Source organism: Thunnus maccoyii, chromosome 6, assembly GCF_910596095.1.
Source record: "Thunnus maccoyii chromosome 6, fThuMac1.1, whole genome shotgun sequence".
Lineage (NCBI taxonomy): Eukaryota > Metazoa > Chordata > Actinopteri > Scombriformes > Scombridae > Thunnus > Thunnus maccoyii.
In genome coordinates, this window is record NC_056538.1 from 24,040,287 (window position 1) to 24,154,294 (window position 114,008).

Sequence of the window (114,008 nt, forward strand, 5' to 3'; positions counted from 1 at the left end):
TACATACTTTACATTTTTGTCAACCATTTTTAACTGCAGGTGAGTATTATTTCTAGTGTTCCAGGCAACCATTGCTTTCCATTTACTTCAGCATGAAAATCAACTACATGCCACTATCAAAAGTTACTTCTGTTGTGTAATCCATCACAGTAAACATCAAGTTTGCATTAATTTCTGTCACACATTATAGGCGTGTGACACTGCAGTTTAAGCACAGATTTCACAACCATGATGTAACTTTGACAAAAATAACAAAAGGGATACAAAGTAGATAAAAAATAAAGCATACTTGATGTCCACAGTTTAAACAAGTTTCAGATGTCCGTTAAATGATTTTCATCCCATTAAAGTAAACCAATCAAATACCATGAAAAGAAAACAAAGTACATCAAAATTTCAAAGACAGCATGGTTTGAAAAATTGTTATTTGCAAAGTATGATTTGTTTAAATGTGCTAAATGATAAAAAAAAAACAAAAAAAAAACATTGGTATGGTCCTTTACATGTCTAGTTTGGGGTTTTTTTTAAAAAATAATAATCAAACCAAAATAATATTCACTTGCTGCTTTGTTGTGATGCAGCCTTACATAAAGATAACTGTGGTTTTCATAGCAGAGGTATACCAAGCCAAATTTGATTAAACATGTTGTATGACATGTCTGGCCTTCCCAACAAACAACACTGTTTACTGTACATTGAATATCAGTGTGTACATCTTAACACGTACTGAAAATCAACAGACTACTCTTAGTTATTGGCATTACTGTAAGTTTAATTGCCTAATCAGACTAATGCCTCATGTGTGGAGGGTAAGAGGTTTAGGATGAATGGACGTGTAAGAAAACAGTGTCATCACGTTCAAAAATAACTCAGTATGTCACATGTGGCCAGCCTGTACCTGCTAGTAAAATGTTAAACTTCAGAATCTGGGAGATAAAAATAGGTCAAAACCCATAAAACTTCTATTTTAGATTGGACTCTTTTTTCCTCTGCTCATGTATCTGCCATGTGGCCTTTTACCATACGGCCAGATTATGGGTTGCATGGTTGGAGCCACAGAAAGCCATTACTTAGGGGCTAAAGGCTGGAGTTAAGATTATCTGCAGGACCTCAGGCCAAAGAGATTTGTATCCACAAGCACAACACAACACTGTGCTTAGCAGTGAGAGGATTCTGGGGTGGCAATGGTTAAATCCAAGATTGAGCTAATTCTGGTTGATGAGTATTTTAGTTGAATTTCTGAGGAAATCTATCTTTCAGCATGCAGAGTATCAGACAGTTGGCTAACAAGATGGGACAAAAAGCAGTAGATACAGATGTCACGCAGAGTGAAAACAGACATTGTTTCAGTCAGTAGTTGAAAGAAAAAGAAGAGATTATGTGACAGAGCGTGAAAAGAAAGACGTTGACACAAACATCACTAATATAGCAGCTCCTCCCAAAAATACTGAAATAGAGACACACCCCTCTTTTGGGTGAGCTCAATGGCTCATGACCCATAGGCTTGCTATTTAAGCCACATTGGAGCTGCATAAAGTTTTTTCCAAATGTGTTGTTTGTTTCATCAAAAAAGATATCCCTCTAAGGCTACTGGAAGAGAGGCTACAGGGTGTGGACTGGATGCTTAAGCCAAAGTTCTGATGTGTAATGTAATGGTCTAATGCTACTTTTACTATTAAAAAAGCAATTGAATTATATTAAACTTCATTTATATGTTCTGTTTACATGTATATTCGCTACAAGGTATTGGCAGTCTATTTTTGGGGAAAATGTACCTCCAAACAAAACATTAACTATATGCTTTTACTTGGAAATATTTGTGAAGAAAATCTGCACCAAATCTTCCGTGCTATATCTTTTTTCAGGATTGGCTATTTAATCCTATGGACTCCTGGTATCTAAGTTAATCAAGGTCAAACTCAATGACAAATACATTACAGGAAACACAAGTTTGTTTGACTATGGATGAGTGGGAAAATAGCCACATGTAGCCTGAAAACCTACATGAAGACTTTCGACAGACACAACACAAAAAAAAGATAAATTTGACCAGTAATCCATTAATAGTGGGGAAACGTACTATAACAATAGTTTAGCTACAATGCTACCTTATTTAGTGTCTGGTAGCCATGTAGCATTCAGCAAAATAACTTGAAGATTTATGTCCTGAACTGAAAAGAAAAGCATTTTCAGTACAAAGCCTGTTAAGACAACAAACACATTTTGATTTAATTTACTCTTTCCCAATCCAAATAAGATTACTGTCACTGTGAGAATGATTACTGGAGGTTTTGGCTGGCGATTTTCTATATTTTCCTTTATTGTCAACAAATCTCATGTGCAGAGCCAAACCGACGTTGAATTGATCTAATAACAAGTATTGTGTGTGTATCCAAAGCCTGATATATCATATTTCTCTGTGCAGTAGACCTCATTTGTTGTCCAAAAACTACTATGCGCAGTGGCGTCTGCCATACACTGAACTACTTTCCAGAGGGTGAAAACGTGATCGCTGTTATTACTCTTTGGAGTGATTTCTAAACAAACTAATGTGATGAAACTCTTCATAATGATGGAACATGTCACTCAGTGCAGCAGTGTGGCTAGCTTACGTGTTTTTAATAGTTTTTTGGACAACATCAGAGGTCTACAGCACAGAGGAATACTATATTTCAGGTTTTGGATACACACGCAATACTTGTAAGTAGATCAAATCATAGTTGACTTGGCTTTGCACATGAGATTTGTTAACAATAAGAAAAACATCCACAGTCATGTCTTTTAAAAGAATGTTATTAATAATATTGGACTGATTTAGATTTAGTTATAAATAGAAAGCTCTTCTTTTTCATTTCGGATACAACTGAAATCAAATATCAGCCTCGGTTGCAGGGGAATTTGAAAAACAAGAGGGACACAAAGCCATGAGGGACACACAGTACAGTCATTGTGACATTCTTCAACTGTGGTTTTGATGGGCATGACCAGGAAGCCTCCAGTGGTTCACACGCTGCTGGGATGATTTGTCATCATGAATGTTGACTCATGTAAGCAACGGTCAGCGGTGGGTCCTTTCAGGTTCACCGACTGAAACCGCATACACACTGTAGGCATGGCCATGAAAGTTAAACATGCACAGTTTTATCTGAAAAGGTGCTTATTAAAATGCCAGTCCATGGGAGTTTGTTGATGTTCACAGAGAACATGGCTCAAAAAGAAATTCACAGACTGCATCAAGATAATTTTAAGCAATGGGCGACTGAGCTTTCGCCAATGCAATGTTCAACCTCTGTGCTGCATTTTACTCACAAACAACAGTTTGCGTGCCATGCATGATTGTGCAATACTTGGAAATGTTTTTGATTTGCTTGCAGTAATAGTTTGTTTAATTACACAATTCAGTCAGGAGAAAACATTACAGCTGGAGATCAAGGATGGAATATCAGGCTCATTAAAAGATGCAGAAACTATAAATTTGATAGTGATTTTTTTTTTTGTTATAGCAGCAGAGAACCAACTCTGCTTACATTTTTGCTATTTTAGCCTTAAGGCTACATTAGGTTGCAAACTTTTATAATTTATTCTCCTGTTAACTTCTTCATTACACCTAATTGTGTGTCTGTCCATACAACCAACAAGGACCATAATATTAATTTGAATGCTCATATCACAGTTTTTCTATTAAGCTGTGTACTGACATCAGGAGACCACATGCCAAAAACACACTCTTCTCTCTCACAGTATATAAACAGCAGTTGACAGACTCTCACACCTCTCTGCTTGTTTGCATCAGAGCCGTCAGAGAGTCATCACACATATATCACATACTGGTTTATCTGTATGCTTTAAAGAATATTCAAACTACCAATGACTTATTGAACAAGAGATAGGAGAAAAATCTTGCCTGGATTAGATTAGTGTTTCCAAGTGAAGAGACAACAGCGATACGCTCAAACTTAACAGTAAAGGGAAATCAGCAGATAAATAGAAATATAGAAAGGCATGTTTAATTAGTTACCACCTCTTTGGTATTTTCCACATCTTTTCAAACACACAGCAGATTTGCACACGCTTAAATCCTTTACATTTCGCAAAACACAAATCAAATCAAATATCAGTAATTGATGATTACCACAGCAGATGTCATTTCTCTGCAGTGTGTAATCTCGATGTTGCTGAAACCAATTGAAATGTTGGACAACTGCAACGTGTTGAAGCCCTGGGAAAAATAATAAAACATTCTCAGACTCCATGTGGTGTAATCTGCAGCTGGATCCTTACAGTATGTTTGCAACAAGAGGTTTCAGCAAGTGCATCTCTTTAACAGAAGAAACATTTTAGCTTTTTTTTAATGTGTTGTGATGACTTTCTGATGCTGTATGTACTGTGTGTCTATAAACCAGAATCAAACATAAAGTATTTATAGCATATTTATGTTTTATGATTTATGATCAATCAGAGATTTTATTGACTTGTGTGGGTGAGCGAATTGTCTGTGAACGCCTCCAGTCCCTTCCCCCAAGGTTAGAGTATTATTCCAGTAATCCAGACCAGAAATTGATCCAGGCCCGGCAGCATCGTCCTGGCTGGTGGCCACGGAGTGTCTGACTGACCTTTGACCCCCAGGTCACTGCTTCTGGTCTTACTCGACTGGCTTTAAAAAGAGATGAAAACTATCAATCACTCACTGGATGGATGGACGTACATCAGAGGGAATGCATAAATCAATACACAGGAGAGGCTGTCTTTTTCTTTTTTTTTTCTCTAAATGATAAATCATCCAGGCGTATTTTGGTCGTTCTTTGGACTCTGTGCGTTCCAGCTGTTGCACCAGAGACGTCAGCACAAACCTGGTTGTCATCAGTGAGGGCAGCATGGTCAGATAACCTCATCATAGCATTTGTGGTCCATAACTCTGCGTCATCTAGTGTGTGATCAAAGAGCAAGGTGCTTGGGAACACTTTGATGGGAGTTTATTGAGAAATAAGATAAATCATGCCTTCAGTATCTTAATGTCTGTTGCCTTTTAAGCTGTTAAATCAATCTGAAAATGAGGCCTCACACACACACTACAGTGAGAGTATCAAGCCGGGCTCTCATTGAATTAGATGACTCGTATGTGGTCAGGGTCTCAACTGAGTGTTTCAGACATTTTTTAAATTATTCATGTATGAGATATCTGTTAGTGTACACACTCAATATTCACAAATAATGTACAAAAATGTACACTTTGGCAGCTGCTTCAGTTTCGTTGCAGATAAGTGGAATGACTCACATCTTATGTCTTTTAGTTAGGGAGGAGTGAGTGTGGTGGATGAGTAATCAAAGATTAGATTTTGGATAAACCAAGACTGACTGTGCAAGAAAGTCAAATAACTTGATATGGTGATTTGATTCTCAACACTTTTCAGGTAAGCACACAATCATTGTTGAGAATTTGTTAACATTTCAGTACATAGTGAGGCATCATACTTACTGGGTACATACAGGACTGTAAGTCCAAGGGAAGTTGGAGAATAAGAGGAAAACAAATCTGTTTGTAACTGTTTCTAATTACTACTATATAATAATTAAGGGATACTTGAATATTGTACTGGATACAAAGTAAGACAAGAAAAATGTTTAAAATGTGGTAACAGTGCTGATATTACAATGAAAGTACTTATCATCTATTTAAGTTCTGCAAAAAGTTTTTAAATACATTTAAATTTTTATTTACATTTTGTCATTTGGCAGATACTTTTTTCTAAAGTGAAGTTAGACAAGACAATCAAGCATTAGAGGACAGTGACTCAAAAGTGCCGTGGTACATATCTCAACTTATCAAGTGTAATGAGAAAGAGTACTAGACAGAAGTTTTTTTTTATTATTAAGTAAGAAACAACTGAAACTAGACAAGTGCATAAGAAATACCATAAACAAGAAGAAAGAAGTGAAATAATAATAAAAAACTAAAAGGTTAAAGAGGCTCAAGTGTTGAGGTGTTTATGGAAGAGCTGAGTTTTCAGGCGTTTCTTGAATGCACTAAGTGAGTCAGCAGACTGTACAGAGCTGGGTAACTCATCGCAGAACCACAAATGAGATGAGTCTAGACAGTGATTTTGTACCAGGGAGTGATGATATTACATATTATATACCATATGTTGTTCATTTGCTGACCAGAACAAATGGCCTGATGACCAATTCCATTGGTCGCCTTGAAGGCAAGCATCAAAGCTTTAACTTGATGTGAGCCGCCAAATGGAGCTGGTGGAGGAAGACAAACAGAGGTGTGATAAATACAAAGTACTTATTACTATTAAAATGGTGTACATTATTGTTTCTCAGGGAACAAAACATTAGCTTTAAAATATGTATATATTTTTATGTACCATGCTAGCTGTTATTAGCCATCAGGGTGACCATGTTGGTTTGTCAGTCAGTTACTTGTTATCTGAAATAACAACTACTGGATGAATTGCCATGAAATTTGGTACCTTTATGTCTTCAGGATGAATTAGCATAACTTTTACCTATAGGTAGTTAACCAGAAAGTACTTCACTGGTACCATGTATGTACAAAATAATTACACACACTTTAATTTGCAGGCAGGCTGTTATCTAAAACCTTATCACAATGTCACACTGTGTTACAGCATTTATTAAAACATGTGTATGTCATATTGCATCAACATGGGCTGATCTTTACAGGTCTGAAAAAGAAATCCAAATGCGCATCACTGATTGTTAGGCCCTATTCTAAAAATTAAATGTAATAATTTTTTATTAAGATAAAAGACATCATATTTGTGCAATTACATATTAACAAGGACATTGCCAGACATTTTTAATAGAAACAAGAATAATATAAACAATTCATACTATTGCGTTACTTTTAGCCCACCCATGTGTTATTTTCGTCACAACTGATGGCGTCGAAAACAACGGTTCCAGATGTACAATAATTATTGTATTTGTATGATAATTTTGCCCACTGTGCGATGTATGATCAATAATGCCCATAATGTACAATAATTTGATCATTTTGTGATACTTAGTGTTAGTAGTTGTAATCAGTCTAGGCTATCTCATCTTAATTAATTTCCTGACACAATCAGGATAGTTAAATATGGATGCTACATCTATGTTTACACATCTCTTCTTCTCTTCTCATGTGATATCCTTCCAGGCAATCATGCTTGCTGTGATGATGAATGTGACTCACGAGCACGGCTGTCGCTCTCCTGCGAGAGTTTGCGTGAGAGATAGCTTACTGCTACCCATGTGAAAAAGAGCAAAGAAAATGAGTGCTGAACAGGAAGGTGAGGACAGTGCGGAGAGAGTGAGGGGAGAGTAAGTAATCATCGCCAACAAACATGCAGGAATGTTTTTGTTCCTTAGTTTAATGAACATCTATGCTTTTCTTTTCAATGATGGGACATTTTTATTTGAGTGAGTCCTAAAAGAGTACCCCCTTCTATGCTACGTCAGCATTTTTTTTTTCTTTTAACAGATTTGTAGGAAGTGTCAAAAAGTCACTCCTCTCAATAAATATGTGTTTTCTGAAATTAGACATTTACACCTATTTGTTCTCTTGGTTATGACTCATGTATGATAATTTTCCTCAAAATACGATCATTTTAAGCTTCTGGTACGATACTTTAACATCTCTACTGGCCAAAAGTAACAATGCGCAACTTCCATTCAAAGTCAAATTAAGTCATTACACTTTTGTACAAAATAACACCTGGTATTGATAGAACACACCTGAGTTGTTGATCACAATGGAAATTAGTTTCTGTCTTTAACGTCAGCTTTTAAAATGACATTTATCTGAAAAGCTACTTTCGTCCCAGTTCTCCCTAAATTCCACCAGTGAGCTTCTTGTCAGATGATGTGTCCATGAGGAAACTCCTGCTGTGTGGCTCAGATGTTTACTGTGCTCTTTCACTGCTGTAGGACACCGATTCACCAGCTCACACACATACCACCCCGGTTCAGTTCCTGCACTGAGGCAGAATTGTTTAACTTCCGCATGAGGGATGACAGCATGGCACCGCTTCATAAACCACAGCTCCTCTTTGATGTGCTGTTTTTTTATTGCCGAGGAAAGCCGCATGGGTTAGGCCCTTCTCCGCCTTTACCTCCTTCTCCTCCTTTAACCCAGCTGGCATCTGACTTTCAGCATACGTTGACCAAAGGCCGGGTGAGCTGACTGAGATGGAACGACAATGATGTGTGCACAGTGTGTATGAGAACGTGACTGTACCTGCTAATCATTTACCAAACGAGCAGAGGGTCATTTGAAGTAGAGCAAAGCCAAAGGGCAGTGCTGTACACCGAACCACACGTGACTCTGCTCTGCTCTGCATGGGAAACATAGAGCTAGCGAACATGTAATTAACTGTTACTATTTTCATTCTGCATTGCCCTGAAGCGGCAAAGGGTTGTGTGTTGTACACCCTGTGCCAGGAAAGTTTGAGGCTGTCAGTATGGCTTTTGAGTATGACTTTTCAACTTCAGCTATTAACTTTCTGTATTCGCTTGAGGAGAGACAAAGGGGACTGTCCTGACCAGAGGACCCCTCCCTGAAATGAATGATCCTTCTCACAGTGGGGAAACTTACATTTAACAGAGTAAACAGCTATCCTGAATGAAAAATAAGTTTCACCCAAGATCCATTTTTCTCAATTTTGAAGGAAGATGTTGAACAGAAATGGAGAAATGTCATGCTGTGTTCCTAAAACAGATGTTGTTTTCATTTTTAGAGAGAAAAAAGCAGGCCGAGAGAGTTGAGATTATAAGTTTTAGGAAGACTTTGGCCAGCTATTGTACAGTAAGTGGAAAACAGGACTGTCTTCCTGCGGGACCTCTCAGTGACTTTGACGTTAAAAGCTCATTTTCCTCTCCCCTAAATCCTGCTGCACTGAACATCATCCAAACTGCAAGCTAATGCAAACTCCTGGCATCGCTTCAAAGCAGGGCTAGTGTCTGCCTCACTTCCTCTGCCCCCTTTCCTCTGCTGCTTCACTTCTCTCCATCTCGAGTAGAGAAGAAGTGGGGACGACAAAAGGCAGGACAGAAACTACACTCACATCTAACCTCGATCGTTTAGTAGGTGATGACGTGGGAATAAAACAAATGAGCCACTGTGAATTCATCAGATATACTGTATGTCTGGAACTTTTTTTTTGAGCCGAACTGCCTCTGCTGCTGCTTTTGCAACTTTTTGCCGCCTCCTCCTGATAAGTCGAAATCACCTTATAAAAGAAAAGAAAGTCACATTATATTGACGTCATCTGAAATGCGTCACTTCCCCTGTCACTCAAATGTCACTACAGGTCGTTTTTGTTGACTGAATTTACAACCTAAATGGCGTGAAATGATATGTGAAAAGCAACAAATGCATAGTCATAACACGCGATGACTTAAGAACTTGGCATATTATTCCTACACCATTTGGTGATACTAGGCTGATCTTATCGCTGTTATTTTGGAGCCGTTTTTAGCTACAAGCTACATTAACTGCTCTCTTCAGAGGCCCAGTGGAACAGTGTGACTCACTGACGTGTTTTTAATAGTTTTTGGACAACAACAGAGCTCTACAGCACAGAGGAATAAGATATATCAGACTTTGAATGAACGTACGATACTTGTAAGTAGGATGAGTTCATTGTTGGTTTGGCTCTGCACATGAGATTTGTTGACAATAGGAAAAATATAGGAAATCGCCAGCCAAATCCTTTAACAAAACCATTTATGTCTGGTTGGTTGATATGATCGGCAAATATTTCTGTAACAGTAAATGTTTCCTTTTTAAAAATTGTCCTCACTAAAGGGAAACTTTGCGGAGTCTACGTAGATCTTAGTAACTGAGATCTGAACTGGTCTGGTTCAGTATGCAACTTGTACAAGTGTGATGTAGAAACTTGAAACCTTCAGTGCACAAACACTACAAACTGACTTCAAACTGATGTAGGAGACATCTTGTGTCCGGTAGTTAAACTTTTGAAATGAAAAATATTTGCATATTCCTAGATTCTGGATATTTAATGAGGTAGAAAGAGTAGATGTCATTTGAATTTGAACTTCTAACAAGGTACACCAGGAAAATCCAACAAGGAAAATCCATATCAGACAAATTATTATTCGAAGCAGAGTAAATGTATATGTTTTCAAATGTGTCTGGAGAGGATCTTTAAAGACTGTTTCAAGTTGGATTATGGAGTTTTTGGAACTTCACCTATAATGTACACAGCCTGACTAAAAGACGTCGTGCTGCAGCATAAGATGTCTGACAAATTAAGAAAAAGCTGCTATAAAGTGATTTTTTTAATAAAATGCAAACGAGAAACACTTATAATATATGGTATTTTATTTTCAATTAAGAAATTGACAAGCACTCATCAATCAACATATTAAAACATTTGTGCCATCTGTACAAACTCACATGACGGCTCCTTAAAATAAATACTTTTAAGAGGAGATAACACAGACAGAATATGTGAGGCTCAAACCACACGGACAAACAAATTATCCAAATGTCCAAGAGACGAAAGGGTCTGAAAATTCCCAAAGTCAACCCCGACTCTCCAACGAAAAGTGTTTGTATAAAACAGCTAAGCATTTTTAAAAATACAGAATCTTACAAAAAATCTTCTCACTTCTTTAAATCACTGTAAAATATCAGCTGGTATTATGACAAGAAATCAGGATTTTTTTTCCATGTATAATAATAAAAAGACAGAATGTGCTTCTGCATTTTTACATTAGTATTCACATACATCATGAGTGTACTGTAGAATCAAAGTCCTCCACCTCTCGGATGGTGCTGTGATGGAGACAGGTGTGTTGCACTGGGCTGATTTCCTTCACCCGCTCCTCGTCATCACATTGTGTGCCAAGCTGAAGATAGACACCGGTGACCATGGTAACAACAAAGGTGCAGTCAGTCCCGAGACACCCACATATTTGCAGAGACCATTTCATTAACCATCTTTTTCAAACAGCCTCCGTGCACCATCCATGCCCAGGCTAAGTAAAACAATACACTTCACAGCCAAGTGTTCTGATGATTCAAAACATTGTCTTTATAGGTTAGATTACCAACGGCGTTCACATTTTCTGTATATAAAACAAAACAAAACAAAACAAAAAAAAAATTCTTTTTGACAGTTTGCCAACTCTCAAACTGTCCAAAGAAAGAGACAAAATAGCCATCAATGGGAGAGGATTTCAAGAAAACAGGTTACAGTACAAAAATGTGGTCCAGGTGGTAGCACATGAAGCATGCATGTGTTTATGTTTACCTGCCCGCCCCCCACACACCCCCCCACAAAACCCTCATGCGAAGACATACTGTATAAAAAGGCCACATGGCTTTTCCTTCACTATTAAATGCACATGTTCTCCGACAAGTCTGACTGGCCTCTTTGTCTGCTCTGCTCATCTGAAGACCGACGAAAGGTGCTTTTTTCTTTTCCTCCTATTGATGGACTCCACAATAGACACGAAGCCTCATAGGGTCACTATGAAGTGTGTGTTTGGTACAACGGCGCTCTCCTGAAGCTATTCACGACCGGGTTGAACTACCTACAAACACAAATCACAGACAGTTCCTGTGATGGGCGCAGTTAACTAGAAGAGATGGATCTGCAACTTCGCCGTTGTCGGGTGAAAATCTTGTCAACTTAAAAAAAAATAAATAAAAAAAAATACAGCTTGACAGTTGCATTTCATTTTTTTCTTTAAGTTGTATATGCCAAAGTCCAAAAGTTTCATTTTTTTTTAATGTAAAACACGAAAATCACCAAGGTTGATGCTGCAAGTTTCTCACCTGAAAACACTGATGTGATTGTTCGTGTGTACACAAACCTCACAAGTAGTCTCTTACCAAGGGCTCTGTGTTTGTTAAGGGATCAGTGGGAGTATACTGTACGAGCATGTAAACAAAAGGCAGTTGGGCTTGAGCTTGAGTCTGCTGAGCTCCCTCTTCTTTAGATCACCCCAGATAAAACGGGACGTCTCTAACCAGCTTCTAACTTTCGTTCTACTCTAAGTGCAGAGGCTTAGTGAAGCCCTTCACCCCTATTTTATATCATTTTCATAATCTTTTACATCTGTACTGCGGAAATAACAACAAAAATATAACTTAAGATAAACTCTCTAGGCACTGTTTGATTTCCAAGGCTTTTTGTTGTAGACTGTGATAAAGGTCAGCAAACAGATAAAAAAAATTAAAAAAAGAAACACCAGAGAGAGATGGTTCTGCAGACCAAACGCTTTCTCCTCTGTGATATATCAAGGTCCTCCGAGTCAGCTCACACAGCCAAACAGACTCGCTTCAAGCTCTGTGGTGGAGAGGCTGTAAGGGCAGAAAGTATCTAAAGGGTAAGTGTGTAGAAGTTTTCAAGGTTAAGTGTCAGTTCCAGTTCATAACCCATCTTTCTCCTTCATAAAAAGACAAAGATCGGATCTTAAGCCATTATCTTCTGGGGAATCTCTATAGAAGCTTTGACGAAGATGCAGTTGTCTCGGATGTAGTTTCTCTTCTTGATCTCTTCGTGCGAGATGAACTTGGGGTAGCCGAATCCCAGGGTGCTCTCGTCCAGCGAGTTGCGGCTGCTGCAGGGCTTCTGGAAGTTCTTCCAGTTGGGGTCGGGGTTGAACGTCTCGGTGATGTGCTGGGGTTTGGAAAGCGACGGGTCGCTCTGGTCAAGGATGGAGAAAGTCACCTTGTAGGAGAAGGGCCACTCCAGCAGGTTGTCGTATTCACCGGGCAGCACGCGAATGTAGACAGAGAGGTGGGAGCCCTCGCCGCTGCCGTTCCCGTTCAGGAAGGCCGAGACCTGCAGCTTGTAGCCGTAGCGGTGAGTGTAGAAGGGCGGGCTGAAGAACTCGTGGTTGCTTCGGAGTTTGGCCTCCTGGAGTTTGCGGGAGTAGTCGTTGAGTTTCCAGATGAGAACGCCGTCGTGGCTGACGGACAGCTCCTCCATCTCCCTCCGCAGCTCCAGGATCTCCTGCCGCTGGCGGCCCACCAGGTTACACATCATAGTCAGGTGAGACTTAGTGGTGTCTTCCAGATGACGACCGATAGCCAGTTTGGGGCACTGCCAGAGAGACAACAAAGAGATCAATTATGCAGAAGCTGCTGCACAGTGAGAATATTTGTACTACATACAGATTTAACACATACACAGCTGAATATTGCATCTGTAGATCATCTTCTATTTATAATTCTGCCGTACACTGAAGAGGATGAAGATGGACATTTGGATTATTTTATTTAATGGTCATCCCACTTTTCCTTTCTGTCAGGCCATCTAAATACTCCACATCAAGCTTTCCAGATGTCTTGTCATTTCTAACAAAGCGCAGAGCGAGTATGATGCTCATCTGCCGCTCTTCCCCAAGCGTGTCCATATTTTCTCAAATTGACGTCAGTTTCAAAAATAGACAGAAACGTGCTGTCAGAATATAGAAGTGTTGCTCTCATTAAAATAGAGCCTACAGGCACAGCGCTGTATGTTTGAAAATGGAAAAAAATCATTGCTTTGGACCGGGTGAGCATGGATATTAAGGAAATATAAGGAAAGAATTGCATGTTAACAACACAGACAAACAAGCCTGGAGCTTTATTAGTATATCAACACTGGAACTAACAAGAAAAATCCTCCAAAGGCAGAAATAATCTTTTCAGGTTAAGTGATGTGGGTCCGTCTTACCCTGTGCTTGCAGCCGGCGTCTTTGAAAGGGCAGAGAACGAGAGCGCTGCCGCAGTTGTCCTTCACATGGTTAGCCAGGTCTTCTCGGGCGATGTTGGGTGTGCCACACTGGTTTGGGCACTGGACAGGAAAGCGAGGGCAGTGGTACTGGTGGTTCTGTTGAGGAGTCAAGGACAATGTTAATATATACAGTGCTGTCCGACACCATGAGTGATAATAACACACACATGGTCACAACTTAATGGTTGCCCAGGGGGAAAAAAAGTCCTTGAGAGTTTAAAAAAATGCATTAAAAATGAGGGGGCAAAAATAGACTAGAATACACAGAAAACAATTGATCATGCAGCCTGAGGCTACAGAGCAAAATCATACCATGCTGCCAGCAAGATATGCAAAGCCCTGCTAATCAATGCATCAACGAAAATCCAGAAATCAATGTCATGAAACACTCAACAGCTAATGGGTAAACAATGGACTGAATGGTAGCAAAAGGCGATACATGTTTAGTGTTAAATTGCCAATATAAAATGGTAATTTATTATCCGATACCACTAGAAAGTCACAAAAAAACCCCATAAACATCATATTAGGAGGCAAAATGTATAAAAATAAAATTGTTGGCGCAATTTAACACAAACACAAGTTGATCAATGTATCATAAAAAACTGTGTCTAGGACTGATATATTACATCTTGGGGGAGGGGAGAATGACTGCTCAGCCTCGGGCCAGATGTGCGTAGAGGCAGGTGCTTCTAGATAAAAATCCAGACAGCAAAACAGCAGCTCACACTAACAAGCAGCTGCCACAGGACAGTGACACCATGAAAGGCAGCATCCTACAGCTACAGTGGGCTCTGTGCCATCCTGTTCTACTGAGCCTGGAAAACTCTCTATGAGTCACATAAAAGATGGATGACAGGTACAATGACACCGGCTTTTGAGAGAGAATATACCTTGGCACTAAACTGGCTCAATCATGCCAAATGTGATGAAGTTATTTCACTACTAACAGAGAATCTGCACAGTCATTTTGGTGGGAAAAAAAATAGAGATTCAGATTGTAAACGCTGTGTTAAACTGACCTGGATTGTGTCAAAGACAAACTCTTTCCCGCAGTACTTGCAGGGCTGTGTGCGTTTGGGACACTCCGCCATGCTGTGTTGGGACAGCAGACGACGCATCATCCTCGCCCCGCACTTGTTCTCACAGTAAACACTCTCCTGGGGACACACACCCTGGTGGTTCTGCGATAGAAACGAAACACATGATCACAATTTAGAACCCGGTCACACAGTCAACCCATACTAGAAATACTGTAGGTGTTACATTTTACCAAAATGCAGTATATATGCTTCAGTTTTCTTAGCTCGAAAACAGCATTTTAATTAACAAATATATATTTTTCTGAAAGCAATGAGGCTGTAGGTTTAGTTTTGATGAAATATGATTACATGTAGTAAAAAAGAGGATTTTCACAAATACTATATAAAGTAATGGCTTAATAAATAAGTAACCCGTAAAATAATCGTTTCTCACGATGAGATGTTTACTGTTGATATGTAAAGGTGAAACATCACATGCACTGGATACTTTTTGAGTAACAATCAAAAAGTGCACATAAGCTCAAGTGTTGAGAGTATCAAAAGCTAACAATTTGCCACTTAGAGGGTTAATGTAGGAGGTCTGTTCGATACCGTGTTCTGGTTCCTAAACTGGGTATTGACAATTATCACCTACCCAACTTTGTCACTGAATCCTCAGACAGATTCGTAGTATTGTTTACTTTAATCAGTTATTACCAGATTTAAATTATTTATTTTATGTTGTCTGGTCCAACTACGAAAAATGCTAGAATCTTACTGACCTAAATTTACTAAAATTAATGAATTTATTTATTTATTCTAACAAGTAAATTGACTGAAATCCTTATATTTAAAGTGAGAACGTGTACAACACTTAATGACATTTAACTAGGTGTTCAACAAACCAGTCCTGTGCCTTTATTAGATGGGAAATGACAGGAAATGTTTCATGGTTGGTGTCTTAACCCCTAAGCCATGAGGACAACCCTCAGAATCAATCAGAATTAAGTGGTCGATCCAGACAACATAAAAAGAGCAGGCCAGCACAACAAATCATCAGTGTGACAATTTATTATGTTATAGCCTGTCGTCTAGTCATGTCTAGTCATCTAGTCATTCAGCCCGACTATGCTGTACCGTATGTTCTGTAGGAATGACACCTTGAAAAGTTTGTCTTACTTTGCTCAAAGGAAAAAAGATTTTGTAGAAAATGTGTTTACTATGGACAAAAGTTATGCAGTGGTATAGGTACTGAAACTTTAGTATTAGACTGGGGACTGCTATTAAAACATTTTGAAATATACACCGTCCTAAACACGAGTAATTCCAATGTGGAAGCCAAAAGGTGGATTAATGCCCCTGTCGGTGTGTGCACAGGGGAGACCATGTGGGCCAGAGTAAACAGAGGAGGGGCAGCCTGGTAGAAATGACAGAGGTGTTCGTGAGGAGACTCTGTGGTACTTCAGCCTCCTCATGGAGGAAAACACATCCAGTATGAAAGACCCAGTCAAAACTTCTTTCCTTTGGCCAACACACATGTTATTTCAAAACAGACCAACACTCTCTGGAGGCAGTGAGACTCGTGCATTAGTCTTTCCTGCTGCTTTTCACAAAGACGTCTTTCATACAGGCATGGAAATGATGAGGCGTCACTCAGGTTATTTACGTCAAGTTCTTGCTGAGTTGTACCTAAATAAAAACAGGTTTGGTCTTGTTGTTTACCTCGTAGGCTTCGCCGGTGAACTCGCTGCCACAAAACTCGCACTTGACCTTGCGCTTGGGGCAGTCATGCTGCAGGTGGTCGGGCAGGTCGCGGCGCGTCAGCTTGACGGAGCAGCGATTGGGGCAGGGTATAACATTGAAGGCGCAGGTGGAGAAGTGGCCCTGAGGGAGGCACAAGGACAGAGAGGGAATTTATAATCAGAATCAATCACACCCACGGTTGGGCATTCAGCCAGGCTAGAAAACAACAAGAGGTGAGGAAGGGAGGCATCAAGTATAGGGGAGAGACACACAAGCCAAAGTGTTTGATAAGGCAACAGGGATAAAAGAAAGGGAATGGCAGGAGGGGAAGCAGATGATGGGAAAGTCAAAGAGGATATAAAGATGCTCACCTGCAGCTGCTTCATCTGGCCGGTCCAGCGGCAGCCCTCCTCACTGTGGATGCAACGGATGGGCAGCGCCAAGATCTGCTGCTCCAGCTCTGGGTCCGGGTAGATCTGAAGAAAAAAAGCAGGGTGAGGTCAGTATTGCAGATGATCCAGGTACATTTACATTTCATATAGCTGTGTGTCAAGAGTCTACTGAATATGCATGTAACAGTATTTGACCCCTGTGTCACAGTTTTATCTCTGGTTGTCACGTAAACTTCACTGTTGACCCATAAAACTAGCTATACAAGTAGCTTTTTCAATACATTAACACTGAATAAAGTGAAGTTTAAAGGATAAATTTAATTGTTGTCAAAAAACTATTAAAAACACATCAATGAGCAACACTTTTACACTGGGTGACATGTTCCTTCATTAATCCCACATACACCATCCTGCTGCATTAAATACTCACCAGAGAACCAAATGTGTATCAATCCACTGCTGAAAATAGTTCCCAAGAAAATTCAGTGTTTACTAATGTTTGGGTGACATTTGGTAAAAACTACAGTGCCAAGCTTTTTTTTAGGAAATTAGTAAGCCTCACACATTTCTAAATATTTAGTAGTAGATTCAGTAGGAACTAATGGGCTTGGAGCTGAGAGTTACAGACAATAAGGAAGGAAGTAAATAGTTGGTTTTGGTCTTTTTCTGGGATTTGTTCACAATAACAAAAATATAGAATAACACCAGCCTCATGTTTTAAGTTTTCTCTGCATGCTTTCTTTCTCAAGCTTGCCCACTAACCCACATTGTCACTGTTTCTCTCTGTCAGTCATGTTTTTAGAAATGTTTAAATAGTTTTGCTTAAGTGGAGAAAATGAGATAAAAATACATCCTTTCATCCACACACTGGAAACTGTTGAGATTGTGTCAGCAAACTCGCAGAACAGAGAGTGGAGCCAGCCACTTCAGTGATAATGAGTTAGTTTGTGGGTTCATGGGACCTTTGAAAGAGAGACAGACGGACAGAGACAGCAGAGGAAAAGATTTATTTTTCCCCAGTCATTGAGCAATGGGGATGAGTCAGTTTTCTGCCCAAACACCCCAAATCCTCCCCTACAGTTTGCTGTCCTGAGGATTTACAGCTCTGCTTGCGTCTCCATCCCCCCATGCTGTCACAAGAGCAGAGCACTGGTCAAACAAGAAAAGCCACTTCCTCAAAATGTCACAACAGCCCTCTAAACAAATAACAGCTCAGTAACAGCCCGACTGCACACACGTGCCTCTGCACCGAAACATGGGAGCCATCACTGTCAAATTAAAAGTTAATTTGGAAAATCATCCACGATAAAACACTTCCACTTATCTCAGTGTTTACAGCTGCTGCGTTATGATTAACAGATGCCTTTGCTCTGCCAGAACTAATAAGTGTATTAAAATGTAATCTTAACCTGTTTAGATGAATATTTCAAACATGTTTTAATACTTTTCAAGCACAGATATATCTAACATTAAAACAGAAGCTTGCCTTACTGTACTATTTTGCTGCCATAATCACATTCTTTGAGGAGAGGCAAAGAGGGGAAAAATCCTCTAAATCAAACTGAAACACTCTCTTATTGTTCCAGTCTTGGAATCTGCAGGGGGACGGAAATAATGACCTTTTAATAACTTAGTCCCAGGCAGATCAGGCGGGTTAAGCTCTTTGGAGCTCTAACTTGGGGGTTTATTCTGTCTGCTTTAGCCATTGTTGGTCACAATCCCACACTACTACTACTACTACTACTACTACTACTACAGCAGCAGCAGCAGCAGGAGTACAATCCTTTAATGACTGTAACACTCTGGTTGTTCTGTCAGAGTGAGCTTGTTTTTGTGCACATTTTTCCAAGGACAGTGTGCAGCGAGCATTACAATAACCTGACAGTAGACCACCAGCATGGGGTAATTTGCAGGCGACTGGGAGCCTGCGAGGGCCTTGCTAAATAACAATGTCTGGCAGGTGTGCTATAAGCACATCCTTCCCGTGGGGACTCCCTGCCATTACAGGCGCCTTCATCGCTCTCAGCACAGCATACAGACCGGCACTGCTGCCCCGCTGATCCTGCTGCAGCACTGGGTTAATGGCTCTATGGCTAATTCGGGCTAAAACGAACTGAATGGGAGAATTACACAGTGGTCTTCCCTCCAATAGCTCTAATCAGTCGATGCCAAAAGCTCCTCAGACACAGGATGATAGTTTGTCCATTGGTTCTCTTAAAGTCTCTCATGCATAGTTCAGAATTAAGCCCTTATCCTTGTGTTGCACTCTTTCACTTAACAATGGAGATATCATGTGTGAGAGACATCCTCTGAATCTGAATACAGTTAGCCACTATCTTTTTTGACCTCATGCACAATCTGGCTGTAAAACGGTGGATTAATTGTTTCGAGCGTCACACAAAGCCTTCAAAATGACTCGTTCCACCATCAGAATTTGATCCATTCAGTCCGATAACATTCAGAAAGTCTAGAAGAGCCGAATGATTAAATTATTTTATCTACATTCAAGTTAGCAGAGTGCTAACCGGAAGTTAGCCGGCTAAGCATGCATACTGCGCATGCTCTGCCCATAGAGCATGCGCAGTATACATTCATCCAGCCAGCAAGAATGAATGTCAAACCCGAAACTCTGGTATACTGTAAAATAGAGAGAGATTTATCTGGCAGTAATAGGCTTAATCAGCATTGTGTGAACTCGTTTGGCAAGGCTTTGAAGGTAACGGACGATCATTTATATGTAAAGGTTCTGTACTGGAGCTTTAACCACCTCTAAAAGAAAACAAAGAGAAAAAAACTGTTCAACTGACATTTGGATACAGTTTTCTTTCTGTGGACTGAGAGAGATTTAGGGGGAAAAACTCTGCGGTAATAATAAATTATCCCCTGCATATCTGATACACTGAACCGTCTGCTTTCCCTCAACGCAACCTCTGACTTTTGGTTAAGACGAGGATTATTGCTGCCATGTTTCCCAGAGATTTAAATGTTCAGTTTTTGTTTTTTTTTGTTTGTTTTTTAAATTGTAAAAGTCACCATCCTGAAGTTGTTTTTCTCTTAAAGTCTGGCAATTTGCATCTCATATCTCACCTATATTTAGATCTAATGTCATTATCTGAGCTGCCCGTCTCGTCTCTGATTTGCATTTTTTCCTGGTTGGACCGGTGCACACAAGTTTTACATTTTTACAGCACCTGTATGTTAACTATGTTTCTGTCATTTCTGCCAAATCTGTAACATATTTTAAAATCCCCTCTCCATACCCACTTTTATAGAAACCTTTACTTGAATTTCAACCATGTTTTTAACCCGTTTTGGCTTCATTTTTTGTGTTCTCCTCAATTTTTTGTTGTTTTATTCTGTGTCTACTTTTACATTCATCATATATAATCATATATAACAAAGAAAACCATCAAATCTTCATATTTGGGAAGCTGGAAGCAGGAAATATTTGACATAGTTGCTTGTAAAATAACAAACGATTAGTCAAATATCAAAATAATTGCCTTCATTTCATTTGTGTCTGTGAATGACGGCGTGAGACTGTCAGTCCTACCTTGGCATAGTCCAATGGCAGCTGATCCTCTGGACACTTGAAGACACCCTCACTGCAACAAAACAGCAGAAAAGTTTTGTTATTAATATAAATTGCTCAGGATACAAGGAGACCGCAGACAAAAAGTGTTTACAAGCATCTCGACAAGGACAATCAGCCATTTTTAAATCACATTCAGCTGTGTTACTAACACTGACCCTGACTGAGAACGACTTGAGCTAAAAGGCACTTCATTGACAGTCTGCGAGAGCAGTGCGGCATTGCCCTCAGTTTTATTCTGTCTCTTCAAATGCATTCTTAATCTTAAAAGTCCTCTGATTCATCACACTTTACAAATGTTCAAACACACACTCCCATATACACACATTGCACAATAAAGTCAGATCTTTGAGCCACTGGCTTTAATGACATTGGCTCTTTCATCTTCTCCCCCCTTAGAGGATACGTCTGCACAGATTTTTATTACTACAGAGGACAAAACTACAAATTGGAGCCTGATCTGTTTATCTATAGCACATAAAGGCATGACTGAGGATTTCTTTTACTTCTTCTCTCACAGTTTAGAGCGAGTGTTTAATTTTCTCGATAACAATGTGCAAATTTTTAACAGGGTTCTGCTGGAGAGTAAAGAAGCATAAACCTCGCCTTCATGCTGGAGGCTTTTCCTCAGGAAAGAAACGACAATTTTGCTGATTTGCTAGTGTGAGACAAGTTTTTGTTCTTTCCTCACTTTTCTCCTGCAGCACTTAAACCCCCCAAAAATAAGATCTCGCTGGCCTGTTTTAGGGCGAGATGAGTCGGTTGCCACGGCTCATTAGGGCAGCCCTCTCCCAACATCCCCACCCTGATGTCATCATGAAATATTCACTCTTGTAAATAATGGAGGCAGCAGCCACTAGGGGTGAGCTGCTACACAGAATTTAGGCTCACAGCTGCACAGAAAACCAATCCAGACTCACAGAGGCTACAGAAAAGGCAATCGGTGGCTGATCTCTTGAAATGTCAGCGGTGTCGCGATTGTCTGGAGCCCCCCTGCTGTTCTGGATCAGAGACTGTCTTCATTTTCAGGTATAACACACTGACAGAGTTTAACTGCATTTTTTTTTGTAAAGATTTGTTTTTCACATGAAATCTACAGAAGCTACAGAAACATGTTTTGTTCATAAGGCACAAGCCCTAAAGCTTGATCTGACCTCCTGTGAAAGAAACCTCTCATGACCTCCACCATGCCTAAATTATGTTTAAACTAATTAAGGGACAACAGTGTGCAAACAGTAACTGTTTGCCTCTTGGTGCTTTAATTTGGTTGGCTGCAGTGTCACCTGACCGTGGCTCCCAGAGGCAAAGGGACATGTGACAGGATGGGAGTGCATGTGCGCTTCACCCCGTCTACCCAGCTGCTATGAAGCCAGGGAGTGTGCTGAAGGGAGGGGGGATGGGAGCAGAGGTTAGGATGGAGAGGGCGGGAGATGAAGGGGGGTGGAGGAGGGAGGTTAATGCATGACGAGACAGCAGTAATTCTCCTCCATTAGGGTCACTGTGTCAGCAGGGAGCTGGAGACCAATTAACAAGCCACAACGGGCTCTAAAATAGGGTCAATCGATTAGAGGCTAGGAGAGCCCAGTCAGCATCTCGTGTGTAGTGTGAAATCATTTACAGAACTCATCGCCATCACCAAGGAATCATCTCACGCTTTGGAGGGAGAAGTCAAGAGTATAAGGAGCGCTGACTGTCCCACAACCACGCAGTGAGAAGAAATGGGAAGCGACAGGCTCTCAGCTCTGGACATGGGTGATGTAGGTGCAGGCAGGGTACAGCCAGAGGCCCCGTCCAGCTCGGGCCCTGTATCTGACGCACAGAGAGGCAGACAGGCGAAAAGAGCCTAGTCACGGACTGTCAGGATAATTCCTCCCCTGGTCGCAGAGAAGGACCCGCAGCCACACATTCATGTGTTTGGGCCCACTGCTGATAATACCGCTCGACTCACTCGCCCGCTTGTGAATCGAACTCACTGCCGCTTTGTGACAGCACATTAGCAGTGAAAGGTAGGACCGATGTGTAACACAGCCCCAGTTCAACTCCATCCATCCTCTCTGACTTGCAATTTCTCTGACTAGTTGAGGGCAGCATGACAAAAAATCTCAATATCACAAAACAAGCAATTTGAAGACATCACCTCGGGCTCTGACGGGCATTTTTCACTATTTCATTGACATTTCATGGACTAAACAATTAATCGACAACTCGTAAAAATTATAGAAAGATTCATCAATAATGCCGTTAGTTGTTAGTGGAAGCTGTGTTGCAGTTATTGAAGAATAAATATAACTGTCACACAAATCCCACAAGGAAAACTCCTTTGTGTACATCCTTGCAAGTGGGAACTTGCACCTGACAAACACCTGGCCTGTTTAAAAACAAGTTTCACACAAATGTTTTCCTGCCACAGCTCTCTGACCGCAGTTCATGCCCTAGTCAATGAACATCCAGGGTGAGAGACTGATAAACAAGTGTTCCAGAGTCGTGTCGGGATGCCACAGGGGAGTAGCTTAAGACCGAACAGCATGCAGTATAATACAATCACCTCATTAAAATTTCATTGCCTACTTCTGTCCACTCATACCGTGAGAGCAGGCGAGGCTCTGCAGCTGCTCTGTTGCACAGATGAACATGTTTAAATCACCTTAAAATTCACTGAAAAAAAACTCCACTCTGCAGGTGAAATGCACCCACAAGTCCACCCATCATTGCCTTGAACCCTAAATCCCCCTCTCCACTAATTGCCCCCCTCTACCCCCTGGCCTCAAATCTTCTTTTCAGGTGCAGATTAAACAGCCATCCATTCATCCAGCTGATACCACAAGGACAGCCGTCACAACATGCTTCGTCACTCTGCGCGCAGCCCCTGACAGGCAGACGGTGAGAGGTACAAATCCCTCAGGTTTAATCTCACCGGCGCAGAAGAGGGGGAGCGTTTTTCAAGCGACAGCGACCAGCCTGCAGGCCACACAGAGAGGACATGTTGCTGACAGCCCGCCTCCTCACAAACCAGGTCTTCTGACCACAGAGTAACCTTGAAACCTGCTCAATATTGACTAACAGAGAGACTCCTAAACAAACCTCCTTGTGTTTGCCAGTGTAGCGGGCAGGGCTGTTGGGACACACTAAACAAACTAAATCAAAAGCATGAGGGCTTTGGAGAGCGCACGTCTGTGGCACATTAACACTCTAAACAGACCTCTGTCACACAAGGTATTTTCTCATGTACTCAGATAGCATCGGGAACCTTGATTTATCTCCGGCCGGACCTCACTACAAGCTTTTATGTTCATCCTTGCGCTAAACCCTTTTTATCTTTTCAAGTTATAACTAGGCTTAACTTTTATATATACAAACAAAACCTTAAATTCCTCTAGTGCCCTCTGAACAGCCTTTCGCTCTCACAGCTGAAACTAGATTCCCTGCTTCTCCTCGCAGGAAGTTGGGAGAAAACAGGAATTTTGTTTTATCTCAGATAGAGTTCCTATAATCCCCCAAATCCATCTGGTTTTGAGTTTGTGTGTATAGGACTGTGTGTAGTCATGACTTCCTCCTTCCAAGCCAACTTTTTTCAGCTATAATAAAAAGACATTGTACAGTTTAGTTTATGTTATAGAGAGCTGTTTTTTTTTTCTACTGTCACACTGAACTGTAGCTTTTCTGGGAGCATCTCATGTGATCATTTGCCTTCATGAATATGAAAAAGACACCACAAGACAAAAAAAAGAGGCAGATCTTTTTCCCACCATATTGTATAAACTCCTAATATGCATAGTATACTAAATGTAGAAGCCTACGAAGTGCAAACTGGCACTTAGTATGGAAGACATTCATGGACTTTGCTGTTTTGTGTTGATGTCAAAATGATACATGACATGTGCAGACGGACATCAATCAAACTGTGACTTTGAACGGCTACTGCCACTTTCATTTTGGAAACTGCACAAAGAGAAAGCTAAATGTTTTCCCAAGGATTTAATGGTTTATTTTTTATGTTTTCCAAGATGTCTCTTGGGCTGTCTCACCACAATCCACAAATTGCTTTAATTTGTTCCAAATGAAAATAGAGGAGTCGCCTGTGAGTGGCTCCTCTATTTCTTTTGTGTCTTGCATTGCGGTACAATAGTATATTTCCACAGATCCACAGTATGAATGAAGTTATAAGTTATTTAGTTGGACTATAGAAGCTGCAGAAGGTGTTTGGCCTGCAGATGCTCTACCTCTCATCCTCATGACTAGCTGGATTAACGCCCTCATGTGAGCAGTCAGCGCTGACTAAAGAGGCCCATAAATGAGGTCGAGTGACGGGGCTGGAGCCGGGTGCTGTTTCCACCTGCGGAACCTGATACACCGTGAGGACAGAGCTCCCTTCGCCCACGGCTGATTTGGCTTTCAGCCGAGCTCTCTGCAGCCCTTTCATTTGTCTGAAAAGGGAGGAGTAGCTCCTACTTTCACAGTGTGATGACACGCCGGCCCACAGGTGGATCGACTGCTCCTTCACAGGGAAATCCACACAGAATGACGCCGTGACAGCTCCTTGTGTGGGATTTTAATACCTGCAGGATAAGCTGTCCAAACCTGTAGTTTGCTAGAGATTATATTGTGCTTAGGCCATCTGACGTTTGTGTTGACATTCTCGTCTGCCATTTCTAATAAGAAGGTAATGCTAATATCAACAAACAAGCCGAGACATCTTATTACACAATGATTCGACTAGAAGATTTTGGCAAATATCATTATCCAAAGTGTGAGGACTTATAAATATCTTCAGTAATCCACACTTGAAATTGGTTGTTTTCGGTAACATCTATTGATTAAAAAAATCTAAATATAAAATCTCAGTCTTCATCCACCTAATTTGGCTAACTTTAGCAACATACCCTTTAAAAATAAATAAATTACATACCAAATCCTGCTGGAAGAAAGACTAAAAAGGCGTTTTTTTTCCTATTTTATAGGACCAGTATTACGTACCATCCTTCTGTAATTTCATTGAATTTATAGAGGTCGTCCTTGTGCTTAATCGTGTTCCAATCTGCTCTGTCCTTAATTCGTAAAGCACAAATTCTGCCATTAATTACTAACCATATTTCACCAATATTGAATATTAGTCCAGAGTGATTTAGCGTTTCAGTAATTTGCAGCTAGCCATTTTTGGCCAAGGAGCCATTAGAAAGTCTATAAATTTGGCTGTAATACTTCATATGAATGCTCTAAAAAGCACAAAAGACAGGGATAAATCCTTAAATGACATGTTAACTCTAGTCCGGTGTGAATAGGACATTTTCCCCTTAAATCTATTTTTGCAGTCATGTTTTTGATTGATTTCAGGAACCTGTTTCTTGAGTTTAGTAGTAACACGTTGTTCGAGAATATGACACCTGTACTGTAAAATCCAATCTGACTTCCTCTGCTGGTCACTAACAGCCACTGGCAGCTGTTTCATATGAAGTAACAATGGCTGACAGTCTGCAGGTCATGGTCATCAACAAGACAGAAATAAATTACTTCTGACTCAGTGTCAGACAACCCTAAAAAGACAGGCGGAAAATTAAACTGCTTCAAATGGTGATTACACACATTCAAATAAATCAAGCACAGCTAAACTTTTAAGTATAGTTTAAAATCTATATTTTATGCTTTCTTATCCAGAAAAATACTATTTTTGTTGTGTTGCTTTGCCAAAGCAGGAAAAAAATGATGCAAGTGGAGGAAAGGCACTACTACGAGAGAGAGCGTGTATGTGTGTGTGTGGGTGGATGTCTGGCCTGTTTCCCTGGCTTCATCTCCAGCACCCCATGTAACACACTCACTGGGACCAAATGTGGACCAAGATAGAAAAACCATTAAAAGGATGGTTTTACTATGTGCTAGACTGAACTATCTACAAAACGAGAACAAAAGAAAGTAGATCTTTATGCTAGCGGGATTCTATTTCCACTCTTTTGAAACATTCCTACGCAGAGATGATTTCAGGACCACACAAACACTGTAGATCCTGACTGTGAGGACACCTGAGGCCATCCTTTCCTCATGCCGTCATCACTTATGTAATGATATTCATTTCTCCTTGCAGTTCACCTCACTGTGCTGGCATTTGTGAGGACAAGCCATCTGTGAGTGAGTTCACACGGCTATAAAAGTGTTCAAAGGTTAGCAAAATCTCAATTTGCTTTTCTTAAATGTCAGCTTTGCAGTCACACTGGCTGCAGATAAAGAAAAATATTATCGAGCACTGCATGTTGTTCAAGGGCTCTGATTGAGTTTATTTATATTTTAACACAATAAATTGTATTCAGAGCAGCACTTTTCTATTTTCCGCAATAATAAGGCAAATTAAAAACCTAAGAAAACTGTTAATAGAGTTAATAGAGGACCTTGCATCAACATAATTTGTGCAATAATCCTTGAATTTCCCATTATTGATGAGGTCACCAAAACAGACCAAGGATATAGGCTAGGTAGCTTTTCTTACATGAACGGGAACAGAATTATTGCACTTTTATGTTTTTATTTCCTGAAAGCAGATCTTCGTGTCCTGGGTGGAAATATTTGCTGCGTGATTATAAAAGTGTCTCTGAGACGCTTGAGAGGCGAAATCAGACAGTCACTTTGAATTTGTGAGCAATTAGGCGATGACTCATCGAATTGCCAGAGGTGCAGCTTAGACACACTATGATAGCTAAAGACAAGCTGGCTACAAAAACAGAGCGGGAGGAAGAGGAAGGAAGGAAGGATGGATGAATAGATGGAGGGAGGGTCAGAGGGAGGAGGAGCAGCCATCTGCAGGCTGAGCGCAAGCTTGCAAGATGCCATAATCCATCCTTAAGTGTGTGAGGAGGGGAGACAGCGCTTACAAGTATTTATAATCCCTCGCACTGTCTCTTTCCATCAGAGTGATCGGGCTTTGACATGGAGTCTTTATCGGAGAGGGGGGGGTTATAACAAATGAAATGCTAATCCTGCTCTTTTACTGACAGTTTGTTTCTGTTAACTTCAAGAATTTACAGCCGTCAAGTTTTGACTTCCTCCAAACTTGCACCTATGATATTATGAGTTCAGAGGAATAGTTCGAAATGTTGGGACATACAGTTACTTGTTTTCTTACCGCGAGTTAAATGAGAGAAGACTGTGAAGCAAATATGAAGCTACCGCCGGAAGCTGGTTAGCTTAGCTTAGCATAAAGACTGAAAATGGGGGGAAACAGCTAGCCCGGCTCATTGCAAGGGTATCAAAATCAGCCAACCAAAACCTCTAAAGCTCACTAATCAACATGTCATATCTCATTTGTTTAATCTGTACAAAAAACAAGGTGTAAACAAACATGTTAATTAGCCAACTTTTTTCCAGTCTTTGTGCTAAGCTAAGCTAACCAGCTGCTGGCTGTATCTTCAAATTTACAGTACAAACGTGAGAGTGGTCTGAATCTTCTCATCTAACTCTCCGTAAGAGAGAAAATAAGTGTACTTCCCAAAATGTTAAACTAGTCCTTTAACATCCTGTTGCAAGAGCTGGTTAAAATTATATGAATTTCATTCTCAGTTATGCATATCCATACCTACACAGATTGTTTTCTACTGTGCTTGGCAGGCAATCAAATAAATAAAACAGCAAATGTAATAGAATGCTGTAGGATCTTTTGTTTTCCTGGTCGATTTCATCCGCCAGATTATACGCTGTATGCAGGAGGTAAAGGAAAATCAATCCACTTTCATTAACTGCTGCTGATCTGGGCGCAGGTTGGGGGGGGGGTTGAGAAGAGAAATCTGTCCCATCAATTGTACCGGGAGCTGAGCTCATGCATGCATGAGTGCAGTCACCCTCACCCACGCAGCCGAGGCAGAGTACGCATAGTGAAAAAATCGAGACCACCATAACGGAGGCGTACCCGCATGCACGAGGGCCTGCACTGCGTACATGAAAGGAAAGGAAGGCTTGAAAGGAGATGCTTTGCTTTTGATCTGGTTGAAGGGCGGTTTGTGGAGGGGCAGGGTGGGTGGAGGACTGCGCCCGGAGATCAATGAAAGTCCTGAGCTTTAACATGTCGCACATGTGAGAAGGACCTACTGGTCTGTGAAAAAGTGCTAAAAGCTGCTGTCAAGGTTGCTGTAGGTGTGAAACGCCCCACTTTCCATTTTACTACCCACTGTCACTCATTTGCAAAGACTCACGAGCTGCTAAAGAACAAGAGAGTGATCAACTGTTATCTAGCAACTTAGCCCAAATGGAGGCAGTTACATGCTATTTTTCCCTCCAGGCACGTGTGAATTTTAGCTGTTTTAATCACAAATGGCTGATCTAATTTTAGCTCGGCTTCATAGGGCAGATTTCTGCTCAAAAGGGCGCTTTGCAGCGACGGCGGCTGGCTTCGAGGAGCTGCGGCGCTGCCACACTAATCCTGTGGAATTTCTACACTGGACGGAGGGGTTCTGAGATTGCCAAGGCATTGCCTGGCCTATTAAAAGGAGAGCTTCCTGCCAACTGTATGCATATGGCCTTGGAAAAACAGTAGTAGACACAGTCGCCTCATCTTTCCTTCAAACGGCATTAATGAATCAGCAATTGGAGTCACCATCATCAAGAAGCACAGCATGAAATTGCAGCACTAATACAGATTAAGTGTGGAAGCAGCAGCGCGCTTCAGGCTATTGTATGAGCCGTCTATCAAAATAAGAGAAAACTGATGTTATGCATTTTCAATCAGTGTGTGAATTCTTCAATAATAATGTGTGTAGGAAAATAGTAAGTTGTGCAGGTGTTTAGTTTGAGGTAATTTTCACTATCTTCAGCTCTGAATTTACACAAATTCCTTGTCACTGATTTTTCATAACCATATATTTTATCTGAACATGCTGTTTAAAACTTAAAGCAGGCCCCCGTTTCCAGTCTTTGTGCTAAGCTAAGCTAGCCGGCTGCAGACTGTAGCTTCACACTTACATATAAAAGTGGCATCGATCTTCTCACCTAACTCTCTGCAAGAAAGCAAATAAGCTTATATTCCTTTAGGTACCTAATTATAAACTTGTGACTGAACTAATGATTGTTCAGAATATCTAACATGGTTAGTTGATAAGGAGGTTAGGAGGTTCATGTCCTGTAAATCCAGAGATAAGTATTGATTATATCATCATATAGCATCCATAAAGCATTTCACTTTTAACAGACTTTCTCTGATTAGTTAGGATACATAACAGATGGCTCAGTCTTTTACATAAATTCACTTAACATTCGAATGGCAGAAGAGTTTCTGCTCAGAGGTGCTATCTTGAAATATGAAACCTCCATCAGTCAAGACTAGACTGGAGTTTTTAGTGAAGTGTTTCTACTCTCCTCCCTCACAGTAATAATGAAAAAAATCAATCCTGACACAAAATCCCACAAGGCGCTTGTGTTAAAAAGCCATTAAAATTAAAAAAAGGATTTTCCATCCAGAGGTTTCATGCTCCTTTAACCAATTAAAACGCCATGTATGAGGTCATCACATAGTAGGATAATTCACTATCCATCGCCTGAATTGAGCGCTGTGGATTTCAGCGTGAACTGAGTGTCGACTTCAACAGACGGTCTCAGGTCCTGTGGAAGAATGAAGAGGAATATGCCAATATGGCTTGTTAGCTGGCTTTAACAGCACATTATTCCTGCATAATGACCTTTTGCTCTCCATGGGGTTTGTTTTACGAGTTCCAAAACAGCCAAGATCTGTTTCACCCAGAAGCCAAGAGGGACAGTTTCTCTTTCAAGTGAATTTACTCCATGCTTGGCCACCAGAGGCAAGACATCAATCAGAGGCCACTTAGAGGTAAAGTTTCATGATGTCGCTCACTAGGAGGGCGTGCAGCACCTATAGACACATGAGCACCAGAAGCGGGAAGGACGCGCCACTGCTTTGGATGCTGGTATTATAAATCACATTTTATAGCAATTCAGAGGCAGAGTACTCCAATTCCAAGGAGACAAAGAAGACTGTTGTTTTTAATGCACGCAAATCCAAGCTCCCTGGGGACAGAGTCTCAGAGAAACACAGCTCTCATCACCCTTCAATTAAAACTATTCTTTTATTGCAGTGTGACTGTCACTCCTTTGAAAATATATAGAGCAAAAGTGAGCTGTAAACAAGCTGGGGGGGGGGAAACAACAAAGGATCTGCAGCATCTTGCGGCCACACTGAAACTTAGCAATAACATCTGATGTCAGGTCTTGGAAGCAACTAACTGAGCAGATTATTTCACCATTTCTACATCTCTCTCCTTCTTCTCTGACCAGCAGCAGCAGCAGGTGGGCAGTGCAGATAATCCCTCCGACCAGTAACATCTTATTGGCAAAAGATCATTTAATTAACGTGCACCTGTTCGCTCTGAACACCGGAAAAGGAAATGAAACACCAAAATCTGCAAACATACCATGCAGTGCAATCATGCCTACATTTTACATGTAAGAAAAAAACATTTTATATATGCATTCTTGCTTGTTAGATGCTGAAGGCTTAGACTAAATAATCCAGTTTCTAAAGTAGGCTAACTGTTACACTCTTTCATTCCCATATATAGGCTGTGTTTGTGTCAGCTCTGTATGTAACTCTGGAGAAAAGGATCATCCGCCATTGTTCCTTTTTAGCAGGTCGCTGCTGTTGTGATGCCGACGCTTTGAACGGGCGCTTTATCAAAGTGCTGGAAACACCATAAAAAATAACTCTGCTCTCATTAACCAGCTGTCTTTTCTTTCCTGTCCTTCATAGATAAGTATTCCACTCCAAACACACACCTCTCCAGCTGACCCACTATGTGTGCGTGAGATAGCAGGTGTGGGTAAACCATTATCAGCTTTGCTGTGTGAGGAAGTTATTTTAGTCCGATCCCACAAGAACACCTTTGGAAATATGTGCAATGCCCTCAGTGACACATCCATTAATTAGCAAGTGTTGGAGGAGAGCAGATCCAAACCTAAACGACCATTAAGAGTAAAAGTGGAAAATAGTTTCATGTGTCAACACAATGACTCAGCCTCGCTGATTGTTATAAACGCTGTGAAACCGATAAGCACAATAGGTCCTCACTTGAACTTTGCCAAAGTGTCTGAGGTCGCTGAAGATGGAGCTGAATGGAGATAGGATAATGATTTGGATTTTCCCATGTCAAAGTCCGTGACCTGCCTCACCATGATTCACTGTTATCACAGCCTGGAGCAGGGAGGCGCAGCCACGAGTCTGATGTGTCATGAGTCGCTTGTGTTCCTCTCAGGCAGAAAAACTGCTAAACTTTGCTCTCATCCTTGTTTTAACTTTACTTCCTATCTGCTGCTTACCTTCAAAAAGTATTCAAATTGACGCCTCACTTTGCTCTAAGATATCCAAAACGAAAGCAGCGTTATATAACATGAATCTGCTTCCGGCTCATTTGCATTTCCATTGAACTGCGAGCGGAAAAGCTCCTTTTCCTGATTTGTCTGTAAGCTGATTCAGGTCTGTGAGGTGTGCACATCACTGGCGGTGACAATTTTAGGTCCTGTGCTTTTGTGTCCATGGTAACTGGGAGGGAAGGTGAGGGCTTTTTAGGTGTGTGTGTGTGTGTGTGTGTCTGTGTGTGTGAGGGAGACAGAGGGAGCAGTTGGCAGACAGAGAGCAAACACACAGACATGCGCTAATTCAAAAGAAAAATAAACAATCAATGCTCTCTGCATCAATTATCAGCAGCTATAATCAGATCTCAGATATGCTGTGGCTCCTGTTTCTCTTATAGTCTGAATCTGTGAACAATACATGTAGATAAAGTCAAAAACAATAAAGAAAACCACCCCCGGACCCCTACATGCCATCTTATGACTGATTCTGAGCCAGCTCTGAGCTGCGCCTCCTGCAGTTGTCCACTTCTCTGCTTTGTGGATGCAATTTCTTTGTTCAGCGAGGCGAGATGCTGACGTCAAATTGCCTCCTTTGTTTCAAAACGCCTCAGCTGCATTGTTCGTCTAGCATGAATTCTTCAACCTGCCCCTGTTGCTGGGAGCAACAATGAGATAAATGACAAGATTTTTCAATCAGCGCATAAAAGAGCAGAGGCGGCAGCAAAAAAGAGAGAAAGAAAGGATATAGCAATAAACAGAGATGTCACCCATCTGCATTGCTGTTGCTGCAGTGTGAGTGAGTTGTTTATTTCTTTATAATTATGTTCTGCAACAAGTCAGCTAAATAAACAGAAGAGTTCCTGAGGGGCCGTGATTGGCCTGGTGTTTATGTCCTTAGTTGTTTGTTCAATAATCTGCAACAATTTTGATATTTGATTAACTGTTTTTGAATAAAATGCATAAATTTACTGGTTCCAGCTTTTCAATAGGGATATATTTGTTGGTTTCCTTTTTTTGTTGTTATCTGACATTTTAACCAAATGATTTATCAACATATCAACAAAGTAATCTAAAAATTTAATCGATATGAAAATAATCTGTGGTTGCAGTCATAGTTACATGACATTTAAATGAGTTGTCCTACTTGTTAATCTACCACCACAATCACCCAATCACTCTTCCATGGAGCTGAGAGAGTCTAGAAAACAAGCGCCCCTTCATCCTCAATGAGTCGACTGAATGATGCATCTGGACATGCACCTGACAGAGCGACTTCCTTTCATGGGATCAATAGTTTGCCTGTTCAGACGGAGGAAGAAGGGGGTTCAGAGCATTACACTGTGTTGACATATCTGAAAATGAGCTGCGAGCGAGATCCTGAAACACAACACAAGGGAGTCAGTGTAGTTGACAGAGTCATTGAGCTGTTTGGTTAAAGGACCACCACAGTAAACAGACCAGCTGATGAGAGGAAGATGGAAGAGTCTTGGCAGGAAGGAAGCCCTCATCGCTGAAAAAAAGGGCGGAAAGGCCGAGGGCAACCGGGCAATGACCTTAACATTGATGGGGCCCCTGTGGATAAATGACTATAATTCAGAGTGTGTACGCTGGAACTGAAGGGCTTAACTGCTCTACCGACACCTGTTCTGCTCTACAGAGGAGCCTTTCACTGAAGACAGGTGCCTCGGCAGCGAGCCGCCCACTTCCCCACGCTCTCTGCCGCGCTCCCAGCTGCTCTCCTTTCAGACCTCAGACACAGAAGCCCTGTTCACACCTGGCATTAACATGCATCTTGGGTGATCTGATCACAAGCGGACAGCTCCAAGTACGTCAGTTCAGACCTGGCATCAGAACGCATCTCCACATTCGTCTCGGGTGACGACTTGTGATCGGATCTCACTTCCCCGCTCTATGTGCAAATAAACACATGCATCATTTCCGTTTGCAAAGACAAAATGCGTTGTTGTTTTTTAACCGGCGGGAGGCAGCAATGCACTTCCCGTGCCTAGCCTGCCAGAAATTAAAGGACCAGTGTGTAGGATTTAGTGGCATCTAGTGGAGCAGACTTGTCAGAAACGGAATTCATGAGTATGTTTTAATTAGCATATAATCACCTGAAAATAAGAATCGTTGTGTTACCTTAGAATGAGCCCTTTATATCTACATAGGGAGCGGGTTCCCTTCTACAGAGCCCACCATGTTGCACTGCCATGTTTCTACAGTAGCCCAGAACGGACAAATCAAACACTGGTTCTACAGATTCAGTTCAGTTGGTTGCAATCTGCAACTTCAATGCTAGATGCCACAAAATCCTGTTGTTATTTTGCACTTTAATATGATGCCATTGGTGCATGAATGAGTATGTACTTCCGCTTATGCAGATAACATCAGTTGAGTAGGCGGTGTTTCAGTGTGGCCCAAGACACATTCGCGTACACATTACTAAAAGAATGTGACCATATGCAGCCCAGACAATCTCCAAATGTGGTCTGAGCGATTGGATCTCGATGTGTCCTCAATGAGTCTTGAGTGTATTCACACCTGTACTTAGAGTGTTCACTTGAGATCAGATCACCCAAGATGCATTTTAATGACAGGTGTGAACAGGGCCAGATTCCTCACATGCTTGCCTGTCAGCTCAGCAGCCACTGCAGCAGTCACTAAGGACAATAATACAAACAGCGTATCACAGGAGCCTCACACATTAAGGTGACATGGGCGATAAGGTGGAAATGCTAAAGGATCAGAGTGTTTATTGATAAATTGGTATATGCTGCATATTTGTGCCCTTAGATGAAGTTCCCCAGTGGAAACATTATGTGTAAAGTTCACTTTCTATATGAATAATAACATGACATTACTGTCAGTGGACTCAAATTCCAGTGAAATGACCTAAAGAACTTGCTGCATCATCATTTCACAACATTTTCTATTTTCATTTACTAGTTTGGAAATTGCAAGTGGATGTCATAATTGTGGGAAGTCAAACTAATAATTATTTTTCTTATTTTTTAAAATTTCATTAATCTGCCGATTATGTTCTTGATTAACCAGTTTATCATTTGATCTATATAATGTCAGAAAATTGCAAAAAATGCCTTTACAATTTTATGAAGCCCAATGTGACATCTTCAAACGTCTCGTTTTGTCTGACCAACAGTCCAAAACCCCAAAATACTCAAATTTACTCACCTAAGACAAAGAAAAGCTGTAAATCCTCATAAATGAGAAGCTGAAACTAGTAAATATTTAGTATTTTTACTTGAAAAAACAGCTTAGACGTTTAATAAATTATCAAAATACAGTAGTTTCCAATTGATTTTCTGTTGATCAAGTATTTTATTCAGCTCGTATTGTGAGGCTTGACTCTGTTTTCTTCTAGCATGATTTTATTTAAACACCCTGTTTTGGAGATTCAGTTAGGTACAAAAGTTTGACACCGAGCAGAAAAATAAATACATCCGGCTGGAATAATGTCTGTGGGAGTTTGAGCATGTGTGTGTTGCTGTATGCATATGCACAGTAGGTCTGCCGGCTTTCTAGCCGGTTCAGTGACCTGTGCACAAGACAAACAGATTGGAGAGGGAGGGGTGAAGGGGGAGTCAATTAATACAATAGGAAGTAGAGCAAAGACGCAGCCAGACGGAGTGTGGAAACGCACAAACTGCTTCAAATATCTGCCGTTTAACCCTAAAAAGGTCATTAGCAAACTATAAGCGTTCATTACAAACTTCTGGAGGGGCTCACGAGCTTTATGGTGCAACAGGCAACAGGCAGAGAGCATGTACGTTATGATAAACACACCCTTATCTTTCACATAGCATGCATACCCAGGCACGTGTAAGCACTAGCCATGCTTTTCCAATCTGGGCCAACTGGCTGTGATCCAGCAGCAGGGCTGGGTCTGGCGGCTTGGTCCCAGCATGCTCAGTGTGTGAGGGGCAAGGTGCTCCGCTGCATAGCTGGAATGTTTTCCAACTTTGTTTGGCCCAAAAGGCAGGGAGATTCATTTTAGAGAACCTCTTATAGGGGAGGGCAAGTTGAGGCATGTCTATAACTGGCTCTTATAGGTGCTGCTACACACTGCTGCTGCTCAACTCTAATCATATAAGCTTTCATTTAGTGGTCATTTGATTTAAAAGACATAACCAGCAGAAGCAGTTTACCCCACAACCCATGCAAAACATAAACTTGACGGAGAAGAACCTCACAAGATTATAAACAGTCAAAATCACAATCACCTGCACATAAACTGTACATACTCTGAAGAAAACTTTCTGGTTTATTACAACTTGGATCTTGTTTCCACAAGTCTTGCCATCACGTCTTTGGCTTTTGATAACATTGTGCTCTCCAAGATTTCACAGAGCTGAGATCTGGGAATGCTGTGAAATCACTAAAAAGACGTTTGATGGGCCAAGAAACACAAATGGTCCAATGATCGCACACGTGTTAAATAAATCTTCCGCATAACTTGTTTTGAAGAGAAAAAGAAGGCAAATTGTTAAATTATTACCCAAACCGTCCGTTGTAAACACATAGAATTCCCTTTTCAGCCCTGACATACCTTACTGTACTTGATGTAGCATTATTATGAAGATGTGTGCTTACTTTAGGGCTGCAACTAATGATCATTTTTATTATAAATTAATATGCAGATCACTTTTATGATTAATTGATTAATCATTTGGTCATAAAACATTAGAAAATGGTGAAAAACACCCATCCTGGATCCAAACATCCTGGAGTTAAAGGTGACATCCTCAACAGTCCAAAACCAAAACATTAAATTGACGGTGATGTAAGTAAAGTAAAGTGACAAATTCTCACATTTGAGAGCAAATGTTTGGCATTTTGCTTGAAAAAAGACTTTAACTGTTATTCTATTATCGACTAAACAACTAATCGTTGCAGCTCTAGCTTACTTTGGTTTTACCTCCAAACAAAGTGGTTTAGATAATCTGGTTAATCTGCTTGTTTACAAACTGCCTGATCAACTGACCACTTTTGTTTCTTGCTCTCTTACACTTTTTTTTTTAATGATGTGGATGGAAAAAAAATGGAACAATGGTCTCAACTGTTAATGTACAATGGTATCATAACTGACAGAAATAATGGCAAAAGCTATCAAAACAAGAACCAGGTTGTAATAAACTGCTAAATTTCATTTAAATCCAGGGTAGACTGAACTTTACTGACATAAGTTCGAAGATAAAATCAAGTCTGAAGACTCAAAGCTTAATCTAGTAAGCAAATACAGATATACTTATCTCAATTCCACAATTAGTGTCCTAATTTTGACAGAACAAAAACAACAAAAAAACAAAGATACAATATGTTATTCACAAACTAATCTTCTCGACAGCAGCCAAACCACCTGCGATGATGACTCTTCGTGTAACTTGTCTAACTGCAAGTAATTTGACATTGTTCACTGCAAATGATTCAGGTGTATGGAATTTGAGTCACAGCTTAAAGACTTTCTCTAAACCACAAATTACCCGAACCATCTAAACTTTCACGTCGTTCTGAACCACATAATTAGGGTCAGGAGTGAAAAGACAATATATGTGGTCACTGACTGATTTGGACCAGAAGTCATGGTACATGTGGAAGTCAACGAGAGGCTTAGGAGTTCTTTGTATGCACTTAGAAATGAACAAGTCGGATCATTTAGGATGTATTGTTGTCTAAAGCTGTAGCTGTCTCAACTCTCAAGGCTGTTGAGCTTGTGAATCAAATAAAACCCGTAACGTTCAGGAGTCTTTCAAAAGGCAATGAATTATGCCTGAACTGAATGTCACTAATGAGATCCCTCACAGCAGACAGATGATGTGACTGAAAAGTGAGGTATTGGGAGCTGCCCCGTCACAACGAGAGGCTAAACATTTCAACGAGAAACTCCACCTAAGAATTTTAAGGGCCCTCCATCCTCTGGGAAGAAGTGCGAGTTTCATCCCAGACACAAATGCCCGCTCTCGATTCTTTACATACACGCAAACAGCTGTCACAATACAAGTCTCGTAGTAATAATATCTTCACATGTCTGTGTGTTGGGGGACCTCTGCAGCTGTGTGAAATGGTCAGGGCACTTTCTCTCAGCGATGTCATCATCACAGCTGCATCATTAAAGCCTCTCAGCTTCCTCCCAAGAGACTCGCCACAATTACCTTATCCTGAAACAGGCCGGGTAACATCTATCTCTCAGTCTCAGGGGTGGATGGAGCTCTGTGGAAACGCTTAGAGGACGAACGTTTCAGAGCAAATTCACAAATGGCAAGAAAAGGAGTTTAAGTTAAGCAAGTTTCCGCTACAAATTTCTTTATGTCCGTCACAGCCACAACCAGTTCTTTGATTGAAAAAAGAAAAAGCATTACTTTTTTTCCTTCATTTACAGTTTGTTTTCTTTAATGCAAACCATAGTGGGAAAGTGGACTTTTTGTTTATAGGAGAACCAGGGCTTGTAAACAAAAGTCACATGGCCTCACATGTAATTTGTCACGGCGTCGGTCAGAGAAACATTTGATTCCAGTCCCAGTGGCTTTAATCGACTTGACTCTGTAATAGTTTGGCTTCTATGGTGGTCATGCCAAGTGAGAATATACACATTTTGGACACAGGTTGTGGGTCGAAACTGCATTTTGAGTTCATTTATTCACGCTAGCATTTCTAAACATGGGTAATTACTGGCTATCAGATGTCAACATCCATTTCCTTATACCCCTAAATCACTGTGATTTGGGGTAGTTTCCTGTTGTTGGTTTAGATTACATTCTCAGACTTTGCATTTTCAGCTTGTTCCACTTACTTTCATTTCAAGTTCGAATGTCATTGTTCATAATAGACATGAAATTCTCAGTTTACAGAAAATTTAGCATCTTTTTAGATAATCCATTAATCATTTCAGTACTTTTTTTAAGCAAAAATGTCAAACATTCACTGGTTCTAGCTTTTCAAATGTGAAGATTGCTGCTTTCCTTTATTTTATGTCTTTGCTAACTGAATATCTTTGGATCTTAGACAGCTGTCAGTGAATCCTCTGTGAAATGACTATAATAAGTATTATTCACCATTTTCTTATCTTATGGACAAAAACACAAACCGAGGGAATGATCAGCAGATAAATCAATAATGAAAATGAGGTGCAGTTAGTTGTTAATGCCTGGGCTGAACCAAACTAAATTAGTCAAAGTCCATATTTTGAATAAAGCACTCCAGAGAGGCTTGGTGTGAAAATGACATGCAGGAATTCTATTTCTACCTCAGTGTTTGAAGCAGCTGGAAGTAAACATTAATGTTAAACTTTAAAGATCAGTGACTTCTTATATAATCATTAGTTTCAAAGTCCATGAGTGTGATGATGTGTAAAGTTCGGGAACATTCAGTAACCAACTGTAGTCACTGCAGCTGAAATAAGAGAAAGGAGTGGGCGGCACAACTTGACTTTACAGGTACGGCACATCATGGAAATTTACATTTAGACAAACTAAGAATAAACAGAGTTTATAGTACTCACTGTTCTCTTCCCAGACAAATGCTGCTGTATCTTGCAGCATTTTGTTTTCTTTGCATGTGTCGCTCTTCTTTGTGTGAGAGGCTCTTTCTATGCATTGATGTGTTAAAATTTACTGGGCTGTTTCCAGTTCTGTCACCCCAAGTCAGCTGACAGCAGCCTCAGTGCACAGCTCTAAGAGGCCTTCACAGACCCCAAAGTGCAGAGCGGAGGCCTGAGGGCTTTCACTCAGCTGAACAGAACATCTCTGTGTGCAGCTCACTGACCACCGTTGTCGTAAGAGAAGGATGGGACAGCAGAGTCGCCCCCAAACTCTCCGGATCTGCACCCCGGATGCCTGCGCAGCCTCGGGACACCTGCGGGGGACTGTGAATGTCTCTGTGATGGGACTGAGGGATGAGGATGGTAATGAACACACAGTCATTCATCAGCCATCCATGGCATTGGTCCCATTCAGATACAGATACCCACTGAGACACAAAGCCCCAGCTGCCTCAAGTGCCAGACTTACACACAACAGTGGGCACCAATGCAGCACAGCTCCATTTAGCTCTTTAAGAAACGCCCTCTCACGTCAGTCAAAGTGCCTCTCTATACAACCTAACACACCGTTGCATGCACAACAGACAAAAGTGAATTCATGATGTGCCGAAAAGCGAGAAATCTTGCTAACTTAGATCACCACAGAGCTGAACAGATTGAAGATCACATCTGTCATTAAAATGCTCTATCCAACTCAAGTCATTATAAAGTTCAAATTTAAAAACACTTTAGAGGTCAGTTATAAACCATTAGTAAGATCAACTTTTTAGAAAAATTCCTCTGGCTGGTGTTAATCCTCCAGGAGTTCACGTGTTCTTTCAGTTCTTTAAAGTGATATTTTGATATTTTTGGGAAATATGATTATTCTCTTTTTTGCTGAGATGAGAAGATTGATACCAAAAATCACTCTTCAGTTTTTGTAAACAAATGAGATGTTAATTAGTGAGTTTTAGAGGAGCCGGTGTGAGGATTTTGTTCCCTTTAGAAAGAGCCAGGCTAGCTGTTTCCCCCTGTTTCCAGTCTTTATGCTAAGCTAGGCTAACCAGCTGTTGGTGGTGGCTCCCTATATAACTGCAGACTTGATGGCTTGTTAGAAAGAGACAAACACAAGTGTTCATTGACGGATTATTGACATTTATAGAAATAATTTCCAACTAGACAAGATATACACTAGTCAGAGGGATTTGTTTTCACAACCTGGCAACCAAAAAGTTTCTTTTATCAATGGTTTATAAGTGATTTGTAGAGCCAACTGATGAACTTATGAAAAGGTGACTTATCCGGAAGTGGTACCAGTTTCTCCAACACTAAACTCTGCCCACGTACTCAATAAGACAGGCAGATGCTTGTGGAAGAAGAGTAAAAGAGGTAAGAGGTGGGATGCTGTAATACTGATTATGCGGGTGATTGTGCATCAGGGCATTAAGACTATAAATGCGTGGGAGAGCACAGCAGAAAAAGTGAGTATCACCTACATCAATGAGAGAAAAAAAACAAACTGCACTACACACAGACAATGTGTCAAAGATAAAATGAATCATGGCCAATTCGGAAAAAACCCTCCCCTTGCTTTTGGACAGTGAATAATTGAGCCATGAAAAATTCTCATATTAGCCCACTCTAGAGTTCCTCGTGACTCTGGGCAAGTCAGCAGTTGCACTATGATGACGTGGGGGCCTGTAGGAAGAAGCTCCAGAGCCGAACAAACCAATTACACCCCTGTCAAGGCTGTGGCACAGCGCTGCATCATCCCCAAAGAGACACCACCACTGTCACATTGCATGGCATTACTCTGGCTCAGTAGACCCACGACTGATGAGCCATGAGACCTGGCATGTGTGGCACGGCCATAAACCCTACTTAGCCCTCACGCAGTGAGGTAAATTGTGTTACATACCATTAAGTGTTTATTCTCTTCTATTAAAGACGCAGTGTTCTTATTGTTGCTAAAACAAAGGCCTGCCCTAATCAGCATGCACTGAATTGTTGAAGCATGTGACTCATATTTGATTGCAGTGAGTGTTAAAGCTTCAGGGCTGGGCTGCTTTTACCCCATGACTCTCCCTCGGAGCCGGGGGGGGGGGCGGGGAGCCTCCAGGACTGCTGTTGTGTTGTATTTACTCACTCCTCCCAGGGCGGAAACACAGCCCATTAGCATCACATGCTAACATGCCCGTGGACACAGAGGCACACACACCAGCTCTTTTCAGCGCCAAGACATGGTAATGCAAGAACAATTCATGCGCTTCCTCGAGCGCCTCTCAGGGAAGTTCCACTTTATTTTGATATCCTTTGAAGTGAAAATACAGGATTAACCTTTTTAAAAATAACTCAGTGTGACTGAAAAATGAATATTTTAATTCAGTGACAACTATTTCTTGAGAATGGATGATTAGCATTGAAGCAATGTCATGCAGGAGCATTCTTGGGTGGCTTGTTGCAACAGAGCAGTGGGCTGTGGAGACCGTGACAGAGCTGTCAGTGTGAAAGTTGGCAGACTCAGCTGGCAAGCCTGGACTGGATGTCACACTGCCTTCAATAATTACAGCAAAGGATCAACCTAGTTGCACAATGGGCCAAGCATTAGCTAACTACTGTCTGTCAGCCCCAATAAACTTGAACTCTCCTCACAAAAAGATCTATACGCTATCCGAGAGAGCCGGACTGACCTCAACTGGCACACAATGTTAATTAAAGAGGTGACAATGCACCGAGTCACCTCGGCTCGGTCTTTGTTTCTGTGTACAGAGTGACTGAGGGCTGCTGAAACATCATCTGCTGCTGATATAAACATTCACTTAAGCTTTCTCCTACCTGGGAAGTTGACCAGAATGAGTACTCACTGGGAGACCATGTGATCTTTTAAACTGAGATTAGAGCTGCAACCGACGATAATTTTCATTACTCATTAATCTGCAAGTCGACGTATTCAAATATCTTGTTTTGCCTGACCAACAGTCCAAACCCCCCGAATATTCAGTTTACTATCACACAAGACAAAGAAAGGCAGCAAATGCTCACATTGGAGAGGCTGAAACAATTGAATGTTTGGCACTTCCGCCCTTGCAGGTTCATTTCTTTGATAGACTTATCGATTAACTGTTCCAGCTCTAATTGGGAAGCAACAATATTCTGATTATTTGAACAATTTGTACGATCGAAAGTAAAATTGGTAAAAATATGCTATATATCTGATTTAGGATCAAGTGAGGTACTACTTTTTAATAGGCACCCTTATAAATGGTTAATAAATCATTTCCTAATGCTTCATAGATCAGTTAAAAGTTGTTAATAAGAACAAATATTGGGTTGCCAGGTTGTGAAAAGTCCAATTGGCTGGTGTTAATCCCTTCTGTTTGGTAATAATACATGTTGATTGCTTGCAGGTTTCTCACCTTTTAATAAGCCATCAAATCTGCAGTTATAAATGTTAATAAGTCATTGTTATACGGTTTTAATCAAGTATGCAGTTGTAAGTGTTAATAAATCCGATTATTTGCAGAAACACGCAGTCAAAGGGAGTTTTCACAACCCCAAAGTTGGTCTTATTAATGGATCCATAAAGCATTAATACATGTTTATTTAGCCATTAATAAAGTTATTAGTCACAACTTATAATTTCTCTGTGAAGGATCATTATTAGAAAATGGTACTAATAGGAGGAATGAACTTGATGATTAATCTCACAGATATCCATCCAGCTACTACGTACAATATTTAGGTCACGCAGGGCAGACAGGGAGGAAATCATGTTCACACCTGCACTGATATCCCGACCATACAAAACCTCAATGAAAAACTTTTATAAGTTGGGAAACTTTTATTAAATTGAGTCAGTGTGTGGGAGTTTTAAAAAAAAGAGCGTAAACTGGAGGAGGAACACGGAGGCGGACAGGACGAGGCAGACAAAGCGTCGGGCCAAACTCATTGATCAGCAGTGAGCACTATTCCTCCCTCGTCCTCTTTGTTCATCTGAATTTCTGCTTTTTAAAACAGATGAAGTTTGCTGCTGTTTAGTAATCCAGAGGAGGCTTCCTGATGACTCAGGGTGCACACTAGGAACTCATGACAAAGTGGTTAATGTATTCACAGCAATAATCCTCATCTCCTGTCAACCAGCACGCAATTTATATGACATAAGAAGGTTGCAAAAATATATTCCTCTTTCCTGATAGCAAGTGTAGTTTTCAAAGAATTTATGTATTTGCTTATGATATTCCCTCAGGCTGTCTTCAAGTTACATCTAGTGAAACTGAAGACATTTTAAAGATCTTTTTCAGTGCTTGTTACTGAAATAAAACCGCAAACAATGGCAGACCAGTTTGACTGAGATGATTTCTCACTAGAAATACAGCACAGCAAGAAACCAAAACATTTTTATGGCCTGTAAAACTGAATTTAACAATTAAAATGCTATATTTACCTCTATTTGAGAGCTGTAAGGCTTTGAGGTCAAGTAATATGATTTCAGACATTTTTTTTAGAAACTGCAGGCAGCTTTAACTTCTTCACAATAGGTTTCAAACAAAAATTAGCAAACGGCAAGGTTGTGTTTTGTTTGAATATCAAACAAGCTTTCCATGCATTTCATTGAGGCTCAGACTGCATTGACACTATATGTCAACATTGGTGATGTCTACAGCACAGGGGTTGCTCTTCTAAATCATCTAGATAATGAGTAGATGGTCATTAAAAGCAACGGTATGGTTGCTGTGTGAGAAGAAACACTTTTCATTAACAGCATGAAGACATAAATCAACACAGTTGTCTTCTCATTCCAGTAGAAGTTTATTTTATGTCAGGATGATGTTTACAGTTTATCACCCTGGCTAAGAGGTTTATGATGAAGTGATGACCTTCTCTGAGCAAGTTAGATTGTCATTGTTGGTGTTAAAACTGTGAATCTGTGTGCAGCGCATGATTTGAGGTTTCTGTGTGTGCTGTATGGAACTTAATGATAGTGCCGTAAAACTGAGGATAAAACAAAGACTTTCTTTTTGCAAGTCTTAACAGAGACTTCAATGTTGAGCAGATTAGGAGGTGAGGAGGGGGGTGTCTGTAAGACGCTGACCTCGGAGTGAAAGGTCCCTCGGTGCCCCTCCGGTGCCCTGACTGACACCGATGAAGGAATCTGTCTAATCCTGGACTCAAGGCAGACTCCACTGCACTGCCTCAGTCTGACCCCCCTCAACCACCCAACACACATACACACACACACACACACACCGTCTAACCCATCACCCCCAACCCTGCAAACCCATGCAGACCACCTCAGGGCAAAAACACAGACAGGATGGGAAGTCATGGGCCCTCTGCAGGACACTTGCACAAAATGAAAGATATTAACGCAAAATCACTTTACTCTAAGGATTGAAATAGTCAAAACCAGAAAATATCTGCATTTTTTACTCATGGATGATGTGTCCAAAACGACAATAATCACCTCCTTTCAGCTTTGTCTGCTGGGTCAGTTACCAGACAGAACAATGACAACATCCTCTACCTGTCCTAACACAAATACACGCATGGCTGATCCTAAAAAAGGTTTCTCATTCATGTTTTCATGTTGACACAGTGACTCATGGATGCACGGCACCCTTGAATTCTGTATGTAGAGGAGATCTTTGGGAGAAAACACACCTGGATCTAAAATTAGAGAGAGAGAGGGGGGGGGTTCAATCCAGGCGCTGTTTACCATGCAGGCCTCATCATCTGTTACTGTGCAGCAGATGCATAAAAGACTGGAAATTGATGTAAAAACCCTGCTGAGGAAAGGTGAGGAAGACACACCTACACATCCTTTATTTACTGTTGCTCGACCGAAACTAGACAAGGCTGGCTGTAGTCTCTAGTATCGCCTGCAGAGAGCTGGATCTCTGATAGTGTACACACAAACACACACACACAAACACATACATACACGCACACACACATACCTTAGAAATTCTTGCAGACAGGTGTCACAGAACCGGTGTCCACAGGTAGACACTTGGACCGGCTCCCGCATCGCCTTGCTGCAGAGCGGACACTGGAAGCGTCTCTTTGGCTTTTCCAGAAACTTGTAATCAAACCCGGGCATCGCTGCAGGTTCTGTCGGTATTTCTCGGCCTTCAGCTGCAGGTTACAGGTATAAATGTCCTCTTGATCCTCCGCTAACCTCCCCCCGCCTGGAAAACGGGGCTATTTAGCTGCACTGCCGTTTAAGCCGATGAGAGGTTCATATCACGTCCCTTCCGCCACCGACAGATCGGGCTTTCGGGAGGCGAGTCCTCTCCCAGCTTGTCCTCCTGCAGCCGGGCAACAAAAGAGCAAGGCTCGACAGTGCAAGGAAACAGATCACAGATTCCGTCCTGGTTCGTCCTCTGTGTACAACAGGTTTACAGCTCAGGGTTTTAGTTTGTGTGCTGTGCGTCTCTCTGACCTCTCTGTGGATGCAGTACTGACAGACTGAGCACAATGCATCACCCCTCCGTCTGTTTAGGTGCACTGAGTCCCGCCTCCTCCTCCATGCAGGAGGAGTCAAGAAGCTGAGACACTGTTCACACCATTTTATCCCTCTGATCTCCTTCTTTATGGATCTTTAATTGGGCTTTTGTTTGACTGTAATAGCCTGTAATGAGATAAATAGTTTTTTTATGTGCCTATATCTTTTTCTTTCTTTTTTTTTTTTTTTAGGTAAAAGCCTGCACCCTAATAAGTACACATAAACTGGAAATGACAATTATTAAACATATATGTTCCTAATGAGTAAATTCAAAAGTGACAAGGGTTTGTTGTTTAGAATAAGGTCAAAATAATATTCTAATACATGTCTAATTGGCTTAATACAGAAGCCTTCACTACTGTCAGAGGTGACAGATGCCCTCTGGTGGTGGAGCAGACATTTTTTTTTAAGAATCAAGTCTATTTTTTCACTGTATTTTATATTAAAATGTTTCCCATTTACTTACTAAAAAATAAAAATTCACTTACATAGTCACACAGACTAAGAAAAAAAACAACAACTAAGTGGATATCCTTTTTTTGGACAGTGGTGACAATGTGCACATCCACCCATATTTAGATCAGTTTTCACCTGATGTATTGCCACTGGATTACATCATCATTACATCATCATACAAGAAAACAATGGTAACTGATCTTATGTCCAAAGAATATGCATCAACACATCTTAAATAATGAATAATTCCTTGAAAGTGTGTATACATTTAGGAAAATAAGTGATCGCTTTTTAGGATCTTGATGAATGCATTGATTGCATATTAATTTATTATAACTGGACCAGTAATAGTGGTTACAATGACCATCCTAACTGCTAATTACTCAGATGAAATTACGAATGAAACAACACAATGAATTGACAGCTTAATGTGAGAAAAAAAGGGGTACTTAGTTATTACACTGTAGGTTAGTTATTAGAGTTTTAACTCGTAGTTTTAAGATATTGATCGATAAGTGTTATAATTTTAAAGTCAACCTTCCCAGTGCCATCAAATCATGATCAGTCATGATTTCCATGCATCCATTAGCAGCCACTAGAACCATTATGTTCTCTGATAAATTCAACATATATATTAATTTCAGCAGCACACATGATTCATATGAAGGTGGAGAATAGCAGGTAACAAAGAGATAAAACAGATTCTCTCTTTCTGAAGAACTCTCTCCTCTCTAGTTTCAGGTCTATCCAAAATGCAACCATCTTCCTAACTAACATAAGACTAACGTAGACTGTTTGACAGTTTTATTTTAATCAGTAAATAGGTCCACTTTTTACTTATTGCCTTTGTTGGATACTTATAATAATATTTGATTTATTTTATTTATTATGTAAAGTTGAGTTGGCTTTGAGTCCAAGATTTTCCTTACAGGTAAAGATGTTGAATTGTTACAAGTATATGACAATAAACTTGAAACTTGAGACTTAAACTTACCAAAGAATTTCTCACAGGTTTTATCATGTTGAAAATTTTATTTCAGATGTTCAGTAATCAATCGTCTGCATCTATATGATCAAGCTTTCTTTAAAAATGTTTTTTATGACAAACACAATGAGTGATAATGACAATAAATAAGAAAATGTAAATATAAAAATACACTATGTACTACAAAGATTTCCCTCTTTGGCACATAGGTCACCATGAATATAGTTTACACAACATATATATACCATCTTATTTCAAATATAATGCACAATTAATTGATTTACAATACTGAATCTTCAAAAATACTCAGGATGTGCCTGAACTCACTCCCTATTCATAATATAGTGCACTACGTTCACTGTCCGCCATTTTCTGTTAGTGTCTGAGTGTGAAATCTATGCACGATTTAGTACCCTCAAAGTTTCCCATAATGTAACACAAAAAGAAATTTGCATGGCATATACGCTACTTTCTACTAACAATCCCACAGTACAACACGTCACATTTAACAGCTGCAAAGATTACAGCTGTGCAGTGATGAAGCAAAATAATGATGATGCATTAAGTATCTGAAATCTTGATTTACTGCTCACTACAGAGTAAACTACAGAGTGTTCATTATAATAGTGAATGAGTGAGTAAATGAATGAACAAGTGAACGAGGGAGTGATTTCGGACGCAGCCACAGTCTCTTTAACACCATAAAGTCCTGTTGTTAAAGTGTTGGATTAGTCTAACACTAAACAACATGTCGTTATCTGATTTGAACACTGCTGCTGATCACAAATGTAGCGAAGGACTAATCCAATAAAGCACAATGTGACCACTAACGATATGATCAAGATTAATCTGTTTGGTTCATTTGCCTGATGAGTTACTAAACACTGAAGTGGCATTCATTATTCTGGTTTCTATGCCTTGTATCATCTCATTCAGCAGTGGCTTAAGAGAGCTCAAACCAGTTTGACTTTTACTGGCCTTTCATGAGCGAGGACAATAGCTCACTACATGAAAGCTGACTAATGACTTCCTGCAAACCAGCTTCAGTAACAGTGTTACAACATTCCTTCAACTAACCTCATGGTGAGATACACCTGCTGCAACAATCAGGTTTTGACCTTTTCTGTTTTTCGCTCCATCATATCAGGAACTGAAACAAACACAGTTTCATTCCTGGAGGAAAAAAACTAAATAAATAGAGAGGAAGACCAAGTGACATTCTGTGGCCGCAGCTGCAGTATGAAAGGGAATCTTTCAACTGCAGCACAGATGGGCCCCAGGGAGGAGTTAATTCAGAGGGAGCTGTCCTTCACCTCAAGCCAACGCCGGGCTTCATGACGACCGCTGAGTTGGTGCAGGTTACTGTTCAGGACAACATCATCTCGGGGCAGGTTCGTCAAGCAAAGCTGAAACAAGAGAGAGCAAAGGACATGAAAAAACATCAGCATGACACCTCTTTTGCTGTACAAATTATGGTCTGCTGATGAATCAATTTGCCAATAATGAGGCCGATAATGGCTAGAGGTTAATTAAATATTGATACGAGCTTGTCATGTTCTACTACCAATATGACCGCAGTTACATGGCGGTGCAGTTACACCTACAACACCTGTAAATGTTTATATATATATACTTTCACAGTTTTAGTACATTGCTTGTTAATTTTCTGTCTTTGAATAGGTGTGGTGAAAAGTTTTGACATATTTTGAAATGCCTTTTTTTAGATGCTTTTGTCACTGCCAAGAATAAAATTCTGGACACATATGTGATGACCCTCTCTGGACAGGACTCCTCTCTCCTTGCAGGAGCCTGGTAGGTGGAGTTGGGATATTCAGCTCACCTGCACGAACTCACTGGTTACTCTATAAAGCTGGTGGCAGTCAGCCACTTCTTCTCTCTCCCATAGTTTCCGCACAGTTTGGTTTTGCACTGTTTGGTTTTGCACTGTTCATTTTAATTTCTCCTTTGGCCCTCCAAAATAAACCTATTTTTAGTTACAACTCATGTGGTCTCTGCCTTGAACCAGGGTGTGACATGTTACATAGCATACATGTTGCATGAGAGTTGTCAGATTTAAAGATTTTCAATTTCTGCAAGAAAAAATACCAGTACCAGTTTCATTTGTACAGAGACACCTGAATCTCTGCTGCTGGGAGAAGACCTCACAGAGACACTGGAGTTCAACTGAAGTGACTTAAATCAACCTCATCACATAACTATGATTTTCAAAGATGTCCTGGCTATAGACAACGACTTAAAAGTAAAATGGTAGAAGCTCCAAAGGAAACAGAACAGTTTTTAGTTCCTTTATGCTGAGTGTTTTTTTTTTCTTTTTCCAACAACACACCATTTACTCCCTGTCCACTTTGATACACTATGCACTCAATTCTATAATAATACCCCAGTGTTTGTCTTAAGGTTAAGTATAAACACACCACTATTGTGTCAGCTTCTTGTCTGGTCTGGAGATTAAATCCTAAGTATTGATAACAGTAACATAAACCTCTCACAGAGCCACTTATCATCTCCATGAGTGCACCCACATTGGCAGTCCATCTTGGTCTCCATGTCCTTGTCACATGGTGTGGGTCAAAGGAACATTTAAACAGCAGCCTTGTAGCCTGTAGCAAGGATTACCAACATCTCTGATACTTATTAAATTGTGATGCAGTTTAATCTTCTCTAAATCTGCATCTATTTTCAATTTGTATGCAGAAGGACGATTTAATCCCACCTTCACTGTTTTTCAGTTTCCATCAGAATCTCTGGCTTTTGCACTGCCGCTGCTGGGAGAAAGAGGAACAAATCGCTGACTGGATGTCTTCTATTCCTCTCAGAAAGAGGTCTGTGGCCACATCATTCAGTTCTCTCTAAAATTAACAGCCACATTGTGGAGCTGGACTAAATGATCTGTTTGATTGTGCCGTGTCAACGAGGAATTTCTGTTACTGTGTGATGGATAATGAAGTTTCTTGAATCTTGGCATAGAGATAGAACGATTCTTGCCAAGTTTGCAGAGGATGGCTGAAAGAAACTATTTTGTTAATATAAACAGACATAAAGAAGTTAAGTAGCGCAATGACTGGAAAAGTATGGCTGTGGGAATATAAAGAGGTAGTGAAACAAAGCCATCTCTTTAGTGGGTGAGCTTTCAAAGTTACAAATGAGTCCTTTCAGGTTCACAGTTCTACACAGAAAAACATGCATCTCTGTCGACATTATCAAGGGAAGCTTGTCTCAAGTTCAGCCCGTCTTTCATCTGGGGATTAGTACTCTCAGTTAGATTTCACCACATCCTAACATCTCACAGTGTTTGTTAACAAAGGGTAATAAGCGAAATATTACGTTTCACTGCCAGCAGAGTGTTGCCATGACAACAAGCCACTGATGTCACCGTGAACGGGTGACTCTCGTCGAGCTGCACCGCCTTTGGTATCCCAGAATCCTCCTCTTTCCTTCCGAGGCGTCCACGGGCCCCCTTTCCCCAGGTGTACACCTCCCCATCTGCGGGAAGAAGTAGAAGCTGGTCACCATTTCTCCAAATTCACAGCGCGCCCCCAGGATGCATTAATCCACACAAATCTTTAAGTGACAGCTCTGTCTCTCCTGCAGTGGCAGCATAATGGCTCTATCTGTTGAACAAAGCCTTCCCTTGACAAAGAAAACCTACAGGCATGGCTGGCACTGCTGGCTTTCTCCCTGGGGGAGCCAATCACTGGAACAATATAACACCATTTTACCCTCAGCTATAAGAACAAAACACACACACATCTGTTACCTATCTGTTAACCCACATGTTTAAAGGACCGTACCAATGGTTTTGCATATTTTAACCCATTTGCTAAATAAAAACCCTGTATATTTTACAATACTGCCAACCACTTTCTACTGTATGTTCCATGTGACCACTGCTGGTTTTAAACTCTCAGTTCATTTCAGTATAATATGAAAAGAAACTTGAAACTTGTTCAAGTAACAAAATCCATCATAGTGAACATTTAATCTTTTTTGTTTTTGAGGTTAAGTTATATTGCTGTTGTGTGGTCTCATAGAAACTTGTTTTCTTCCAAAGCAACTAAACAGCAGATATTTTAGAGCTTAGATGAACACTTGTGTTTACTTGAGCAACTCCTACTCATACAAAGGTCTAAAAACATTTTTTGAGCAAGGCATTAACAATAAGGGAGAATACAGTGTTTGTCCTTTCTGAAAATGTTTCTTTTATACACAAGTGTGTCCAAGTTCTTTTTGGAAACTTGGTTATAAGCCAGCTGCCGAACAGCAACCATTTTATCCCAAACAACATGGCTTGTGAATAGTATGCTGTTCAATTTCTCACTTTGAGAACAATATCAGCAAAGTTCTTGCACACCATCAAGTCTTAGTGACAGGTAGGTAGCATCAAAAACTCTTGACTTGGAAAGGAAACAAACAAAGCACACTGTCTATCACTTGTACTCACTTTATTAACGATGTTTCAGACCTTCATCAGGCATCAGGTCTTTATGAAATTTGCCCGATGAAGGTCTGAGGACCAAAACATCGTGAATTAAGTGAGTACAACCTGCATGCAAATGAATGAATGTGGAGTGACAATAAAACTCACCACTTTTAAAAACAGAGAAGATAAATACATAACATCCGCTCCCTTCTACTCACCGGATCCGATCGCTAGGGTGAAAGCATCTCCACAGGCAGCCATGGTGATACTCTGCAGGCCGGGCACTGGGTAAGGCACACGGCTGCTACGACGTGAACTACAGCCCATCTGGCCATGCTGGTTGCTGCCAAAAGTAAAACACTGACCCCTCTCTGGAAATGGCAAGTGTGGGTGACACCGAGAATTACACAAGTGGATCTTTAAAGGTGCTAAGTGTTGCTTTTTAAAAAATCAATATCAGACTTTGACACAATTACTGAGACTGATTGATTATTGGCGGCCTCATTTTGTGATGCTGTATGTTTTCTCTTTAGCTTTACTGAGGTTTAACATGTTCCAGACAATCTGGTGCTGCAAGAATCATTAAAGCTTTACTTTGACCAGCACTAAATGATCTTCTCCTACTTAATACCATTATGGAGGCAGTCACACAGAGATGTATCACTACAAACAATGCCATATCATAAATTAGATGATATTAATAATGGGAATATTTCACCTGTAACAGCAACAGAATGGGCTGTTCCTATGTCAATGTAAACAATCTTCTCACTGTTGAGTGGGGCTGATTGGACAGGAGTGTAAGAATGGACTTCTTCCACCTGATTTGTGGGATTTGGTTCCTCTCCAGCTGTTATTTTATCCAACCCAAGTTTGTTGAACCTGACCACAACAAAACAACAAAAGTATTTAAAACAGAGAGAGGTGTTTATTGAAAGAGAATAACTGTATTTATTCAGTTAATTAAATCACTCCCTAAATATGCATAAAAGTATGTTTATCACAAGACAGTCTTAATATTTTTCTAAGCATGTTTCCTTGTCTGTAAGACAGCTGCTGAGCTGCAGGTATCTGAACAATGCTGCCTCAGACCCAAAATGAACCCTGCTGTGTTGACTCATGCTACTCCTACTCATACTCAGCTCTACATCCTGTTCAAAACCTCTCTGAGAGAGAGAGAGATTAACAGGGAAGGAAAGCAAAGTGCCGTCTCACTGGTTGTGCACCAAGAAAGTATCTCTCTGCACCATAGTTTCTCCTTTAATCTACCACCACCCCATGCACATGAAAGGGTTTAGAACATAAGCCTATGGGATGTGTAATTTTGTGTTAAAAAATGTATTCTTTATGACAAACATACAGTGGCGATGTCTACTAATTACATCACTGCTATTCATTAGCTCATGTCAGTCAGTGACATGTTTACCAAGACTAATGAGCATGCTTTTGGGTGGGAAAATTTACAATAATTACCTGTTGCTTCCACATGCCACAATGCTGTGCTGGGTGCTGATAATCATGGAGCAGTCAACTCCACACACCACCCTCTGAGCCTCAAATTCAACAGGTAAACACACCTGCTGTGGACAGTTGTGGGTGTCTTGGGTGCCTAACCCGAGGCGACCTTACAGACAGGAACATAAACCAAATAATCAGTCTGTGTGCTGCTGTCATAAATTAGTGACATACTATACAAACAAACACCAAAAGGGTAAGGCAGATTGAGTCTGATAAGAACTGGTTCATTAACTATACCATTGTCTCCTCTTCCCCAGGAAAATACTTCTCTTTCATTGGTCACAGCGAGTACGTGGGAAGCACCACACGACACCTGAACCAGCTCATAGCCGAGGAGCGCCTCCACTATCTTGGGCTACGCACAAAAACAGAGAGAGATGGAAAACAATTCATAAATGTAATGTCAAACCTACATATTTCAATAAAAAGTCTACTGGGTCAAAAAAATGATTTTTTAATGAATGTTTTGTTCTACAATGCCTGTAAGTGTTTTTCCCATTTTTAAAACATGTTTGCCATAATTTAAGGCTTCTATTCATGTATTTTGACAGGAAATGTACATCATAGGAATCATTAAAAAAATCAGGAACTGTGAGGACAGAACAGTATCTGCTTTATAATCACATTCATTATGAGTATACTGTGCAAGAGTCAAAACTTTGGAAGTTCTGATGACACATAGAGGGTGGTATGACAAGGATTGTAAGTGGCGAATAAAGGTGTAGATCTGTTAATATAGTACAGAAATACTAGAAAAATACAATCAATCAACACATCTCTATAACAGTTTCAACAAAAACTGAATATTAAAACGTTCATGAAGATGAAGATTTATTGCAGAGCCATTGTATTAGACTGCATTGGTTTTTCGATATGCGTACCTAATAAATTGGCAACTGTGTGTATATTTGATATCAGTGCAACATTCAAATATTTTCCTTTGAGGGGTGAACACGTACCTGTGTTACATCATTGAAGTTACCGTGTCCTAAACAACCGTTGCTCCCACTTCCGAAAGTCATGATAATGCCTCTGTCTGCAAATTGAAAATGAAAAGAAGGGATTAGATCTACTATTTGTTGATGGGTGTAGGTGTATCCTTGTGTGGATCAACAGAATGCTTCTAATGCCTATCTACAGTAGGAAACGCTAATCTGTGTCACTACAGTGAAAAGTGATGAAAGAGAGGCAACTGAGCTGAGAGGAAGGGTCTTTAATCCTGTGTTATCTGCTTTGCAATGTCGGGCAAGCTGACGACAGCCTCCTGACGCACACTGACTAACAGAGCACCACTATTTGAGCTCAAAAAGTGCTACTGTAGGTGAGCATGGAGAGCCATATTTTACAAGTGGGACCACACTATCTGATCAAGTACAGTAAAAAAAGCTGACTGCATCCACACTTTCATACGCACGTTCAAATTCTGCGTCAGTGTTTTATATCCATGTGGTGCTATGTATGAGTGCAGAAAGCAGAGAATAAACATTGATTTCCTATAGCTGAGTTCCCCGCGAGGCTGAATGGACATGAATGCAATCTCTCTGATGACTGTCAAAAGAGGGACGTCCCACCAACCTGTCATGCAGGTGGTAAAGAGATCACCACAGGACACGGACTTGATGGTGACTCCAGATTGACCCTCTAGGAAGCGTGAAATGAACTGAGGCTGCATCTGCTCCACCACACCAGGCAGACTGGCCTCACCAGACCCCACTGATGGAGCCTGTGATGATAAATGATTATTATTAGTCTTTGCTGAGTGCATAGGAAATTTGTATTTATGGCCACAGAGTGAGAATATAACTCTTTTCTGGTAGAGATGAGTAACTAGAGATTTTAAAGGAAAAATCCACCCCTGGATACACCATTAGATACCATCCAACTGTGATGTTCAGTGCCTTCCAGCTGTTATTTTATTATTAAGTGTTTTAATGTGCCCATTTTCAGCAGCCCGCCTCATTTAATTCTGCCTCAGTTGGTGATTTTCTACGTTTCCTACTATTTCCTAGAATTAAGACAAAAAAGTGTTACTTTCAGTTTTAGTTGGGCAACATTGCTGGTGGCTGTATTGCACTTTGGACTACTGAAGCTACTGCTGGTGTAGAATTTGCAATCTCTACCTCTTTTGCACTGGATTTTCCTCCAGGATGTTCTGAGTAAGTGAGTGTACAAAGAGGTTGTGTGTTGAACTGACACCAAAATCTTTTACCAATTACCAGACAGTCCTAAACATTGTTGCAGTGTTTAAGGGTGCATTTTTCCTTTATGATGTAATATGAATTATAAAAACAGTAAAAAGAATCAAAACACAGACCTCCCAAGTGATCAGTCGGCCTGACTTGGTCACCCCCATCTTCTGAGTGCGGCCCAGCGACACCTGCAGCACCTCAGTGTTGAGCATGGGCAGGCGGAGAGGTGTTGAGATGCCACTGCCCCACGTGTACACCGAGGACAGAGGGAGAGAATGCACCTTCCCTGTTGCTAAAGCGACTGATCCATCTGTTTCACCCCAAAAAACAACAATCAAATTTGGGATTTAAGTAGTTCAATCAACCTCTTCAAGCTTATTCTGTTGTCAAATAATGGTAAGATGTGCCTGACCTCTGGACCTGTTGGTGGGTACTCTCCCTCCTTGTCTGCCTTGTGGACCAGTCTGTACAGTGGACAGAGGTTTCTCAATCCTGGGAAAAAAAAGTGGCGGTGATTTCTTACATTACACAGAATATGTGAACTTTTGATCACAAATCAAGGTCTGTTAAAACATCAAGACTTCACCTGCGCATCTTGACATTGCCTATGTCTGTGTAGAGATTAAGCAGGGGCCTGATGCATATGGGAAGGGCCATTATTTCATTGAGTTGAGGACGTTTGGATGGATCCAGATTGAGCATATTGAGGATGAGCTGTCGGAGTTCTGGGCTGTAACGGTCTGAAATTGGAGCAAAGGTACCGCTCATGATCTTCAGAACAAGGGCGGGTAGATTCTGAAAGCCAAAATAAAAAAGTAAAATTATGAGATGCATAATAGATGTGAAAACTCCCCAATCCCTTCCAAAGGAAACATAAATAAGACATTAGTGCATCGCTGTAGATTTGGTAGTGAAGACAGATTCTAGTATAAGCAAAAAGATATGAGTGAATTATTGATCTGTGTTAAAATCAAAAGCCCTAGCAATCTGCCTCTGACTGAAACATGGGACAACCTTGGGTAATAAATTAAATATTATTGTAAGAGCAGTGTAGTGTAGTAAGAGTAATTGTAAGAATCTGCCTCCTGTGATGTTCATAGTGTAGCTCTGATGGTTGTTAGGATGGTTCTGTTGCCTTTGCGCCTTCGTGTATCATACATTGAATTCAAGTAATAATGCTTCAAAAGCTAACACAAAAGTAATACTATTTCAATCACCACATCAAATCAAGACAGGGATTATTGTAAAGAAAATGTGTTTAGTACAGCAGCCTCAAAAGCTCTCTTCAGGCTAGCTAGCTCATAGAGCACACAGCCCAGAGCCCAGATGTCACTCTTCTGGTTATACGGCTTTCCCTCACACAGCTCTGGGGAGATATAGCAGGGGGTTCCAACCACCTGTAGAGTGAAAGAGGGAGGCGTTAATTTGTGCTAAAACATGTTAGGATTAAACATATCAGGATAAGTATGTTGCTAAAATAGTCACAGTACATTTTGAAATCAAATCAGAGGCGTCAGAGCTTACCGTGTAAGCTTTGCTTTTGCTGACAAGGATTTTGGAGATGCCAAAGTCACCGATTTTGACAATCATCTGGTGCTTGTCAAGAAGAATATTCTGTGTCTTAAGGTCCCTGTGCAGGATGAGTTTGTTGTGCACATGGTACAAAGCAAGCAAGATCTGCACAAAGAAGTGAAGGATGGTGTCCTCATCCAGCAGGGAGTTACAGCGCTTCTGTATGTAGTCAGCCAAGGTTCCACCTGCATACAGAAACCATGAATAAACCATTGATAAAATACATACAAAACAATAATACATTTATTTAAAATAACTTCATTTATAAGTTACCGGGTTGAGTGATGGCAATCATAACCAGTAAGCATGGGATTCAACAAGGCTTTAAGTACAAAGCAGGTGCTCTGATTGCACAAGTAAATAATATCAACATACTATAATTTACTTGTCCGTTACTTTCTACCACAATGAAGAACTGCGTCTAAAATTTTCCCAAGCTACGAGCCAATCCCTACTTCAAAGTCAGAACTTAAACTAAATCTAAACCTAACACTCTTGTTCCTTTCCCCAGTGATTTGCCTCAATATCAGGAAACAGGACATTGCTATGAAATCCTTCTTAACAAAGCCAGGTCTGCAACATGAAATTATCTTTTTTTTCTTACATTTTGCCATTTTTCCCGCTAAACTTAGTTTAGCACAACAAAAATGTCAAGGATGACACAATAAAACAAAGACTTACCTAAACTAAACTACACTGAACCACCACAGCAATATCAGGATAATAAAAAATGTATATGTCAAAATATATTTAAAAAATTATTTAAAAAACCCAAAACACCAAATAATAATCAATTTGGGATACTTTTGCATTTTGTGTGATATTTTCAAACAAATATCATCAATCTGCAAATCAAGCAACCCAATAGACCACAAGGGTGAGAAAATCTTATTTACAAAGGTAGTCTGGAGCTTTAGGATCCCTGACAGAAAAGGCTTGATGTTTCAACGGAACACAGTGTTCAGCTGAGAGAGCCTCATCTGATGATATCAGGCTCTGGGTCTTTCCATAGAATTTAGGACTCAAATGCCTCCAATCACTTCACTGCCTTCCCAGGCCTGACATGAGAGAGAAAAAAAGTAAGGAGGCCTAAAGCACTAAACCATGGGAAAAGTGAACTCTAACACAATGAACAAAAGGGGGTCATGTAATACAGTAAGATTACCTGGTGCATATTCCATAGCTATCATGAGGGCCTTGTCTTCCAGGAAGTTCTCATAGTACTCTATGATATTTGGGTGGTTGAGCAGTTTCAGCACCTGACACTCATTCTGAGCTGCCAGGCGTTCATCTCGTGACATCTGCTCCACTGGGATCTCCTTCAGGATGACAAAAGCCCCGTCACTGCGCCTGCGGCACAGGTGAACGATCCTGACAAGGGAAGAAAATGAAAAAATAGACGAAAACGTACTTATTGTGAAAAATTCCCCTTCTTTCTGTTTCTGTCATAATGTTACATTATTGTTACTGTAAGCTTCAAGAACTACTGTACTGTATTTTAATTTTGTAGGCAATATAACTGTAGTGCAGTATAAATAGGCAAAATACAGTGAAGGAGTTAATGTTTGCTTTCACTCATTAAGTGTAAGGAAGGTTAGTGTATTACAAAAATTCAAACCAATCACTCCAAATTGAGAAAAGATTTTAAAAAATGCAATGTATAAAAATGTGGATTTATATTACTTATTGCAAAAAAATAGATCTTAAGAAAATAGATTTTTCATTGCCAACACACCTCTGTAACATAAGCTCATTTGAAATGACAAGGCATGTATTTTACGAGCAGTATGTTCTGCATCTAAAGTCTTTATTTATAAAGTATCTGGTAACTAAAAATACATGTGGTGGATATACAAAGTATAAAATTACCCTCTGAAATGTTGTGGAATAAAAGTATGCAGTCTGAAAAAATAGGAATAACCAAAAGAAGTACCAATACTTAAAAACTATACAATACAAATACAGCTGTATAGTAACGTTACAGGGCCTAAATGAATGCTTCTGCTTAATATTTAGGTTTTAAATCGTTTTAAATGCATCGCAAAATGAGCAGAGCAGCCTGCCAGACCTAAGATGGATCCAGTTCCAGTTTGTCATTTGTTTTGATGTCATCTCATGTGAATTTTGCAAAAGATTTCTAGCAATTTGCCATATTTAAGTAACATCTTTGTCTTTCAAATGTGAGATATAGGCGCTAGATTTTATTGAAAGTGATGTGAATGCAATAGCTCAAATGACTGTAAATTAATAACTAACTTAGCTAAAGTTACCTTAGAAGCAGCCAAAATGTCTAAAGAAACTTCTGGAGCAACTTTTAGGAAAACCCCAGTGCTACTCATAATCTAGCGTTTACGTGTGCTTTTAAAGAGTTAATTATGTTCAATGGCCTCGTCTTATTTTTTCTGGACAAGCCCAACTAACGTCTGCACATTTTAACTCTGACGCATCCCGTTAACGTTACATTTTGGGGGAAAAAGTGAGGCCTGGCTTTCTTACTTAACGTCTGTCAGCGCCGTATTTATGAGTATATAGAGGACTGAAAGATGTTTGCACCACAAAACAGCTACGAAGTATAAGTTAAGTTTTACCCAAATGCTCCTCTTCCAACAACTTTGATTTTCTCATACTTCTCCATCGCTGCTGCTGTGCTGCACCCAAACGTTTCCGCCGTCTCCAGGCAACCCGACCCCAGTACGACGGGCAGCGACGAGGGACAAAAAGCGAAGCAAAAAACGTTTTTTTTAAACCATACTTGTCAAAATGAAAAAAAGTAGATTCACAGAGGTAAAGTAATGACTACTGTTGGTGACTCTCACAGCTTTAATAAATGTTTTCAGTCATACAGGAAGAGATTTAGAGGCAGAGAATAAGAGAAAACCCACCAATTTTTTTTTGTTTTTCTGTCTGCATCTGTGCTTTGGCAAGTTAAAACAATGGTGTGGCTAAATGTCATACTCAAGTAGAAGTAACCAACTGTTACTTATACTGATAATGTAAATTTAATTACAAACAAAGGTACCCAAAATGTATTTAATGTAGTTATGGTAACTTAAACGTTACCGAGTCACTTGATAGAAATGTGACATTTGTGACTACAAAAACTAAGAGAACAGACTTCAGATTGCACTTATTAGAAAAGAGTAAATCCAGATTACTCTTATTCTTCTTTGCTAATTTTTCTTTGCTTTGTTCAATATTCACTATGGCTCCACATAGCTATACATTTTCTAATGGTAAAAGAATCTAGCTTACTCAAAAATACTATCTTTAGATATATTCCAAGTTAAGCTAAGCAAAATGTAAATATGTTATATTTAGGTGTCCCAGTAAGCCATGACAGTGTGACAGAGACCCAGCGTGCACAGGACCCTGAAATCAGAATCAGTTTTATTAGCTAAGTATAACCGAAACTTTCATTAATGTTATTATTTACACCTATGCTTTTCCTACTGTGACATGTCAAAATGACTTTTGTGAAATAGACCGATACTTTATTCAGCTACACTGTTGTCTATCATTCATGCCAGAAAGCAAATTACCTGAAGTGAGAAATGAAATGGAGACAGTGATGTAGTTAGCGAAACAGTGAGACAGATATGATTAGTGCAGCGTCTTGAGCTTGGACGGCAGATACTGTAGTCTCACATCCAGACACCTGGTGATTATAAAGCGCCTTCCCCTTGTCTGAGATAAGCAGGAAGAGGGCTGCATGAGCACTGTTTCCCCTCTCCGCCACGATGGGGGATAATAAATGCTTTGTGCTGTGACAAAGCCTGCTCTGTGTTGTACTGAAGTACATACCTCCACTATTATCATCAATCTGAAATAATGATATATCACCACAAACAGTGATCTACATGTAATTGAACCTTTTCTCTACAATTTGCAGGTTTTTTTTATGAAGTTAGGTGAAGGGAAGAAAGGTGAGTAGGTGGTTTAACAAACAATAGTTTGCTCATTCTCAGGGATATACTATCTCAACAAAGAAGCACCTAAAGGAAACTTGCACCATATACGCCACTCATCAGACCAGCTTAGTGACATATTTGGCCTTGTGCTTCTGTCTTCCTTAAGCAGTGGATCTGTCTCCAGACGCAACAGTCACTATCCAGGAATGCACCGTGTAGGATAGTGAAACTGATGCTAAACCCCAGGTATGAACCCACGCCTGAGGACCATTAATCTTAAAAGATCTCTGAAGATACAGCTCATCTCAACAGGAAGTCATGGCTGACATTGTTTCACTACGGAGATGCTTTCACCTCCTTCTCAAGTCTTTGTCAGATTGATTGACTATGCTGACATCCACATGTTTCTGTCAGTGGTGCTGTCAGTTATTTATGAATGTTACATGAGTTTTTATCTTGGTTTCTGATTAACCTCAAAAATACTTTTTCAGCAAAAATAGATTTTACCATATCAAAAATAAATGAATCGAATTAATTAAACACTATAAAACCACATTTTTCCCAGAACCTGCAACACAAAAGTGGCCTTTTACTGCTTGGGCATGAAACTGAATTTTCCCCTGACCAAGTCAGACCTATTTTTGTTTGGCTATTTACTGTGCACTCGCTGGAAATCAATTAACCCCTAGATTTTCTCTCTATTGGCTGCTCGCAGAGTCTCCACAGTAGCCGTTTCTCAACAGCCTCAGGGGAAAGAAAAATCACCCCAAGATCAATATGGTTCAGCACTGAGCCAGGCACAAAGATTCCCGTCTCAAACACATCACATGATATTGGGAGACCTTCTTGTAAACTCAACAGACAGCCAAGGTTCAATAACATGAGCAACAGCAGCTACTAATGTATGAAAACCTTTATATGGCCCTTTTGCATCTGCTGTCAGAAATCCTTAGATGTTTCTTTGGAAACCTGAAGCTGCAAGGAATGACAGGTTTCTGTGATAAAAGCAGTGAGAGAAAAAAAAGGCTCTCATTCTCTCACACTACAACGAAATAACCATGGTAAGGCATGCAGGAAACACAAGCAATGGTATTATGTTACATTTCTCTCTCTAACCGCAGGGTGTTTGGTTACAGACAGCTCTGTACTCAGTGGATATAAGTAGATTAATTATGTGGTTCATGTTTCAAGTTTCAGACTTTAGCACAACATAAAAAGAGCATTAAACCTATTGACTGGTCCTGAAACGATGCACTGAACCACTCAAACTACAACACGCGTCACTGATAACACACATTCAATTCTTTGTTTTTGTTTCTGTCTCTGACACATAAACACACAAGTAATTAATTTCAGCCAGAACAATTACTGGAGAGTGATGTACTTGACTGTTTCAAGCACTGCAGTCTTATTAATCACAGGGAATTTTCTAGCACATTTCAACAATCACAACAGTAAGGAAGTGGGCCTTCCTGGAGGTTTTTTAGAGAGAGGTGCCACCAAGTGGTTTGATGAAGAATTGGGTGCCACTGAGCTGAAAAACAAAATGTAACTGTTGTTGTTCACATGAGGTTTTGCTGCCATCCAGTGGAATATTTTTACACTGTAGCCTGTGTGATGGTATATTTGTACAGCTAGGGGCCCAACAAGTCCATTCTACACCCAAGCTCCTGATGACATGCTGCCCATTTGACCCCAAAAGTTGTATTTAAACTATGATTCATATTTTCCAAAACATATATTGCCATAATCTACGTCATATACACATGCTTAATGCTCAGTGGAACTTCAGCGAGTAAAACAGTAACACTAATAAGCTGAATTTCATTAAGTTGATTTGGCACCATGTGATTTTAGTAGACATGTAACTCTAGAATGTATCATCTATTGTTATTTTTTGAATTAGGACAACTGTTTTTTGTTTGTATTTTTTATAGTTTGTACATGGAAATAATAAAAGAAACCTGGAATACATGAATTTCAAAGAAACATATATAAACAAATGTGCATTAATTATGAATAAGAGGCACCACATAAAAAGCAATGAACTTGAAAACAATTAGCAGAAGAAAAGTAAACCCTTTCTCATTGTGTGTGTGGGATTACATTTCGCACAGACAGCTGTGGTGCAGGTGGTAATGTTCCTAAGCGTGCAGGGTCTCAGCTGCTGCTGGTGAGTTTTTCCCCCCGTTCACTTCCTTTTCCCCTTTCCCCGCTGGACTGCCAAGAGGCCAGCTGTGGGGAATGAGAGCTACGCTGTGTTTATGGAAAGAGTTAAGGCTGGGGAAGGAGGGCATTGCTGGCTGCCTGTTTAACATATTGTTCCTCTCCAAACATAACAAAGATGTGTATAGTTTGGTTCAATCACATCTATATTTACAGTAAAAGCTTTTACCAGGATTGAAGCCAATCTATTTCTACTTCTCATGATTAGATCTGATTAAATATTATAAAGGTCCACTTTATAATGGTGTTATTTTCCCCAATTAATGGTAAGTGCATTTCGTAAAGTGAGTAAGACATGATCATGATTGAATGATGTTAAAGCATGCAAAGCAAACACACACACACACACACACACACACATACACATACACGTGTCCTTACAAAAACAAATCATGAACAGAGCCTCACATTTAAAGCCTCACATGGAAAACTACACTGCTGCAGTTACTGCTAGAACTATAACTACATCATCAATCAGATACCACAGCACATGACAAAACATAATGCATATACTTAGACATGTATGTTTGATCCCTGAATAAAGATTATTGTCAAATTTAAGGTCAGTCCATTTCCAATTTAGTTTATCACTTTCCCAAAAAAACTGATGCTGTCTGACATTGAAAATAAGATTAAAACATATCAATCAAAAAACAATCATGAACATTGCCATCAGCTGATGGAAAAAAGCAGTACTATTACTTGTACTGTAATACTGTAATCACCCCATTATTGATCCCACTACAACTCCTTATGTAAATGCATTTGCAGTTGTTGTCACCCTAAATAATGAAATCATGGCAGTTACTGAGAAAGTTGGTTCCGCTCATCTCTCTGAATTTCCATGTGGTGGGATGTCACAGGCTGTGGCTCTTGAATAAGCTCCAGTATGTCATCAAACTGGTACCACAGGATGTCTTCTCATGCAGGCCAGTAGAACCTGTTGGTTGTCGGACATGTGTTTATCATTACCAATCTGAGCCTGAAGACGTTGATGGCTGCTCTCTCTGTGGGACTGATCTGGACTCTGAGGAGGGCTGAAATAGCTCTTTAAAGGACCAGTGTGTAGGATTTAGTGCCATCTAGCGGTGAGGTTGCACATTGTAACAAACTGAATACCCCTCCCCTCCCTCCCTCCTGTCACACTAAATCCTGTGACAGGGTGGAAAGTTTCAAAGTAATATGGCAAAAATTCTAACTAAGTTAACACCACACCCAGATAGCAAAACCGACACTTTCATCCGTCCCACATGCCACGTGGAATGATGGCACTTGGGCGGTCCACTCCTGTTTCCCAGGTCTAGGCCACAAGCAAGCTGTATGTAAACCAAGAACAAACCAGATAAACCAGAACATGCCCACATCCAGAATACACATACCTGAGAACACTGCATCTTTACCAAAAAAGGCCCACATTTGATTTGGGATTTTTGGGCCACATTTGCTATTTTACATGTGGGCAATGTCAGGCTCACATCCATTTTGTCCGGGCCAGAAGAAGGCCAGCAGTGCTGCATCATTTCCTGAAGAGGCCCACTTCCATATGGTATCTGGGCACTTAGCATGCAACTAAATCAAAAAATCATGTTATAAAATCTATGTTATGCTTGACAGAGAAGGTTTTGAAAGAAAAGTGTAACAAAAAATGTTCTAAAAGAAAATCAAAACTCACCAGTATTTCAACCAAAATATATTTTTTTTCTTTTTAAAAATTGATTAACAAATTTCTCATGAAGAGGGAAGTGTTTATGCTCCTAAAACGAAAAAGTCTGAGATTTATGTAATATTTATTGAGCGTTACCTCTCATGAATGTGAGATATGGTTAGAACGGACATGAGAAATGACTTTAGTTCAACAGAAAACAGTTTAAAAAGTGTGTTGTTTAGTAAGTGTGTAGGAGAACCTAGGGTGGCCGCGAAACTCGGCCCTCCGGCTAACTTGAATGGGGATAAAACAATTCAATCTCTTTTAGGCTTTCGAAATGTGATCGGACCGAATGAATCAAATTCTGATAGTGCGACGAGTCATTTTGCAGGGGTAGTGATGCTCAAAAAAATGTATCCGCTGATTTACGGACGTCTCTTTCACAATGTAAGTCTATGGAAAAAAGTCTTTTTGGGCCCAATAGCGTCACGTGACGTTGTAATTACACGGTTTGGCCACTATGTCAAATTGGCCTCACAGCCTGGCGCTGTTCCTGGGTGCTTGAAGAGGACCCGCTCCCTATGTAACTATAAAGGGCTCAATAATGAAAACAACTATTTTTATTTTCAGATTATTATAAACTAATTAAAACATACTTATGAATATTATGTTCAATTTCTGCCAAGTCGTTGATGCCACTAAATTCTACACACTGGACCTTTAACAGTTTTCATGGAATGAATACTGTGCTTCAGTTTTTTTTTTTTTTTTTTTTAATAAGTTACTATTGTAAAGGCATACTCTGACTTTTGTACCCCAACATCACGTTTCAGCAGCCCTGCTCTGTGATTTTGTTTTCTTGCGTAACATGAGCGCTCCTCCTTGTTTGTGTAGTTACAGAGAGCAGCAGCGGCACCACCCACCCCGCGCCCTCTCTCCACCACTCCCCCCTTCTATGTGCACACACAGGCGGGCTGAGAGCGGCAGCACATTACGATACAAGGCGCTGCGAGGGATCAAGCACCGTCGCACTGGAATGAGCTGTTACGGGAATCCCCTACGAGCCTCCCTCTTTAGGCTGAAAACGTGAGAAGAAAAAAGGCTGCAGCATCAGTCGGACATCAGCTCTGCGGAAAGCAGCAATTTAAAAAACAACAACAACAACAACAAGAAAAAAAAACAACAAGAGGATCAACTTCTGGAACTGCAATATCTCCTCTCTCTTCAGACAACACTCCCATCACATACCGTGCATTTCCGTCCATCACCGGGCCGAGGAGACGTTGACAGAGGGGACGGGGGGGAGGTGTAGAGACAGAGCTAAGCGCCCAGAGACAGAGGGAGAGCAGGGGTGGGGAGGAGAGGATGGAGGCCCTACTTCCTGTGCTGAAGAGTCACCCAGGCCTGTCGGTGCTGGTGTGCTCTCTGGTTTTCAGGGTGGTCCACAGGTTGTTGCAAAGGCTGCCAGTGCCCAAAGTGGTGAGGCAGGATGACTACCGCTCCTGGAAGTGGCGGAACCTCTCTGTGTCCCTGGTGCACTCCCTGCTGACCGGGACATGGGCCTTGACCTGGTAAGTCTCCATCCATCCATCCATGCATCCGTCCATTCACACTGGGACACCATTGTCTATTCACAGTCCACAGTGTGTGTGTGTGTGTATGTGTGTGTGTATGTGTGTGTGTATGTGTGTGTGTGTGTGTGTGTGTGTGTGTGTGTGTGTGTGTGTGTGTGCAGCAGTGACAGCCTGTGGCAGCCAGGCCAGGCAGGAGGAGGAAAAGGGCATGTTCAAACAGGGAGAGGGACGGGGGAGACAATGGCATTTTGAAGTGGGGAGAGAAATGCCACTGTACAGTATGGGCCACACAAAGCTCTTTTTGCTACTAGGCTTGTACTGTTGAGTTGGTGTACAACTCAAATCAAATCTTATCAATCTAACAGTCTGCCAGTATTATGGGTTACTCAAGTCTGTATCAACTGGAAAAACCTGCTGGCAAAACGATTCTTGTTAAAGCAACTAGTTTTTGGGGCGGGGACCATGCTTGTGACTCATCTTTTAACAGCAAGAAGTGGGACCAAGGTCAAATTTTTGGAATGTCTGTGCTTTCACTTAACGACAGCTGCATTTAATTTGTAGAAGTATGAGTTAGAAATGGCTGAGAGCTTCAGTGGAGGTGAGCGGAGTAAGTTTTCAAATTGAAAAGGGAGGTTGTTTTGCTTCCAAACACACAAAGGTGCACTCAAAAGTAGTGCCGAGGTAACATGTGAAAAGGTGCACTGCTTTAAATGTCATGTAAGGAGTAGGTTATTTATTAACAATACTTCTTGGTCTTGGTGTATTTATAAAGGGAGGGGACACACAGGGAAACCTTTCTTTTTGAGGTGTGACCCTTTTGCTAAACAGCAATAAGAAGTGACAAAGAAAAATGTAACATCAGTGAGTCTATTTTTGAATAAAATAGTCGTAGAATTGCAGAAATAGTGTTTTTTTTTAGATACATAAACATATAAACTAGATAGTAAAGAGCATTAAACAATAATGGCTCTATTACGACTACATCTATTAGTCAGGGGGTTAAAAAAATCCATAACACCTGATATTAATGTCTCTGCTTAGTCAGGCTTTTCTCTCCAGGAGTGAGCCCATGTATGTCTGAGTGAGGCGAATACAGACCCATCTATCCATAACATGTATCCCTCTCCAGTGTGGTGGTTTGGCCGGAGACGCTGAGAAACATCCACTCTTACCACACCTCGCTATCCTACCTGCTCGTCTGCGTCTCAACAGGTCAGTGAAAGCAATGTGGAAAAGGAATTGACACTCGAGGATAACAGTAAAATAAATACAAGTTAGGTTTTGGTATTTATATGAAGATTAATTTGCAATGTTTCATTTTCTTGTTTTGGTGCACACAAATTATTAGTCTTATTGTTTGATTTTGCACATGTTGATCAACGTGCAGTCGGCAGAGGAATAGTCTTGTTTGTAGTGTTTTATGCACAAGAATGCACATGTCCTGAGGCGTACAACTGCCACCTTTCCAGTTACTGCTATTCAGAGAAACAACAAAAAGATCCGCCCTCTCACCTGTTCCTCAGAACAGGCGAGTGGGCGGATCCTCTAAATCACCATGGACACCAAAGCCAATCCCCTGAGGACTCAGGGGTCTGGTCTGGGCTGTATATGATCAGGTCTTATGTGCATCTTTGTGTAACCATGACGACGCAAACCTATGGAGATCTGCCCTAACAACCACAAGCAGCTATTAGTTCCACAGAGGCCATCGACGCCAGATACTGGAGGTCATGTTCTTTAACATAGTGACTGGTTGTGTGTCTCACTATCCACAGCATGCCAGTCATTCCCAGGCACAAAGGGACTCTTAGTCACTTGAATTCCTCCAGTTAAATGAGGCCAACACAGTTTGATAACCATGGATATGTTGCGATTTTTTTAGCTGGCATGTTCTAAAAATAATGACTCATAAATAAAGAGATAAACTCTGCTGTCAGATTATTTCCATAAACAAAGATGTTTGTTGAAATCTGTAAGATGTGTTCAACACAACCTTGTGAAAAGGTGATCGCCAGCTACATGCTTTTAATGGTAGTTTGATTTATTAAGTGCCATTAACAAAACAAACAATGGCAATAGTTTGAATAGTAAAGGGGTGAATTCAGAGTGCGCACATGAGTTTCAGAATTTGCTAAGATTTCACGTCAGCCTTGAGTAGTCTCTTAAAGCTGAAATTTCAGTGAATTGATCTGTATTATATCCATCAGTATGCTGCAGTGTGGTGAAACACCAAACCACAGATTTGTCAGGTTTGTCAAGTCGCACCTGTCTGGTTGACCGTGACATTTCAGCTGAATACCTGCAGTTAATCTACTCAACTACTACTCTGCAACAACAGACACTTTATAATGTTTGCTTTTTGGTTTCATGTGATGTTTGAATGTACACAGCGTTGTCAAGTGCAGCTTTATTGTAAAATGATGTATTTACAAGTAAAAGAAATTGTCAAATGTAATGGAAGATGAAAATATGAAAGAAGCTGAAAATAAGCATGTAATTGAAATCATGGAAAAGAGTTTTGAGTATGTATAGATGATCTTGTCAACCATTGTATCGCATGAAATTCTGCACAATTTATCAGTAGTGATTTAATATTAGTTATTTTTCTGAGCTGATTAACCCCACAGCCTCATGCCGGTAACAGAGTCAGTTTTTATTTTTCTTTCCTCTCAGGATACTTCGTGCAAGACGCAGGTGATATTATCCTGACGGGACACGCAAGAGGATCATGGGAATTCTTGCTCCACCATGCACTGGTAAGGCGATGTGCCTGTGGCCACGTTTTCTTTTCAACTCTAACCAGGTTGCGTGTCTGGTTCAGATTATATATTGCTGCCGGTATGTTGAGCTCAGCAACTTGATTGCACAACACCTGTGAAGGAAGTGAACATCATGTGATCATGTGAACATGTGATCTACACAGGTAGCCTGTTTCATATGTGTGTGTGTGTGAAAGTCAGAGAGAGAAGAAGAGAAAGTTGTGTTTTATTTTGAGAAGTTGATTCTTGCTGCAATGTTTGGTCCTAAATATATAGACAGAGAAATATATAGATCAAATAAAATAATCATGAAATGTTGCTAATGTAGTTGTGTGATCAGATGTATTGCATCCAGCTAAACGTCCTGTGTTGTACATAAAGACTTAAAGACTCGTTTTATATACTGAATACTGTTTAATAATTTATCATGTATCCACTGAGCAAACAAATCCAGAGAGAGGGAGTCATTACAGTGAAATAACACAGACTATTTGCACAGCACTGACCTGAGCTGAATGCAATCATGCCACTGAGCGGATATCATTGCAATCATGAGATCAACTGGCAGACTTGCATCATCTTATTTGTATCATTGAATCACGTAGAATATATTTTTGTTCGGTGCTCCCTGTGACATCCAGTTTCCTTTAATTTCCCTCTGAAGTAACCTTAAGGGAGAAAACATCAATCATGCCTGATAGTACCGTTGTGTATCTTTTTGTTCCATCTCCTCATTGAAGGTATATGATGTTAAAACTAAGTGAAACATTTAAAGACTTCATGTTTTATGTATTATATTCTAGATGTTCATTTTAAACGCATTTTCCCAAAATTCTACTTGAGAGATTTGATATGTTTGGAAACTTTGGCACCTTCACTAGATTTTAAATTAAAGTTTTGTGGGCTTGAACCATGTTTGGCTGAGTGTAGTGAGTGTAGTGAGTGTAGTGAGTATTGGGGTTAAAGAGGTTGTATGAGGAGCATTGTTGAGAATCATACAAATATATATTTAGTAAAAGAGCATATATCAGATACTTAATGTTAATTCTTGACCATATTACAAGCTCAACAGGGGTTTTTAGCTCTTTGAAAGCAGCCATTGGCTACCATATATTTGCGTGCAGGGCAATAGCCAAACCTGCAGGGACAAGAGACTTCCACCATCATAGTGAACATCATTAAGTCTCTATTGTTGGTCAAACTTTATATTTTTTGCTCCTGTGTCGGGATTCAAGACAAGGAAATCTCTCTTTATTGTTCATCCATTCAACAGCATATTTTCTTATTTCTACTGTTATGTAGATAGTTATAGTTAGATAATCATACCACATTCCACTACCCCAATACGACAGAAGTTAGTTTTTCGTGCTCACAGAATTGGAAAAACTACATGACTAAAGTCCAACAGCAACCTGTCTCTCCAGAAACAGCGTTCCAGTTAGTCTGGATAATCAACAAACCCTCAATGTTTTCATTGGAGCTGATTTTTTTTTTCTAACTGAACAAATAGTCCTTCTTTAAATGTCATTTCTCAATTATGTGAGCACCACAAATGAAATTCCATTCACCCCTCATCAGAGAAGGATATTTCAAGATCTGGATGAATTAAACCAAAACTATCTGCATGCTTAGATACTCTAACACTAGAAAAGTTACCCAAAAAAAATGTTTTTTTTGTGGTGAACTTACACTTAACAGCTTTACAGGGAAAAGCAAACAATAAAAGCAAGGCAAATACAAAAAAGAACAAACAGTGAGATCATAAAAAAAACCAATGTGATCATCAAACATGTTTGTTAGCTGTATAAACACCTCCTTCTCTTTCTGTCTCCTCCTCAGGTGATCTGGTGTTTCCTGTACGCCCTCTACACTCAGCTGTATGTAGCCGGCGCTGTAATAGCTCTCTTTGTAGAGGTCAACAGTGTCACCTTGCACCTGAGGCTGATGCTAAAGCTGTCCGGAGCTCAGTCCTCCTCCATGTACCACATCAACAAACTCGCCAACCTCTTCACCTACATTGCTTTCCGTCTGAGCACCCAGTTCTACCTCACCTGGTACATTGTCAACAATTACTCCTGGTTGGACCACGGCGGATACTTTCTCATCACCATGGTGGTGATGAATATTATGATCCTGGTTTATTTCTACCGCCTGCTCCGTGCAGACTTCTTCCCTCATAGTAAGAGCTATGCGGGACAGAACGGGATGCATAATAACAACTCCAAAAAGTTTCTCAGTGAGTGACCGGAAGGTTCATGGGACTTTTGTTTAGGGAGGGAGTTTAGACATTTTGTCTTTTTTAAACCATAACTGACACCAATCCTCATGACGACAAGTTCCCTCATTGTATCGCATATCACTGCCAAAGAAAAAAAAAACCCAAACAACTTTTGGTGGAACAGGGTGCTGCCTTGTTCATATGCTGCTTTCAAGAGCTGTTGTAAAGTCCGAAATTTGGCTTTTCACGGGTAAAAATATAATGCAACAGCGCTCCAAATCAAGCTAAAAATTCTAGGTTTGCAGCATTTCTCAAACCCTTGACATCATGTTACCACTTTTAGCATATTTAAGATTCATTTTCGGCACCAAGAATAGTTTGACATTTTGGGAAACAGGCTCATTCGCTTTTTGGCAGAGAGTTAGATGAGAAGGTCGACACCACTCATAGTTGTGAGAGTGACATCAATCTTCTCATCTAACTCTTGGCAAGAAAGTGAATCCAGTAACTTTATTCCATTCTTTAATCCAACAAACAACCTGTGTGAAACACATACATTTGAAATGTGAAAAAGCATTTTGCAGTTGCTAACATTGTTTGCTGACAAACTAGCTACTGTTTATGTTATGAGATATTAAGATATGTTATATCTTTAATGTGTTTATTATGAGGAGAAAATGACATGTAATCCGGTTTTCTCTCCCTGGGTGTACGAACCACCCGCCAGCTGGGATTTTCCGACATCGGCTCACATTTTAATAATATATGTGTACATACAATACATTTTCTCCCTGCATCTCTATGATGCCATTTGTGGCTGAAGAGATAATGGGCTGTGACTGAACTGGTAGTCAAGGACCATTGAACTGGAGACACACACAACAGTACAGGAAAATTGGACTCTTATTACATTCTTGGAGCTGGAGCTGGATCTTCCTGCCATCTAACAGTCAGATTAAGCTCTTTAGGAAGTGGAAACCCTGAGAAACCCTTCATAATGAGCGGCCGCAGCACAATCACTACAATATCACATCATCAGTAGATGTGGAGTAATAGAAGAGTAAAGAGATTAAGTGTGAACCTTGTTTGCTTGTTTGCAAAATAACAGTAATTTTACTGAATAGATCCCCCCCTTTTTTTTAAAAGCTATTGAGTGACGACCTTCAGGTTAAGATGTGTTTCTTCTTTTTACCTAAAATGGATATATAGCATTTTGTAAATAATGTCCTCATGTGCATTCATGTTTGATATATTTCAAATGGTAATACAAGTTGACCATATAGTAGACTTAAAAAGGCTAATTTTCTGATCATGCCATAAATCATAAGTGCTGACAGTGTCAATTAAAAACCTAATGATCAGTACATTTCATTTTCTATTTCAGCCAAGAGAACCCGAACAGACCAGGACAGAGATTAGATGTGTCTGAGCTGTGCTGCAGTGCCTTTACCACAGTGCCTTTCCCAAAAATAAAAAATAAACAGAGACAAAGATGGTGTGTGAATAATAAAGTAAATATGTAGCACAGAATGATGATCTGTATGCTTTTGTAAAAGCTTGATTGTTGCCGAGCAGAGATTTTGGAGACAAACATATAGATTAATTTGACCACAATAGTGTGTAATGTATCTTGTAGTGAATTGTGAGAACAGTTTTTTTTAGGAGCCCTGTATTTTTGCTGAGTGATACCATGAATTAAAAAAGTATTTCAAATCACAGTGTTTGTTTATTTCTGTATTAATATGTCCTCTGCTATTTGTTTGATGTTTTACATCCATGCAGTATAAAGATGAAATGATTAGTCAATGTGGCAATTAGTTGATCGACAGAAAGTTAATCTGCAACTATTGTGATAAACAATAAATAATTTCAGTCATTTTACCAAAATAGCAATATATATATATATATATATATATATATATATATAAAATAAATATATATATTTGCTGATTCCAGCTTCTCAAATTTGAGGATTTGATGCTTTTCTGAATAGTTTTTTTTTGTTTGTGTTATAAATTATAGTGCTTTTTAAAAACTATTTTCTAACGTAGCCGAAACACTTAATTAATTCAGTAGTAGTAATACTAGTAATGTAACTGTAATTGTTTATTATATTGTTAGTATTATAAAATATTTCGTTGTTTTACTGTATGTCTATCATACAGACCAAATAGTGTAGTGAGAACAGGCTTATGGCGCCCTCTACAGGTAACATATTGAACTGAAGAACAGGAAACGAGTCTTTTTTTTTTTTTTTTTTTGCAGAGGATTTAGTGATATTTTTTCCGATCATGAACTCATTTCTAACCCATAGTTTTATCTTTACTCTTTTGCTTAAAAAAAAGTAAATAAGCATAAATGCAAATGACGTAAGAATATAAGAATAAATAAATAAAAAATACAACCAGAAAGAAATAATGAATGGTCCTTAACGATGATTTGAGGTTTTTTTTTTTGCATTTTCAGATGTATATATTTTTTGTTGTATATTTTAATATGAACAGGGTTGACTTCATACTGAGTTTCCACTGAGTTTAATATGCTGCCAGTGTTTTCTTCCCTTCCTCATTTCCTCCAGCAGGGAGCGAGCAGAGAGGATCAGCAGCAGCGGTCCAGCCTGGCTGCTTCTCCCCCCTTCAACTTCCGTGGATCGACTTCAGCTCCGTTCAGCATAAACTCAGCGCTTCACAAGTTAACAGTGAAACTCAGCTGGTTTACATTATAGTAAGAGACATATCTTTTTTGGAAGAAAACGAGCCCGATACACAAGAAAGAGAGAAAGAGGAGGAGAAGAAAACTTGAACGGACCATCCTGCCTCGTTAAAGGTATCCTGTAACATCCCCACAGATTTTTTTTTTTTGCTTCAACACGCTGTTTTTAAAAAGTTAAATGTGGTCATACATGTGTATTTCACTGTGGTTTTTCTTAACGTGTGACTTTACCGATGTAAGAAAACACATTAACTGCAGTTAAAGGATCTAAAACGGAGTTTAAAAGCTGTTTTGTTTCATGTATGTTGGAACAAACCAAATCTAGTAAATTAGGCTTCTTCTTCTTTTTTACCAGCAGCTTTGATGAACAATAGGATTAAAGCAGATCTACATTAAGGGGATCAACTGATTATAGTTGTCTGGTCTGGCTCTGCATGAAGCTCTGTAGCTACACAATGGATGACAAACGTTTTCTCTCAGTACAGTTTTGTGTGACTTGGTTTTTTTTCTGCCCCTGTGTCCTTTTTTCCCAGGGAGCTGCACACAGTGACAGACAGGAGGAAGGTGTGTATGCAAGTTGAAGTTCATTTTGGAGTCTATATTGTATTCTGGCTAGAGAACATGAACTCTACCCGAACTTTAAGTTACACTTGTGTCAAATATGCTTCTGGTTTGTTTCTTAAAAATGGTCTTAGGGTTACATCATTAGTGCTATGTATGAGAAAGCAGGCTGCAACTAATTGTTTCCATTATGTATTCATCTGCTGATTACTCATCTTGGACTATAAAGTGTCAGAAAACAGGAAAACAGCCCTTCACAAGTCCTCACATGTCCAAGGTGACAAATATTAAGTTTGCTATCATAGAGAAGTAAGAAAAACAGCAAATATTCTCATTTGAGCAGTAAAAGCCCTGAATTATTGGCACTAAAATGATTCATTTATTATAAAAAATGATTATAAAAACTACACTCTAAATATAACGAATCAACAAGCTAATATAATTCTCTCTCTGGTCAGCACACCACATGTCCCTCTGATAAACATTTACTTGGAGACTTGATGTCAGTCCGAGTTTCAGCCATGAGCGTCCTTCCTCCTGTTCGAAAGGACCGAATCATCGCTCAGCTCCCTCAGGTAAAACATTCATTATAAAAGCCTCGCGGTCTGTAAAACTCTGCACTGCCTCACAAAGTCTGACTTCTTCTCTTGTAGTATTTCAGGAAAGATGCAGCTCTCCACACTAAGGAGGATTTCAACAATAAAGTGAAGACTGCGTGTCAGGAGCAGCGGACCGGCACAGTGGGGTGAGCACAGAAACCAGAGGACAGACGAGAATTACCGTATGTGGTGTTTTGTAGCACTTATTTACTTGTCGCTCCTTCTTTTATTCTTCTCAGCAGATTTAAAATCTCCAAGGTCATTGTGGTGGGTGACCTGGCTGTGGGGAAAACCTGTCTGATTAATAGGTAAGCTCAAAAATTCTCACTTAACTTACACTTCTGGGAAATGGATAACTTGACATAGGAAACACTCAGATAATGCTGCTACCAGCATGATAATCTTTTTTTTCTACAATCTTGCATCAAATAGTGATGGCAGTGAAAGGTACCAAGTGTTTTTTCATTCAGATAAACTAATACATTGTGAAAAGTTACAAAAACTCCTTTGAAGGGCCTGTCCTCCCAAAGTACAAAGAAACACATTTTTTGGTATTTAGCCATGCAGAAAGGTTTTCATTTGAGACATCACTCTCTGATATTTCTGTCTCCATCCCAGTACACTACACTTGTGGTGAATTATATTTGTGCTGCTTATATTATCATTAATAATAATAACTTTATTTGGCCAAAAACTAAAATGAAAACAAACAAGACGTAAAATAGTTTGATCATAATATGGTAAAACATTACAAATGATACCAGTAAAGTCAATAAAGTTACCCCAAATTAAAAAGATGATTTTCTCTCTGTTTAAAAAAACGAAAGGAGTTTGCTGCTCTGTGAGGCAAAGGGAGGGTGTTACACAGTTAAAAAATTATGTTGAAATATTCAGAACAGCAACATCTGTTTCCAGAAACAGAGTCCATGTCACTCTCAATAAACTACATGACACACCGTCCACAGTTTTCATTAGAACTACTTTACAACCAAAGAAATCGATTCAATTTGTTGTTGTTTTTTAAAATTTGGACTGACCCTTTAAAAAATGTCTAGCTCCACATATGATTTCACATTAAAACCAAAGACAAATCACTTTTTTTTCCTTATCTATGGTCTTATGTTTTGCTGAAATCTTTTTGATTGATTTTTGAGATATCCTAATAACAAACAAATAGTATTAATAATATGGAGGTAATGAAGTAGATCAGATACATTAGTGGCTGCTGTGGTATAAATAGTACCTGCCTGTTACCTGGATGTCCTTTTTGTTTTCAGATTTTGCAAGGATGCTTTTGACAAGAACTACAAAGCGACGATCGGTGTTGACTTTGAGATGGAGCGGTTTGAGGTGCTGGGTGTTCCCTTCAGTCTGCAGCTGTGAGTCTCATTTCTTCTTTATTGTACGTCAGAGTCAGTAAACTGAATGTGATGCACTGTTACTCAGCGGTCGGTCTCACCTGCGTTACAGGTGGGACACTGCAGGTCAAGAGAGGTTCAAGTGCATCGCTTCTACATACTACAGAGGAGCACAGGGTAAAGTGTTTAAGATCTCTCCCTCCATGCACAAATTCATTAACAAAGTGCCACAGGAGGGAAAAATACACCTTTTAAAACAGTTAAAGTGGTTGATGTGAAGTTTTCTTTTCTTCCAGTCGTGATTATCGTCTTTGACGTAAATGATGTTGCCTCTCTGGGACATACGAGGTAAGCTTATTTATCATGAGGGTTTTGTTTGCACTCTTTAGTTTTTTTTGTCCCAGTTGGAGGACTTAAAGTTGTCTTTGTCCGTCCTCAGGCAGTGGCTCGAAGACGCCTTGAAAGAAAACGACCCCACCGCTGTTCAGCTGTTCCTCGTGGGCACAAAGAAAGACCTGAGTGTATGTCTTTAAAGTGTTTGAGGTGGACATGCCTTTGCCTTTTTATTGGAGCCAAAGTCAAATGTGAAGTGTTTGGATTGATGCCCGCAGCACAAAGAGTTGGTGTACTAGCTCAAACCTCAGGAATGTAGTTTCCCCTCCCTCATTAGACCCCAAAGCCTTTGAGATACAGGGGTGAAGACCTTACAAACTGTAATGTAGCAGTAGTGGAAAGCAAGAAGCTGACTTTTTCATTGCCTTTACTTGAGTTCTTTTTGTATCTCAAGAAGACTGTTTGTTAACGATTCTCATTGTAATTTTTGTAGAGATCGTAACAAGTACTCTAAGATCTAGTATTATGATTTTGTCTTGCTGTGGCTTTTGGTAAAGAGTACAACAAATTACCAAGACAGTCTGAAAATGAGCAGTATGTTAATATCTAAGAGAAGATTATGAGATATGAAACAGACTGCTACTCTTTCAGTTAAGTAATTTCCTTGTAATTAGTAAAATATTCCAGTACAATTCTTTCCATCGTCAATTTATCTGTTGGTTATTTATTCTATAGTCTATAAAATGTCACAAAAGTAGTACAAAAATGCCTTTTGCAAGTTGTGAAAGTCCAAAGCGACGTCCTTAAATGTCAAAAAACCAAAGAGATTAATTTTAAATTAATATAAAACACAGAAAAGCAGCAAATCATCACATGTGAGATGCTGGAACCAAAGAATGTTTTCCTTTTTTTTTCTTAAACAACTGTAACAATTTTCAATCACCATACTTATTGCAGATTTATTTTCTGTCTTAGCAATTAACTAATTGTTTCAGCTCTTAAGTACAGTAACACATTACGTTGCATTAAGAGGCTTAAATTTCTTGTGTTGGAGTTTGATTTGGGTCCACATTGTCATTTTGGTCTCCACTTATTTCTCTTACAGTCTCCTGCTCAGTACTCTCAGATCGAACAAGATGCCCTCAAAATAGCGAAGGAGATAAGCGCAGAGTATTGGGCAGTGTCGTCACTGACAGGTGAGTGTTGGGATTTAAATACAGAAAAACGGATCAATGCCACTAACCCCACTGTTAACTCATTGATCTGTATCTCTCTGGTGCTGTAGGCGAAAACGTGAGAGAGTTTTTCTTCCGGGTTGCATCATTGGCATTTGAGACCAATGTTCTTGCCGAGCTGGAGAAAAGTGGAACGAGGCAAATCGGAGACGTAGTCAGTAAGTATCCAAACAATTTTCTCTGTAATCATGAAAACCATCACATGTGGCGTCAGAGTTTAACACCCCTGGCTGCTGTGTTTTCAGGAATTAACAGCACCTCAAGCAATCTGTACTCTACATCAAAGAAGAAGCAGCCCAACTGCTGTCACTAAGGATGAGAGAGTTTATAAAGTCAAAGGTACGGACTGAAAGTAAGGATTTTTTCTCTGTGGAAAAATGACTGTGGCTGCTCTCCAGCACATGGGAGTGATTCTGTGGTTAAAGCAGGATGAGGAGGAGGAGGAGGAGGAGGAGGAGGGACACTGGAGTCTTAACTTCCGGACATGTTTGAATTCAGTTTTTCCTGCCCTAGAAAGATTTTTCCTCAGTGGGATGTGGATTCTTGCGGTGTTGCTCAGTTTAACTTGTGTGGAGTTACAGAGTGACACAGCAATTACACAAAAATGACCTTTCCAGTACTGACTGCCGCCCTGCATGCCAAAGAATGACTGTGGATGATTTTAACATGATGTATGTAGGGGATGTGTGGATGCTTATTTTACTTAGTGCTTGAATTAAATATTCAGTTTCGCTGCTTCAGTTTGTTTTACAATCAAGATTTTATACTCTGGTTTACCTTAATGGACTGTTTTTATTTGGTACATCGTCTCTTTTGCATGACTAGAAACAAGATTAGAAGAAAGTATGAAAAATTAATGTCATTTTTTTGTAGCAGAAATATGTTTATTTTCTGCTTTCCAATCTTATTAATAATCTTGTGATCCCTCAGATTCATCTTGTGACTACTTGTAGGGGTCCTGACCCCCAGGTTGAGAACCATTGTTGTAATGTAAATGCAGCCTTTTATCTACAGTGTATGCTTCATAGGTACTTTTTGCTTTTAGTTTACAATCATATCAATGACTGAATTTGGATAATTTTTTATATTTAAAAACTTAAACAGTGTACATTCATATTTCCTCATCCTAGTATGCTTTACATCTAATAAAAAATAGTATAAAAGGAAAGAAAATGTCATTCAACTGTTATGGAAATAAAGTACATTTAAAGGAAGGTTTAAGTAAGTAAGTTAGTAAAACTTTATTTATATAGTGCCTTTTTTAATGCAGGTTACAAAGTGCTTTACATCAACATCGACACAGAAAGAAAAAGAGAACATTCAAGAATACATACAGACGAACACAGAAAGCATACAGCAATCAGTCACTATCCAGAGCATACCCTTGAAGTTATCAAATGTTATAGAAAGGACACTCTAAAAAAGTGGGTTTTAAAATGTTTAAAACAGTTAACAGATCCACCTGATCTAATGGAGGAGGGACATTGTTCCAAAGCCTGGGCACCTTGGAACAATGTCGGCCCGGTAGCGTAAAGGTTTAGTAGCTTGGAAATGTAGACTGGAGCTAAACTGTGTAGGGCCTTATAAGTGATTAAAAGAATCTTAAAATCGATCCTGAACTTCACAATGCAGTGAGGCTAAAATATGAGTGATGTGAGATCTACAGTCAGTCCTTGTTAATAGCCTAGCTGCTGCATTTTGTACAAGCTGAAGACGTGCCAGGGCAATAAGGCAGGTGAAAAGGGAATCGCAGTAATCGAGGCGAGCGGTTATTTAGTTAAAATCAAAGTAATGCTTATTTTATTTCAAAAAAGAATCTTATTAAACAGGGATCTCACTGTAGTTGTTAAATGCAACATCATTATGCAGGTAAAAGTATGTCTTGATCATCTCAGTCTTAGAAAATATCACCTTTCTCCTTTCCTGAACTTTAATAATGTTTCCTGGTTCAGATGTTGAAGCTTTTGAAGGAATCGAGATGCTTCCTATCAATTTGGCTCTGGAGCTCTTCAGGGATGCAGTGAGAGAATTTGTAGTTTTCCTTAATCCACTTCCCCCCTTCAGTGTTCTCGATGGCCACAGCTGCTACACCTGCAGGAGATGAAGTTATGATATTTACTTTAAAATGTGGAGTTTCACAGACTTAAGACGTTTTAATTCACAAACATTTTGACTTACCTGCAACGGTGGCGCCCAGCCTCTCCACCAGCTGGATGGCGGCCTTCATTGTGCCTCCAGTCTCTATCCATTGGTCCACTAACAGCACCCTCAGACCTGCAGCACGGAAAGTCATGTCATCTACTTATATCTACTGGTTGTTAAATAATTCTTATTAGAAGTGTTCATATGGAAAACAAAGTCAAGTATTATAAAGAATTATAAACAGAATTTAGAAAAGGTTCAAAAAGGAAAAAAATTCAATAAAATTTTTTTAAAAAGGAAAAATGCAAATATTGAATCAGTGGATACCACATACGTTCAAACATTTCGATCAGCTTCCATTGAACTAAGCAGACCTGAACATCTTAGGTACTTCCTTATTCCTCCAGACAGACTGGACTAAGATAATCTTTGGTGTATTAAAGCTGATTAAAAGAGTTGTCTTTCATAATATCTGATATGCCGTCAAAGATAATACCTCAAAAAGACTGAATCTCTACTGGATCTTTAGTCATTGTTGAACTGATTCAGCTGTAATTTGCTTCAAGCAACACTGGGGAGTGCTGTGTCACAGGGAATAGATGTAAAAGGAAACCTGTGGTTTAACTCTGGTCATGTATTGTTCAGGGTTAGACGGATATATTGGGTATATACATATATATATATATATATATGTATATTAAAAAATCTTTTATAATCTTGTCAAGTCGTTCTCCAGCCTTCAATTTAAATTGTGTTTATTATTTTAATCTTTCTATACAAATATACAGTAGAAGTGCATTGCTGGTTTTCCTATGCTCACCAAGCTAAAAACTGTTTCAGTTTCAGATGATCTTCCTCTGGCTTTCCCTGCAAGAAAGAGTCTCTGGGAATAACTAAACCTATTACGTTTTTCATGGAAATTATTCAACTAAAAGTAAATAATAAACAATAAACAAAAATAAATAAATACAGATAACACCAGTCTAAACTTATTCATATCTTAGTTAGGTCAGCTTTCACTCAGCTGAGTAAACAATCGTCTTCTCAAGAGGAGTATGTAACATGGTTAAAGGGTAAGAAGTAAACACTAACCTGGTTTTAGCACATCCAGTCTTACTTCCATAGTCTTTTCTCTGCCTGTGTAGTCTGTGTAGTTTTGGTTTTGGGTTGCGACACACAGGTGTCCTGCTTTGCGGATTGCCAGAAAACCTTTTCCGAGGGTGGTGGCAACAGACGCCCCTAAAAAATAGATTGAAAACATTCATCTACATGGACAGAATGATAAGCAAAAGACCCTCATATGGCAAATCTCCAGTTTAAACTGGACGAGTAATGCTTTCACACATTGAGCCACAAGGCGGTGTCTGTTTAGAGCAGTGAGACACAAATATCTAAATTTAGTATCTGTGGCAGTGGGTCAGGTTTCCTGACATGTCAAGTAGGGTAGCTGGCCAGTAAAATAAAATTAGCGTGACACACCATGTGTCCAACAAATAGTGCTCTTAACTTACTATTTATTTTCCTTCTTAACCCTCTGATTATGTAAAAAATTACACCCATTACTGTATGTCATGGGTCAAAGTGACCTGCTCTGTTTAAATACACTCACAAATTATCAGTTCAATATGTAAAATTTTGTTATGGTTCCTCAAAGAATTCATTAAGAACAACTATTAATAAAAATGTCCTTTCTCAGGGATCTTCACTTTCCCTAAATACTCCCTTATTTTCTTATACTTTGTAAGTCCAGTTACACTCACTGAAGATAAGATTTCATTATTTTTGTCAATATAATCCCCTCACTTATTTTATTGTGACTGATTTTTTACTGTGTTGTTGAGAGAGGCAGATCATGCAATTATGCTTGTGTTGTAACATGTAAATATATATATATATATATATATATATACATATACATGTAAACATTTATGCTGCACAGAGAAGGGTGGAGCCGATACACACACCTCCCAAATCTCAACAACCTCAGTGCCAAGCAACCTGATTTGATGATCCAGAGAAGAGATAAATCATAAATTGAATACAAGTTTTACATCACTTTTTTTTAACCAACCAACACAATTAAATCTGTCATGAAAGCATCTGGGTCAAATTGACCGACATCATTATTGTATACAAATTTGGCACAGACTTTCCACAACACGTCAGTGTGTCCAGATTTAACGCTTAAATTTTCCTAAATGAGGGAAAGTCACTGGAGTTCAGGGAGTTAAACAGAAGGAAAACAGTATTTCAGACAAAAGCAAAACATGGAAGCAGAAATGGGTCAAAGTCACCTGCAACACAATGAGGGTTAAATTTATTTGGTTTATTTCTTTTTACCTAGAATGAATCCCATTGCATCTATCCCGGCAACAAGGTCAATAGTGTCATTGTGGAATGGACTGAGCAGGTCTTTGACACAGTCTGAAATAGCCTGAATCAAGAGCAAAGAGTACAACAGTGAATGTGCAAATTACAAAGTGTGCTTGTGAATGACACACACAGTGTGTATATTTTTGCAGTAAAAAATAAGTTGCTGTGTTAAGGAAGACAGCAGAAACAGTATCAACACTTCAACAGCCTGGTACAGTAGCAGTGTCATTCCACAAATTGTACCTGGGAGTTGCAGTAAAGTCTTGACGGGTCCAGCCAGGCAAATGTCGGTCCCTTAGTGTTGGGTGCCATTAGAGAAAGGTACCATCCTTTATGTCTGTCTGCAGGAATGGACAACGCATCCATTTGAAAAAATAATTCTGAGCTGTTCGACGAAGAAACTGGGGAGAATGAACTGGACTGTGAATGTCTCCCATATCGGGTTCCAGTGGGGTGAATGGTGGGTGGGAGGGGGCTTTTAATAACACTGGACTATGTCACTTATGCTCCCTGCAGTTGCTGCAGGATTTTTAATTCAAAATCTAGTCAGATAATCATTTGATGATCAGTCACTGACATAACTGCTGACTATTTTCTAAGGCATGCAGTATTCTTTAAATGCATAAAAAATAAACTTAGAGGAGTTATGTAACAAATCAATAAACATCATGTCATCTTTTATTATGTTGTATTCTGGCATTATTTTATGTGATAATGCAGACTGAATGAAATACTCCACATTGCATAAGAAGTAACTTGAAGGCAGACATGATATATGTTCCTGAGTCTTTGAGGATTTTAACAACCAAGCGGGAGTACATTCTTCAATTACAGACAATTTACACATGGTGTTTTTCAGGCTTATTCTGATAGTTTTCAGAGTCTGTATCTTTAAATGTGTCTGTTTTTAAGCCAAACAATAAGTTAGATTAAAATAAAAGGAAGAGGTTTAATATTTCTCCACCAGAATCATATTCCTGGTAGTGTAGAGAATTCTTTGAAACAATATTTAAACCATCATATAGGTAGATAATAAATAAATGACTCATTTATATAATATGTTTTCACACTGTTGTGATTTTAACAAAACCAAATACTTTGACACTTTGTATATAAAGTGTCCATGGCTAACATGAAATCAAATATATTATGGTTATGAATACTAGTATTAAAGAAATAATACATCTTGATCTTGCTGACAAATCTGGAAAAAGCTAGTGATAGAAAATAAGAAAATAAATAGCAATTTGGAATAAAAGGGCAAAAAACACAACAGAATTGTCCTTTAACTGAGACTGCAAGAGGACATTTCAACTGATCATCAGCTAAATGACATGATGGCATTTTGCATGGAAGTTTCGATAATCACTTCAACTGCATTATTTTTATTTTTTGATAATGCATTGTATTAAATTTGTGTTTTTACCAGATGTTTGCTGTTACAGGAATGATGTTTAAAGGACGGATTCACAGTTTTTCAAGTCTGTCTTAAAACAATAGTCAGGTTCCCAAATGAACAAAATCCGCAGTCATCGTTTTGAGAAAAAATGTATTTAAAAGTTTATCTGAACCTAATATGAGGCTTCAGCCATCTGAGTTAGTCAAATAAAGTGGATAAATGCCACAGTTACAGTCTTTTAGTGTCTCGATGGACAATATTTCCTGTTCAGCTGCAGTGGAAGGATCATGGTAAAAAGAGAGAATTTGGCATTATAAAGACTAACGTTAATTAGTCTTTATTAACTTGATCTGATTAATTCGGACAACTGAAGTTTCATATTAGCTTCAGGTTAACTTTTAAATACATTTTTGAATGGAAGGAGGCTTGTCGATTTTGGCCCCCATCATGTACATTGTACGTGTATTATGAAGGGATCTTCTAATGGTCGGTATGAACAGGAGGAATGATTACAGAAGAAAAACATGAGTCAGTGTTTATTTGGGCACCTGACTGTTGTTTTAAAACAGACTTGAACCATTGTGAACCTGTCCTTTAAATGACAGCCACCTTTTCAAGCTTACGTGGGATCAATGTTGCATACTCATAAGAGATATTTTTGGGTAGAGTGTCAAATTTAGACACAGCTTTCATATAACATGACCTGGTTCTGGCATTGAACAAGCAGGTGTCATCACAAAGCAATCTGTTGGCTTTCAACATATTAAACATTGTGACTAAAACAGCAGATGGTCATTCTCTCTAATGTTGAACACACTCAGGTGATAAAAGTTCAAGAATGTGTCACTTGTTTTTTAGTTGCATCTATGCAGTTTGTGCACATATTGTTGTGCACCAAAATCAAATCCTAATGAACTTTGACTTTGGTGATACTGTACATTTTAGTTTTACGTAATAATAGTTATAGTTACACTGGACTGAATGAACTGTGACTAGTATTTTTTCATGCATGCCTCAGGTTGTTATTCTTCTCCGAGTTACTGTCTTCAAGCTTTTACCTTCAGGTGTTTAGATTCACCGGAGGATCAGTGTCTGAATAAGCTCGTGTTGTAATCATGTTCACTGCTGGAGCAACAAAATCCATGATGTCAACATGGAGCTGACTGTATTCACAGTATATTTCTCACCTGAATGACTTATTACAGTTATTTAACAAACTGATATCTGAAATTTCATCCTAGTTTTATGCAACAGAACTCAAGCTGAGCTCAAGACGCAGTGTTCACCTTTCTGCCAACAGTTACTGTGCTTTCCCACAGTTTTCACTTTGTCATGAACCTAATGAACTTAAATGTTACACCAGAATGTTACCTTGCTTTCTTACTTTCGCCCATTACAAGGATTACAAGCTAATAAATATTATCAGATGTTAACATCAAATTAAATTCCTCTGACTTTCTCATGCAGAATGTTTTATTTATATGATATACTGAGGATTTAAGTTGGTTCTGCTCAAAGAATTAAAGCAAGACTATGTTATTTTTGCTTAACAGCGCCCTCTGTGGTCATAAGTGGCAATTACAGGATCATTGCACACTTAATTTCCTTTCATATCTCAACATGCTTGTGTCATTTGCTTTAAATCTGTGATCATTAGCAGACCTGAATTAGCTTAAATGTAGTGTAACAGTAGTAGAGAGGAATCATAAAGTCAGCAAACTGATGCAGAAATGTCAATACAGCTAGGGCCTTGAAATTTGCTAACGATAAGTTACTGGTCGTACCAGACCAAGTGAGGCTGTGGCAAGAAAAATCAAGGGTGTAATGAATCAAGCAAAGTTTTGTTTTACTGCTTATGAATTTTACTTTTATTTGTAAAAGGAAGATTGTGTTACAGTCTCACTTTAAAGCATAGAATTTGAAAAGCTGTTCACATTGAGGATGTTGTTTCCACTACGATGAGTTGCTGCTGAGCACCACAAATCAAAAACAGTTCCCTTTCATTTTATTGGGGTGGCAGGCAGTAGAAATGTCAGACACAGATATTTTAAAACCCGAACAAATAAAATCAAAATTATCTGCATGGCTAAATACCACCAGGCATAAACATTTTTAAATTTGAGTTTTTATGATTTGGACAATTTGATGCACTCCTAAGACCCCCCATTTTACATTTAACACTCTGTTTAAGTTTAATTCTGGTGTATTTCAAACACAGAGGCAAATCCAAAGTGCTTTACATATGAATAAGGAATGCATTAGAACAACACAATAAAAAGGGAAATAAAATCAATTAAATACATTTTAAATCAGAAATCGATTTTAATACAGCTAAATGCAGCAAAAAAAAGGAAATAGAAGTGGAGTAGAAAAATGAAAAATGAATTAAACTAGACGATTAAGCAATATTGTGCATTTATTTTATACAAAAGTCAGTGTTTGACTTTATATTCAGTATACCCACATGCAGGACACTTCATACAGCACACATATTGAAAAAGTGTCTCCACACCAACTTCATTTTTCATTTATGCACTTTGTAAGCAGGCCAGGATGCTGCAGTGAACTCACATAGAGACTGTCTGACTCCTCATCACCTCCAGGGGGTGCTGTTCTGCAGTTGTCTTACAGAGGAGAGCAAATAAAATGAGTCTTACCCAGCAGGAATCAGTACAATACATATTTCATCAAGTGTCACCTTTCTGTTTCACTGTGTGTTGTTAGTTGACTCCACATGGACTCCAAATCTTTCCCGGTCAACAGCAGGAGTATTAACCTCATTCTGCCCCAAATCCCCTCCTGTAGAGATCACTTTAATTAATGAGAAACTTTTTTTTTTTTTCTCTCACTCAAGATTTGGTCGAATGTTGCCTCTGGTGATTTTACATCATTTCTCTCCGCCTTCCAACAATCCGATTTCAGTGCCTTGAGTTGGCTGGATCTCCGCCTCTAGAGCTCTGTAAGACCAACCATGTGACAAAACACTGGGCTGATTAGAAGCCCAATCTGACAAGAGGGTTTTCTTTGGGAATGGTCATTTGTTAAGAGACGCAGAGGACTCTGAAGTGCATCATTCTCTAAATTATAATGTGATTTTTGTGTGAATTTGTCCAAATATTTCACATGTAAACCCACATATACAATTATTATACAATATACAATACTTTCATGCATGAAACAGGTTTCCTCACTGGGCTGCTGTAAAGGATGTGCAATGGTATTCAGTGCAGCAATGTATAAAAAGTCCATAAATAAAGAAATATTATTTGAATACCTTTCATAATCATTAATTAGACCTACTTGTCCACAGCAAAATTCGTGAATCCCTTATAAAACATGTACTATAAAATACTGAAGAAATCACAATAACTAAATCTTGCCCTCTTTTCCATGCTTTTGAGATAAAATTGGCACAATTCAACACATCAAAATGTAACAACCATTCAATTTTTGACCATCTGTGCACCTGAATATTTCAGGGCTTTGTTGAGCTAATTCATGGACCTTTGACACTCTTAAATAATCATATTATGTAAAATACAGACGGACATAGGACTAACTTCACTTCGCCCAAATCACACAGCTCACATACTGTATTTTCCTCCTGAATAGTTTTGAATTTGACAACTTCAGTAGCTAAATAGGAAGAATATCAATTCAGGTCATACTTCTTTTAAACATGCATATATAATTTTCTCCACATGATGGGAAAAAATCCTAAGTGGAGATTTTTCACTGAGACATTATTTGATGAATGTGATACAGAGGAGTTAAGATAGTTTATCACATTTTAACATGATGAAAATAGATCCAATTCAAGCATATATTTTTAATAATACACACCAAAAAATGAAATAATAACAATAATAGCAACATCACCTAAAAGCAACTTGAAGCTCTTAAGTGGACCAACTCGGTATATGTAGCTCATGGTAACTACTCAGGATACCTGAGTGCCATACCGGTCATTTATTTGAATGAGTTTTCAACCATCAGTTCAGCTTCAGACTCTGAGCTGCTGAGGTCCTTCACTCTCTATGGTTGCGTGCCACAGAGCCAAAGTTTCTCCACATTCCACAATGAAAGAGTTTTGTCCCTACGTTGTGATTTAGGTCATCACCAATTCAGTGCCTGTTTTGTGGCAATTGAAAGATGTCCAATCTCCTGGGTTGGCACAATCACCCCATGCCTGTTACCATGGAAAGCGGGGCAAACTAGAACCTCCTCCATGCGTGTTCCCAAAGTAAATCTCCACTTTCTGGGGGGTTTAGCCGAGGGGGCTGGGAGGTAACTTGCGGTCATCATCTCTCTCTGCAATGAAAGGTGCTGGAGGTTCATGAGCTACACACCCACATATTAACCCTCTGCTCGACTCCTGCAGGTTTTTATTCACTGAGGTAATCTCAGTATGAATCAACGCTCAGCAGCCGCGTAATAGATAGATATACTCAAACCAGGCTGGAAATCTAAAGAGGTTAATTCGGCTGACTCCTCCCAGCGTTGCCATTTATCTTATTAATAATCGCACGACTTCAGCTTCGCCTTAAAAGTGGGAGGGCTGCTCGAGAGGGCTGGAAACCCGACAGGAACTGTCTCCGTGACACATGGTGCTGAAAGTGCCACTCGCCGCATCATGTGGTCGGTCTTTTTTGTCTTTCTGTCTTACCTGGACAGAAACTTCGTCAAGGGCGACCTCCTCAGCCGAGCTTTGGAAGCCGAGAAGGAGAGCAAAGACTTGTTCTCCATGATCAACGGCACCTTTTGCGCAAAAATGTCGGCCGTAGGGGAGAATTTCCTGTACCAGGTGTCAGACGGAGCCGAGGTGGTGCGCTCCGTGGTCAGCCCCTCCGGGATGCTGGTGAACTGCTCTGTAATAGTGAACCAGATGCAGGTGAAATCTTTCATGCATGAGTGCAGGTTGGGACTGAAAGAGCAGAAAGCCGGGCATCATCTGGAGACGCGTTTTGCGCACATGGATGAAGCCAAGCTGATGTGCCGGGAGTTTAAAAAGAGGTCGGAGCGCGCCGGCAGGGTGGAAGAGAGTGATAGCTCTGAGCTCCAAGACAAGGTTTTAAAAAGATCCAAGAGAGGCTTTACGTATCCTGGGACACTTTGGTGTGGAGCGGGCAACATGGCTGATAATTATAACCAGCTAGGTGGGTTGTGACATTAGATGTTTAACCAAGCATGTTGCAGATATTACATTATTAATCATTGCCTACATCTTTGTTTTAGGAGACTTTGCAGACACTGACAGCTGTTGCCGTACGCATGATCACTGTCCCCATGTCATTCATGCCTTCTCTTCAAATTATGGTCACACTAATTTCAAGTGGCACTCCATCTGTCATTGCGACTGTGATCAGGCGTGAGTAAAAAAAATTACAACCTATTTATGTACGTTAAGTCGCGTTAAATCTCAATTTTATGTATGAGACCAAAAGTGGTTGCTATTGCATATAGGCCCGATTTACTGTTAATTTGGCATTTGTTAATTTTTAATTCATTAGTAAAAGATGTTGAATGCAGAGATGGAAAGGCAACTGCACAATATATGTGTTTTGGATAATGTTGTGTAATGAAAATGATAGAACTCGAGCCAGGATTGTGACAGCAAGTACAACGCTGGAAATATAATGATCCATTTATAGTTTGAAAGATCCATCCCTCCCACACTGTAAAAATGAATGTTTTTTCAGGCTCTTAAAAAGCTGTGTAAAATTTTGCATCAGCATTTTTAGGAATTAGCCTGAGGGGGTTTAATACCATAATGAACATAATTTTAAAGACTTGCAACAGAATTAATTACATAATCTAGAATCAGTGAAAATTAATTCAGTCAACTTGAAACAGCTGTTTAGTTATTTTGACAAATGTAACTGGTCAGATTTTCCCTCCAGGTCACTGCTTTTTTTAAGGACTTCTCCATTATAAATGAATTATTATTCCTTTAGAAAAACAGTCTGAAATGAAGCTTCTGACAAAAATGAAGGCAGGTGTGAGTCATAACGGTAAAAGGTTAATGTCAGTAAAATATCAGGAAGACCAACTGAGCTAACAAAGAGTACACAAAGAACCAACATCTTAAATGTGTCACTGTTGGTTAGATCATGACTCTAAAGGAAAAGAATAAAGCTGGATGATCAGAGCATTATTCCAATGATGATGTGACAGCTTCAAACTGAGTGTAGGGATTCATGCAATATTTTGGATAACCTTATCTAAATTTTGGAAACTAATGACAGCTTGATACCTTGCAGATGAGTTATAGGTCAATACATATGAATTAAAATCTTCTCAGCTGCACAGTATCGTCAAAGCAGGGAGCATCTGCAGGAGAGGAATCATAGCACAAAGTCAAACTCAGCAAATATACTTCTGTACTTTTAATTAAACTTGCCATTTCCTTTTACAGTTGAATAATTTCCAATAGTGAATTTTTGTTCTTACATTCTGCAGGTTGAGAAGCTGTCTGAGGAAAGTCAATGACACATCTTCCAGGGTTGTTGGTCAGGCGTTCTTCAACGTTATTGGTGTGCCTTGCTTTGAGTTTTCTTATGAAGAACAGTGTGCAGAGCGGCACTGGTATGGCGTGTAAGTATCTTTGCTTGTAAGTAGCTTATTGAGTTGTACTACTTTCAGCAGTCATACCAACATGTACCCTGGTTTTGCTGAATGACTGAAGCTAAGCAGGCGCGGGCTTGGATAGTACTTGGATGGGAAACCTCCTGGGAAAACTAAGTTGCTGCTGGAAGTGGTGTTGGTGGGCAAGTAGGGGGCAGTCTTCCCTCTGGTCCGAATAAAATCCCAGTGCCCCGGTGCAGTCACAGGGATATTGTGCTGTAGGAGATGCCATCCTTTGGATGAGATGTTAAGCTGGGGTCCTGACTCATTTGGTCATTAAAAAGGACCTATTATGCTCATTTTCAACTCTATATTTTTATTCTGGGACTCCATTAGAGTAGCTTTGCATGAATCACAGTTAAAAAACTCCTTATTTATCTTATACTGGCCCTTTATGCAGCCCCTCAGTTCAGCTTCTGTCACTTAACAGGCGATTTTAGCTCCTTTAGGCCCCCCCTCCTGATAAGCCCACTCTGTTCTGATTGGCCAGCTTTCCAGAAGCCTGCCGAGGCACATCCGTATCAGAGTCGTGTTAAGTTACTGCTGATGAAAACCAAACATTTCCTGCTTTGCGGCTTTATATTAAAAGCTTTTAAATGACTAAATAGTGGGGGATTTATGTTGCAAAGAATTTACAGGAAATAAAACGTGTTCCTTACTGAATTAGCTTCATTAGCGGAGCTAAAACCAGTCGACACAACAATATATGGGAATATTTGGAGCTATTTGTTCAGTGGATCAGTGAGAAATAATGCAGGGATGAATAGTACAAGCAGAAACAGCCACAGTGATGATGATGTTTGATGAAGAGCTACAGACAACCAGCACACCTCCAACAGGTAAACAACTTATTTCAATTTGCACTACCCTCAAAACAATGGAAAAATGCCATAATGTTAGCTGAGTGGAGCAGTTAGCTTGAGCACTGTGATTGGAGCAGATGACCATATAAAGAAATCCACCTTGAGCCGATGTCGGCTTTGGGTGAAAGTAGAGAAAAAACGTTGGAAACCAGATCAGTCTGAAGCTGGTGCTTTTTGCTCACAGGGATCACTTCTACATATATTTGCCTCATTATCTGACACTTTGACCACATTTAATATGAACATCCAACCTTGTAACATTATATATATGACTGAAATTAAGGAAAAGCATAATAGGTCCCCTTAAAAGATCCCATAGCTCTTATAGCACTGAGTAGGTTTTTTCCAGTGTCCTGGCAAAATTCCCAGCCTGGCTTTTTCCATCTGGCCACCTTAACATCCCCAGTGTAATTGGCTCAATGATTCCCGTCCTCTCCACCTCAAACTATATGTGGTGAGTGTTCTCATGCAAAATGACGTGGCATCACCCAGATGGGTGCTACAAATTGGTGGTGGTTGAGGTGTGTTTCCCCCCTTCACTGTGAGGCACTTTGGGTATCAAGATAAAGAACTATATAATTTTAATACATTATTATTATTATTATTTCTGAAATCACTACATACAACCTCCCTTTCTTCCACTCTCTCATAGGTGTAAACGATATGAGAAGTTCCCCATTGCTGTGCTGAAAGAGGCTGTCCCGTATGACTTCGGAGGTATTGATGTCATCGATGAGCTGACGGTTGGTCCTCCCAAGAAGAAAGATTCCAATAAAAGTGACGAAGAGAAAACAGAGAGTACAACACAGTCTACAATATCAGGGCCTGAAGAGCCTTCACTCAGAAACGTGGTCACCGCTGCTGAGGACTTCATCAAGGTGCTTGCTACCGTCTCCACTTCTCAAAGCTCCACCACTGACTCCGACAAAGGTGAGACAGAAAGCTCTGAGAAGAAGAAGAGGAAGAACACAGGCCAAAAGAAGAAAGCCACCAAAAAGCGAAAAGGAAAGGGGAGGAAGCAAAAGCAGAAAGCTGAGACAGTTGTTAAAATAGAGGAAGGAGCAACAGTTTCACCCTCTGGCAGCAAGGCAGAAGAAGTCATCTCTCTTAGTAACTTCATCAGTGAGTCACACAAACATGACCAGTCAAGTATAAACACAAACAGAGTTGATAACAATGAATATGAGCTCAGAGGAAAAGAGGAGCCCTCCAATGAAGTCATGAAAGATGAACCAGCGATGGATAAGGAGAAGGTTTCCATTACATCACCTATGACAGATCAGAAGAAGCCAGTTGAGATGGATGATGATGCACCGATAGCAGAAGAAATCACTCTTTCTACACCAATAAGCACAACTACTGTTATTCTACATAAAGCAGAAAACAGATGGTTAAGAAAGGAGAAAAAGAAGAGGAAGAAAATTACTTTTCCTCGCTCTGAAGAGGTTGTTTCAAATATTGCCCAATCTATAACAAAAACAAAAGACAACTTAAGTATCATTTCTGTGCCTGCCATTATTACCATAACCGCAATGGCACAGCCCGAGCAACAAAGTTTTGGGAGTGACACTGAAAAGCGACCTGTAGTAAGCACAGCCGGTACCCCCATTCTAATCTCCAAAATCAAAAGAAACAGGTCAAAGGAGAGAGGAGACAGGGAGGGGAGGAAAAAAAGGGGGAAAGTCAGCTCAGCTTCTCCCATTGTGGCCACTGCCCACGAAAATACTTCTGCAGACAATCTGAAAGTGACCCCTCTCACCGGGGCTCCGACCGTGCCATCAGTCCCCACCATGGAGCAGCAGGTTTCTCACCGGCTGGACATTTATGGATGGAGGATGCCTGTCCACATTACAGCTCTGAAGCCTTCGTTTAGCGCGTCTAAAGGGCAAAGGTCAAAGGACAGAGGACGGAGAAATAGAAGGAGAAAAACAGCTTTACCTCTTTCAAGTGAAAATCCACTTTTTCACAAGAGCTTTGAAAATGTGCTTCATATCTTCCCATCTCCAGACACAAGAGGAGCACTGAAAAGTCTTACAACTACTCCAAGTAGCAGGCTTACAGAAGAGATAGGAACTTACAGTGAATGGAGGCTTTTTACAACAGCTGTCCCTTCTATCATAACCAAAAGACATGGGCAGACAATCAGACAGCAGAGAAAACCAAGAAAGAAAGCCACGCCTGCTGCTCTCAATGACAGAGTTTCTGTCCCTAAACAAACTGAACATACAACAATGACATTTACAACCATGTCATCCAAAGTCACCACAACTAAAGAGTTCAATTTACAGAGATCTGAAAACTCAAAGCCCCGCATGACCACCTCGACCACTCCCTTTATGAGCCCAATTCAGCTATCTATCGAGAGAGTAAAAGAGCAATTCTCCAGGAAGAAGAGAAGAAAAGCAGCGCTGTCTGTTAGACAACAATGAGCCATGTGGTGCAAACATAGCAGGATAGGCTGAAAAAAGGCAACTTAGCTGGCTAGGCTAGCTCCTGATGATTGGATAAGCTTGCTTCATGATGAGTTAAACACTAGCCTACATTAAAAAAAAATCTGACAGTATAATCTTTTCAGGTTCAGCATTTAAATCACAGAAATTGACAGAAATCATACGTGATTGTAATGTAAGAATCATGTTTTGTAATATTGTATTCTGCATGTCTACAATAAAATGTGTGAATGATTGTGAATGTATGAGTGCTTTAATTTATATGTAGAGATAAAACAAAAGTTAAGTTCTCCTGTTTTAAAGGAACAGTTTGACTTGCCGAGATGAGTGTACTGATATCACTCAAATGTTTCTACGATCAATGTGAAGCTACAGCCAACAGCCAGTTAGCTTAGCTTAGCATTAATACTGAAAATGAGGAAACAGCTAGCTTAGCACAACAAGATACACCAAACAGCAGCTCTAAAACTCACTAATTAAGACACTAATTAAGACTATATCTTGGCTGGGCGCATTGACTTTCCCAATTTCAAGTGTTTGAGCTAAGCCAACCTAATCGGCTGCTGGCGGTAGCTTCATAGTTTTTGCTAAGACATAAGAGTGGTATCGATCTAAGACTGTCAAAACTATTATTCCTTTAAACGTCTTTGTAGATATCTGAAATGGTATATAACTCAGGTAAAATATGACATTATGAGCAGATAGATAGACACATACATGCATAGATGGATACATAGTTAGATAAAGCACATTCCTTATCTCAGCTGGAAATATTTAATCAAAAGGGGAAAATTTAAACTCAGTGGCTTAACCTGCTTAGCTTGAATTTTTCCACACATAGCATGCAAAGGAACCAAGCCAAAAATGCTGCAGGTTTATGCACTGTGCTCTTTTGTTCAAGGGGACTGAGGACTTTAGCCTTATAGTTGCCACCCCCATCGTGGTTTAAGGCAGGGTCATTCTCCACGCAGATTAGGTGCTCACTTTGCACATTATGTTCACCCCTCACCACTAGGAGTTTTAACACCCAGCGCATAGGCTGAAATCCTCCAGGTCAGCTGATCCTCACATGCTTGCATAAGAAGAATTTATCAGAATGAGTTTTGAAAGGGTGACACATCCAAATGAGATGTCCACCATATCTGACATGTATGCAATTATAAGCAGCACTTTGTCAAGGGAAGATTTTCAGATATACTGCATAGTTTCCGATTATCTCGTGTAAATCCTTGGCAAAGGAGCTTGGCATTCACACACAATCATAAGCTGAAATGGCAGAGCAAGTAACACAGCTGGATCTGGGAAAAAGCCTTTTTTCAGAGCAAGGGAAAGAAAAAGTGGCAGGAATTTTCCATTTCATCTGCAAGTATGACCTCTCAGAATATATTCTGATATATTCAGATTTATGCTCACATAAACAAGCAACATCTGCATACAGATTGAAATTATAGGTTGGGGTTTTAAAACACAAGTGCTGACTATGACAAAATAACCAGAGTACCCACTAATTAAAAATATATAATGTATGCCTGAGTGCTTACACAAGCTATGCAACTCTGCCTCACAAGAGTGCTTGACAATTCAAATGCATACTGACAATAACTATTAGTTTTAGTCATATGTGTAGCTTATGCTTGTAACTTACATTTGTCCAAATAAAATGTATATGGGGATAGAAAATAATTAACACACTTACAGAGGCCAACACACATGGTCCATGCATGAAGTATAATGCATTTGCAATTGTTCACGTTATATCATATATCAGTCAGTCATATATGTAAGGATTAGGGGGGTTTTGACATGTATTTTTGATTCATTGAGCTCACAAATCTGTGCAGCAATATTTTTGTGCATGCAGACTACAAAGTGAAGTAATGTTGTAAATAATATAATAAATGTCATGTGTCCTCTTTGACACATGTGGTCCCACATCTGTCTCCATTGGTATGCTGATGCATTAACTCACCCAATGACTGCACCAAGATAACTAGGAAACAACCAGAGGGAAACTAGCAGCTTAACTAGCTAATAAGTAGAGAGCAGAGTAAAGTCCATCATTCAGACTGTGTGGTGCCTCTCTTGATCGCTGCATTCTTTCAAACAGATGAATTAGGCCAGACTGTGTATGTAATCACTGATTAATACAAATTCTTAAATTCATTTATTTTTAAATTTCCAATAACTGTAAAGACTCAGTACCATGTGTGTCTTAGTCCTTTGCACTGAAACAAAACTATGTTTTGCTGTGAAAGCCAGTCTTGGTAGGTACAGTTAGGGACTCAGACAGCAGACATGAAACCCCAGCAAAAGCATTTGAGGTAAGCGACACTCCATCCTCAGCTGTCTTCTCTGGTGTCTCACAAGCTCTGTACTCTGGTCCTCTGGAAACTCTGTAATAAAAGAAAATGTTTTGTTAAGTTTAAAACAAATTGTCTAAAATAAATTAAGTTAATTCAGTGTGAATCTGTTCACTTAAACTTTTACTACACATACCTCCATGCCCCTGAGTGCTGGTGCGTCTTGCCAGGTGAACAAAGGTGAACAAAGTGAAGGGAACCAGTATGGTGGTACGAGTGAGTAGACCTGAAAAACATTAAAGCTAAATTCCCTGAAAAAAGTCCCAACATATTGTTTGTCTACCCCAGTAGAGCCACATATGTAATGGTAAGTTGTGCAGCAGCAAAGGTTTAATAAGGGAACTGTAACACAATTGTTCAAGAAAGACTATTTTCACCGTTACACGTATTTGCTAGTTCAGTTGTAATTAATCTGTACTTCAGCACATTGGCTTTGAAATGAAACATGACTATGAGGTTAATCTTTCCTCTTTACCTTGATGGTGTTTACATCCACAGATGAACAGTGTAGGAATTATAGCTTTAGTTTTTATTTGTAACTAAAGTCCTCCAATTCTAGCAGACCAAAGATCATTTGGCCAATTAAAACAAACTTTATCATGATATCTAATATTTGGTGTCAAACTGTTTTCAGTCATTGACTGTCTGAAGTCTGTGATCCCAGGGGACACTTATATCTCCTCTGGTGATTCTATGTCGGACCTGAACTATAAACTGGAATTTTGCCTTTGGTCTGATTTTCGGCAAGTGACACACCTGTTCAGCTGGACTGAGGTCAGATGATGACAATGCCAGTGGAGAACATCCCACTGCTGGGTCATAAAAAAAACTCCCCGGCTGCATTTGCAGTATATTTAGGATTGTCCTCCTCCTGCATTGTCCTACAGTTGGCAGACTACCTAAAAAGGGGGCGACAGTGGCTTCACTGTTAACCCAATATGGATGTTAACACACAAAAAAACCCTACTTAAAACCAAGTCTACTTATCAGCTTCCAGTTTTCCTCTGGCTGTTTCCAAGTTATCTTGGTACAGTCATTGGGTGAGTTTATGCATCAGCATACCAGTGGAGATACCACACCTGTCAAATAAGACACATGGCATTTATATTATTTACGACATTTCTTTACTTTGTAGTCTGCATGCACAAACACATCGCTGGTGATGTACAGATTTGTGAGCTTAATAAATCAAAAATGCATGTCAAAACACCCCTAATCCTTACATATATGACTAACGAGGGTTCAGTTAACTCACTTCTCCCATATATGTAGATATGTCACACAGCAAATAATCCAAATCATGTGCAAAACAGCTGATAATAATTAAGGAGTACAAGTTTGTACAAGTTGGATAATGGAACAAGTGGACACTTTAGCATACTGAAGTGTATTGCACTTCCTAAGACAATGAAATCAGGAAATACCCCCAAAAATGGGGTTTTGTCTTTATACAACATGAACAACTGCAAAGGAATTAGACTTCATGTACGGACCACCAATTTTATCTTCGCACAACATTTCATTAATTATATAACTGAATTTATGTGCAAGTTTAATTTTACAAATATGTTCTTCTTGTGTCTGCAAGATTAATAAATGATTTTATTGCAGCTGCATTTTATAAAACAATGAAGAGCAGGTTAAAAAAAACGAACACCTCTTGTCATGTTGGTGAGCAAAAGTTTATTCCTTTTGACTCAACTAATGTAGTGTTGCATGAAATATATTTTTATAAGTATGTGGACACGTACTTTTGTGTATTTTGGTCTGAAGCTGTATTTTATTATTTCTAGAGGTTCTTAGTTCCAATTAAGGCAGATCTTAATGCTACAGCATACAATGTGGGGAAGGCCTGTCCTCAGTCGGGTCCACAAAGAAATGGTTTTCTCAGTTTGGTGTGAAATAAGTTGACTGGTCTGCACAGAGCCCCGACCTCAACCCTATCCAACTGTGAGCAAGGGCTTATTACCCAACATCAGGGGGCGACCTCTCTAATGCTCTTTTGACCTAATGAGGAGCAAATCCCTGCAGCCAGCTTCCAAAATCTTCCCGGAAGAGTGGAGGCTGTTATGGTTGCAGATAAATGTTCATGGTGTCCTCATACTTTTGGCCATGTAGTGGACACAGCTGACATTGAGAGGGAGGTATCTACACAATCTAGGGTCACATCAGCAAAAGCAAAATTCCCTCTTATGCAACAGTTAACAGCTTCAGTCTAGAGATGCGGAGGAGACTTGAGTGGTCAAAGATCTGAGATGAAATGTAAGACGCCAGAGTGTTTAATGCCTAAACGACACACATTTACAGAAATTTACAATTTAATACCTTAAGATTTTACATGTTTATTTATATTAATTTTTAAACTTGTACACTCAGTTTTCTTTTTGCTCCTATTTTGTATTTTCGTATATGATGTGTTCATGTGTTTTTTGCGTTTTTATCCTTTGTTTCACTGCTGCACAACTAATTGCCCTTTGGGGACAAATAAAGTCATTGATCTTCTGGTTTCCAGTGCACCTTCTTTGAAGCACTGTAAACCAGTGGGAGGCCAGCACAGGGGTGATGTGTACTTTTTGTGCCACTAATAAGCCTTGAAACAGTGTTGTAGATAAATTGCAGAAGGAACAAAGAAGCTTGGCTACAAATCAACAAGAAATGAAGGTGTGAAATACTTTTTCTCAGATCACAGAGTTGGACAGTCTTGATTTCTCCATTAATTAAAATTAAAAGGAAAGATTTGCAGGCAACATGTCACATGAAATATCTAAAAGATTATGTGGTTAGACAATAATCACCACCAGAACTCGAGGATCTCCTGAAAGTATGTGATAGACTCATCTGACAGCCACTCCCCAGGGTACTGGCTGGATGCCCACTGTGCAGGGGTCGTGTTAGGGTTTTGACCCCGGGCCTATTACAGTGCCGATGGCTTTGAACATTTGGGAGGTTACGCTGTGAGGTACACCCCTGACTGCTCTGGTCAGACAGAAAAACACACAAAGGGATACACAGTCCATTGTATGGGTGATAATGAGTGGACATCACGCTCTGTGGCATCCCATTAACTGAAGCATCCAGTAATCCATTATATTCACCCACACAGAGCAGAATTTATTGATTGAGAAAAACTAACCTGTAGTGTGTAAATTGGCTGTTTTGGCACTGATGGATGAGGGAGTGCATGTTCTGCTTCTGCCATCCTTGTTTCTACAGTTTTTACAGACAATCCTGAATTTCCCATTTAACTCTTTACAAAAAGTATTGATGAACTGCATTGGAAAAGTTTAATAATACAACACAATGACATGTACGGTTTCCTGCCTTTTTCTGCTTCTTATACAAACCCGGTGATATGTTTTACTCCTGTAATGGCAGGTGACCAAAACACAAAAAGTCTTTCCGCCCATTCCTCTGACACACATTTTCTGTTTGGGTGTGAGGAGCTGCAGCCTGGCACAAGAGGAGATTCTTTACACTGTCCGACGCTCATGGCCAAAAACACTGAGCCGAGTGCTTTGCCAACATTTGTGTATTCGTATATAAATGTGCTCTCTGTGTAAATGGGTGTTCATTAGCATCAGAAAGACGGTGAGTGGTGGTTGGCAGTCACCAGCTACTCTTGGCTGTCCTCTGGACAGAAAACTAAGCAGGAACTTCTCTGGCAGAAACACAGTCGTAGATAAAAGTAGGTTAAGGACCTTCCCTTAACCTGACTGTAAGGAAACCATGTGTAAGGGTTTAACATGTCACTTCCATACTGCTGCAAAGCATTATAAGCATTATATGACTCCCTTTCTTTCACCAGAATTGCTTTTTTTCAACAACATGAAATATTAAGGAAAAAAAAAATTACATTATCTGCCTTTTGTCATCTCCTCTGTGTCATTCAAGCTGGAGAGAAATATGAAAGTAGCTCTCTGTCACTGTTTCATCTTTTCCTCACTGTGGAATTAACTAAATGTGCCTGCAGTATAACTGAATTTTTTGTATCAGCTGAAGAAGCTATGAGCTTTTAAGCTAATAAGAAAAGTTTATTGAAATATGATTATATAGAAAAGATGATAACCAAAATATACTGATCATTTCACTTCCCTTAACTTTGTGTCTACTTTAATCCATTAAATACACAGGACTACTTTTACTTCCCCACTTCTGAAGACTCACATATCACCAACATGTTTTCTCCCTCCGAGTGAGAGAGGGTATTTTTCACTCACTTTTCATTCACTATCAGCATCAAAGCCACAGCGTGTCCTTATGAAGTTGCCAATTTTTGTGTAACAAGTCTGAAGTCAAACAGTAAGTTTCATAACCTCATGTAATGTTGTGTTTGTGACCTCTAGTGGGCAAAGCCTAAAGGAATGCTGCGTGGTGGAAATCCAGATCTCATGTATGTCTATGAAAAGTACATCATTTGGTTTAACTTACACGTCTTGTAACTGTACTGCTCTTTTTTTAGAAGACCAACTAGTGTCTTTAAGATATACTATTAACACCTGCAAAACTGCACATTGTGGCATTGTTTCTCATCATTTTATAATAATGTTTTCAATATTAACAACACCACTGATTCTCATTGTGGTTGTTTGTCGCTTAAAGGCCCAAATGACCCAAATTAATGTGATAGAGGCCTGAGAGTTATAGAATAAAACACTGTTAACATGCATTAACATTAGATGTCACTTTGTTGGCACAAAAACTTAAGGATGCTACCTTCTCATTGTCTCTGTGCCTCTCCAGCTGTTCCACAAAGGCATCCAGTTCCAGGTTTGTGCGTAGCTCCAAGTTTTTCCAAGTTGGCATCTTCTGCTGACTTCAAACCATCAACAAGCATCTTGTGCAGCCACTCGTAGGTCTGTGGGTGAGCCTGCAGACCATCCCGAGCATCCATGTGGGTGTCAGTGCTGCAGATAAACGGTGAAGAGATAATTTCAAACAATGACAACACACTAATTGTGATTTAAATAATTTAGATTTTGTTGAATAAAAATAAAGGTACATTTTTTTATCACAGTTAAATGTAGCTTAATGTGATCAGTGTGTCATATGCGAGGAGTTGTAGCCTGTTCTGTTTTTCCCCTGTAGGCTGTATCAGACATAACAACTGTGTGATGATGTGCAGCACCAAAAGCATAATTTATAAGTCAGCAAATAAATTAGATTATGACACTGATACACACATTCACATCTCATTCTGAAATGTATCTGAAGCAGCTTCTTTAGTGACATCTAGTGGACATTAAAGGACCAAGTTTCTCTTCTGTGGGACAGTTTTGTGTGCCTGAAAACTGACTATAAATATTTTTAACAAGTTTTACTAAACCACTTGGGTTGATTTTCTCTTGTTAATATCCTAATTCTTCTAACTCAGTCTATAAAACATCCTTGCAAAATGTTGATATTTCTATTATTTGCAACATTTTTAATGCCACTTTAATGCCACTTTAAAACCATTGTGTCAGAAACCATAAAGTTTGTGATGTCTGACCTCTTTCTTCTTGCACTTGTCTCACCAGAACTCTTCTTCTTCCACATAGACACTGGCCACAATGTCAACATCTCCTGGGCATCCTGGAAACCTCTGTGAAGAAGGTTTAGATGTCTCTCATTGGCATATTTGTACATTAGGAGGCTGACAATTTTTATATGAATAAGAACTGATTTTTAGCTCACAATCAGCTGCATCTGTGTTTCTTGGCAACTTCTCTCCTCATTTGGTTTTCTACAAAAGTTAACCCTCGCCATCCTTCATGAAAAAACAGAAAAAGAATCTACATCAATCCACATATTATTCAAATTCAATTCTACCGCCAATACACATTTATCAACATCCTTATGCTGTACTGAGGCACCAAACCACTGTGAAATACACTTTCAGAACACTGTACCAACATAAACAAGTTGAAGTTCATCTGAAATTTTAACCATTAAGAAAGTATAGCTGAATTAAATATTGTTTCTCTGTGGACCAGGATATAAAAAACTACAAAACATAACACACACTTAACACAGTGTTTATGCACGTAATAGATTTGAATTATTTTAGGCCAGATATTGCATTAATTATTATTCTTAATATTAGTGTTATTAATAGGGATGTGCAGAAGGCCCATATTTGTATTTGTATCTATATTTGTTGAGGCAGCAAAATTATTTGTATTTGAAAAAAAGTGGAAAGAGGCCTAAAAGTCCTGTTTTTGTTCTTATTACGCTTTTAATTTTAGAAAATTAAAGTGTTACAAGCGTTTATGAATAAACTACCTCACGAAGGAGGTCCCCACACTTGAACTGAAGTCTTCCAGATCATAGACGACTGTGCTGACTACTGAGCTAAAACTTAACTCATCGCCACATTGCAGACAGACTTCTACCTATTTATACACCCATAACACCGAGACAGTACACCGTGTAACATGTAGGGAAGAACTTCAAAGGCGATTATTGCTTTGCAATTTTCATTTATTGCCTGATTTTTACAACCTAACCTTGTGGAAAGGAGATGGGGAACAACAGGTTATAGACAGTCCTTTGTAAGCATTTCGTGTGCGTCAGTAGCTCAGCTTTATCCCTGGCGAACACTCTCAACTCCAGGATTGTGGAAATGTGCATCATGTAGCAGGTGGATGTGACTCCCCTTGTTGAGACCTGCTGATAGACGTAACAGTGAAGCAGAGGGGAGAGACTGAGATAGCAATGTAACCGACTTGTGTACTGATATTTGACATGTTTTTTTTTCTTCTGAAAATTTTTTAAAAATATTTGTATGAAACAAATATTCGTAAAAACCCCCACTATTGGTGCTTTGCTGAATAATGTATTCGATTTCAGGCACACCCCTAGTTACTAATGTGTTGTTTTAAATGTTATGGAGTTTTGTGTCAGGTGTACCCATGCTGTAAAAAGTCCACAGGTCAAAACAGGACTAATTCTGCTGTACAGTATCTGACTGCTAATGAGATCCCTGCCCCACACACACCCCCTATACTAACACTGCATCTAATCTATACAAACAAGGAAATAGACAAAGTCTTGTAAAAACAGATTTTCATTCAGACAGGCTATAGTAGTTGTGTTACATAAGCAGCACATTTCATTGATAGATGGCAAACACTGTTGTAACACCTAACCTCATATCTCCATATTACTCAAGGGAAATCTCTTATCTACAGGAGAGATAATCCGATGACCCCTGACCATATCTGTGTGTTTTGATATCGGACTGTGACAAGTATTTGAGGACAGAGAATGACTGCAGATATGAACCTGACAAACATCTATGGAGGTGAGGCACAAGCATGCCAGCATCAGAGCTGCTGCTGTGAATTTCCTTTTTTTGAAGTGACCCTCCACTCCAGAAAGTGTTTTGTTTATTGCTGCCTCACTTGAATGTTTGACTATGAGCAGAGTTTGACACTAGTGTGACATGGAAACCAAAAACTCCCAGGATATAGTTTTCAGTGAAGCAGAAGACATCAAGTCTGTCCTAAAACAATGGTCAGAGACCCAAATGAACACATGACATGTTTTTCTTGCTGTAATCATTCCTCCTGTTCATAGTGGCCATTAAGAGATCCCTTCATAATGTACTTCCAATGTAATTGAAGGGGGGACAAAATCCAGTCTTCCTTCCATGCAAAAATGTATTTAAAAGTTTATTTGAAACTAAGATGCAGCTTCAATTGTCGAAATGAGTCAAACCAATATTGTTCAAAGTTTAAGTCTTTTTAGAGCCCAATTTCATCTTTGTGCTATGATCCTTCCACTGCAGCTCCACAAGGAAACACTGTCAATCAAGACTCAAAGAAGGATTTTTTTTTACTAAAACGATTGTAACTGTGGAAGATATCCACTTTATTTGACTAACTCAGACTGTTGAAGCCTCATATTATTTTCAGATAAACTTTAAATACATTTTTGCTCAAAATGATGACTGTGGATTTTGTTCCCAATCAATTACATTGTAAGTGCATTATGAAGAGATCTTCTAATGTTCAGTATGAACAGGAGGAATGATTACAGCAAGAAAAATGTGTTAATGTTCATTTGGGCACCTGACCATTGTTCTAAGACAGTCAAACCAGGAAAGATAAAACAACATGTAGTCTATCATGGAAAACCAGGAACATTGTAGGCAATGTTTTTTAATCTTTCTGATAAATATACTGTATAATAAAGGGGGATTATTTTGGTGAAATCATTAAATTATTAGGAAACTGGTTTAAAAAAATATCACATAAACTGTTGCCTTGTTTTGACATAACGGTTTTCCTGCACGTCACCAGCTGCAGAGTGACTGTGCTGAACATGCTCTTGACCTTTGACCTCTGACAGAAGAACAAGTCTATTACCAGATCCCAACTTGTAACTTTTGTAAAATCAAATATGTTGTGTGCAATTTTTGAATATTTTTATAGTCTTTATATTCTTCATATTCATATATTTTTGTGGCTGTATGTTCTTGTGTTTGTCATCACTACAGTATTTGTTTACTGCCTGGCAGGAAATCAAAATTCTGTGAAACAAATTTCATTTCCAAATCGAGATATTTATTCTTTAGGTGCAAGATTACAGAGTGAACAAAAGAGCAAAAGTTCATATATGATCAGATAAAGTAATGAGTTTCACAATTATTGTAGGAAATGAGTCAGATGATGAATGCGTCAGTACATTAATTCAACTGTCACATGTTGCCTTTGCTACAACACCTGCTCCACAGGTCGCATCTGAATGTCTCCAATCTGAAAGAAAAGATGTGGAGGTTATCACATCAGAGTTAAACCACTGATATTTTGACAGTGAAAGACCAAAGGTTGTAACCCTTTGTGATACGTTGCACTAAAATATGTACATGAGAAAGGAAACCACAAACCTGTACATGGGGAGGGGCGCTGAGGACGTATGTAACAGCATTTGCTACATCTATGGCTTCCAAAGGCTGAAAGAGAAGTGAAACGTTTAATCATTTAGAGCGGCTAAAATGTTTTAGAAATTATATTGATATTCTAGTAATTATATCAGCAATACTCTAGGCATCTTGAGATAATATTTTTACCTTAAATTTTGTGTATGCAGCAGCAGCTTTATCAATGTTCTGGCTGTGGAGCCTTGGAGCAAATTCTGTCTTCACTACACCAGGGGATATACACTGCAGAAAGAAGACATTATCAGAGTTGACTGAATGTGTCGAGTGAAAATATTTATTTAAAGTGAGGATGGGGAGTGATGAAGTCTCACTGTGGCTCTTATGTGGGTCTTGGCCTCACGCAGCTCCTGCCTCAGGCCCTCTGTCAGGGCTGTCACAGCAAACTTGGTGGCGCTGTAGAAATGCACATCAGTGTTGTGAACCACACGATGTCCGCTCATGCTGCGACAAGAAAAGATGAATTGTGAGTTGTAGAAAAGGTTAAATCAGGTCAGCGCCAGTATTTGATCATCAACATCATAAATCATCAGTTAATATAACTGCACCTGTTTATGTTTATGATGTGTCCGTCGTCAATATTTCTTTCTTTCATTGACTGATAAGCTTCACGTGTGCATAGCGCCAATGCAAGGACGTTCACCTGCATGAATATATGAAATCACAGAAATATCCCAGCATTATTACTCACCAGATAATGGCTTCTAGTCTATAAATGAGCTAATATGCAGATGTAGGAGACATTTTCGTATTTTTTAGATGATACTTGACCCAGTTTTACAATCCAATAGTTGTATATTGACTAAATTTTAGCATAAATACAGTGAAACTAGAGGTCACGTATAAATACATATATTCTATTATATGTATTTATGACAACAGGGGCCTTTATCCTCCTGCCATAATTCCCCACAGAATTATATTTAATTCCTAAAATAAAGAAATTTAGCTCTTACATCCAGCATGTTCTTCCAGCTACTGGTTTTGCCAGCTAACAGTGATTCAGGATGAGCCAAGCCAGCGTTGTTGATGCACACATCCACACCCTTGTGCTGGGCTTTGATGGCAGAGAACATGGACAGAATCTCCTCCTCATTGTTCAGGTCGCACTTGACGGGCACCAAAACACCACTGTGGCCTTCACTTTGACACTCAGCTGCCAGGTTCTGAAACCCAAATGAAGAAAAAAAGTCAGAATATCAGCTTTGGAGACAACTTTGTGAAATGGTTTTCCATTTTCAGTAACATTAAAAGGACAATTTAACAATTTTTCAAGCTAATATGAAGCTTCAGCTGCCCAAATTAGTCAAATCAAGAAGATATCTTTCAACCTTTCAGTGCATTATGACTTAATATGATTAACAGCAAGGTTTGAAATGATTAGGCCTTGTATTTAAGCGGGTAGGAAAAGGTCACTTTTTGTGTTTTGGTTTCTCTTGGTTTAGGCAGATATCAGGAGAAACATTAACTAACTCTGACTTACGTAATAGTGACTCAGCTAAAAGTGTTTAACACAGTTACTGTAGAACAATAATTTATATTGTGTGTGATTGAGTCTTTCTTTGTGATTTTGGCATCTAACTGTAACAAAAATAGCTTTAAGGTTAATGCGCTTTCATTTTTTATTTTGAATATAAAGTGCTTCATGTACAGCTGATCAGTCACCTGACCTCACCTTCAATTTTTAATTTATAGTCTTTGTTTTTCAGTTTTTAGCTAGCTAAGTAGCTCTAGCTTCTCTAGCAGTGTAACATTGGTTTGTACTTCTTGTCTGTAGTGGGCTGTTACTCCCTGAATCCCCCCAAGTGCAGAAATTAAGTTTAAAGTTTAGGGCAAACCTGTATTTTCTCCAGGTCCCTGGCGCAGCCTACCACTTTCATACCATACCGGACTAACTCTTTAGCAACGGCCGCACCGATCCCAACCGAGGCTCCAGTCACCAGAGCCACCCTGCCCTTCCAGCGGTCCATCACACCGACACACGGTTTCTACTATAGTGTCAACACAAAATCCTGACAGTAATTAGAAGAGTACTGCAGAATATTGTCCCTGAAGCTGCGTACCCGTGAACGCAGCACGCTGGAAGGTGCACAGCTCGGCCCATGTACAATACGTCATTGTGCTGCATTCAGGACAACAGCGAAGTGTAGGATTTCGCACAAAAATGCATTTTCAAGGGCTAGGTCAATCATCTCTATGTTGTTGTATAATGGGACTACCAATCTCTTAGGCCAGAGATTAAAACAACTAAATTTGAACATAAATATTCATGTTTCACATGTTTCAAGACATATGAAGGTACTCAGCTGTGAATAATAATTTTTGTTTGATATCATTTCTCTGTAAAACAAGTTCAATTACATGGTTAGAAATTCTTAAAATGACATCTACACCTTCTACCTCATTAAAAATCCACAGTCTATGAATGTGTAGATATTTTTTATTTCAAAAGTTTAACTGCTGGACATGAGATGTCTCCTTCTTCACTGTAAAGTTAATTCTCAGTGTATGTGAACTGGATGCTTCAAGTTTCCACATCACACACCACAAATCATGCATACAAGCGTATAACTCTTAACCTCAGATTTGAGGTGAGCACAGAGAAACTTTCCACTTTCAGCAGCTGAATGTGAGAACATCCTTCAAATCTCAAACTCTGCACGTACATCATTCTGCACAGTGAAACTCAAACATTCAACTGAAGGAACAATGCGCAAAACACATTTTTGAGTGGAGGGGGGCTTCAAACATTAAGGCCTATTATTAAAGTCCTCCTCTTCTAAAAAAAAAACAAAACGTTTTTCTTATTGTTAGTTGACTGTGATATTTAACCTTCAATGTGCAGAATGATGTATGTACAGAGTTTAACACTAGAAAGCTGTTTTCAAATTAATCTGCACAAGGTGGAAAGTTTCTCTGAACTCTTCTTTTCTTTCTATGAGTTTAAGCCAATTACCTACTACAAGCATGATTTGTGACATCACAACTACTGTATTTAGATCCAATCATGGTCCAGTATCCAATAGTGCAGAGTTCATGCAATTTTAATTCATTTCATACTCTATATGTCCATTTTTCATAATAACATATATTCGCACTTCTATTCATGATTTTCACCACAATTTGTACTTTGCACCTCCTTATGACAGTTGAATTCATTAAAAATATGTTAATCAAAATGTTGTGAAGCAAGTCAGTTTTTAATACTGGAATGCAATAATTGAAAAGCTGTATTTTGCTTGTGCTGGTGGATGAACTGAATGTAAGACCAGTTGCTGAAGTTGCAAGAGGTAGTAGTTATTAGGCATATATTATTATTATGGACTCGGAGTCATACAAAAGAAAAATATAATGATAAAATAAGGAATACATTTAAATACTGAATAGAGTTCCAGAAATTTGGTGTAGGTACATGAGATGGTATAAATAATAGAAATAGTTATACAAGTATCCATGCAGTATTTAAACCAGCAGCAGTAACAACATACAGTACAGTACTAGCCATCATTATCCTCTTACTGTCATATAGTGATAGGTCTGCCTTCAAGAAATGATTAAGAAAACCATTTTTAAAAATGTTTTTGTTCTTAAATAAGTTTAATAAGACAAACAAAGCTAAACTGCATATTCCAGCTGGGAGTTTTTTCAGGCCAAACCCTCTGAATGAGGGCTCATTATTCATTATCTTCTGAATACGAGCCTTCAGATATCAGTGCATCAGTGGTCACAGAAATCAGGGGTCATAAAAGCAAAGCATGTGGGCGGGTGTGAGCAGGATTCATAGGTAGGCCCACCTGTCTTATAACAGTCTGGTTGAACTCTGTTTCTGACATCTTCTTCCAAAACGTTTAATACAGGCGGACTGGGATAGATACAGTACATTTACAATGCTGCTAACAAGTGTTCTAGTTTTCATTGCATCTTCCATGAAGATTGTCACAGCTGCAGGTAAGTTCACTAAAATAATTTTAATTGACGGAAATACAGCAAATTTGGACAGATTTTATTAAATATATTCAGTTTCAGTAATGGGTTGGTGGTAAATAAGTTGTCTGGTATCTGATGTTCTTTTACATCATGTTATATGGAACCAAAATAGTTACTGTATGACACCAACAGTAGCAGAATAGTCTTCAATTAATGGAAGAAGTGTATGCGTCTGTGACAAAAACACAGTTTTCTTTCTGATAATTTTCCTTGCCGGGAGTAATTCTGTAGCTGTTTTTGATCTCATATTGAATGAACTTATTTCAAACCATTTGTTCCAGATTGGTGCTACCAGTCCCAAGTCACATGCAATCACACCTGCTCCGGTAAAACTCAAGACAAACTGCTCACCATAAAAATTTTAAAAACCCAGTAGAGTTGAATGCAGCAGCGTGTGAACATTGTTATTTATCTTCTTGCTTTACAGGGCCAGACGTATGGGAAGTGATTTCGCAGGCCTGCAGTGGCAGATCCCAGTCTCCAGTTAACATCGTTACAAGGAGAGTGCTACTAGATGAACGTCTCACTCCTTTCCACTTCACTGGCTATCAAGAAACTTTTCATGGTCACCTTATAAACAATGGTCACACCGGTATGTCTTTGTAACCCCTTTAACCTGCATTAGGAAAAAATAATAATTGCAGCTTTGAATGAAAAACAAACAAATAAGACAGTAGTTCTCTGCTTCTTTTAAATCACAGCTGAAGACTTTTCTGTTTGCCGCTGCCTTTCATTAGACCAAATTTGAGGGTTAATATTTTACATTGCACTGTAACTTTTATTCTCTTGTTTTATCTGTTTTATTCCCTTTTAGCTTCTTTTTATTTCCAAAGTTAACACTTTTTAATAGTTTTTATATGTCTTTTTACTTGTGTTGCTTTTATATTCTGTTTTTGATGCCTTTTATGCTCTATGTAAAGGACTTTGAATTGCCTTGTTGCTAAAATGTGCTATACAAATAAACTTGCCTTGCCTTGCCTTGCCTTCGGAGTGGATGACATCAATTTGATTGGTTGTAAAATAGTCATAAGGCCTCAGTTCTAAACTGCTGAGATAATGGTTTTACAGTATACGGTATAAGAGAGGGGAAAAATGTGTAATAAAAGAGAAAGGAAGAAAAGGTGCTGCAGCCCGGTTTAATGTAAAGTGACTCCCAAAAGTAGATTCATGACCCTTGAGATGCAAAAAAACACTGATGTTCTTTTTAAATTTGCACTGAAGTTAAGTCCAGAAAGGTCATTTTTATTATCACAGGAAGGGTTTCAATGCATCATTTTTCTACCTGAATTTTTCAGTTATTACTTTTTTTTTCTAGTTAAACTTCATTTGCCATTCAGTATACGGATCAGTGGGGGAAATCTGGTCACAACATACAAGGCAGCTGAACTCCACCTTCACTGGGGCAAAGATGGAGGCCCAGGGTCTGAACACACGGTTGATGGAGAGCAGGCTCCCATGGAGGTATAAGATTTGGTCACTGTGTGTTAAAATTAGCACCACATGTTAGAAAATCCATTTTAATAACCTTTGTATGCCTTCTACAGATGCATATTGTCCACATAAAAGAAGAATACGACTCTTTATCCCAGGCTGTAAGAGACCCTGAAGGTGTGGCTGTTCTTGGATTTTTTTTTCAGGTGATTTTATTTGTTTTCCTTTATCAAAACCAGCAGAGAGAAGCTTAACATGGATGTTTTCCTAATATAAAATAATATGTAATATGAATTATCAAAAATGAAAAAAATCCCTATTAATAAGTATACACACCTAGGCTTAGAAGATGGTTGAAATTTTTGATGATATTTTCACACTGTATCATAGCTTGTCAACTGAGACAGAAGAACAGGATGTTACAGTATAGCAGAGGTAGGACAGAGGGATTACATCGATACAATTGTAGCCTGGCTAGTAAATTAACATAATCTAAAATTTAAAGAGAGCTCCTGGATTCTCAGATGCAGCTTTGATGAATGGAGGTAACAGACATTTAATTGGATTTGTCCAGAGATTCCTTTAACAATGGCATCCATAAAGAAGAAAACACATGGTCCAAGAATTGAGCCTTGAGGTACACCACAGAAATTGTGAAATCCTTCAATAAATGTTATTGTTCTCACACGTTTCAGAGAACCGTCTCTTTCATCAGGACACACAAAGCATAAAATTACCATCCTGAACCTTCTGGATAATGTCATGTTTCCTGGGACTTCAGTGTCTAATGATTTAATTCAAACAATTTAAGTGTCTGCTTCATCCAAATCATTCATGATTTCAGGCACTTAAACATGTTCTTTCATTTCAGGAATCAAGTTCTGCAAACAAGAAATTTGATCCCCTCATAAATGCCCTGAAGAGTATCACTCGACCCAGTAAGTTATATCTGCTGACATGGCTAAAGTGCAAATGTCATGAGATAACACAACGTCATAAAACACCCTTTTCTTACACCCCAGCAATAAATCAATTAGAGCTTTGAAGTTGTTCCCTTGAACACATTTATTGATTAATAATAGCTTTTGTAGTGTATTTCATTGTCCTCTTAATATTTCATAAAACCAGCCAACAGCACAACACTGAGAGGTGTGTCCCTGGATATGTTCATTCCTTCTCAGAAGAATATGACCAAGTACTTTCGCTATAAAGGCTCCCTCACTACACCCAACTGTTCTGAAGCTGTTGTCTGGAGCCTGTTTGAAAGCACTATTCCACTCAGCAGGAAACAGGTAATTTTATGACAATATTTTATCATTTACTCAATGGAGGAAAGAAGTTAATTTACTGAAGTACTGCCTTTAGGTTCATTACTGAAGTGCTGGTACTTCACTTAAGCAGTTATATTATGTAAGACTTCATTATTTCACTTTATCTCAATTCATGCAGCATTTCCCCAAACTGGAGATACAAGATTTTTCATGATGTTGTTCATTAACAACAGAAATCTCCAATTTTGGAGATTTCTGTTGTTGATGCATTAACGTATACGGTACAGATTAATGAAAAAGACAGTTTTGTCTTTTGACATTTGAGCACAATACTCTCATCAAGTAAAAAATAGGCAGGACCTTGTAATGGAGAATTTGATGACATTGCAAATTTTTATTTAAAGGATGAGGCTGGCAATAATCTTTATTTTTTTTATATTGACAACAAACCAAATGAAAACACAAAGACCAACAATGTGTTTGTCTGTCTCTCAATATTTTCCAACTTTCCCAGCTTGTGTGTGTCTGTCAGGACTATGCCCATTCATTCCTAGAAATTGTTACTCTTAAATTGTGCATTTGATAGGCGGCGGATGAATAAACATTTGGTGCTCTGGTGAGTTTTTACAGCAGCAGGTGCAGCAAGCATGGTGGCTAAGTGGTTAGCACTGTTGCCTCACAGAAAGAACCCCTGCCATCCCAAGTCCTTTCTATGTGGAGTTTGTATTTCTCCCCATGTTTGCATGGGTTTCCGCTGGGTGCTCTAGTTTCCTCCCACCATCAAAAACATGTATATTACAGTTAATACTCCTGTCAGTGCCCCTGACCACTGGCACTGGCGAAAAGAACTGGAGTTGGTCCCTGGGTGCTGCATTGTGGCTGCCCACTGCTCCTAGTGTGTGTGTATAGGATAGGTCAAATGCAGATCAATTTGATTTCAATGTATGTTTGTACTGAGAAATGACAATAAAGAAATCTTAATCTTAAGTGTTGCTCACAGATGTGTTTTGATAGTTTTAAAGGGGACGAAACATACTTGTGTGATTTTCTGTCATTTATGCACTGTTATAATGTCAGATGTTAAACATGGTCAAAGTTCCAAAAGTTGAAGTGAATGTATGTAAAACCCTGTTTGCAATGTTACCTCTACTTCCTCATTGACCTGTCAGATTAATTACACATGCCCTCAAATGGCCTGCTCTGTAGTTGTCCACTCACATAGTTTGGATCAGATTTTGGTTCAAATATGTACAAATGTATTTAAGAAATTAACATTTTGAGCTAAGAACTAGAAAAAGAAGTGATATCTTCCTATTACTGTTCGTTTACATAGCCTCTGGAACCACCGGAGGTCAGAACAGAGTGGCCTTAAAGAGACTGGAGCTAAAGCAGCCTGTTTCAGACAGAGGCTGAACTGAGGGACTATATAAAGGACCAGTATGACATAAATAAGGAGTTTTTTGAACTGTAAATCATGAAAAGATAGATAGATAGAGCCCTTGAATAAATATATAGACCTGGAAATGTGCATGATACATCCCCTTTAAACAACAATTGAGGTCTATGGCACAAAGGAATAAGATGTATCAGGCTTTGGCTACACAGGCAATATTAGTATGCTCAATGTATTCTTGATTTTGGTATTTTCAAAGGATTTGTTGACAATAACAAAACTATAGAACATCACCTGTCTTATTCAGGCATATTATTACCCTGCAGAGTAAATACTCACCTGTTTGCTGTGGTTTCATCTCTGTTACAGCTTGCTGCATTCAACCACCTTCAGTTTTCTGATGGAAACCAGATGAGAAAAACCTACAGACCAGTGCAACCCTTGAATGGAAGGCAGATTTATTACTCTGGAGGCCATGTTGCTGTGGTTAGCACTGTACTGCTCATCAGTTCAGTGCTGGTATCCACTGCTGGTGCGTTCTCCATGAACACCGCAGGATGAATGCCAAAGTCCTGTTCTGATGGTCAAAAGGACCATTTCCATTAATTATTGTCAAAT

General features: G+C 39.4%; 8 protein-coding genes across 13 annotated transcripts; 4 read left to right on the top strand and 4 right to left on the bottom strand.

The window, feature by feature from the left end:
• Positions 1–10,336: 10,336 nt before the first annotated feature.
• traf4a (tnf receptor-associated factor 4a) lies at positions 10,337–46,000 on the bottom strand. The gene is made up of 7 exons (XM_042414083.1): positions 45,341–46,000; positions 20,474–20,525; positions 16,900–17,004; positions 16,508–16,669; positions 14,786–14,947; positions 13,704–13,859; positions 10,337–13,088 (listed from the first exon to the last, which is right to left on the bottom strand). The coding sequence occupies exons 1-7, from the start codon at positions 45,481–45,483 to the stop codon at positions 12,456–12,458; spliced, it is 1,413 nt and encodes a 470-aa protein (XP_042270017.1). The 5' UTR covers positions 45,484–46,000; the 3' UTR covers positions 10,337–12,455.
• Positions 46,001–47,367: 1,367 nt separating this feature from the next.
• Positions 47,368–59,738, bottom strand: nek8 (NIMA-related kinase 8). 2 transcript variants are annotated; one of them, XM_042414081.1, is made up of 15 exons: positions 59,638–59,738; positions 58,215–58,420; positions 57,002–57,234; positions 56,743–56,874; positions 56,064–56,272; positions 55,890–55,969; positions 55,603–55,787; positions 54,864–55,011; positions 54,248–54,324; positions 53,526–53,643; positions 53,244–53,394; positions 52,489–52,652; positions 51,989–52,141; positions 50,675–50,833; positions 47,368–48,735 (listed from the first exon to the last, which is right to left on the bottom strand). In XM_042414081.1, the coding sequence occupies exons 1-15, from the start codon at positions 59,682–59,684 to the stop codon at positions 48,707–48,709; spliced, it is 2,091 nt and encodes a 696-aa protein (XP_042270015.1). In that variant the 5' UTR covers positions 59,685–59,738; the 3' UTR covers positions 47,368–48,706. The 2 variants fall into 2 exon arrangements, with proteins under 2 accessions (XP_042270015.1, XP_042270016.1); XM_042414082.1 differs by lacking the exon at positions 50,675–50,833.
• Positions 59,739–65,808: 6,070 nt separating this feature from the next.
• tlcd1 (TLC domain containing 1) lies at positions 65,809–73,097 on the top strand. Of its 3 annotated transcripts, none has more exons than XM_042413126.1 (5): positions 65,809–66,399; positions 67,532–67,614; positions 69,076–69,158; positions 71,001–71,215; positions 72,764–73,097. In XM_042413126.1, the coding sequence occupies exons 1-5, from the start codon at positions 66,194–66,196 to the stop codon at positions 72,900–72,902; spliced, it is 726 nt and encodes a 241-aa protein (XP_042269060.1). In that variant the 5' UTR covers positions 65,809–66,193; the 3' UTR covers positions 72,903–73,097. The 3 variants fall into 3 exon arrangements, with proteins under 3 accessions (XP_042269060.1, XP_042269058.1, XP_042269059.1); XM_042413124.1 differs by having other exon boundaries at positions 65,812–66,399; positions 71,001–71,397; positions 72,764–72,909; XM_042413125.1 differs by having other exon boundaries at positions 65,814–66,399; positions 71,001–71,340; positions 72,764–72,909.
• An 847-nt stretch (positions 73,098–73,944) lies between these two features.
• On the top strand, positions 73,945–78,917 carry rab34a (RAB34, member RAS oncogene family a). 3 transcript variants are annotated; one of them, XM_042415394.1, is made up of 13 exons: positions 73,945–74,205; positions 74,625–74,655; positions 74,882–74,929; positions 75,111–75,227; positions 75,306–75,397; positions 75,491–75,559; positions 76,529–76,630; positions 76,722–76,786; positions 76,906–76,957; positions 77,049–77,130; positions 78,048–78,138; positions 78,228–78,335; positions 78,423–78,917. In XM_042415394.1, the coding sequence occupies exons 3-13, from the start codon at positions 74,921–74,923 to the stop codon at positions 78,488–78,490; spliced, it is 855 nt and encodes a 284-aa protein (XP_042271328.1). In that variant the 5' UTR covers positions 73,945–74,205; positions 74,625–74,655; positions 74,882–74,920; the 3' UTR covers positions 78,491–78,917. The 3 variants fall into 3 exon arrangements, with proteins under 3 accessions (XP_042271328.1, XP_042271330.1, XP_042271329.1); XM_042415395.1 differs by having other exon boundaries at positions 73,946–74,205; positions 75,494–75,559; XM_042415396.1 differs by lacking the exon at positions 74,882–74,929.
• Positions 78,918–79,807: 890 nt separating this feature from the next.
• zgc:174895 (uncharacterized protein LOC100126024 homolog) lies at positions 79,808–83,117 on the bottom strand. The gene is made up of 5 exons (XM_042415397.1): positions 82,936–83,117; positions 82,660–82,753; positions 81,412–81,558; positions 80,356–80,451; positions 79,808–80,268 (listed from the first exon to the last, which is right to left on the bottom strand). The coding sequence occupies exons 1-5, from the start codon at positions 83,056–83,058 to the stop codon at positions 80,126–80,128; spliced, it is 603 nt and encodes a 200-aa protein (XP_042271331.1). The 5' UTR covers positions 83,059–83,117; the 3' UTR covers positions 79,808–80,125.
• A 4,948-nt stretch (positions 83,118–88,065) lies between these two features.
• On the top strand, positions 88,066–94,269 carry proca1 (protein interacting with cyclin A1). The gene is made up of 4 exons (XM_042414585.1): positions 88,066–89,247; positions 89,327–89,459; positions 90,551–90,685; positions 92,231–94,269. The coding sequence occupies exons 1-4, from the start codon at positions 88,725–88,727 to the stop codon at positions 94,005–94,007; spliced, it is 2,568 nt and encodes an 855-aa protein (XP_042270519.1). The 5' UTR covers positions 88,066–88,724; the 3' UTR covers positions 94,008–94,269.
• Positions 94,270–104,912: 10,643 nt separating this feature from the next.
• LOC121898982 (dehydrogenase/reductase SDR family member 11-like) lies at positions 104,913–107,405 on the bottom strand. The gene is made up of 7 exons (XM_042414524.1): positions 107,147–107,405; positions 106,265–106,474; positions 105,857–105,951; positions 105,623–105,752; positions 105,441–105,533; positions 105,258–105,323; positions 104,913–105,126 (listed from the first exon to the last, which is right to left on the bottom strand). The coding sequence occupies exons 1-7, from the start codon at positions 107,276–107,278 to the stop codon at positions 105,085–105,087; spliced, it is 768 nt and encodes a 255-aa protein (XP_042270458.1). The 5' UTR covers positions 107,279–107,405; the 3' UTR covers positions 104,913–105,084.
• A 1,658-nt stretch (positions 107,406–109,063) lies between these two features.
• ca4b (carbonic anhydrase IV b) lies at positions 109,064–113,951 on the top strand. Its single transcript, XM_042414518.1, has 9 exons — positions 109,064–109,075; positions 109,166–109,256; positions 109,577–109,621; positions 109,723–109,887; positions 110,611–110,756; positions 110,840–110,932; positions 111,598–111,664; positions 111,855–112,018; positions 113,760–113,951. Exons 1-9 carry the CDS (start codon positions 109,064–109,066, stop codon positions 113,949–113,951), a joined length of 975 nt encoding a protein of 324 aa, XP_042270452.1.
• The last annotated feature ends 57 nt before the right edge of the window (positions 113,952–114,008 follow it).

Bases quoted from the DNA above. Each gene is read 5' to 3' on its own strand.
- ca4b (XM_042414518.1), top strand. The intron at 109,257-109,576 runs GTAAGTTCACTA...CATTTGTTCCAG, and splicing joins GAAGATTGTCACAGCTGCAG to ATTGGTGCTACCAGTCCCAA. The intron at 111,665-111,854 runs GTAAGTTATATC...TCATAAAACCAG, and splicing joins GAAGAGTATCACTCGACCCA to CCAACAGCACAACACTGAGA.
- rab34a (XM_042415394.1), top strand. The intron at 77,131-78,047 runs GTATGTCTTTAA...TTTCTCTTACAG, and splicing joins GCACAAAGAAAGACCTGAGT to TCTCCTGCTCAGTACTCTCA. The intron at 78,336-78,422 runs GTAAGTATCCAA...CTGTGTTTTCAG, and splicing joins GCAAATCGGAGACGTAGTCA to GAATTAACAGCACCTCAAGC.
- traf4a (XM_042414083.1), bottom strand. From the start codon at position 45,483: ATGCCCGGGTTTGATTACAAGTTTCTGGAAAAGCCAAAGAGACGCTTC. The intron at 20,526-45,340 runs GTATGTGTGTGT...GTTTTGTTGCAG, and splicing joins TGTCTGCAAGAATTTCTAAG to TGAGGGTGTCTTCAAGTGTC. The intron at 13,089-13,703 runs GTAAGACGGACC...TCTCTCTGGCAG, and splicing joins ACGCCGGCTGCAAGCACAGG to TGCCCCAAACTGGCTATCGG.
- proca1 (XM_042414585.1), top strand. From the start codon at position 88,725: ATGTGGTCGGTCTTTTTTGTCTTTCTGTCTTACCTGGACAGAAACTTC. The intron at 89,248-89,326 runs GTGGGTTGTGAC...TCTTTGTTTTAG, and splicing joins TGATAATTATAACCAGCTAG to GAGACTTTGCAGACACTGAC. The intron at 89,460-90,550 runs GTGAGTAAAAAA...TACATTCTGCAG, and splicing joins CATTGCGACTGTGATCAGGC to GTTGAGAAGCTGTCTGAGGA.
- zgc:174895 (XM_042415397.1), bottom strand. From the start codon at position 83,058: ATGGATGCGTTGTCCATTCCTGCAGACAGACATAAAGGATGGTACCTT. The intron at 81,559-82,659 runs GTAAAAAGAAAT...TCTATTTTTTAG, and splicing joins TGCAATGGGATTCATTCTAG to GGGCGTCTGTTGCCACCACC. The intron at 80,452-81,411 runs GTTAGTGTTTAC...TCCGTGCTGCAG, and splicing joins ACTGGATGTGCTAAAACCAG to GTCTGAGGGTGCTGTTAGTG.
- LOC121898982 (XM_042414524.1), bottom strand. From the start codon at position 107,278: ATGGACCGCTGGAAGGGCAGGGTGGCTCTGGTGACTGGAGCCTCGGTT. The intron at 106,475-107,146 runs GTTTGCCCTAAA...TTTGGGTTTCAG, and splicing joins GGGACCTGGAGAAAATACAG to AACCTGGCAGCTGAGTGTCA. The intron at 105,753-105,856 runs GTGCAGTTATAT...TTCTTGTCGCAG, and splicing joins CACATCATAAACATAAACAG to CATGAGCGGACATCGTGTGG.
- tlcd1 (XM_042413124.1), top strand. From the start codon at position 66,194: ATGGAGGCCCTACTTCCTGTGCTGAAGAGTCACCCAGGCCTGTCGGTG. The intron at 66,400-67,531 runs GTAAGTCTCCAT...ATCCCTCTCCAG, and splicing joins GGGACATGGGCCTTGACCTG to TGTGGTGGTTTGGCCGGAGA. The intron at 67,615-69,075 runs GTCAGTGAAAGC...CTTTCCTCTCAG, and splicing joins GCTCGTCTGCGTCTCAACAG to GATACTTCGTGCAAGACGCA.
- nek8 (XM_042414081.1), bottom strand. From the start codon at position 59,684: ATGGAGAAGTATGAGAAAATCAAAGTTGTTGGAAGAGGAGCATTTGG. The intron at 53,395-53,525 runs GTATAGTTAATG...CCTGTCTGTAAG, and splicing joins CTGGGGAAGAGGAGACAATG to GTCGCCTCGGGTTAGGCACC. The intron at 48,736-50,674 runs GTAATATTTCGC...CTCTTGTTTCAG, and splicing joins CACTCTGCTGGCAGTGAAAC to CTTTGCTTGACGAACCTGCC.